We start from the raw sequence: 134,987 nt of genomic DNA, 5'->3' as shown, positions 1-134,987 counted from the left end.
CTGAGCCTCCACTGCTAATGCAACAACAGAGGAGAAGCAAGCTGCAGTGTTAGCTCATCCTCAAGCTACCATCACACCCCAGTCTCGAAGCAGACCGGGGCTGAATGGATTTACTTCATTTTTTGTTTGGCTATGCCAAGCAAAGGTTGGCAATCTAGTGTGATCTGCCATTATACTGGAGTGTAGAGGAGAGTGTGCCTGGAAGACTGAGAGACACCATCTCTCCTCTGGAAATGTAAGTAGTCCTATTTAAAAACAAATCTGTCCGTTTATGAGTTCAATGTGTGTAATGTGCTTTAATTTATCCCTCCTATAATAAACAACGCCGACTGAAACGAGAGAATGTCTCTGGGTTAAGTAGTTAGCGTTAGCGTCCGTTAGCTTTTATGCTAACGGCTAGATCTGTGAGTCTGTCCGTGACAGCCCGTGTGTGAAAAACAGACGGTGAAACTGTACGGTGTGTTGGAAACTGAAGAGTATTTGTTTGTTGTTGACAGTGTGTAGTTATGCAAGCAGTCGTGGTACATGCAGCAGTAGGCCTATTACATCTCTAAGGTAATGTACACTATAACAGACAGGAATACTGTAATTTGCCTCTGCTGCTGTTTGTTTCCTGTCCATTATATTTCAAAAAGCACACAGTATCACTCAGAACTCGTTGCTTCTTGAGCAAGGGTTATACTGAATCTATTAGTAGCCTATCTTATTTAATAATGGAAGAAAAAATATATTTATTAGTTTGTAGCTTTGCCATAACTACAGATGTATGATGTAGGCTATGTAGGCTACATGATGTAACATTGATTGTGCCATGTTTTACAGATGAGTGACCTGACGGAGCTTTGACCCACAAGGACCGTCACACTGTTCCATCAGAGGACTGTTCACTGGGTGGGACAGGTGGTCTCCTTCAGGGCCCACCAGCAACAACTGGACAGTTACATACAAGTTATGGCTTTGCTTCTGTTTGATATGTACACTCTATATTTCCATTTCACTGGCTATGAATTAAACTGCTTTATTTTTAAGGATGGTTTTGGTCTTTTTAAAATGTAATGACACTGTTTCAAAGAAAAAATCTTCAGAGAGATAAAGGGTTGAATTAAAAAACGTAAAGTCAATACATGTAGATCGGTCAGAAAAGCAGTCCAACATCCTGACTATGAAAATGTGAGTTTCAAGTAATCCTTTACTACACGGAGCAAACAGTGACAGTTTAAAAAAAAACACAATACATTTTTTTACAGTAAAACTTTATTATGAATTAGTGATCACAATACAAATTATACATTATCTACTAGATATTGAAAGGGTGTCAGATAATTTGCAGCTCTGACTGTAATTTTTTCTATACTTTTTTTTTACAAAAGATAATGCCTTACCAGTGAATCTTGACATGATACATTCCTTTCCTGCCGCTTTACTGTACATTTACATGTTACCTCAGCATGGCTTCACAACCAAAGCATTTTCACTCCACTGGGTTGTAGATCATTCCCCAGTTTAACCTGTAGAGACATACATAAAACGTATGTTACACGTTTAGAGAGTTTTTGCATAAATACTTAGCTCATATTCTGTTACTGACTGTGACATATTTAAACTGTATTTACCTGAGGATAATGTCAGGGAAACCAGAAATCTTGATGCAATTTTCACAGTTTTCAGCTCACACTCCTGCCTGACCAGGTTCAGTTGTAAAGCTTTTGGTTTAGAAGTGGTAAGTGTGCTGACATTTGCTGTAGAAATGAAGCTAAACATGGTAACATCGATCTCCATGCTACATTGGCCAAAAGTAAACAAAACTGACAGCTGGGCGTGTGCCATGCCCATATAGGTAGGTATAGAGTAAATGAGCAGGGCGGTGCATGCACGCCCATGTAGATCTGACCAGTCAGAGCAGACTAGGATTTTTGCGAAGGGGGGTAGATGTCAAAACCAACCTTTTGAGATAGAGGGCAGAGAAGGCTGGAAAAGGCGATGAAGAAATGGGAAATGGTAGAAAACTATTGGGTTTTTTGAAAAATAAACCATGAAAACCTCTCCTAGTAGACCTTGGAAATACACCTTCAAAACCGAGATTTAGCATAATATGTCCCCTTTAAATAGTGTTTGTATTCTCAAAGTTAATACATTACACATTTGAATAGTTAACTCAAGCTGGAGACAAATTGACGAGAGAAAATGGAAATTTTCATTTTGTACGTTCAAATGAGACACAGTGACCAGGTGAAAGTTTTACCTTTATCTTTTTTCTTTCTGTGGCGTGTTGTGAAATCATTGAGCTTTTATTCACGCTGCTTTTAATGCAATAAAAAAGAGGTTAATGCCAAAGCACATTCAAAAATAAAGTTGCTATGGCAGTTTCAAAGGTAGGGTCCTTGGGCATCTTGATCATTGTGGTCTTGTGTGTGTGTGTGTGTGTGTGTGTGTGTGTGTGTGTGTGTGTGTGTGTGTGTGTGTGTGTGTGTGTGTGTGTGTGTGTGTGTGTGTGTGTGTGTGTGTGTGTGTCTGACAGTGATTCTCTGCAGTGCCAGTGAATAGAATTGCCTTTACTTGGGGTCAAGACATTCCATTTATAGGGGGCAGATGGAGAGACAGTGTATGTCACATTCCTACACAGAGCAATATACACTTGCTGTATTTGGACCTGGCTTATGAATGGTTCACGATGGAGAAAACCTTTTACTATACAGGCCCATTGACTCTGGGAACTTCTCCTTGACACTGGTGACACTGGTGACTGACAGATTGTGTAGAGAGAGATTTGTTTGGTAGGAGACTGCAACACCTTCAGCACACTGTGTTTAACATCCATTATGTTTACTGTTATGGTGTAGGGAAAATCTGTTTAAAGGATTTTATTGGAAATAGGGATAAATAGATGTACATAATGATAAAATATACTGTATATTATTAAAGCATTCAGGCCCTGTTATGTCTGAAAGTGGATTGAGTCTACTCAGTAAAAATATCCTTTTTGTATAACGCTAACATGCTTTAATAAGCGTGTTAACATTACACACAAGTATGCTGACAGCATGTAGGGTACAGGCTCAGGGAGCTGCTATTATGTATACAAAATACGCAATTTCTATGCTGTCCATTGAGCTTAACAATATATTCCATTTTAACATTAATATTTAAGTTATACTATGGCAAATATAATACATTTTTTTTTCATATCTTAAGTTCAACAAACAAAGACATTGAAGTTACAATTAACCTTTAAATTCAACTTTTCCTTGACTAGTTCACACTAAATTATACTAAACATGTCAAGAGTACTAAAAATATCAAGTTGGTAAGATTGTGTCAGTTTTATGGTAAAACCGCACAAAATGTGTGTTCAATAAACATCTTTTAAGTGTACATAACTATCTAAATGTATGCTAAGTACACAGTGTATATCTTGTTAATTGGCCTTAAACTAATTAAGCTATATTGGATTAATACATTTTTGTAAAAGGAACTCAAAAATGAAATCTATTCAATTGTTGACTTAGCGGCAAAAAATATATATTGTCAAGCTCGCAGGGGATGAATGTTTGTGTCAAGTAAACATAATTTATGTCATTCTGACAGTCCTGAACATTTGTGTGGACTTAATACAATTTTTTGTCATGGATGGTAGCGTCCCTCTAGCCTCACAGCCTTGCTAAAAACAAATGTACATATCATAAGACAGAATGATATCACGTCAACATAAACCAGCATTCGACAACAATATACACCAGTTTGATTGCTGACACACAAATTCTCTGTCAGGTTTCACAATAATCAAAAGATTAAGAACATGGCGACATTGTGCCACACATCCAGTTTAATTCACTCCCAGGAGTCCTTCCTCCGTGGCTACCAAAAAAAAAGTGTAGCACCCTCTGAGGTCTAGGGGTATTTTCTCCGATTTTACATACTTCTATAAATACCTATTTCAAATGTGCAAGAAGATAAATTATACCAAAGTGTTTTATATGGAAATGTTCAGAACACATTAGGCCTTTGTTTTCTGAGGTCTACTTATGTCCTAGACCATTGTGTATATAAATAATTGGCTTAAATGCTGAAAAATGTATTGCGATTTTTGAAAAACCTGGAAATTTGTGTGAAAGAAGAACCTTTAGTCATCCTGTTGAGTTGTTTTGGCTCTTGAAATTGCTTCTACTAAGCCTTAGCTTCAAAAATGCAGTGGGAATTTTCCAAAACACAGTAGGGGAGTGCACAAAACATGACTAATATAAAAATTTGGTCCAGACGCTTTTTGGTAGAAATGTTGTCTCTACTTTCAAAAAACATGACTGAATGACGACTTTGAACCACATATGATGATTCATGGGATGTATACTAATAAAAGAGGAAGCATCACAACATTTTTTTCATACAAACCATTAAGTAAATATAAAAACAATAATAACAAACTATTTTCACACTATGTATATACTCTATGCACTATTTACAAGCTAAGTGGTAGCTGGGGAGCTTCTGGGTCTTGCTTCTCACAGTGTTTTCTAAGCCTGTAAGGGACTGACAGTATCACAAGAACATTCCCTGGAAACAGGAGGACCTCTAGTTTGAGATGATGTTTTCATTTTATTTTTCAGCCATATCTTCAGGGAGATATTAATAAAGATGTGCGCGCACGCACCGGCGCGTGAATAGTTAACATCTCAAGGATTTATTTTTTTTTGCCAAAAAGTGAAGACAGCTGGGTTATTCTATTATTCCCATCACAGGCATCTTAACATGACATGTGCAATTACTTTCTTTCTCTCTTCCCACTGTAGAAAACTTTGACTGTGGAAGGCTGTTTTCACGTTAGCTGCTGAAGGGCAAAAAGTATTTCTGTGCTCTGTTAATTCTCAGGTTAACACGTGATACCAAACCAGATGAGTTCTGAATAGCTCGGAGCCAATCCTGGTCTAATAAGCAACTTTTTGATGTGGGAGCTTGAAACTTCTAGTGCACACACACACACACACACACACACACTGAGACGTGGCTTTACAGAGGGGTAGGAGGAATCTTTGTGTCTTACAGTTAAACATTTGTAATGACAAATACTTGTATTTATCAATTTTGTCAATAAGGGAGTAGTAGATGTCCTTTTACAATTTATTTTATCAAGGTAGGACACACATTATTATTCCATGCACGTCATTAAAATAAATATCTAAGAGGCCTTTAATGTTATCATCCTTATGATGTATTCTTAATAAATCCCCTTAGCCATATTCTGTAGCACTGTCTTAACATCCTGACACAAATATCAGTATAGAATGCCTGGGATCCAGTTGTTCCACTATTCCAGATTATGTACGTATACACAATGCATGCACCAGCTCGTCTGTCTTTCAAGGGAGAGCTTTCCCTCCTCATTCATAGGTTGGAAAGAGACAGATTGTTATCTTTGATATTGGGCTATACAACATAAAGTTGACTCGCCCAGACTTGAAATGTGTCCTTGTTCAATACAATTACTGTAATGTTTTTTTTCAGTCTACTGCAGCACCTGCTTTTCCTAAAAGGAGCACAGGAAAAAGATAGGAAAGAATTCTAGAAAACATAATGTGATCTTCTCATGTTGTTTTTCCAAGGCCACAAGTCCAAGGTCTGTGTTCACCAAACTGTACGGGGAACTGAAAATGTGGGGTTTATTCTTAGCATGTAGTGCAGGCTTTGCTACTCAGATGCATGTTTTCATGGCTGGAAAAACAACAACATGACTGACAGAGAGGCAGTGACTGCTTGTCTCACTTTCTCAGCCTGTTTTAAGCCTGACAGCGCTGATGAGGAGTGACTGCCCGGCTGCTGGCAGCCTGCTCTCCTGGAGCTGGTAGACCAGGAGATGAATGCAGGTAAGAGTCAACAAGCACAACTGGTCAGATAGAGCTCGAGAGGGATGGAACAAATTGCTCCACTTGCACACATCATGCACACACACCGGTACACACCAACATCATCCTAACATGACCTAGCTGCAGCTCCCTCTGTCCACAAATCTTGAGGTGGACATGCAGTCCTCCTGGCAACGATGGGGGTCTGACGGAGTGGATGTGAAGTGACGGGATGCTGCTGGCTGCCTGCTCTCCTGGAGCAGGTAAACCGGGCAGAGTAAACACACACAGCTGGTTTCACAGAGCACACAAACACGAGGAAGAAAAAGCCTTGAGGAACGTGAAAAGACTGTCCAATAGATGGTGACATGCATACAAACCACTGTAGGGAGTAATATGTGGAAGGACACAAGTTGAAATCAGAAACATGGATGTCGGCCTCTCATTGCCTGTAGTGTGCAAGTAAGGGAAACATTAAAGGTCACCTATTATGCTCTCTTCTTTCCTTCAATCTCCACCTTTCTGAAACACTCTGTTCAAAACCCCAGTCAGATGTATCTCCCCTTATGACATCATAAGGGGACAAACCACACCCCCCCCATTACCAACCTAATTTAGCACTACCTCCACCTGTGATAAGCCACACCCTCAGATACCCCTGATTCTAACTGCCAGTTAGATTCAAACCGTCAGTAAGGTTTAGGTCCAATCAGAGCAGACTGGGCTTTTTGGAAGGCGGGGCTCAAAGAGATAGACTCTAAAGCTGAGCATTTCAGACAGAGGCTGAAAAAAGGAGTTTGAGCAATGGCACTGTGAGAAAATGAAAAAGGTTTTTTGGACACTATGAATACATTTTGTTGTAGAAACCCTAATTAAAATGTTGACCCTGAAAAATAGCATATCATCTTACCTTGAAGTATCTAGCATAATGAAATGGACTTTTGAGTTCTTGTCACTAATCGAGGGCTGTCAGCAGCAGGAAAAACAAGCTGACAACTTTGGCTCAGATGGTTAAAGAAAGCAGACATGGAGGTATAACGAGGTCCATGGCGTGACAAGAGTCCACGGCCTCAACTTCAGCTAGAGACAGAGACCATTAGTGGCTGGTCCGTGGCCCAGCCTGTCAGATGTGATAGCAGCAGGTAGAAGGTTGAGTCTGTGGCACACCAGCTGTGGCCCACTGGTACTCTCTCCTCCTCTGTCCCTCCACCACCTCTGCAACACAAACACATGCTAAACAGGCCACTGTCTCCGCTGCCTCCCACATTCAGCTGCAAATGAGCCCGCTCTGGGCCCCTAGCCCCGTTTGATGTCATGAATAATGAGGACGGATTTTCATTTGCGCAGGTTTTACGAAAACTATAACGCCTATTGTTTAGGCCCCTCACATCAAGCAGTCAGGTTACGTGAGCTCTGGAGTCTATTCATGGCCAAGTTACAAAAAAAAACACACACACAATTCAAGCCCACACATTAACAAGACAAGATTCTGTAAAATGAATGCAGTGATATCAGACGGAACACTGCCGTTGAGTCAAATAAACAGTGACTCCTCTGAGGATTGGCGCATTCAGTATCTCAGTTTGGGAAGCATCCATCTGAAGTAGACATGTGGTCCTCCTGGCAATGATGGACGTCTGACAAAGTGGACATGAAGCGGTGCCTGGCCTGCCGGCAGACATATCAGATGCACACAGAGCTCAAAAAAGCACACAAGTAAGAAACCAAGTAAAGTATGTGTATGACAAAAATCTTTGAGAATAGTTTGACATGTTGCGAAATTCTTTAATTTTCATATCATGGCGTTAGATGAGAAGATTGATACCCACTCTAACACAATCTCATTTCCAGTAAAATGCTCACTGATAAAAACATCAATAAAGGTTGTTTTAATTGTGCAGAAACTAAAATGTTATATAAGTACCAAATTGTGTTTGAGCCAATCTAAGCTAAGCTGTTTTAGCTAACTGTCTCTTTGTAGCTTCCAAACACACACTGCATACTTTCTCAGTCTCTCTCAGTAGAAGGTAAATGTGTCAGGTTGCCTGAAACATTACATGGCCAGAGCGAGAGAGACAAGTGTGAGGCAGTATTAGTGGAGGGTTTTAGCTCTCATCGACAAACTGGCGGTTAAAAGTTAGATTTAATTGAAGCCCACAGGCTGCTACAAACCACTATCGACATGCTGCTTAGGCCAGTCTGTGAGGGAGTAACATTTAACTGGTCAACATATCATCCCTGTTGACATTGCTGAGGGGTAACGTATCCAAGGAAATCAGACTTAAGTTCTTCAATGTCTTGTGTTTGGTGTGTATGGGATCTTTAAGCGAGCATGAATACGCTCTACTGCTGGACAATCTCTTCATCTCTCAGTGGTGTCCATGGAAAAGGATTTGATGAATGTGGTCCATTGATTTCCTCATTACCCTCAGCCTACTAAACAACCAGGCGACCGCTAATGCACTAGTCATTACAATTCAACTTGTTGGACATGGTCTCTGAAGATAAACCTTCTCCAAAAACCCTTAAGGACATTCACTTCTGAGTTACTGCACTGTAGTACATTAACAAATACCGGATGGAAATCAAAGCAAAGACACAGGGAATAAACTCCACTGAGGACAGACTTGATATTTCAGTAAAAAATATATTATGATACTGTAGGTTTTGAGTTTAAGAACCTTAAATACTTCAGTGAATCCTGACTGTTGTTACATACTCCACTGTTTCAGTCACTCAGGAATTAATTGATAATCATATTTCACCATATCTAACCACCCATCCATCCATCCATCCATCCATGACATTTTGTACAGAGATGCAAAGCTGAATCTTACTGACTGAACGATCCTTTGAGTTCTGGCACTACCATGAGGTTGACATGTTAGGGTTTTTGTGAATCTATTGGAATTCAACTTGTTCAACAAGCTTAACTAAAATCATGAAACTGGTAAACATTGCACCTGCTTAGCCTCAACATCATAGCATTGTCTTATGCAGATGTTAGCATTTAGCTTAGCACTGAGCCCAAGTACTTGCTCACAAAGTGGTCTTCATGGCTGTAGACTCCAATTATTTTCACAATCCAAAGACTAATTGCAGGTGAATTAAATTGGATACTCTAGGTTACCTTTAAGTGTGTATTGGTGTGTATGTGCTTGTCTATATTTATAGTCAAAGTGTGGGCCCTGTGGTTATGAAAAGGTTGAGCATTATAGAAAATGAATGGATTGATGCTCACGCTCTGCTTTTTTTTTCTTTTCTTTCAAGTGAAGAAGTCACTATGTTATGTCTGTCACTCCCGGTGTCATTGCCATGTCAATCTACATTATGTTTTTTTCAGCTGCTCAACTGGGAGAGGTCCAGGTTTCACAATCAGATATCATCCCTGGGCAAAAACTCAAAATGAAGACATTTGTCAGACAAATAATTCCAATATTTTTGATGAGAGCAGTTAAAAGTTACACATGGCTGTAATGAATTGTATTCTTGAGCTCCTGCCCTGTATTGTTATGCAACGTTTGTAAATGTTTAGGCACAAAATACATCTATTGAATTTCAAATATGTGAACTCCATCACCCAACTATTTGTCTAAAATAACCCTGTGTTGTGGGCAACGGTGTGCGCCCTTAAAGGAACAAAATATTTTTTCCCTTGCAGCCTGTCTTTCACATCCTCAGCGGACAATCATTACCAAACATTACAAAGGCAAACTATTTAAACCCTTGCTCCTATTGAAAAGCCAATTCATAGCGACTGAAGAAGAGAACTTAAAAAAGAAAGAAAGGGAGTGAAAGAGGAAACAAAAGCCCAGATATACTCTGAGAGAACGTGGAGGAGAGAAAGAGGGGACGGGAATGACAGAGAGAGGGAGAGACGGAGAGAGCGAGACACCAATAGAGAAAGAGACTGAGAAGAGGAGGCTCTTTTGGGGTGCAGTGGGCTGTGAGACAGGTCCTTTCACTGCCATCTAAACACTGTGTCCCACTGTGCATCAGTGCTCTCACCCAGGCAGCGCACACTGTGGCCACAGACTCAAAGTTAACCAGTCAACTCCATTACAGTGCAGGGGGCGTGTACAGACCTGCCACACCAAAGGGATCACGCCGGCCGGCCAGGAATATTAATTGCTTTTAAATGAAGTGGAAGTCTCTTTATTGGGTGTCTGGTGTTGGTTTGTTATCTGCAGGGCCCCACTGCTCTTTGGTCTCGCCGCCCTTTGAAAGAGAAACTGACTCTGGATGAGGTCATTGATCATGGGGGGCTGTATACTCCCAGTGGGTTTTTGTGTGTCCTGCCCCTTTAACTACCGCTATTGTACTCTGCCCATTCAGTCCTCAATGCACTGCGGTCAATAAACATATTTGTTAATGATGCATCCTCCCAAGTGTAGATTCAGTCTAAAGTATGTTTACACACTATGGACTATGATGTGTTTGTTAAACATGCAGCTTTTAATAGATAAGGTACTTATGCTGAGTGTAGCGCTGTAATGTATTCCTTAGAAACATGTTACAGTAATGTGATTTTTATTTCAATAAAATAGATTTAATGATTACAACTTGGAATTCAGTAGTTTACTTTACCAATCCCATTAAGGCCTCCCTAATTCAGCTGACAAAACGGTCATGTTAGCATGGAGTTTGTGAGGATTGTCTGTAGGTTTTAGAGTTGTTTAAAGGTGCACTATACAGTTTCAGAGGAGGGATATTTGTTTACATTTGCAGATCCTGCAGTTAGTTCACAAAACATATTTACCCTAAATGTAATTCTTAGTATTGAATAATTCTACAATCATAAATCAAAACTAAATTATTTTAAGGGAACCTGGAACTAAACGTCAGACTATAATAGGTTTGTAAACAAAACTGTAGGTCCTGCTGCTGTAAACAACTGCAGTAAAACAGTAGCTTTTCAGGTAGCTTTCTAACTTAAAACAGTGCTCCAGGGATCCAATTTTCTTGTGAGTAACGTTAGTTTAGTCAGTTACGAAACAAACTTCACCCAAAGTTACATAGAACACCTTTAAAGGTATCTTTAAGCAATGACTAACGCTATGGCTGTCCAGCAGTCAGTAAATAAATGTAAACTTTTTCAACAATTCACACATGCCTCATGCCCAATTTGTGCAGTAAATCCATAATTATCTAGATATTGTATGACATGTGCCATAATGATATTTTGTAGATCATAGACAACACAGACACAAATCAAATGTGAGCGCCATGTGCAGCACACTAGGCTTTATCATTTCGTCCCGTATGTAATTCCTCTCCGGCGGTCTGTGACTGAATGCGTTTCCACCTGTGAGGCCCTGTCTTGACTACAATGGCTGCTGTAGCTCAAATCAGGTACAGTGTGTGTCCACCTCTCTGGTCCCCACTGAGCTCTGTGTCTGAGGCCTATAGCGAGCCATCAGGAGAGGATGGAGGACATTATCTATAATTCCCTGCACCGTCTCTCTCTCAAAAGGGGCTCGGGCACCAAACAAAAGCCCTGCCGCTGTAGACATCTCTGAGGATGAAGAAGATGAAGCTGAGTTTTCACATCCCACTGAATACGGTTAGATATTAATCCAGCTAGAGAAGAAAAAACATGCTACAGGTTGCTTTCTCAGCTTCCTTTGTGCGAGTATTCCTTTGTGTTGCTCTCTGTCTGGCTTGTGAATAGGGCGCCCCCCCATTCCCTCCTCTTTATTTTGTCCATTGAAAAAAATTGGCTTCTAAATACAAGCTATTAGAATATTTGTGCAGATGAGTAATAAGTTATTAGTTGCAATTACTGGTCATCTATTAGTCTGGTATAATAGACTGATTAGGCAGTGGGCCTTTTAACTTCTGAAGAAGTAATTTGGAAGAAGGCCTACCATTGACAAAGCAAAGAAAGGCTCCCTTTATTCAGGCCATATCTGGCTATTGTACTAACAGACATGTTATAATGGGATTACTAGCGACTACAGTGGACTGATAAAATCAATGGCGAACATATCATTTTGTATAATTCACAGGTACTGGAGATGAGAAGAGATCTTGGCTAGTGAGAGGGCACTTCAAACAGGATGAATGGGAAGTGGTGTATGCTTTACACAACCTATATTTACTTCCATGTACTGCATATGGCAGTAACCCTTTACTACAAAATGTTTTTTCAAGATGACTTCAACACATTTTGACTTCTGGAGTTTTGTTGGTGGCTCTTTTGGAACCAGGCTTGCCTCAAAATGTTACATTTTTTGAGGGTGACCTGTGCTTTGCATCGGAGAAATTGAAAGCGTAGCCAACTCTGCGCAGGTAGTGCTGGTTCTTTGTCAAAGATGATGACTAAACCTCCATTTATTTTCTGCCTGAGTTTCCCAAGGACGCTGCATTGTCGTCAAATATAACCATGCCAGGAACCTTAATAATAAAGAACAATGGCTCTCAATGTCATGCTGCTTGGACTGCTTCTGAATTTACCCCTCTTTCTCCTGCATTCTGTATTGTATCCAAGGATCCACTGGTAAACCTCTACCTCTGTATCAACCAAACTTTTTGCACACATTTATGTGATTGTGCATGAAGCAAGCTCACCAATATTTTTTCAAGGTGGAGTCAGCGATTCTGGAGAACATGTCAACATCACTTTGTCAGAATCAGTGAATATCTCCTCACGATCCGCTACCTGTCCATACTGTGGGTGCGCTGAGAAAATAAACAGTGTTAATACACAGCCTAGGCTCTGTGGATGGGCATGTTGCTAGCTACCATGGGCCCCTTTGTTTACCTACTCTTTGTTTACATACCAGTTTGTAGAGCCTAGGCTGTGTATTAACAGCAGACTTTATTTTCAGTGCACACACAGTATGTACACATAGCAGATCGTGAGGAGATATTCACGGATTTTGACAACAAGCATTCTCCAGAATCGCTGAGTGCACGTTCAACCATATGCATAGCATGACCAGTATTTCCATTTTTAAAGCCCGTGCTGCACCACACAGATGGAGAGAGAAGGTTCTCGGTGCCTCTCCTCCCTTCACATACTGGCTCAAGTTGTGCTTCATGTGTTCTCCTTTACCAGTGGCCACAGATGGAGCACAGTGTTGAAACAAGGCCAAAAAGACCAGAACAATATCATCTTTCCATTGGAAAAGACAAGTGTATTGCTTTTCTTTCCTATGGCCACTTGTCTCCTCTCTTTATACCTCTGCTTCTTCTTATCCTGTTGCTTATTCTAATGTGATACGGCTGGAGCAGCTGGTGGTGACATGGGGTTGATTATGCTGTTCCCACAGTGACATATTCAAAGGCGGCCGAGGAAGGCACCATTGTTGCCTCTGATCTGTGGATGACAGCCCTGCCTGTTGCACCAGCTCCACGCTGCAGACCTCATGGGGAGAGTGGAGCCGGGCGTGCGCACAGGGACGTGTACAGTACATGCTAGGGTTTGATCGATATGGGGAAAACGCCAACACCAGAACATTTTGGTATGAGTCATTTGTGCCAGTAAGAAATCTTGAAATATCAGAGATTACATACTGGATTTTTATCTTTGAAACTACACTACACTGAAACCTAGGCTAATGAAATGACTGATCTGACATATTGTACCTGCAGAGTAGAAGGATAACTCAACATTTCTGCCTTTTGTAGAAGTTTCTCACAAAACAGTTTGGTGAAAAGCAAACATTATACAAATCTTATAACAAACTTTTCTTTGTTCCAAGTAGTGGCCATGGTGGAAATTAAGGTTGTTTCCAGTTTATCTTCTCTGGAGTCCATCAATTATGCTTGCTTATAACCACCATAAATTAAGGTATCCAAATACAATACAACCATGTTTTCCATTTATTTTACCTTGCAAAAAATTATGTCATCATGGGTGAAGCTTTCAAGCCTGTGGCTTGATCTTCATCACACATATTAAAAGGCCGACATGGTCGAGAAAATGTCAACATCTGCTGTTCATCCACGGATGGAGATCACACGGTTTAAGTGACAGCTTCAGAACTGTACAACAGCTTAAAAATGAATGTTCACCACCCAAACAATCTAGTTCCTCATTTTAACCCTCCTAAGGTTAAACGCCCAATTTTATAATTTAAAGGTTCTTCCATTTATAGCAGCTTCTTTAAATATTACCACCTCGTTGGAAAAGAGATACTTTACCAGTGCTTATCTATTTCAGAGACTCAGAACATATACAGTATCTTGACCTTTGTGCTACATGTAATTATTATAGGTAACAACACCAAGAAACATCCGTAAAGCATACAAAACACATGTAGTTTAGATCTAACAGATAGGTCAAAGACAGACCTCTTATCAGACTAATCCTGGTATATGCAAAGTATGCACACACACACACACACACACACACACACACACACACACACACACACACACACACACACACACACACACACACACACACACACACACACACACACACACACACACACACACACACACACTTACCCAACAACTCTGTTTAAAAGCATATAGGATACAAGCACAAAGAAGAATAGTGCAGCCAGTCACTCGGTTGGTTCGGCTATACTTCATCACATGGCCGAGTTTGGATCATTTGGTGTGTAATTGCTGCCCACAAGTGAGCCACTCCACATGAATGGAAGTGCAGTAAAGCGTCAGCGACCATGATCACTGTCTGCTTCCAGGTAATAGCCCCATCCCCCCAGGTCCATCCATGCTTTGCCTTGGCTACTTCGCCAGTTGAATGGGAGGATAAAAGTATTGAGGGGTGAGTGAGGCACGGTGCTTTTGCGGAAAGGGGATTGGGTGGAGGGGCGATATAGGCAGTCCATAATTATCTGTAATGAGACTTTTGTCTTGGAGCATTACATGGGGTGTTCTTGAAGTCATCCCAAAGGAGGTGGTTTTCAGATGGAGGAAGAGCCGCGCACGCCTCAAGTCCTCTCATCGCCCATCTCATCCATATGTGCAGTAATAAGTAATTACCCAAGTCTCATTGAAGTCCATGCAGAGTATTCTCCCTCTCTATCTCTCAAGGCAGATGAATACCCGCCACTCACCTATTACACAAAGTGACACTCCTGGAGATCCGACGTGTCGTCTCAATCTTCCTCTTCAAGCCCCTACACTCGTTCCTCTCTTCCATCCCCCCCCCCCTCTCTCTCTCTCTCAGTTTGAGGAAACAGCTGGCACCCTTTGATGTCTATTCCTTGGTCTCACACTGGGTCACCTTCACTGCTGCATCTGACAGGGTATCTATTCAGGCTATTCTCAGGACGTTGAAATCATTTTCTATATGGCACCAAGCCGCAAACACCTAAAAATTGATTGCTCTCATCTAGAGACCGGATTACAGAAATGCTTTCACCGTTTTGTCCATTGAACTCCATTAGATAATAATTTTTTGTTGTAACTTAATTTTTCTTCTCGTGGTACTCTTTTACATCTCTTTTGGGCATTGGCAACATTGTCCAAACAGGGCAAGAAATGGCTCCTTGGCCTATACTTGGAGGTTTGTATATAACCTTTCTAAACTTCGGACTGCTTGCGTTTCTTGCACCGTCAGTTTCTGTATTTTTGCATTGTGCTATGTTTCCACATCTCAGCAGTTGAACAGGATTAGAATTGGGCTGTGCAACAAGCGGTAGACACATTGACATCATCCTCATTAAAGTTCTTACAATATGCAGCAAGGTTAGCATTCATTCAAAGTCATGTTTGGGATCCCCTGCGGCATTATAACCCACAATCACTGGCTTTTTAGCTCTGGTTTGGCTCGGGCTCTTTAGCTACTACATGCTCCACTATGTTCACCATGGAAGACCTTAACTTTGTCTCTCTACCTTTCCGTGTTGTACAGGTGCAGTGCAGTGGGTAAAGGCAATAATTTTTCTGTTCGTCTCTCCAAGCCACCCGGTTCACATTGCAAATTAAAGCCTAGTTGATTTAATTATTGATTGAGTAATATGAGGAACATCTCAATTATATTCAGGGTTGGTAAGTATAAATGCCAATAAAAAAGCAGACTAATCAACTCTACTGTTTAAAAGCATATAGCAAAATACCCCCCCCCCCCCACACACACACACAGAACATGGGCTACTGTATATGTTGTCAAGAGCACATTTCCTTTTGAGTGTAATCACATATACACTCAACAAAAATATAAACGCAACACTTTTGTTTTTGCTCCCATTTTTCATGAGATGGACTTAAAGATCTAAAATTCATTCCAGATACACAATATTACCATTTCTCTCAAACATTGTTCACAAATCTGTCTAAATGTGTGATAGTGAGCACTTCTGCTTTGCTGAGATAATCCATCCCACCTCACAGGTGTGCCACATCAAGATGCTGATCTGACATCATGATTAGTGCACAGGTGTGCCTTAGACTGTCCACAATAAAAGGCCACCCTGAAATGTGCAGTTTTGTCTCACAGCAAAATGCCACAGATGCCACAAGCATTGAGGGAGCGTGCAATTGGCATGCTGACAGCAGGAATGTCAACCAGATCTGTTGCTCGTGCATTGAATGTTCATTTCTCCACCATAAGCCGTCTCCAAAGGCGTTTCAGAGAATATGGCAGTACATCCAACCGGCCTCACAACCGCAGACCACGTGTAACCACACCAGCCCAGGACCTCCACATCCAGCAGGTTCACCTCCAAGATTGTCTGAGACCAGCCACTGAGACAGCTGCTGAAACAATTGGTTTGCATAAACAAACAATTTCTGCACAAACTGTCAGAAACCGTCTCAGGGAAGCTCAACTGCATGCTCGTCGTCCTCATCGGGGTCTTGACCTGACTCCAGCTCGTCGCCGTAACAGACTTGAGTGGGCAAATGCTCACATTCGATGGCGTCTGGCACGTTGGAGAGGTGTTGTCTTCACGGATGAATCTCGGTTTACATTGTTCAGGGCAGATGGCAGACAGCGTGTGTGGCGTCGTGTGGGTGAGCGCTTTGCTGATGTCAATGTTGTGGATCGAGTGGCCCATGGTGGTGGTGGGGTTATGGTATGGGCAGGCATCTGTTATGGACGAAGAACACAGGTGCATTTTATTGATGGCATTTTGAATGCACAGAGATACCGTGATGAGATCCTGAGGCCCATTGTTGTGCCATACATCCATGAACATCACCTCACGTTTCAGCAAGATAATGCACGGCCCCATGTTGCAAGGATCTGTACACAATTCTTGGAAGCTGAAAATGTCCCAGTTCTTGCATGGCCAGCATACTCACCGGACATGTCACCCATTGAGCATGTTTGGGATGTGCTTGACCGGCGTATACGACAGCGTGCACCACTTCCCACTAATATCCAGCAACTTCGGCCATTGAAGAGGAGTGGACCAACATTCCACAGGCCACAATTGACAATCAGATAAACTCTATGCGAAGAAGATGTGTTGCACTGCATGAGGCAAATGGTGGTCACACCAGATACTGACTGGTTCTGAGTCCCCAGACCCCCAATAAAGCAAATCAATTCACATTTCAGAGTGGCCTTTTATTGTGGGCAGTCTAAGGCACACCTGTGCACTAATCATGATGTCAGATCAGCATCTTGATGTGGCACACCTGTGAGGTGGGATGGATTATCTCAGCAAAGCAGAAGTGCTCACTATCACACATTTAGACAGATTTGTGAACAATGTTTGAGAGAAATGGTAATATTGTGTATCTGGAATGAATTTCAGATCTTTAAGTCCATTTCATGAAAAATGGGAGCAAAAAGTGTTGCGTTTATATTTTTTGTTGAGTGTATATGCTTTCTGACTCAAGAAATCAACCTGTTTTCAAGGCCTCCAGTTCTTAGCATGCCCTGAATCATGAATACCATAATCAAATCAATGGTGCACAAAAGAATCCCATAAGGCTAACTGGAATATTTTTTATAACGTTGGGCGATTGTCTAATTACACTTGATATTCATATAGACTTGAAAAGCAAGCTTAATGTGCTTAGACTGTATTATTTTGAATCACTAACGATATTTAACCACCATCTTCATCACCAGCTCAAGGGCATTTGAAATACAAAACAAAATACACAAGTGCGGTGATAAAGTAACCCGTAGGTACTCCATGCTTTGCTGTCTGCTGGGGTTTTAAAATAAGAAGCTTTGATTGTGTGTGTGTGTGTGTGATTTGAGTTCTTGAGACTTTTTGTTGTCATAGTGGAAGTGACAGCACGTGCTTGGACCCACACACACACACACACACACACACACACACACACACACACACACACACACACACACACACACACACACACACACACACACACACACACACACACACACACACACACACACACACACACACACACACACACACACACACACACACACACACACACACACACACACACACACACACACACACACACACACACACACACACACACACACACACACACGTACACACGTACACACCCACATACAGAGACACACTCTCACCCCAAACAAACAAAACAGCTGTGCGGGTGGGCCTTGTCATTAGTCCTGCTTGTTTTTCTTTTGATTGAGGGAAGTTGCATTGCGGTGCAACCCCTCAATGCACGTTTGAGAGCGTGTGTGTGTGCGCCATGTGGATCGGTTCTCAGTGTCCACTCGGCACTGGGACTAATTTGCATGCCTTTGTGTGTGAATAAAGGACACCTATTCTGAGGACAGAGTTTACCAGCTGCCATCCAGGACTAGTCCTTATTAGAGCCCTGCTGTTCCTCTGAGAACGCCAGCACATGTTCAACACACGCTGCCGCTCACACACACACACACAGGCATACACTCAAGGACACGTGCACCCCCACAGTCATAATCTATTCATACACAAATGAAAACACACTAAACCAGATGCACTAAAAGAAACAAACACACTCTTTACATGGATAGAGACACTTGCAGAGGGTTCGGGCAGTGATTGCCAGCACCAGCGGTAATGTTCTGTAGTTATCAACCAAAGGGCAAAAGTCAATGTTAAAAAAACCTGTACAACTCTGATTTGATTATGTCTGCCTGTACAAACTCAAACTGGATTCATGTTTCATGGGGAAGTTTTGTGATTTTGTTGATTAATTGTTGGCACTGGTCAGTTTTTCCAATTCTATTCAGAGCGCATTGGGTAATGTTTAACCCCCACCCCGCCAATAATTACTTAGTAATTATCTACTGTTTTTGCAGTGAAGTGGCTGGTCCTCCTGTTAATTCAATCCCGTCAGATACATATCCCATTATTTTAAAGTGAATCTCCATGAGTTTGTCCTTTTCCTTTTTGTTTTAAAGGCACAGTGTGTAAAGGAAATTGGTGTTTTTCAAAACAGACTTGGTAGAAATGGAATATTATATTCATATTTATGTTTTAATTAGTGTATAATTGCTTGCAGCCACCATGTTTTCACAGTGGCACGGAATGGACAAACCTAACGCCTTACGCGTTTTTATATAGTAGCTATACTGTATAGTGAGCCCCAGAAATGCACCTGTTGGAAGAAGTACAATAGAATACTTTTGTGTTGTAATTTACTGATGTTAATGGAGAGCAACACAATGCAATATAAAAAGAAAGTCAGAGTTGGAAAGTTTTTAAATCGGATCAAAAAAAGTATAATTAAAAAAAGAATATCCTATTTCCGAATTTAAAATTTGAATCAGCATTTCAGGGTTGGGCATATGTTTGGAAGTGTGTTACAATAAGGTACGTTTCCTGCATGCTAAGAATTAAGATTAGGACATAGTTTATGCTTTACTATGTATAAAGTGTTGTATTGGGGCGAATCTACCGTTTTGTGTGAAATGTATTGAACTTTTCTACACACGCCACACCTTTAACTCTTTAATTCTTAATTGCCAGTGGTGATTATCAGCAGCCCCATTCTGTTGTGTTGATGTGTATGAAGGGCTGCTGTGGGAGGTGTATCAGTGTCACTTGCAGTGTCACTCCTCTGAATGTAAATTACTATTAGATTAGGGGATGATTTGGGTTTTGAAAGGAGGAACAAATTGTTCAATTTGGGCTTATTAGAAGGGGCAGTACAGACAGTGACCAGCTCGGCCTTGGCTTGAATATATAATTACAGAGTGGAAAAATTATCCAGTGCCCTTTCTAAAATTACAGTCAGGTTTAACAAACATACTCTCACCCTGACCATCTGAGCGGACAGACTCAATTTGTATATTTAATGCTGCTGATATTAAAAAAAAATACACTTCAGTCCCTCCTCATGTACCCGTGTGTGTGTGTGTGTGTGTGTGTGAAGTGGTCGCTGACATTCAGGTCCATATGATGTGTTTTCTAGCCAATATTATCCCACTATTGTTTGGCTTTTTTCTTTATGCCTTATCTATTTTGCATTAATTGCATCTCTGTTAATTGTTCCTCGGTCAAATAGAGAGTTAGTACGGCGCACGACGAGTGAGGAAACGACAATTGCACTTGAGAAATGTTATACACAAACTGACACTCGAGCACACTTCAGTGCGGTGACAAAGTCCGTTTTTTGAGTGCTTAATCAAAAATCATTGCAAAGATAAAAGATATGCTAACGATGTTTGTTATTACATGCTAAACAATTGGTTTAGACATGCTGATCACAGAAAAAAAGGGGAGGCAGAGTTAGCAAGTGAGAGCAAACTTAAAGGCCTACTTCACCGGTTTGAATATGAAGGTGTATTGAATTCTGAGATCCTATGTAGTATAAATGTGCAAACAAAATTAAAATCGGTTCATCCTAGCCTGAGAAAAGGCAGAAAGAGTGTTTTTTTTAACCTTATATTTCTCTTTCTCGTGACATCACAGAAAGAGAAATATAGGGTTAAAAAAAACGTACTTTGTAAATATTACTGTGATGTCACCGTAAAAGACATCACAGTAATATTTACAAAGAAAGTATTTTTTTACCCTATATTTCTCTTTCTGTGATGTCACGAGAAAGAGAAATATAGGGTTAAAAAAAACACTCTTTCTGCCTTTTCTCAGGCTAGGATGAACCGATTTCAATTTTTTTTGCACATTTATACTACATAGGATCTCAGAATTCAATACACCTTCATATTCAAACCGGTGAAGTAGGCTTTTAAGTAGACGCAGGGGAAGTAAAAGATGTACATTGAAATTCTTGGTAAAAGCTAAATTGATGGCGGTTGAAGTCTTTTTTTGTATGTTACTCCAGTGTTTTGTTTTCTCAACTTGCAGCACCTTAAAGCGTTCATACATTGCTGAAGCACAGTATATTCCAAGGTCAAGAGGTTTGCAGTGGCACAGACGTGTCACCCATGTTTTCTATGCAGGTCATAGCACATTACTGAAAAGTGAGTTTCTTCTTCAGTTTCTGTGCTCATAGTTTAGAAACTATATAAAAAGGACTGTTCCTAGAACTTTCCACATTGTGTTACTGAAGGCTTTCACTCATACAACTGACCTTCCATAAAGTAAGGTTGACTCACAGGTCACAGATGCAAAATGCATACTGGTCATCAGCGGCACATGTCTGCCTGCTTAAAGCTTTCCCTTCACTGAAGCTTTGCAGTTTTTTTTTTCATTTTACATTGCAATCTCAAATATAAAGACTCACACAAAAGATTCAGAATGTTGCCTTTATAGGATGATTGGGGGAGGGGGGGATTGTTACCTTGTGGCAGTGTCAACGCTGCAGAAGATTAATTGGAATCCTTCAATCCCGCTTTTATTTAATTAAAAATCAACCACCACCGAGATGAATGCAAATGAAAGGTCGTCATTGAACTAAACCTATTCTCCTATTCACAAGCTAAAGGTGGTATGGGACAGCATCGTAAATAGGCTGTTTCCTCTGCTCCGCTCTGATTTTTTTTTTTTCATATTTTTTTCCACCATTACTCCGATTGTGAGATACTCATAGCTAGAGAGAGCGGTTATGTGATGGAGTATGACCGCTGTCACAATACAAACGACAGAAAGGCTTGGTAAAAAAATGCAATTTTCCTTCCTCTGTGGAGCGCCGGCATAGGGGGTGGGGTGGGGTTGAACCCGGGCAGAATTTGCCTGCAACTACTAGAGCTTGTGGTAATTACTATAATGATGTCTCCAAGTCAAGGCACAGCCAGTGCTGCGATAACACACAGAAGCTGATCAGAAAATAAAATATTTCAGGGGGCACACAAGGCAACCATACAGTCATCTCATTAATGCCTGCTTAATAAGGAGGAATGACACACGGGCCGGTCTTGGCCTTTCACCCATACGAAGTGAGGTGGACTGCTATGTTCTCACTATATTGCTTCATATGATATTGAGGTTTTCATGTGTTGAAAATACAATTTTGCTGCATTCTATACTCATAAAATTCCCTTTTAACATAATTACTATATTTTTTAACTGCAGTAGTTATACTGAGCACACTGAGGTCCTGTTTCTGTATTTTCGTCTTGGAATGACTTGAAGGGACACATGAACATACAGTATTCCAAATTTCATGCAGATGCTGATCATTTCTTAATTGAAGTTTAACCAATGTTGGCAAAAAAAGGCTTTGATACAGGAGTTTGGACTTTCACATTGGTAGAATAGATTAAACGGAAGAAAGTGTCTTTTAGTTGAAGATAATCCTTAGCTAGTTTAGGCTTAAGTGAAATGTCAAATGCCCCTCAAGACTTTTATGTAATTGAAATAAAATGGTTGTTTTGAGGTCACCAAGCAGCATGCAGTAATGTAGGAATGGCGTCATGCTCTCTCATAATTTATTAAAGGCCGTTTCCTTCAATTAAGTAACCATAATGCTGGCTAACATTAGCTTTACTTGGAGCTGGAGGCTACATTGGTTATCCCTTATTACACTAACGTTAAATGTGTGAGGTCAGCCAAAAGATTAAATAAGTTAGGCTATGTTTAAATCATTACATTTTGTTTAGTATTTAGCTTACGCTTGTAGGAACCTGCAATGTAGCCGTTTAAATGAAACGACCATGTGGCTACACAGCAATTAGTCGACGGTTGACATAACTTCATCTTTTCCGTTAATGAATGTGGCTCTGCTTTTCTGTGTATCAGTGTCTGTGTACTCATTTCTAGATTGGCTGAGGATTGCTGCCATTTGAATAGGCTACTACCAAGATTTTCCAGTAAAACAATGCAATAATAAATATGCTGCACCTTTACATTTAATAATTTTTTTGCAAAACAAAGTATTATCCTTCCTCTTCTTCTTTTCTGTCTTCTTCCTCATATTGTGACATCCTATTCTGCAATGTAAAAGAACATTCGAATGCCCACCACAATTTCTCACAAGCATTTGTAAAACGCCGTCCCAAAACCGGAGTTGTTTTTTAGAGTGTAGGACAAGGAAATGCATGAGAGTGGAGACACGGAAGCTGCAACACGCACACGCTAGTGTTCTCCATGGAAGGAGAGATTTAAGGCAAACAATTCTTTGTGACCAAAAGCAATTTCTCTGTTACTCTGCGACTGGCCTGAGAAGACATGGTGGACATGCATGCTGCTGATGTGCACAGATGTTCCCCCTCAGATCCACAAGCCCATGACCACAGTCACTGGTTTCGCCTTGGCCCTGGCGCCCGCTTTACGCAGCTTGCCTCTTGGTCCCTCCGTATTACACACGGCCCTGTTTGATTCTGATGGCTCCTGAAAGCCAGGAGACATACGTAGCTGTAACAACATCAATGCGCTTCGCCAGGTTTTCAAGTCAGGGACATGTCTTATTATAATTACTACCTACGTATTATTTATTTTGCTTCCAGTGACACAAAATTGTCACTGTGCTCCCTGCATGGTTTCCTCTCCTCCTCTCCTCCTTGCCTTCTCTACCTCCCTCCATCCTGTCCTCCTTTCCAGTCGGTCCTGGGAGAAGATTACAGTTTGGGGAGAGGGCGAGGACAGGGTTGGGTTGGGGGGATTGGTGGGGGCAGCAGTGATCTGCAAATCATTTATTTACGTTTGGCATCTGCATAATGAGGCAGGGAGCCAATGGCAGCCCTGGCCGGCTGGAGACAGGGTGGCATGCCTTCAGTTTTAATGGGCACGCTGAGGAAACTTCCAATCCTTCTTGACATTTCTCATAGCGAAATAAACGTGCTCTGGGTCAGAGTGTCTATTAGGAAGATAAGAGACGAACAAGTCAATTATACTTCAATGACTGCATAGCCAGGGGACCTCATTAGCATGATCAGGGAGGTCCATGCCGCAGCATCCCTCTCCTGTGTGTAGCTCCTGATTAAGTTGTGGAAGAATGACATGGCCCTTTTTTCCCCCACTGCTTTACGTAGAAAAAGGCAAAAAAAAAACGTGAATATATTCAAACCTACATAAACAAGTACAAACAAAACACATGTACACGGACACACATTTACACACTGTGGCACGCTGGCACACAGGCAGACATTGCCAGGACGCAGTGTCTGGCCAGCCAGCAAGAAATTGTTGACACATTCAGAAAAAGTGAGAGGCACACTCCATCAGGGGGTTTGTGGGCAGGGTTTTTTTCTTTGCTGATAGGGTCACGGAAGTGGATGCTTTGGGAAAACATTTGTGGCAGGGGATGTTGCGAGCTGTCATGCACAGCCTGGACTCATGGCCTAGGGTTGCAAGTGGAGTGTGCCTCTGTGTGTGTGTGTGTGTGTGTGTGTGTGTGTGTGTGTGTGTGTGTGTGTGTGTGTGTGTGTGTGTGTGTGTGTGTGTGTGTGTGTGTGTGTGTGTGTGTGTGTGTGTGTGTGTGTGTGTCTGCGAGGGAGGGGGGGGCAGGCAGGCAAGCAGGCGGGCTGAAGCGGAGGCGCGGGTTTAAAAAAGCAGAGCCTGGGGTTTGGTGGGCGGAGTGGTGCATGTTCTTTTCCTCTTGTTTTCTCTGTTGACGTTGATGGGATGACTGCAGACAGGGCACAGGGAGCGCTGGCTTGTCTTTTCTAGTGCTTGCATAGTGTGCATCATACACAGCCACTGCTCGGGCCCAGGCTCTAATGAATTAATCTAAGTGCCTATCTGGACCAGTGGGAATTGATCAGCAGTCATCTCATCAGAGAGAAAGAGTGTCATCTACTACTTTTTGACAGGAAGAAAAACACAATTTCTATCCAACAATTGTATGATTTCAGCTATTCCATTACGGCTTGATACATATTGTACACCATGTCTGCTCCTTGGTTTGAAAGCAGAGCAGAATAAGTATTTATTAGTAACTGTACTGCACATGTGATGAAAACAGAAACGCAAAATTTAAAATTTAAAGCAGGATGAGTGTATTGAATATTTCCGAAACATGGGCCAGAATTTCAGGATTGTTGAACACTTTGTAGTTATTCCAGGAGGCGAAATGTAAGATTCACTTTAGACAGCTGTAGTAAAGCAAAGTTAAGTTTATTTATAAAGCACCGCTATAAATGTGACATCATAAGGTGCTCCACAATACAGGACAACAGCAGTTATTTGTATAACAATATAAAAGTAAGTAAGTAAATTCCTTTTTACATAGCACTAGTAGAAAATATTAAAATAAAAGCACAAGGAGAGAAATACAAACTAACAAAAGGGCTAAAATCTATAAAAGGCTTGCCTATAAAATAATATTGAAAGAGCCTTTTGAAAAAGTCCACAGATAGTGCTGATCGGATTTGTTGGGGAAGCTGATTCCAGAGGCTACGACAGAAAAAAAAAGTAATGAATAAAACTGATCATAGTAAATTAAATTAAAAAGGAACTGGTTGACCGATATGGGTTTTATTGTATTGTTTGTTTTTTTGCATTTGATAAATCATAACAATTTAATGATATTAAAAAAAGAGAAACAAAATACAGAAAATATTAGAAAATATTTAAAAAAAGCGTATTTGAACACAACATACGTCAACAATAAATACTCCAATGTCTATGTCACTTGGCCATCGTGTTAGCTGTGTAACCCTTTGCCATAAGAGACTGTAGGATTTTTGTCTAGCCATCTGTAATTATTAAAATTGTAAAAAATACAAGGTAAATATATTTGGGTATAGAATTATAATAGCGGTATGATTTATCTGCAGATGCCTGCTGTGTCTGCAGAGGTTATTTACTTTTATAATTGGCCATGTGAGCGCAGGTATTGGCTGATGTTGATAGTCTCAAAATGCCATTAATGAGGTCCACCTCTATGGGCAGCTTTCTTTGTTTTGCTTTTATAGTTTTAATTACTTTTGCTGCTGCTAATAAATACATCTTCCTCTGATCGTCTGTAGAAAATGGATCTAATGTGGACACAACATTGATCTCATTTGCATCCACCAATTGGCCAATCAGCATCCTCATCAGAGTCCAGCTCTTGTTTGCTGTAATGTTTTAATGATCTGTTTGTGTGTGTGTGACCATGTGTGTGTGTGTGTGACCATGAAGAAGAGAGGAGAGGAGACAGTAACAAGCCTTTGTCCACAGGCACACCAAGCACACACACAAAGGCGTCCCACTAGGAGAAGGTCCCGGACATATCTGCTCACATACCTCTATTATTGCTCTCTGAAACATGAATGATTTGATTATTTGATGACAGCTTATTTCATAAATCTGTGTCGGCACCATATGTGTCTAATATGCGACTCGCCCGCCGTATGAATGCCTTGCCCTGGGCTCTGTGAGAGGCCAGTGCAGTTTTTCAAACCTGGAGGGAGGATTGGCTTGTGAACTCAGACAGGCACGGTGCGCATCCGACTGCATTCAAGTGTAATCTCAGGGAAACGTCTTATTCCTATGCATCCCGTGTCCTCTCTCCCTCGTTTCCTTTTTTTTCTGGATTAATAATGCTGCTTAAGGCTATAAGTGCTGTTTTTGAACATGTCGGCCTCAGCAGACCAGCCAAATCAAGCAGAATGAAGCTATGGAAAGCTTCCCTTTCATTATTCCCATTGGCCTCCTGAGGAAGTATTCTTGTTATCATAATTGGTTCCTCCAGTCTTTTTCCTTGCAGGAATTTTTAAAACACATCCAAACTAACTTTAACCAGCTTGGCAACCTGTGTCTCGTCACTCTAATTGGCTCTACAATGGATCTGACTGGAAGACAGTGATGCCCTGATGACAAACACTGGCAGAAAGTCATTACTATTGGCACGCACTCTTAATTAACTGAATTATTTCTTACTTGAAGTATTTAATAATTATGACGAGTGTGACATTTTCTATCACTCCTTATGCATTTTCACATTAGTCCAGTCACAATTTGGTTATTTTTGCGAAAAATTAATTAAAAATCCCTTATATTTTATTGCATTTTGGTGAAACTAGTTGTATAAACTGGGATTTACAAGAAATGTGCTGTACATGTGCAGTGGTCCCGGGTTCAAGCCTGGGTCGTTCTCTGCATGTCAGCCCCCTCTCTACCCATTTAATCTCTGTCTCTCCCACACTGTCTATTAAGGCAAAAATGCCAGAAAATAATAATTAAAACATTTAAATGTGCTGATATTGTAGTAAATAGTTTTTACAATTCAACAACATATAAACAGTTTTGTAAATCACCCTTTAAAAGAATACTTTCAAAATAAGAGAATATGAAAATGTATTTTTATCTCACCTTTTAAGATTAGATCAAATACTATTTATGCTGTTTCTATAAGCAATTAACATGATATTTGAATGAATTCCACACATTAATAAATGGTGTATTTGTGTCCTGTGTCTATTGAAGTGTTGTTGGAGTGTTGCCTTCGGGGCTGATAAATGCCGTGGTTCAACTGGAGGTCACAAAGTTCGGGTGACTGAGGCAGAGTGGCTTACACTTACGATGCCCCCTTGAAGAGTGTCTGTCACCGTGGCTCATCTCTCATTCATATCTCCTATGAGGAACGACCTGACCTGACCCTAACCCTAACCCCAACCCAATGGAAATCACTTGACAGGGAAATCAAATGAGAAATACAGAGTCTTACTGAACTGAAAATATGAAAGCATTTCCAAGTAATGCAAATGACCTCAGGAGCAGTCAGAATCAAGTAAACACAATTCATCTGTTGAAGTGTGCCATACGACAGAGAGAATTGTATAGGCGTGTGGGCAAATTGCCTTACTGTAAGAATTAAGAAATGAAATTGCAAGGCAAATGGGCTAATATTATCTTTTTTATCAAATGTTTCCAACAATTGATAGTGTCCTTGCTAATTCTCCACCACTGAATCAAATCAATTCACGAGTTATGAAGGAGGTCTCCCTGTGGTCTTGGGATACACGCTGTCTTTTCTCTAACTGCAAATAAGGCTCAGCACTGCTTCAAGGTTTGTGTAACAACATTTCCTGACGAGAACTACAACAATGGCACATTCATATATTTATGACCATTGGCAATTTTATTTTGCCGTTAACCAGGAAGCATTTCTAACAAATGTAGTTTGAAGGTGTCATAAAGGTGTATGGTGCCAAAAACTCACAGTGTTGAAGTGAAAACTGTGTGTGTGTGTGTGTGTGTGTGTATGGTTGTTTTCAGGGATTTTTGGGGGATTTTATTGTAGCCACTAGGATCCTTCTTGCTAATGATAAAGGCCTCGGTGCCACGCCAAATCACCCATCTCTCCAAATATTTAGATCTGAACGCCCAACATTCCCCCAGGGGGACGGAACAAGCATTTTGATGGATGTACTGTGGATCCCCAAACCATTTTGGAGGAAAGAGGAAACTGGTAAACTGGTGTATAAGTAGAGGAACAAAAGGCTTCAGCACAGAATGAGGATTCATCCTCTAATCTGCATTGCTGGTGTCATGCTCAATGTCCCTGCTTCCTTACATCTCTGCTGAAGAGATAACGCTGGCTGTGCCCTAACTAGACATGCACAGTTATGGTTGGCTTCATTCTACTCAGGTCTTTTCATCATGCACTTTGTCAGTCTTCTTTTTCATTTGACACGTGAGAAGTAAACATGCAGGCAAAGACAAAAAAAAAGACCAAAATCACCAGCAGGAATTAATACGCAGCCTTTTCTTTGACACATACTTGAACATTGCTTATTACTGTGATGAAGTGGAGCATCTAACATTCATCCCTTCAATAACCTCTGAGCCATACGAACGCTGTTATGTCTGGAACAGAGCACAGCACGAGAACCACTACGCTCTCTCTCTCTCACGGCAGGTTCTTTTAGTCGGCCTCTCCAGCAGAAATAGATTAGACTATAATAGGCTTGTACTTTAAAGATCAAAGATATTGCTAGATTAAGGAGGTAATTGAATATGAGCAATTAGCTATAGGTGCACTGTAGAAAACTTGCACATTGTAACAGCCCTAATATAATAGAATATGTAAACGCATTCAAAATATGTATTTATTTTTGGAATGCAAAAGCAATACTAAGGGCCTGTATCCACCAAACACGCTTTTTCAAGGCGGAGCGTTCCGTGCACTCCTTTCGGTGCGCTCTGTGTGCGAGCTCTTTAAAAAAAGGTGCTCAGAGCATTTTTGTTGACGTCACATGTGCAGGTTAAGCAGGTAAAATGCTTTTATATACTATCTTGGTAAAATGTTGACCAAGTTCACAATATTAGTTTGGCACTTGAGCTTACTTACTTTTCTAATTGGCTCATTTTGATGATTTAGACTTGCACTCTTGTAACAGGATGGGCAGTTTAAAAAAAACATTTTAAGAAACCTTTAACACAATCTAGAGTGGAGGGCAGCCCTTGTCTCTCCAGAGAAAAAAAAATCAAATAGTTTATTTCATTACTAGTCTTGTGTACCTCCTCAAATCACTGATGTATCTAACTAAATTATATTGTTAATTTAAGGTGTTGGAGAGAGTCAAATGTAACTTGAATTACCACTGTGTATACGTGTGTGTCCATTGTAAAGTGGTGAGAAGGCTCCACTCCATGCACTGCTCTTCATTTTGCCCCCTGAAGGCTTAAACAGGTCACAGTGTCAAAATGTTCATTTAAAGATCAGGGCCTGCTATTATTTCACACCATCCCACGGGTTTGGCTAATTGGCCATAATTGCCAAATTAACTGGTCAGTAATTACATTTTAATTATTCAGGTTTCTACTCCTTCCCTTCCTGCCATTTTCCTCCATATTGTTAGATATGAAGACGAGAGTGTCATGTTCAATAAAGTAGGCCATGGATGGGTCCCAATTAATATCATGAGCTGAACCCTCAAACAGCGAGGAAAAATGTGAACCTAACGGGGACATTTCCTCAGGACATAATTGAATCTGATTAGATCAGCTTTAATTTGAGCATCGTTGCCTGCAGGGTATGAGTTTGTCGTGAAGGTAGAGGCACATTGAGTCTTAAATCACTAAACATCCTCTGATGATAAGTTATTCACCTGTAAACGTCCTCGCATCAGCAGGAAAGATGAAAAATCTCATTAATTTGACCCATTTAAGATCACGTTGTTTGAACCAATGGAACATTGAATAGCAGTACAATGAAATACAGTAAGGATCATCAGAAACAATTAAAGGGGCAGTTCACTCTGATTAAAAATATGTATATGTTTTTGCAGCACAATCTGTATCTACACACACACACACACACACACACACACACAGTTTCACACGTTCATGACACCTTCAAACAACATTTGTCGTAAATGCCTTCAGGTTAACAGCCTAGGCTGTGAATTAACACCAGATTTTTGTTCAGCACACACACAGTACAGACGGGTATCAGGAGATATTCACTGATTTTGTCCACAGGCATTCTCCATAATCGCTGGCTCCTCCTTAAATATACTGAACGCAAGAAAATATATTTAATTTCACATGAAAAAGTAATGTGCAGCAAATAAGAATTTGATATGTTGTCATTTTCAGTACACATGATTTACCATGATTAACATTTTGTTTTCTTGCACCCGCATTACCATACACACCAAAAGGCCGTTCTCCTACATGTTCCAGCCAATGGGCAGTTTGTGTAAGGTTTGAACAAGCACTTTTTCAGATGGACTTCGATGCCAGGAGAGTCCTAGAGCTCATCTCCTTTTCTTCATCTTTCCTTTCCTCTATGTCTGTCACTCTGGTGGCCTAATAGCTCCTCTTATCCTCGGTAGTCTTAACAAGTATCTCTACGCTTGGGACCTTCGGATCGCATTACCCAAGGCTATATTCCAGACTCTCCAAATTGTAACCTTATGATCCTCAAGGCAAAATTTAATGGGACACCAGAGTCCCAACCCGTCCCAACCAGCCCAGTGGATTAGTGCTACTCGGATTCGATTTCGTCCAGGCTCATCACAGAGGCCCTTCAGACCAACTAACTGCAAATGTAAGGCGGCACCTCTTGGCCCAAGACCTGCCTGAGTTTACCCATAGCCCCAGGCTGTGTGGCCCCACTGACCAGCCCTCTGTGCCCCCAGGAAATTGAAACAGCAGCAGCACAGAGGACCAGACAGGCTGACCGACCCAGAAAGACCAGCACGGTCACACACACCAGGTCACGTGATGCCGCCCCCCCCCCCCCTCCCTGTTTTAAGTGAGCAAAGATCTGGAACTTAAGAACATCTGGAGGGCATCAATGCAAGCAGCAAGAGGCATGTCTCAGGCTGAAGTGGGGCTGGTCAGCATCGAAAAGGGAAGGGATGAGAGAGAGAAAGAGAGATAGAGAGAGAGAGAGAGAGAGAGAGGGGGATGGCCAAAGAGAGTTATTTCTAGTTCTCGGTTGAGTTATTGTGTCCTTGTTCTCCAGTTCAACTTTTCTACACATTTTTAAAATCCATGTATTAAAAGATCTTCCAGATTAGTAAACCAACAGTTTGGTTAACCCATAAAAAGACCCTTTGCCATGAGTCATCCTCCTGAGTTACAGCACCAATACATCTTGAAGGTATTTCTGTTTTGTAATTGGACATGTTCAATCATCTTTAATACCACTACAATACGGAGTTCCACAGGGTTCCGTTCTTGGGCCACTGCTATTTTCCATTTACATGCTCGCTGAAATGATCAGGAAACACAATATCAACTAGCATTTCTACGCCGATGACACACCTGTATATTTTCGTGGACTCCACCTACAGCAATCACTTACTCAACCTCCACATGTGCATTGCAGACATCAATAACTGGATGAACAAAAAGTTATCTTCATAGGGCCAGATTCATCACAAAATCGTATTCCTTTCCGTCTTGGTCACCTCTCATCTAACATTGCAAACTCTAGGAGTCATCTTTGACAAACACCTCAACTTCGATCAACACATAAACAATCATGTTTCTTTCAATTAAGAAACATTTCAAACATGAGGTAATTTTAATCTGCCATAACTTTTGCAACACATTGTCTGTTGTCTAGTTCACTGAACTTCAAGACAATCTATGTATCTGTGAAGCTCAGCAGCTGAGCAACCGCATCGATGGGACAGCATTGTACCTCCTTAACCAGCCCATGACTTTGAATACATGCTCAATATACAAATACGGACATATAAGAACAAGCTTGGTGAGGCAGGAATCGGAGCCTGATCGCACAACCCACTTAAAGAAACGCGTCAAAAGAAATAGGTTCACAACGTCAGAGCTCAGCGTAACGGAAGACAACAAGTTGACATGGAACTAGTGAATCTGTGGTGGGCACAAAGCGAGTTATACAGCAAAACTTGTAAGTTGACTAGTATTTTATCTGATTGGATTACTGTTACTTAGACCACATTTAGCCAAACAGGAGTAATGCAAAGCTCTTTTTTTAGATCCACTCCTTCTCTTTCTCTCTCGTTTTGTTTAAGATCGAGGTGGGTGGAGGTGATGGATGGATGGATGTTGACTCACTGACCTACATGAAGGACATTTCCACACCCGTGTTCGTCATTTAAAGGACGTATCGGCCTCATTGGAAACATACAGGAGGATTATAATGTAGCTCTGATTTCAGCGCCTAGAGGCTCACACATTGGTACCAATCAACATGAGAGTTAAATGCATTAGGGAGCTGATGCATACCATTTTAAAAGCTAGCAAATCAATGCTGTTGGTCTTCTGGCTCTGTATTTCATGTCGATTATCGTGTCTAATCATGAATCTACTGTTTTCCGAGGTAAGTGGTGTCAATAATTGTATTTATTTTAGTGCATCTAAACAACATCCACTCATAGTATTGATAAGAGCACCTGCAGTTTGAGAATAATACAAAAAATTTAATAAAATCAGACATTTTTGAAGTTACACTCGACACGGTCACTCCCCCATCCTTTCGTTTGGAACACACTCCCACCTTTCACTGATAAAGCTTTTCTTTTTAAAAGCCCACCTCTCTATTCATCAGCATTGTTATTGTGAGACAACATGGTGAAGCTAGACTGTGTTCTCATGTAGGTTGCCCGCTGTTTACAGGTATTGTGCTCGAGGCTGTTTGGCCAGCGTAGCCTGGCCTCCAGGCCATTGTGCTTGCCCACAATAGATAATAATCAATCCATCCATATGCAGCCAGCAGAAGACGGACACACTTACATTCACACAAAGACACACACTCATGATTTTAATAAGACAGGGACACACACATTCATACACTGTTGCCCTCAGTTGTCATCGATGATCTATTCTGCTAGCATTTATTATTTTTGTGACCTGAAGTACTTTGTTTACCTTGAGATTTGGGTTTGGATGTGGATGAAAGCACATGAAGCTTTCAACACAAGGTCAAGAGCCTGATCAGGTGCTATTAACAGGCCTGTGAGACATTCAATGACCAGCAGGCTAATCTTTGGTATATAGACATGGTTACCTCAGACTGTATGTTTGAAAATTACATTGTACCAACCGTTTATAGTTAAGAAATTTAAATTGCATCGCAATGGGGTTGAGTCACGAGTCATCGTTTACTCTCTAGCCCAAGTTTGGTTTCCACCAACCCCTGGGGGAAATCTCAAGCCTTTTTGTAGCTCAATGCTAAATACTCCGTAAGAGTTGAGGAGAACTTCAGAGGATAATTCTGTGGGTTTCTGTGATGATGTTTTGGACTGACGTGTTGGACAGCGCTCTCCACCACAATCATCGATACACCAAATGAAAGAATTTCTTCTCGAAGAATGATGTTCATTCCTCCAAGAGATCAAGTGTCTTGCATAATCAATACCAAGGCACATTTAATCTGTTCTAATGGCATATGGTGACCTTCATTTTCCTTTTTCTTTAATTTGCTTTACCTATAGCCTGGAAATCCAGACCCTGATATCTTGAACGATAGAGGGTCTGGCCACGATCAATAGTAATTTCCAACTCAAGGGGCGGCTCCTACTCGTGCATTTCAAATGCCACTGCACGCAGTTGGATAGCACTACAACCAATCAGAGCGACGTATTAAGCCCCGTTCGTTTAGCGAACAGCTGTTAAACTGTTAAATTAAACTTTTGCGGTCGGTAGGCAAAACAGAACATTCCACTTACTTGCTAATGAAAGATTTGAGTGCCGTCTTCCAAATCGTAAAGGTTGAGGCCAAAGCAGTCTCAAACTCACACAACATATCCGCAGCCATCTTTGATGTTTACCATCACGGCTTCGACGTCGCATGCACGTCACTGTCGTCATCCGGTTACGTCTGCCCCAGAGCACCATACAAAGGGCTCTGGCGCGCCCATATTAGATAGAACCAATTGAAACGTGAGTCAGGATTTCTGGACTTTCTGAAAAAGCTTCAATGGAGAGTGTCCAGACTAACAGGCGCAGCAAATTTAATTTGCCAGCGCCTAGTGGCAGGTCTGGGAATGCTAGGCTACTTTACCTAGCCAATACCTTAGAAAAAGAAGACATGATATCTCAGCCTTAGCTTCTTTGACTTTATTGCAGTGCGTAGCAAATCACTTGAGCGCACCTTTAAGATGGAACCATTATTAACTTTTTAAACAAGGTCTCTTCTTGGCTCTAACTCTTATTGGACAGACTATTTTCAGTCTTCATTCTATCTAACGTTTGCACTAGATTGTCAGAAGAACGTGTGATCTTGGCATGGTATGAGTGCACTGTGTCTTGTTGGTCTAAAAGAAAGAATAAAGCCTTTGTAGCTTCTTTAATTTCTCTGTCAGGTGGACTAACTCAGGTGGACCCTGGAGCAGTTAAGGAGATAACACAGCAGGCGGATTTACATGCCGCAACTGATGCGTAAGAAAAGGGGGCCACCTCGCTCACTGTGGCCACATCATCAAAGAGAACCTGGCTATTAATGGGCACAGAGAGCACTGGAGGCTGCATTACCATCACATACACCTCACTGTCCTCATTTAGAATCAGCAGCGCACAGACTAAACATACAAAACAAACACGCACCATAACCACACAAGCTAAGAGGAACAAAATACGTCCTATACCCACAACACAACAACCAGAAAGCTTTTGTTACGTCTCACAATTAATTAGGGAACTTATTGAGCTCAAGATGCAATATGCATGTTAACGTAATGGGTTATGTCTGGTTTCCGAAAAAAAATAAAAAATAAAAGGCTTTGATGTTCACAAAACTTGGCCGAAAATCACTGGAAGCAATCAATTACAGAATTAATGAAGATCTAGAAAACAATAGCCAAGGCTATTGTAGCAAACACTTGCATGCTAATATTTCAAAATGCATGCATGTTAAATGTGATTTTAGACAATAGTGTGCCTAGGCAGAGTGCACTCAGGCTTTTTATCAGTGCACTCTTACTGGTCTTGAGTGCATCAAGTGTGATGGTGGGCTTACCTCTCGGTCAATCAGTTCAGGTTATTTTGGGCCACGGTCCATACAAGTTGAAAATCAATTCAGAGTGTAAAAAACAACCATTCATCACACACAATGTGAATTGCATAAAAACACACATGCATACATAGGATTATAAAAAAATGTGCAATTGAGCAGTAGATTAATTATAGGCCTATTGTTCTCTACTTTGTTAAATGTTATAGTATTTTAGTAGTAGAAGTAGGCTATTGCTGCGTGACGTGGGTACATTTAGGGTTATGAATATATGAGTAGCGCTATAAAATATTTTACAATAATAAATACAATTTAGCATGATAGACTAGCCACAGCAACGTGGTTTTAATTTCTAAATGATGTTCAAGATATTAATAAATCATCACAAAAGTGGACACAATTTGAACCATTCAAACTTGTTTTGATACATAGCTACAACAAGCAGCCTGACCTAATCAACCAAAATATGCAAATTGTAATATCCATAGTGGGAAAATACATTATGGCGTACAAAATGATCCGATTCTAGGGTCACAAAATATTGTCTTTGCACTGACTTGTTTGCATGGTGGAGCAGAAGTGCTGGATTTAGGTCACATGCAAATGTCTTGCTTGTAATATTTTCAGCATGTGTTGATCCATCTGGAGCTTGCTGATGAATAATAAGCACAAGCATGGCTAGCATGTGCCGACATTCAAAAGGCGGCAAAGACATGCTCAACAGCTAAGGGCAACGTCCTGTATAGTTAACTTAACTAGGCTGAAACATGTTGCACTTCTAATTTATTATTGGAAAGGTTAATACTATATTCATCCTAAAAAAAAATAGCTTGGCTCTTGATGCTCTAACTTGATGAATTTTGACTTAAATAAACGTTCAACTCAGCAAACAAGTATTTTTGTAGAACATTTCTTTTTTTTCAGCGATGAGAGCTGCAGGGAATGATGTCTGTGCGCCCAGTGTTGCAACAATAATTAATTAAACACGACTTTGGGTCGTGATCACACATGTCACGTTAGATTTCAGTAGAAGAATCCCCACGACGAGTGCAAGGCTTCATCTCATTATGGAAAAGTTGTCAAGGCGTTGGCGCTCCCGCTTGGTATCTGTACGTGGTACCCGTCTGAGAAACAACAGGCTGTCTGAAACCTGCGCCCACCACTGCCTCTCAGGCTAAAACCTGTGCCACTCGCAGGCCTCATCAAATCTCTGCCAAACACAGACGTCTCTTTAAATTACTCCCAGAAGCATTCATGGAAGAAGAATATAGCTGAGGTGTTTTTAAAAAAAAAGTAATTGCCCTCATTCGGTCCATAAAACATAACATATTTTGCTTTAACATACACAAAGCTGTCTAAATGTTATACTATTGAGGAAAACATATAATTGAGAAGTGGTGGTAGCCTGTATACATTTAACTGTCTTTGATCTAACATATTTTGGTTAAATTAAAAATGTCCCAATTCAAAAGTGTCACATGGTATTAAAAAGCTCCCACAGATTATCCTTTGCTTGGACTAAATATCCCTAACAGTAGCATGTGTTCATCAGAAATGGCATGCTTGCAGTGGATGGATAATGTAATGTATTCCATTAGCTGATTATAGACAGTTATACTATGCACATAGGTTTTTTCCAATTTACCCATTATCATCTCACTTTGCTATAATGCAGGTTATAATGCCCATCCGCAGGCCCAGTCATACAAAGACCAGGAACAATAGTCTAAACTAGTATGTGAATACGAAGATGTAGCTGGTGAAATTAGCCCAGAGTAAATGGAGTGCTTTATTGTCTGGGTGTATTATTGCCTTTATAATAGGCATCTTGTGTCATATCATTAGTTAGTTATCATTATTATTAACACAGGTTGCGGTAGAAATGTTCTGGCGAGGAGAGATAATATTAAACAAATGTGTGCATTCAAATCATTATTGTGTCACATGTGAAGATCTCTGCTCCAAAAAATATATTGGAGCGCCCTCCGCTGGTCTTTTAGAGGAGGTTGTTCTTCACAATTATTTAAATGCCGGCCTTTCCACTATAAATTAGGACTATAAAGTGGTAACAGAGTTGAATGATTTATTATAGTCAGTACCCTATGCCATTCAGTAGGACTATATCTGCAATATTTCCATAAGATGAAGTTGAAAATATATATATAGCTATATATATATTAGAGTAGATTTACAGAAGGGCCAAACAGTAGGTTCTGCAACGAAATAAAAGGAGTCTAACTGAATTATGCTGTGGTTACACAAGAATGCAGGCAGGCCATGCTGAGTGTTTGGTGGTGGTTGCACAGATCAGAGTGTGTTTGTGGCGACAGGGATGATGGGTAGACAGACTGATGCAGGCGACACTCCCTCAGGGGCTGCACTGATTGACACTGATCACAAGGTCTCAGCAAGGTGCCGTTTAACGTGACTCTGTAAATAAGGTCAAAATGATGTTGGCTTACAGCTGTCAGTCACCCAGCCTGTCTGTGACCAGCAAGGTGCCTCAAAGAGAGGAGATCCACAGTTTATCTACTGAAGGTCGTCAGGTTAAGGCATAGAAACTGTAGTGATTCCCAACCAGGGCTACTGGGAACCAAAGCGGTATTTCTGGATGTCCCTGAGAGTGCATTGTGAGATTGTGGGGTAGCTCAACTAGCTTGAGAAAATAAAGTAAATGTACAAGGTTGCCCATAAAGTTTTAACAAAATACTTTTTATTTGAGACCTCTTCTCATGGGATGAATGTGACAACGTGATTTACTCTTGAAAGATATCGTATATCTCCTCAAAAACGTTATTGATTAATCTCATCCATCACAGTGAAAATGAAACCACATTACCCTTTGCAAACTGTGTATTCAGGCTTAAAACACTTAAATAACGTGTGTCTGAGTGCAATCCATTGGCAAAGTGGAGCAATAAACGCAGGGTAATGATGATGAAAACTTTCAAGCTAGTGGACACTCTGAACTGTTGAGTCCCACACTAAGCTGACAAAAATGAAAATAAAATAGCCGGATTGATACAACAAACTACAGAGATGAAGTAAGCATGATTGGTCTCATCTCATGATGATAGTGGGCCTATTGTATATTTGACTCTTTGACCGCATTAATCTAAACAGGCTATAAGTGTTTGCAGGGTACATTTATAGTTTTTACTATTTACATGTGATTTGCTGACAATTATAAAACAATTTACAGAGTAGGCCCATCAATGGCTTTATCCTTTAGGCCTACTCTAAAATATACCACAGGATTTCACTGGATAATGTAATGCTGACATGTAAATAATGGCACCTCATGGCACCAACAACTGGGATTATTATGATGACCAAATTGTTTGATATATTATGAATCATGAGCATTTTACAGTAGTAAAATGATGGTTATTGACTTTGCAATTTAAGTAAAAACAAGATAGTTGCAGAAAGTGTTTCCTTGGTGACCGACCGGAATGTGTGACATAATGGAGTTCTGTTCCAGAAAGTTGAGTTCTGTGACACAACAATCAGAATTCTGCTCAACTCACACTTCACCCAGAACACTCACTGAACACACATGCTCTTTATCTGTGCTAGTAGGATCGATTCTGTTTGACCACTCTTGAGACTATCATTGTGTTTACACTAGTGAATTTTTCGTTGTAGGTATTTTGGTTCTGTATTTGTTGATGTACGGCAACAAAATATCCATGGAGTTTATTGAAGGAAGCAAGGGAATCTACAGACCCATCAGGGTATGTGAGAGAGTTTTACTACCGAGTTCAACTTTAAACTTTTCCATGATGTTTTAGAAAACTAGAAATAACATTTATTTTTTTCTTTTCAAAGGTTTTGTTTGATACACCGATATATGCTCGGGCTATGCAGATCTGCTGGCATATTCTAAGTTACAGGCTTCATGTAAGAACGTCTATCCTTCCAAAGCCTACACTTATATATAAATTCAAATTCTGATACACTGTCTTGTCATGGCTAAATATGACTCTGAATATGTCTCTTTTATGTTTTTAGATTGCGATTATGATGGAACTCTTCAGGCTTCAGCAGAAAAACCAAATCCCATCTAAGGTGACTGCTGAGGACATGATCGACCTTATTTTAGAGGAGAGCAAATGCTCACTGAGAGAAGGGTGAGTTACTGAAACACATACAGACAGCCTTAACTCAGCCCATGTCATACTAATAATACACCTATGATACAAAGAGTAACAGTAAAAAAAACTCAATTTCTTATTCGTTTTGTTTGAAGTCTCTGGGAGTTTGAAATGGAGGGTTTTGATGATGAAGAAGCTAAGCCACTTCTGAAGCTGGTAAGACTGCAATCCTGAAAACACGTAGAGTAGATTGGAGTAAATTGTTGCACTTCATATAGTTTATCCACTGAATATGTCAAAACTACACTGTACATCTAATTTCATGTTTCAGGCATATGCAGTGAACGTCAGCAATAAAATGAGGGACGTTGAGTGTGAAGCTATGATTCTACTCAACTCTCCAGAAGCCTTGCCCCCTAATTTTCAGTGAGTCACACATTATGACAAATATTTATTATTAACAGTTTAATTAAATGTTTTCTTTTTAATTCATCTGATGTTCTGAACATTTATTTTATTAACTTTAACTTACAGACATCCCAGAGTCATCAGCACAGCGCAAGACTATGCCAGGATGCTGATAGCGAAGGAGCAGGAGGCACCAATGTCCAAACAGCTCTGTCCATCAGAGGTGGTGCTTGAGGTCGTTCCACGAGTCCTACAGGCCTTTTTGGGGCTTCCTGATGGCCCACACTTAAGCATGCCTTCCCAACAGCTCAGCAAAATGTCTGTTGGGGTAACGAAGGCCGTTATGGATGGGGTCTGCAGTGCCCTCACAACTGAACATCAGGCCACCTTCTCCCGCACCGTGAGAGATGAAATGGTTCTGTCTGTCCTCACTCAGATAGGACAGACCTGGTCACCTGATGTCCTGATCAACAAGATCGATTGCCTTGTTCCGCTGCTGCTCAGTGAAATAGTTCAGGTGTCAGTGGGACAGATTTGTGCCTTGTTTCAGCCCCACGGCCCCAAAGTGCCGTCTCATCTGACTGTCACTACTGTAACCACTCCAGTCCAGGAGGATTCCGACCTGACTGTAACAGAGCAGCAACCAAAACCCAGTCCAGAGACAGACTGTGCTGTGCTGCCACCTCCACCTGCTGGACCTCTGTCTACCACTGATGTACAAACCAGAGAGGATCTGAATGAGAAGCCAAGCCCAAATAAGGACCTGGAACCTTCAGCCAAAGAACCAGCTGTTGGTGCAGTTCCACCTCCCCTTACTCCCCCTGCTGAACCTACACCTGTTGGGGTTCAGACCAGGGAGGATGTAAATTCAAAGGATTTGTTGATGTACGGCAACAAAATATCCATGGAGTTTATTGAAGGAAGCGAGGGAATCTACAGACCCATCAGGGTATGTGAGAGAGTTTTACTATTGACCAGAGTTCAACTTTTTACTTTTCTGGACGTGTTTAAGAAAACTAGAAATAAAGTTTAATTTTTTTCTTTTCAAAGGTTTTGTTTGATACATCCATATATGCTCGGGCTATGCAGATCTGCTGGCATATTTTAAGTTACAGGGTTCAGGTAAGAACTTCTATCCTTCCAAAGCCTACACTTATTTAAATTTTAATTCTGATACACTGTCTTGTCATGGATAAACATGACCTATCTCCTTTATTTTTTTAGGTCGCAATTATGATGGAACTCTTCAGGCTTCAGCAGAAAAACCAAATCCCATCTAAGGTGACTGCTGAGGACATGATCAACCTTATTTTAGAGGAGAGCAAATGCTCACTGAGAGAAGGGTGAGTTACTGAAACACATACAGACAGCCTTAACTCAGCCCATGTCATACTAATAATACACCAATGATACAAAGAGTAACAGTAAAAAAAAAAAAATTCTTATTCGTTTTGTTTGAAGTCTCTGGGAGTTTGAAATGGAGGATTTTGATGATGAAGAAGCTAAGCCACTTCTGAAGCTGGTAAGACTACAATCCTGAAAACACGTAGAGTAGAATGGAGTAAATTGTTGCACTTCACATAGTTTATCCACTGAATATGTCAAAACTACACTGCACATCTAATTTCATGTTTCAGGCGTATGCAGTGAACGTCAGCAATAAAATGAGGGACGTTGAGTGTGAAGCTATGATTCTACTCAACTCTCCAGAAGCCGTGCCCCCTAATTTTCAGTGAGTCACACATTATGACATGTATTTATTAACAGTTTAATTAAATGTTTTCTTTTTAATTCATCTGATGTTCTGAACATTTATTGTATTAACTTTAACTTACAGACATCCCAGAGTCATCAGCACAGCGCAAGACTATGCCAGGATGCTGATAGCGAAGGAGCAGGAGGCACCAAGTTCCAAACAGCTCTGTCCATCAGAGGTGGTGCTTGAGGTCGTTCCACGAGTCCTACAGGGATTCTTGGGGCTTCCTGATGGCCCACACTTAAGCATGCCTTCCCAACAGCTCAGCAAAATGTCTGTTGGGGTAACGAAGGCCGTTATGGACGGGGTCTGCAGTGCCCTCACAACTGAACATAAGGCCACCTTCTCCCGCACCGTGAGAGATGAAATGGTCCTGTCTGTCCTCACTCAGATAGGACAGACCTGGTCACCTGATGTCCTGATCAACAAGATCGATTGCCTTGTTCCGCTGCTGCTCAGTGAAATAGTTCAGGTGGCAGTGGGACAGATTTGTGCCTTGTTTCAGCCCCACGGCCCCAAAGTGCCGTCTCATCTGACTGTCACTACTGTAACCACTCCAGTCCAGGAGGATTCCGACCTGACTGTAACAGAGCAGCAACCAAAACCCAGTCCAGAGACAGACTGTGCTGTGCTGCCACCTCCACCTGCTGGACCTCTGTCTACCACTGATGTACAAACCAGAGAGGATCTGAATGAGAAGCCAAGCCCAAATAAGGACCTGGAACCCCCTGTCGAAGAACCAGCTTTTGGTGCAGTTCCACCTCGCCCAACACCCCCTGCTGAACCAACATCTGTTGGGGTTCAGACCAGGGAGGATGTAAATCAAAAGCCAAGTCTGGAAAAGGCCCCTGCAGAAACCACCACAGAAGGTGACTCTAATGTTGTTCCCGTGCCACCATCAACCCCATCAGCTAAACATCCATCTAAGGTTCAGGCCAGGGAAGCTGTTAATGTAATGCTCAGTCCAAAGACGGACCCAGATACCACAGGAGAACCCAGCTGTGCTGCAGTCCCTACTGAACTTCCATGTTTTAGAATTCAGGCCAATGGGGATGTAGATAAGACACCATGTCTGGAAAAGGACGCCGCAAAACCCACCACAGAAGCTGACTCTGCAGTTGTTCAGGGTTCTCTGGCTCCGTTGAACGGTACTATTGAACCTTTGGTCATCATTACATCGCAGAATGGCTTGACCTCCAGCCTGGCTGAGAAAGAGCAGCCAAATGTCAGTCAAGAGACAGTCCCTGTTGTGGTTTCATCTCCACCAGCTGGTCAGACCTCCACTACTCAACCCTCTTGCATATCTGATGTCCAGGAAGAAGAGGATAATGATACGATCCCAAAACCCAGCAGAGGTGAGGTTCTGGCTTCAGCAGCTGCCTTGAGCCTTCCTCTTGAACCTGGGGTCATTGTTAAAGTGTACCCAGAAGTCAGGAAAACAAAGAAGAGGAGATCTCAGCGCTTCTTCCGCTGGCTCTTCAAACCACTACTCTGTTGCTTCAGAGCCAGTGACAGAGACTGATTGACTATCTTGATGTATTCAATAAATAAAGTTAAAATTAAAATAATTGTGGTCATTTGCTAAATGTTGATATGCTGTGCTGATAATATAATAAGTACATTTTTCAAAACAAAACCAACTCAAGCACAGGAGTCGGCCAAGATTTCAAGATATAGTCCTGAACTCACAGAGAACTGTCTGAAAGCCCACTATCTCTTAACCATAAACAAGTCATGTCAACTCCAGTTACTGCTTTGGAGTTGTGGCCATTAAAATACAGTTTTGATAGGAAAGTCTTGGAGTTTAAACAGTAAGCTGAAATCCCTGCACACATTCCCCCCCCCCCCCCTCACATTGCAGTCGTCAAGCGAAAGTAACTTGTGTGTTGGAATCATAGAGTTTGGAATACTAATAATTCTTCCATTAATGATGGCTTAAAACTGGATGGTGTTGACATTGAGACATATTGATCATCTGGTCAGTTAGCGGTTGCCCAGGGCTGAATGAAAAGGGAAAGTGTTGAAAACAAATGTTTGTCTCTGTATATTTTGCCTGGGGTGAGACGCTCGGCACTGAATGCTGACTGGTCGGGTTGCTTCTCTATTGATTTCAGACTGGAATGGGCAGCAGGCCAGCCAAGGCCTCTGGTACTGACTGTCTGGCCAGATTGATTCATTAATGTAAAACCACCCATACTTTAATTCAGACAACACAGACAAAAAAATACACTGTTGGGCCATACCTGCTTTTATTGTGGCTTGCATGTATTCACACAGCAATACAATACAATATTAAGATATTTAGAATCCAAATTCTACCACCACTGTTTCTTGTTACCACAAAGGGATAATAGGCCACAGCAAACAATTGCAATATTAATGCACATCTAGAAAACAATGACTGAGGCTACTGTTGCAAATACACTCACGTTATGTCATACCGAAATCTGCATATTTGAATACACATTGTGGGAAAATATATGATAAAGTGCAAATGTTCCTATCCGGGGTCATAAAATAATTAGTTTGTACTGACTTGTTTGTATGGTTGGAGCAGAAGTGCTGGATTTAGGTCACATGCAAATATCTTGCTTGTAATATTTTCAAAATGTGTTGATCCATCTGGAGCTTGCTGCAGAATAATAAGCACAAGCATGGCTAACATGTGCCGACATTCAAAAGGCGGCAAAGACATGCTCAACAGCTGAAGGCAATGTCCTGTGTAGTTAACTAAACTAGACTGAAACATGGTACATTTATTATTCATTGTTGGATAGGTTAATAGTATCCTCAAAAGAAAATAAATAATCGTAGACGAAATAAATCCTAAAAAACAAGTGTCTGGACTCGATTAATTTTGCCTTAAACTCAGTAAACCAGAACTTTAGTATATATTATTATAACATACGGTTTATATTTCCTACTTGGTATCTGTGCGTGGTACCCATCTGAGAAACAACAGGCTGTCTGAAACCTGCGCCCACCACTGCCTCTCAGGCTAAAACCTGTGCCACTTGCAGGCCTTGTCAACTCTCTGCAAACACAGATGTCTCTTTAAATTACTCCCAGAATCATAATGGCAGCATACAGAGACTATTAAACTTTTGAACAGATGTTATATATTTAGTTATATACATATTTAAAGGTGAAGTAAGCGGTTTATTTATGTTAATATAAGTGTTAAATCGTTCTTTAGTCATACAGTGATCACTTTCATAATGTGCGTGTTTCATAAAGCCGATTTCTCAGTCAGCTGCTCTGCATATAATCGGCTAATAAACTTTTCGGGGATCCCGAAATTAATATCCAATCACAAAAGAGAACGCTACAAACCGACACCCGTCTCACTCATGGTCTCACTGCCGCTGCACGACACATGGGTGAATGTTTATGCACCTACAATGGCGGAGCAGGTAAACATCCTTCCCAATGTCTGTTTTGATGGTTTTTATCATGTTTTTATCACACTTATGGATCTGAGATGATGCTAGATAACTCGCTTCTTGAAGACCGCAGTGCATTAATGTGGTGACGTAGGGACGAGCGAGGGGACTGCTAACTGCAGTGACTGACAGGAAGTTAGCTAAAAGAACCATTACGCTTACAGCACCTTTAATTGCCCTCATTCAGTCAGGGTACTGCATTTTCTGTAAAAAATAAAAGGTAGTTTGGTGTAGCAACCTTTGTTGGCTCACAACACAAACAGGAGCGATACTTATTTCTTATACAGCAGGTGAGTTAATAGTACATACATGTGTGCATTCAAATCATTGATGTCACAAATGTACTGATCTCTGCTCAAACAATATATTAGAACGCCATCTGCTGTTTTTTTTATAAGAGATTGTTCTTCACAATTCTTTACATTTTAGAAGTTAGAAAGAGTTACAATTCCAAATAGTCATCAGTACAGTACATCAATTATCTGAAATATTTCTCAACAATTAAGTAGAAAATCAAGTAGAGTGTGCGGTGGTTGGGCAGATCAGAGAGGGTGTTTGTGGCGACAGGGATGATGGGTAGACAGACTGATGCAGGCAACACTCCCTCAGGGGCTGCACTGACTGACACTGATCACAAGGTCTCAGCAAGGTGCCGTTTAATGTGAAACTGTAAATATGCTCAACATGATGTTGGCTTACAGCTGTCAGTCACCCAGCCTGTCTGTGACTATCAAGGTGCTTCAATGAGGAGAAACAACAGATTATATACATTTTTGGAATCACCTGTTATATTAAAATGTTTCTTCTTTCAGTTAAAAAAAACACAGTATAATTCAGTGACCCTCAACAATTATTCAACCACAACGGTGCAATTGGGCTCCAAATATTTTTGGAACCTGTTTTTCTTCTGCGCTCTGCATTCTACATAGATGGCTGACCACTGGATGGTGTTGACATTGAGACATATTGATCATCTGGTCAGTTAGCGGTTGCCCAGGGCTAAATGAAAGGGGAAAGTGAGAAAAACAAATGTTTGTCTCTGTATATTTTGCCTGGGGCGAGACGCTCAGCACTGAATGCTGACTGGTCGGGTTGCCTCTCTATTGATTTCAGACTGGAATGGGCAGCAGGCCAGCCAAGGCCTCTGGTACTGACTGTCTGGCCAGATTGATTCATTAATGTAAAACCATACACACTTTAAGACAGAACACATCGCACAACAACAAAATACACAGCTGAACCATAAACCAGTTTGTTTCACCTGCTGATTTTATTGTGGCATATTGTATTTGTGTGTATTTGTTGGTTTCAATACATTTCAATTTTTTTGATAATTTCATTAAAATTTTAATAATAGAGATTGCTTGGTATCATGATACATATTCTCAACGTTTTCTACAGAGTTTCCTGTTAACATCTGCAGATAGAAATCAACTTAAAGATACAAACAAACAAATGTGTGTAGGGCAGAGCTGCTAACTGTATTGCAATGGCATAAGTTGGCCTCTTGAGGGAACTAGAGCACCATAGAGTTGATCTATGAACCATGTTGCTGGGCATTTCCAAGTTGGTCACTCGAAGTATCACATTCATCAAGTTGGTAGGTGTCACTAGGAGACTAATCAAACAGTATGTGCTTTATATCTTGCACTCATGATGAAGCTACAGAAAAGATACAAAAGTGTGTGTGCCTTACTTGGTGCTATTCTAGAGGATTCCTGTCAGAAACTCCATGGAGGCTACTTTAAAAATGCTAACATCTTCATATCCAAGTCTGACACTCAGTGCAGCTTTTCCTTCTTTCAGTACAAATGTAGTAATCAGACTTGAATTACATTCATCAAAACCATTAACAAAAACACAGAATTTTGCAACTACCATGCTGCTGTAGAGGGAGACATCAAATACATAACGTCCAATAACCCTACATGTGCCATCACCATTTATTTCACAGTATCACACTAATGACAAAAGTCTACACCCAGCCTCTATAAGATCCCAGCACCAGCTCTTGTGAAGATATTGCACGTCAGCAGTTACCTTGGCCCTTTCCCGGGGCTCATTCCATCTCTCTGTCCAGTGCATTAAAGTTTGCATGACTGCACGGTCATACTATCCTCTGGCCAGCGGTACGAGTCCACCACAAACTCATCATAGTCAGTGGTATAGGCAAGTGATTGCACATATGCTTCTTTGTCGGACGGCTCCGGGCGAAGTGAAGCCAAGTTGTTCTCATAGGCATACTCCATGATCTGTGTGGAACAGGTGTGGGGAGAATTTAAAAGTTTTTGCAGTATCATAAGCTCCCTTTCAACTAAACTTAGTCACAAGATTTAATAATATCTGTTTTTGTGTACGTTCTCACCCTGACAGCCAGTTTGAGAGAGACTTCCATGATAGTGCTGAGGGGAGGATACAGTCGTCCCTCTTCCAGGTCCTTCTCCGTCACCAGCTGAGCAAGAGTCTGTTTAATGGAAAACACATGGCTCGTGTTACAATGTAGAATCAAATCATTATTGACATTTGAACCAACAGGGGAGAAGGAATCATGGATATTAAAATATAACATCACAGAGGCTTCAGTGCTCTGGTAAAATTACTATTTCTATTTACAGCTACTGACTTTTCAAGGAATTCTTCGTTCATATAATATTTTTAAATTGTGTGTGTATATAATGTACTCAGTGTGTTACCTCTGCTGCAATGAGGAAGATTTCCTCAGGGATATGTCTGATGGCGCAGGCAGTGACACCCAGGCCCACACCAGGGAAGATATAGGCGTTGTTTCCCTGACCCGGGAACAGAGTCCTCCCATCAGGCAGAGTGACAGGGTCAAATGGGCTGCCACTGGCAAAGATGCCCCTCCCCTGCAGCACATTGTGTTACCATATTATTATTATTATTATTATTATTATTATTATTATTATTATTATTATTATTATTATTATTATTATTATTATTAGTACTAGTATTCCCCTGCCCTTCTGTTTTTCGTGAGCTCTCAATCCAAATTTCTGATCCAATTAACAGAAGCCTTGGTTGATAGCTTAATTGTACCATGCAGTGCAGCTGTGTGGAAGCATTTAAAATCAATGTGTTCCTTCACTCATTTCATCAGGTTTTTCCTTAAAATGTTTCACCTGTCTGTAACTACAATGAAGATTGTGCTGAATGAGTATACCTGTGTGAGTGTGTAACACTGCTCAGCAGTGCATTCTGCTTTGCTGGTGGGGTTGCTGAGGGCAAAGATGATTGGTCGTTCATTGAACGAAGCCATATCTGTGATGATCTGCTCGGTGAAGGCCCCGGAAATAGCAGCCACACCTGAGACACAAATTCATCAATGTGCATCAAATGAAACATTCCATTCCATTCCACTTCTTTCGTAGCTTTTCAAAGCAGTTCAGTCTTTTGAATTCATGTCGTCAGTCCTTTCTTCGAACTATTCAATACATTGACTACATCAGTGTCATCTATGTAATGCTATAGTAACTGACAAACTTTCTAACACGTTTCATCAAAAGCTAACTGTATTTCTTGAGAAAATATCAAATGCTTGTTGTTTTACCGATGATAGCCGTGGGTTTCAGTTCCCGAACCACATCTTCCAGATGACTCATCTGTGGGTGCTCATGAGCAAACCTCTCCTTCTCATGAGTCAGGTTGCCACGACCCTAAGGATTAGGAGAGGGTGGTTAAAGAGGAGGAGGACATTAAAAAGACATGAGACCATCAGTGGAAACCATCATTAGTCCTGCTAAAGCAAAGTGTTTTTAGGATCACAAGGTGGAAACAAGGGTTTTTCTTACTTCCTGGTGGGACCATTCATTAGGTTCAGATTACACTTGATCAGAGTATCTACGCATGTACATGTGTTTGTAGATGTGTGTGTGTGCGTGTTTGCAGTATTCGATCAGGGTACCTTGACAATCAGCCCCTTGGAATCAACCATCCAGATCTTTTTTAAAGACTCTTCTTTAGCGAGTCCCTCCCGCTCCATAGCCATGGTGATCAGCTCAGCAATCCCCATCGCTGCCTGGGAGAAAGACAAAACGGGGGGATGAATGCAGAGACATTTGACTCCAAAACTTGGGAAACTCAATTTGCCGTTATCTTCTGATGACCTCTTGTGGCATCGACACACATGGTGAGTGTTGCTTTTAGTGTTCTACACCTACCTCCCCTGCACCCTGGAACACGATGGTGTGGTCACACATCTTGCTCTTGGTCATGCGGAGAGCGGCCAGGAGTCCAGCTACCGCCACTGCAGCAGTACCTGAGGAGTAGTATAGGGAAACATTAAAACGTCATGTTTGACACTTGAGTTAATGTTGCTAGCAGAATTTCACTTTGAATCATACCTTAGCACCACCAATGATAAGAAAAGACACATTTCGAAAAAATAAATTTCTATTTGAGACTTTTATTTAATCAAATTTTTCAAAAATGAGGGAGGCAACCATTGCCCCGGGGAAAACCAACGCAAACACAGAGCTGACTAAAGGATTGGGCCTGAGAGCTGAAGTCCCTGTAACCATCTGCTCCAGGACAGAAGGTTACCTTGATGTGGGGCAGGACTTAAGCTCTCAATTGCATTCACAAGTCGAGTTAGAGTGTGTGTCTGTCTGACGCTGAGTTACTGTACCTTGGATGTCATCGTTGAAGGTGCAGTACTGGTCGCGGTACTTGCTCAGCAGACGGAAAGCATTAACATTTGCAAAGTCCTCAAATTGAATCAGACAGTCCATTCCATACCTGTAAACAGAGGGGCTGCATTTACTTCCACTGAACCAACTGAACACTTGCATAGACAGAAGAAGAGAACTAAAAGGAAATAATCAAGCTTTTGGTCATCTACAAGAGGAAGGTTCATTTAATAGACTTTTGCACACACTCAAACACATGCCTAAAGTAGATAAAATGGCATCTGCTCTTAAATACGTTATTCCAGCCCTGAGGGGGGCACTGTCCCACTACACTACACAAGGAATAAATAAAGGTGATGGAGAGTTCTTAGTGCACAAAGTTTTAACAATGAGTTGAATTCAGTTATCTGATATAAACATGACATGAATCTTTAAAAAACTAGAGAGGGATACTCTCTTTTGTTAGCTGTGGCTAAAGTGAAAATGAAAGCCCCAGAGCTTTGTACCCCGCTTTGTTAAATGGACATTTGACAAGCTGACACCTGTTTTCACCAACTTTACGAGAACACCTCACACTAAGTAACAGAGAGCGGAGGTCAAATCTCCACAAAGGAGTAGAATCACAAAAACACCAAATAAAGGACACAGGGCCCACCCAGTCTCCCAGTTAAACAACACTGTTCAACTTTACAAGACACGTCTCAAACCAGTCATCACACGCAATCCATACAGCAGCACGGAAGACTTTGCCAATAAGATAGAAAAAAAAATACAATGAAAATAAGCCATAGGGCCAGCATTAATTAGTTTTATCAGCGGCAAAGAAGTTCTCATGCCTTTCAACAGATGGAGTTTCAGAATTGTTCAGGAATTTACTGGATGTTTGCATAGCGACTGCTGTTGCTCTCCAAGATTAAAGAAAGCTGTAGAAAAAGGAAGGAATGACCTGATGAAGGGGTGCATGTTAACACTCTCTGAAAAGCTAATGGCAGATTGATGAATATTCAGTACAGCATTGAGATTATATTCCCACATAATGTTGTTATATTTAGTATTAAATACCTATTTGCAACTTAACCACAATGAAAGTCAACTATTTCCTGTCTTTTCGTAGCATAGTTGACTGTAAGCATGGCCCCGAAATCTGTTGCTAGGCCTGTCCAACTTTTAGTTTTTGCAAGAGAAATTAATCATTTTCTGACACGATGGGTCCTTGATTTCAGACAGATTTACATTACAATTCATTTAGCTGCCGATTTTATCCAAATCAAATTTCAATGAGACCTTGGGGGCACTAATCAGTGTGTTGGCAACTAAACGCAATCTTGGATAACAAAGGTTATAGGCCTAACGGGTAACAGCAAATTGATGTTTTTCTTTAAACTGATGGAGCTGCTTAGCTTAGCATAGACTATGCCATACTATTCCACACAATATGGTTAGCTAATGGAAAATGTCCTTGGCCTTGATAATTGAGTTATGTTACTTCAGTAGGCTAGGCTAGTTAGCTGGACATGCTAATGTTTGCAATTCCTGTTTAATCTATTCCTTTCACCTTTGCTCCAGGTTTTGGCTACAGATATTGCTCTTATTAGATCTCCGTGGGCACCCTTCAGCACATGAAAATGAAATGTATGACTTGATTGAACAAAACATATTTAGGGAAGGGGCTATAGGCCAAGTGACAGGTAACTTGAAGGGATCTACAAGCCTAGAGACATTTTGTTTAGGAAGTTCATTTTGGCAATACAAATGACAAAAGCAGGAGAGCAGATTGGGTTAAATACTGTACACTAATGCCTTTTGAAAGATGTGAGCGTCTGAAAGTGTAGATTAGCAGTATAACTTTTATTAAGTCTACTTCCCAACTACAGACAATGGGAGGAAAGGGTGAGGTTGTCTAATACTTGTATTAAAGCTCCCATATTATACACTTTTCGGTTCTATTATACACCATATTATATGGTCTTAGTGGTCCCTAATACGTTTTTCTTTAATTGTTTGCTGAAAAAAACTTTCAGATAATTTATTGTACTATGCTGATGTTCAGCTAATCTCACAATGGCCTATTTTTTAAAAAAGAGTTGCAGGTCCCCTCGTAAATATACAATCTTTGAGCTCCCCCCGCCCCCTGTCCGGAAGCGAAGCCAGATACGCCTCGCCCTCTGTCTGTCAGGGCCGTGGACCAATAAGAAATAGGGGTGTGGGCTGCACAGTGGAAGCTTCTGGCTTTACGGTTTGTGAGGTCAGAAAAGGGGATAATTCTGACTGGAGTGTTTTTGGGGGGAGGGGTGGGGGTTTCAGAAAAGGGGAGAGTGAGAAAAGGAGAGATTGTTATTTTTTTTGATATTTTGGCAGTCTCTAGGCACACCGTGGACGCATGGATATGTTGGAACACATTTAAAAAGTGCATTTAGCATAATATGGGACCTTTAAAAACACCAGAGGAGAGATCGTGTTTCAGTCATAGGCCAGGCAAACAGCCCGAGCTGCCCTTAAAACCCCCGCCCCCAGAACCTGCAACCCTGTAAGTTAATGGAACCACAGGGGGAAGTTAAATCCTTCCGCCATCAAATACGTTTTCAAAGTTAATGTTGTTTGCTCTCCTTTGTCCTTCATATTATTCCAAATTCTCTTTCTTTCCGGTTAGTTTTAAAATATTTACAAAACCACACCTCATACCGTACATGGTTAGTGTAAAATCCACTAAAGCTGTTTTACCACTTGCTACAGTGGCTGCTAAACGGCTTAAGATTGCTGAGCGGAAGCGAGGCAGGAGAGAAACGTAGGAAGAGAAGCACATGAATTCAGCTGTAATAAAAATGTATTGTGCTGATGAGAGAGTGTCATAGCTGGGTCACTGGTGATCCTTCCTTCTGCCACACTGCAATACATTGATCTTCAATACAGAGACTGGCAGACTGAACTGCAAACACAACAGTAGTGTTGAGGGGGAGAAATGTGTTTTCTATAAAGCAGAGAGCGGTAGAATTGAGAGCCTTCGCAAAGAGGATGAATAACGAGGCTAAGAAGGGAGCTATAAAGTTTTCATTGTGTTGGGGCTTTTGGAGACGGAGACAGGCGACGGGCGAGGATAGATGTGGCCTTGCCCCACTGCCAGTGCAGCGCCCTCTGGTATGGTTTTGGTGCAACTGGCTGCTAGAGGGGTCACACCAGTTCACACAGAGTCCACACAGAGCTGGATTTGGGAGAGTATTATAGTCCCCTGCAGACGTTAAGTAATACTCACATCCTGAAAGTATTTTCAGTTAAGACCGAGGATTAGGTTTGAAGGCTTCAAATTAGAGTGGAAAACAATATCAGATATTGAATTCATTATTCTATTTAAGAATGACAGCCCAGCCCAGAAAGATCACAGCCTCCTGGCACAGATCTCAGACTGAACTGTGAACACATGCATATCCATGGGCATCCACTGACCGAAAACGACAGAGTGACTATCTGTGGTTGTGGCATGACAGGAAGAAAGGAACATCTTCTTAAGAAGAAGAAGCTCTTTGGTCCATGGCCTGAAGCTAAAAGGACAGAAGGAGTGTTTTTGACAACACACGCAAACGTGTGTGAGTTTGTGTGTGTGCTTTTTCTAGAACAAAACTCTATGAGGCCATTTGTGTTCATCGTCCCTATTCTGCATGTAGGTCTATTGTCCTTACTTGACAGCCATCTGAATGGAATGCCAAAATCTGACAATGCACCTGGGCCAGCTTAATGATAAAAAATACCCTTGACAAAGAAAGCAGGACTTGCTTTTGGTATCAAAGCTGAAGTATCAAGGGGCAGTAACCTAAGCAAGACGTGGCACACCCAAAAAGATGAAGAACACAGACCATACTCCAGACAGTGCTGAGAGAAAATACATTCATCTCTGAGCAGCAGAGGAGAAGGCTGGATCTGGAAGGAGATTGTTCTCACACAATAAAAACTGAAGGTACAAATACACAGATGTTAAAGCTGGGAACTTGCATTATGGATCCTTGGCCTAAGGTTGTTTTGGATTGGCAGGCAGTAAATACATGATTCATCCAAGTTCATTAAGGAACACTTTACACAGTAGGATGCTAATGCTCGGAAATAACTGAAGGGTGTGGTATTATTTTTAGTAGCAACACAGGAATAGTAAAACATAAAAAGGTTAAGGTGAAAACATTGCTTTTGGAAAGAATATTGTAAAAGTTTTTTTTTTTACCTCGATTTTACCTATTATCATGGCATACAAGCTAAAATAATTGTGCCCCTGGGAAGAAAGATGTACCTTTATAGGCATGAAATATGTTTGGCATGTGTACCCTAACTCTTATCATTCATATTGGTTTGTTTCTAAATCTTTTATGTGGCATAACATTTCGTAATGAGCGCAGAATAACTCAGGACTCAAAACAAAATTCAGGGCTACCTTCGCCAAAACTGCTACTTTCTTGTTCCCACTTGGCTGTTATGAAAATATATAGAGCGAGAGCGAGAGCGAGAGCGAGAGCGAGATAGAGATAGAGATAGAGATAGAGATAGAGATAGAGATAGAGATAGAGATAGAGATAGAGATAGAGATAGAGATAGAGATAGAGATAGAGATAGAGATAGAGATAGAGATAGAGATAGAGATAGAGATAGAGATAGAGATAGAGATAGAGATAGATAGAGACAGATAGAGACAGAGATAGAGATAGAGATAGAGATAGAGACAGAGACAGAGACAGAGACAGAGACAGAGAGAGAGACAGAGAGAGAGAGAGATTTGGCAGTGGGATGGTTATCCTTCTCTTTGTCCAGTGCTTTGTCAACAGCAGTGTCTGTTCAGTGAGCTGTGAGACCAAAAAGGACCTGGTGGGAAAAGCTCTTCAATCTGTCACTACGATGATTCAACGGGCAAGAAAGATCCTGCCTACACCTGCTTAAGGATGTAGAACAGTGCCAGTGAAAACTCTTGATTCCGATATGGCTGCTCAAGTTTCCCAGTGTGTATTGTAGTACAGCTTTAAGTTGCCTTAAGAATAAACAGTGTATCCTACCTCTCTGTGGCTACTACTGATCATCTTAGTACTTTAAAGTGGTAATATCAATTTTGAATCGATCACACTGGCATCTGTATGTGAAAACGGAATTATTACCAATCTCTGAGGTTCCCCTTAGTCTTGTAGAGCATTTTAGTGTCTTTCAGCTCTTTTAATGATTGTATTTTATGGCCTGCATCAGTACTGTTTTGGTTCAATCTTGCTCTTCTAATATGGTAGTTTTCATTCAGAGGACTCAGATACTTTCAAAGAAAAGGCTCCGAAACCTCCACAGTACACTACTTGGTCAGCACCAAACAGAAGACAGACAAAGTAAACAACTATAGCTAGTGAACATCTTGGAGTATTTAGCAGCTGAAGAGACAGACGTTTCGCCTTGAAATTGGTGAAGAGAGAAACAGATGTAGAAGAAGAATTAATATAGGACTCTGGACATTTATCAGGCAGAAACGTTATTATAATATTTCTCCATACCTCCTCCAGTCCACATGTTGAAATGGTCTGGCCAGCACCCTGCGTCGTAGCATGCTGCCATTGGCATGTCAGTGTGTGTGTGTGTGTGTGTGTGTGTGTGTGAAAGAGTAGCAAAAACCTTGTGCTTTAGATAAATGGCTCTATAAAAGGCATTACCATTTACGAATATGGCTATAGGCAACTTTGACCAGTCAACTTCAAATGTTGGTGTTAACAGCATGTTTACTAGCCTCAAGGGGTCAACAAATCAATAATTGCCGGTCCAAGCCTTGGGAAACTCTGTTTTAAATATTTTTCAATTCTATATGATCTTAAGTATTCATGACTGAACTCAAACTCGCATAACTTATCTGTTTCATCTGGACATTGTGGGTGTGGTTTGATCAGATTTGATTGACAGTTACCTGGCAACATAAGCAAACAATCCCACAACAGTCATCCCATTTTGATTTAAATATTGCCAAATCTAGATTGGTGCACAGAAATAGGTTACATCATCACCGTTTTCCAACGTAGGCCCGCTCACTTCAAACCAGTGAAAAGAGCACGGACCAAAATATCCCATGTGAAATAACTAAAACTGATCGAACCTTGGCTGATAAGCTGTTGTTCCTGTAAGACCATGTCACTTATTCTAAGTAAGAAGCTGACTGAGAATATTCAGGGGTCTTTAAAGGCTCCATAATAGTGCAACCTTTGTCTGCACGCCAACCACCCATCATTGATTATCCATTCACACAATTTTCTTTTCATCGATTTTTGGAGACATCTGGAAACCAAAAATTCAACCAGACAGGCAGACAAGACACCTGCAGAAGAGAAGCTAACCTTTCCTGCCCTGGCTCTGTTTAAGCTATCTGAGAAATGCTACCAGAACAACACAGAGCTCCTTTGTGCTTAACGCTTTTATTTTGCTGTGATTTATGACTTGCTAAAATAATACTGGAAGTAGCACGAAAAAGAACAGGCCTTTCAGGAATTCTCACACTCATTTTGAAACCAGTACAATATATCGAGGAATACATGCTTGTGACAATGAAATGAATGTGTGATAGTGTGAAAAAAGAGCACGAGGCATGAGACGGAGTGACCCATGTGGTGGATAAATCAGGGGTAGGGTTTTGGCGATATGTCTGGGCCAATCTGTAGGACGAGGAGTTAACGAGTCACCAAGCTTCCTTCAGGAAACACAGTCTGGCTTCTTTTAAGACTTGATGTAACCTAAATCTCCACTGGAAGTAGGTGGGTGTCATATATACTTCCAACACTGAGGGGGTGACTGGAAGGAGAGGAGAAGGTATGAAGTGATTCTTTTACAGAGCCAGAGAGGACCTCTGCAAATAAGGTCACAGACAAGGGTGCTCTGTCCAAACACAGCTGTCCAACCTGTGTGCATATATGTGTGTTTGTGTACACACACACAGGCTGTGTGTTAACGCAATACCTACAGGGCTGCATGGCTTCCGTGGCTGAAGTCTTAATAAATCCCCCCAGCCCGGTCTGGCTCTCCGGAGAGCCAGCATCTCTCAGCACACATTATTTCTCAAATCCCTGAGCCGTCGTTAAAGACAAAGACGCATTCTACTTTCTTCTTCTCTCCAGCTATCCATCCATCCATCTATCCATCTGTTGGTCTGCCTCTATGTTCTCTTATTCTCTCAGTGCCAAGAGTTTTAAATAGTTGATGGCATTCCTGCAGTCTTTGCATGCTACTTAGATTTGTATTGAGAACACCCTGGAGCCTGTTCCATCAACTACTGTACAATCATTTCTGACATGAATGGTTCTGTCATCATGATGGAGAAATGGTGGAAACATGGCGGAAGCTAGTTTACCTTTGTCCAAAGCACAAATTAGGATTGTATGTTTCATTTGTTAAATCTGTATCAAAACTCAAGTGTTATAACAACAATTGTGGTTTTATGCAGCCAAACTATTTCTTCGCCATGTGAAGTTACTTCTGCTGGTCTCCCGGCAACCTCACACTGACTACGAGGCTGCAGGAAGTGTGTGCACCTGCCTAAGACATTGTCAATATGATAGATATTCTGCCAAAGGTTTCCAGCTGAGGCACAGGTTTTAGTAAGAATATGCAGGCCTACAGTAAACTGAAGTAAATAAAAGTAAAAAACACTGCGTGACCAAAAGAGCAAGTTTCTTTGTCAATGACCTCTTGTGTGGATTTGTCGATTCCAGCACATCCCTCCAGTTTCATCTCATTACCTTTATGCAGCAGGATTTGAGAATTATGCACAGACCAAAAAGATAATTTAGGGATTCTATGTGATGAAACGAAGGTTAAGTGTCACCCTGACAGAAATTCAAAGAGTTCAAAGTTGTAAAACCTTCACTGAGCCTTGGTTTATCCTACTGTGGGTGTGTGCAGGAGCAATCAGATTAAAGTGTAATTCATTTCTGCCAACAGACGAAAGCAGCAGTCAACATCTTCGGATTATCCAACAATCGGTTGCACCACAAAAAAATTCCCCCCTCAGAATTCTGCTGCTTATTGATGACGAGTCAATCTGAAGTATTTTAGGCCTTTGTGCAGCTTCTTAGAAAACTAAACGTGAATATTACTTGAAAGACTGCAGAGCTGTAATCATTCGTTCAATCTTGGAGCCCATAATTACTCATTTTCCGCCGATCTGGCTCCTTTGGGGTAAAAGCATAGCTGTTCCCTGTAGTTGAGAAGCCACCCGGTTATTAGAGTCATGGATTCCTGTTGCCAGCTGGAGGGGGCCCAGACCCAGGACTCTGCCTCTGGACTCTAGGTCTCTCTAGGTTAGGACCAGTGTTAACCAGGCCCATGTGTGGCTGGCTCCATGGCACACAGGGGGACACAAACACACGTGTCGACGTGCATGCAAGTCAAAAGGAATACAACAGTCTTATCAAATACAGACCTGCAGTAAACACATGAGGCAGAAGTCCTGCAGGGAAGCAGCAGGACTCTCCTGATTTCATCTCAGGGAAGAGGGAGAAGATAAGATCCCTGGATGAAAACCAAATGAGTGACGATATGGAATACCAAAGCCTTGCTGGGCTTCCAAGTCAAACAACCCACGGCAACCTCTCATTGTGAACCATTTTCTGAATAAAACAGGGTTTAGCATTTCAACATGAGTCATGACATCACAAGTTTGAGTTTTGCATTCTTTGTGTTTAGCTCGATATTTTCAGAATGAGCAAGTATTATATTTTTTACATAATCCTGTTCACAACAAACACAAAGGCTCTCCTATCATCCCTGATTTTACTAGCTCAATTTCTGTGGACCAATGAGCAAATCGGATCAATGTGGACAGTTTCAAAATATACAATATTATTATGCCCAGTGTTTCAGTTCAGCTGCTGTCTGAATAGCTGTGGTCTCAGCCATCTGTCTGTAGGGAATCATGCCATTGAAATCAATAGTACTGATGGTTACCGAGGCTGTCTGATCACTTTTCAATAAATCTCTTGTTGCCATTCATCCGGTAAGCCGTGTTTTGACCGACACTGCTTGGAAACCAAAACTTTGTCCAAAGAAGGTAACATCGATTTGTCTGTGACTGAAGTTCCAGACCCTCCAATCCCACAAGATTTGGCTGTGTCCCACTGCATCCACTGACTATGTTGAACTGCTTAACATATTTCTTTTAACAGCCCCATGGGCCGTCTGTATCGAAATGGCAATAGCAGACAGAGTAAAGGAAGTGGGCAAATGATGAATGGAAGGCGAATATGATCATACCTGTCCGACACAGCCTTCATAAACTCATCCAGCAGGTCATCATAGGCCTGGCCTCGCACTCTCTTATGTCTCAGCCCGATGTAGAGAGGGTCTTTCAGCAGCGCCTGCAAAAACAGAGATGGAGGGCAGGACATTTTGTCATTAAAGTTATAGTGCATAACTTTTTCATTTAAATGAATGTTGGTTACATTCAAGCCATCTCCATACAAGTTGACTCAAAGTTGATTAAGCCTGATAAGCTCCACAAAACTCTCGGGAGATTTCTCAGGATGGCAGCTTTTACAAATTAGTTTCACCCCCTGACACTGGGTCAGGTCAGGAGCTCCCTAGACGCGCCCAATAAATGTTTTACTTGTTGATTTAGTAGTTGATTTTACCGCAAAGAAAAAACCTGGACATACAGCAGGAGGTATAAAATCCATGCGCGATCACCAAAGGCTTACCTCATGTAGATGTCCCGACAGTGTTGTTGTAATTACTCAGAATTCCTCATGGGGGCGACAGAGGTTACGTACTATTGCTTTAACGTTCCATCTACTCTTCATGTTTTTGTCTTTAAGTCCGCACTATGCAACTGTGCAGGTTAGTGACTACTCCTCCTATCTACTTGAGGAATTGTTTCAAAGAGCACCAGCATGTTGTCATGATGACACACATTGGACATTCTTTTAAATGATCTTAATTGATGCAGTACGGCCAGAGAAAAGAACAAAGAACTTACAATATATCCCCTGCATTAATATAGGGTAGGCTATACTCCTCTGTACTAGGAGTAACAGAAGCACTCAGGGAATGTATGAGACCCACCAGTCTGTGTGTATGATTTCCTGGACGTTAAAATTAAAAGAGAGATGAGCGATATATACAGCACACATACACACACCTGTGTCCACAGATCCTACGCGTCTGCTATAATGGGAACCATGTGTGCGATCCCACAGCATTGAAACACCTTCTGGCACGTCAGATCACACACACAGTGCAAAAAAACATACAGATCTGATACACATTTTCAGTGTAATATCAATCCCTTTTACCGGTTTCTAGGGTAACAGTCATGATAATAAAGTTGACGATAATAAGGCTGAATGAGTGAATTGTAGTATGTATTTCTGGTAATAAAGAACAATCATTTATTATATGCAAAACCGTAAAAACATTTAGAAAGTGCATCGAATTTATCCTTTATATCAGCCATATTGTGCTTTAGACTTTTAAAGTGGTTGGCAAAGGGTTGTATTGTGGATGATACGTTGTTAAGTCAAGAGAGTAACGTCTTATAAGTGAGATAAGAAGTAAGGAGTGAAACAAAAAAAATGTAATGTCACCCTCATGGTGGTACTCAACAGAAATTCAGGGGATCATCAAACTCATTGGTAAACACGTTTGAAACCATGAATGTCTGTTCAGAATTGAGTCGCAATCCATCAACTACAGTATATATTTGACTTGGTACATGAAAACTTAAACGTCATGGTGGACCTTCAGGATAAATCAGAGGTGAGGCAAATTAAGGAGGCTTTGTCCTCTGGGGAGCATGAATACATATACTGTACATATTTTCTTGGCAATCCATTCCAATAGTTGTCGAGGCATTCTTTAATCTCTCGTCAGATCTTTAATGCACCTGCCTGACATACCATGGCTGTGTCCCAATGCGACATATTTCGGACGATTAAACTCAGTGCACTCTGTAAACTTCCAAGTTTCAAGTAATTCGATCTCAAACGGTGGGGAACTGTATCCGGAGTGTCGCCATGCCTCGTTGGGACAGGCGACCTTTACTTCTTTGGAGATGGATAATTAGAGGGCGCCACTAGCATGAGCGTGGCTTGGAGAGGGCAGTGGCCACCTTTCCGTGGCAGGGTCAAGAGTTGCCAGAAAAGGTTTATTTAAGGCAATATTTATTTGACAACTCATTTCCTGGCAAGCTTTTAACGTGCAGTAATAGGCTAGGGGTGGCCCAGTTCAACTGTAACTAAAACACATTTTTCATGTGATCCTACAGTGAACTGGACTGATATCTGAGCGACTTTTGCGTGATAATTTTACAAGCTGATGCAAGAGCATGCAAGAAAAAATTGCTATTTTAGAATTGTTCAAATCTGCAGTGGAGTTTCACATGCAACTAATGTGCCTTATATTGAGGTATGATGCTGATTGGCATTATAAGTGACTTGAATATTCCTGAGAGAGTTTTAAAGTGGGCTGACCTCGTTGACACTGTCCTGAACTGTTGACATGAGATGTCTTTCTGTCCCAGATAATCTACCGTTGATTGGCTAAGATGTCCTTTGTGTTGTGCAGCCCTTTACCTCTCAGAGGGGATTAGTCCTTGTGTGTTGGCTTTACAGTTCACGCTTGCTGGAGACACAGAAGCTCTATTTTCACTGTTGCAACTGTTTCCAAACTGATGAGTGTTAGGCTTCAGGAAAATAAAAAAAAGTTATAGTTGACTGCCTGGGCTGGACTTTTGAAGAAGGATTTGTTGTGGAATTCTTTATTACAGTCATAATAATTATGTGTTTATATAAGACTAATGCCATCTTGACTCTAAATCAGGGTTTCTCAACGGGGGCGGTACCGCCCCCTGGGGGGCGTTCGTACAACCTAGGGGGGCGCTGGGACCAGGCTGGGACACGAGAGCTTTTTTTTTTTTTTTTTTTTAATAATTTTTTTTTTTTTTTTATAAATATATTTTAAACTTTCTTAAAAATCTTATAAATCTTTTGACTGCAAAAATAGGTTACCTGAAATAAACAGCCTATTTTAACTTTTCATGTTTCTAACCCCTCGACCTCTTTTTAACTATTCTCTCCAATGTTCTGCGGTCTGCTGACTGTCATAGCCTTAGAAAAGAGAAGGCTCTGCATTGACAGCCAATCAGAGGTCTTTGAGTCAGAACAACCAGCCAATCAAAGCCTTAGCGGCAGAGGAATCAGCCAATCACAGACTAGTATAATGACGTTTACTGATATTGCTAATGTTAATGCTAGCGCAGCGAGATTCAAACTTAAACTAACTATTGTCTCTGAGGTGGAGAAAACACAGAGTAATCAGCCAAAGCATGGAGTTAACTAACACACAAGCAGAACCATGTTAAAGACACAACCCTCATATGTTGGAGAGGGACGATATACTAAACGCTGTGCACCGCGAGAGGCTCACTGAAGCCCTGTACAGCAGCCCTATGACAGCAGCAAAGCACAGCCACGTCATGAGCGCTAGTTCGCGGGATAACAGTTCAACAACCAATGAAAACGTACACAATTCATTGTAACATATTCAACTTTAATAACATAACATAAACAAACATGGCGGATAGCAAGAAAAAGTGCCGGCAGTACAATGCCAATTACATTAGTTATGGATTTATCCCGTCACCGATGAACACCACTTTACCAATGTGCCTGCTCTGCGATCAGGTGTTCTCTAATGAGGCCATGAAACCCTCGCGACTACAGGAACATTTAGTGAAAAAACATCCCGAAAAATCAGCTAAAGATCCATCCTACTTTAAGTCTCTGAGGGATCAACATTCAAGACGGCCCACCATCAACTCTCTGTTCGCCCGGAACGTCAATCAAAGTGCGTGTGTGTGTGTGCGTGTGTGAGTGTTTGTGTTTTTTTTTTTTTGGGGGGGGGGGGGGGCGCTAGAGTATCTCGGTAAGGTTAGGGGGGCGTTTGCTCAAAAAAGGTTGAGAACCACTGCTCTAAATAAACGGAAGTTAATCAACAAAAGTTCTGACCTGACCTTATGGTGAAGGTTGTTATGTCTCACTATTCCAACCCTGAAAGCTATTTACGTAGGATGAGGTTCGTGCGTAATTAGATTTTGCTATAACTTCTCTGTCTGACTGCCTATCGGTGGTCATTTCACACAATCCCATTGCTTGATTGTTGTCTTGACTCATGTTTGCAAACATTAAAGATCTGTTCTATTTTTGTATTTAAACATTGTGTCACCTCGTATTAATTGACTATATTCTCATCTTTTAAAGGTTGGTATTTCAATTCCATGACAATTTGGGGGCTCGTCCGGGATGTCTAACTCGAGGATTTCCTGAAGCACCCTCTGACAGGTTAACTGTGCACAGCCGGAGACTGGGTCCCGGAGCCTAAACCTCTCCCCACGGAGGACCGTAACTGACCTCAGGAGATGCAGGTTGGCGCCTAAAGCAGATGTGCTTCAGGGGATCTCCCGATACGGCATCCAAGAACTCAAAGAGACTAAAAAGGTGAGAACACAATGTTTAATTAAAGTTTTAAAGGCCAGGGGTCAATAAACTATAAACTATAAAAGTAAGCTTAGGGTATGTTGGACGACTAGCTTTAGTTACAAGTTGGTTTAGGACAGCTGCTGATTAGTTGAACTAAAAACTAAAGACCAGGGGTCTTTAATTCGCATTAGCTGACGAGCTTTTACGAAATAAAATAGATTTAACCGGGTTAAGCTATTTTATCTAGTGCCGGGCACTAGGGTCAGGGACCAAAATTATACAGGCCAGGGGCCAAACTCGAGAAATAGGATAGATTTAACTAGGTTAAACTATTTTATCTAGCGCCAGGGGCACTAGGGTCAGGGACCAAACTCGAGAAATAAGATAGATTTAACTAGGTTAGACTATTTTATCTAGCGCCAGGGGCACTAGGGTCAGGGACCAAAATTATACTGGCCAGGGGCCAGGCTCGAGAAATAGGATAGATTTAACTAAGTTAAACTATTTTATCTAGCGCCAGGGGCACTAGGGTCAGGGACCAAACTCGAGGAATAGGATAGATTTAACCGGGTTAAACTATTCTATCTAGTGCCGGGCACTAGGTGGTCCGGGACCACAAAGATATCTTTACTGTCAGGGACAGTGCGTAGGATCCATAAAAAATATTTGGCTAAAATAAATCTAAAATTAAGAACGTTCTAAAATAGTTAAAATATTTTCAAGTACTAATTGTGTGTGGTTTATTTAAGGTCTCTGTGTCTTCTGTTGGATCTGTCCTCCACTGCATTCTCTCAAATTCAATATTATTGTAAAAAGGGAACAGTCCGTTTAAACAAAAGGAGTTGGAAGTTGAATTTGAATGTTGTGCAAAGAATGTGTGATAAGAATGGGGACTCACTATACATGTGCATTGGTAAATTTATGGGAGGAATATGGTCTTTCCAGGAAATGTGAGCTTTAGGCTCATTAAGATAGAAAAACTAAGTTAGCAATTATTTAAATTTTAGAGAAATAAAAGTTTTTTTGTTAGGCCTTTGTTGCAAAGTGAACAGAGACAGTGATTAGCTTAAAGGTAAAATAACTTTAACCAAAGTGTGCTAAGCTCCTCACAGGACAATTATCCCAGACCTGGTCTCTCGTCTCTGGCCTGGCAGAATCTCCTCTCTCACACCTCCGGTTGCAGACCAAAACCAGCTCAACGAACTAAAGCTGTTTCCACATCTACACCTGGATCCAGCCCTGCATCTGCCAGATGAGTATTTTCCAACTACCACCTTATTCCATTTCAAATGGGGTCCAGTTCAACATGACTGGCCTAAAGAAGAGATCCTTTTATGACAGAACTAATGTGAACTCTGTGACAAGGACAACCTCTGTATGGCCCAGCTGAATGCCTATGGACACATGGAAAAGGCGGTTAAAGAGGACCAGGAAGACGGGGCAGAGGCAGAGCCAGCAGATGTGGCTAAAACACCAGGAACATCAACATGGCTGATTCTGTGTTGGGACAACTTGCACTGGGCAGGGAATGTCCTGAACAACAACCAGAGAATGGACTGCAGTTGCAGTCCCAGGAGCAGAGAGGCAGTGGGAGAGTGGGAGACTGACTGGCCGGAGAGGAGAGACAGAGAGGGGTCCACAGGAGGGTGAGGTGCACCAAACATGCAGTGACTCTCACTGTCCAGTAATATTATTATTATATGCTTAATTTTCCCATCTGAATTGTCTACACCAGAATTGTTAGTGTCACGCTAGGTGATTACATTTTTGGCTAATTATGGTATAGTATATCTAATTTGTTTTGATAGACAACTGAGTATTGTACTGTATCCAGGTCTCTATGTTTACATACCTATCTTTGCAGGTGAAAACATTTACCCAAAACACGGCTATAGGCCGAGCAAGTGACTGCAGTGACTAAAGTAGTGTTGGTTTAACCACGAGAGCTTTCTTTATACACACACAATTACGAAACAATTATTTAATGATAGAAAAGTACTTCTAATATCGCGCTATAGCATCGTTTGTGAGCAGAATTTTCTAAAAAATAACAGTGTGTAAGACGGGATGTTATTATTCCCAAGCCACACAGATTTCCAAAAAGGGATAATCATTTTTAAATGACTTCAGAATTTTCAAAATTAGTTAAGCCTCTGCAGAGCAAACTTTATACATGATCATGGACTGACTGATGACTAAGACTGACTGTTTAATTATTTTACAACCTTTTCCTAATTCACTGCGTTCTCCTTACAGACAGAAAAATGCAATAGATAAGTCTTTTCTCCCTCTCAGCAGAGCTGATAAGAGCTCAGGAGAATGTTTCCCAAAACAACGTTTGTTTCTAGACAAGAAGGGCACCCGTGTTTTGACCAAATTTAGTTTATCTTACACATAAATGTGACTTGGGTAAAACTTTGAGAACATACGAACAATATGTAACTTGCAGCACAACACAGAAAAATACCACCATTGATCTCTGCTATGGTTCAATAGGTGGAGCTTATCGTTCCATACCCATGCCTGCCCTTGGGGCCTCTTATCACAACAGTGTTTACCTCATGCCAGTGTATAAACCGTCCTTCAGACGCTTAGAACACAAGGAGAGACAGGTGGAAAGTGGCCCATGGAGGGGTCCTTTGCCTCAGATACGCTTGCTAGTTCAACTGTATATGGCCCACATGGAGATCCAGCTGGAGATTTTGGTAAAATAAGAAGATGTGTGGCAATATGGTTTAACACCGCAGAACTGTATGGAAGTGGGAATGAATGTACTGAACGTGCAAATGTGTGCAAAGGAAAGGATGGTCGAGTTTCTGAAGAACTTAAAGAATTGATTAATAGATGTGTTGCATTATGTAAGTGCACGTCATGTGCCACTGCTTGAAACTACGTTGAAAACTAGAGCTGAGGAAATGGTTAAGATAAAACAGTGTCATGGATCAAATCCCACACAAAATGCTAAAGCCATGATATTCAAATGGGTGAAACGGCAGAGTACCCCTCCCCTCACCACAAAGTCTTGTGGCCACTCTGATAGAGGCCGGCCTACCGCTCCCGTCTTCCATGATTGATGTGCCTATTGTTTCCTCATACCCAAAAGTAACTCAGAAGATAGAAGAAGCTACAATACAACATGTAAGTAGAAATAAAGAGGATGAATTACTTTTCATAGCAGCTGCAGTTCAAGCGCTAAGGGAGATAGACTTGCATGCAGCAGGAGGGTCAGGGATCAAAAAGGGAGGAGTGAGTGCGATAGAACCAAAGTACATCAGCCGGCAGAGCAAAGCACACACTTCCCCACACTACTCACAAAACAATAACTTCAGAAACAATTGGAGAAAAGGACAGTGTAACTTCTGCGGAAAAAATGGTCAGACCATACAAATTTAATTCAAGCAGCTACAATTAAACTTTCTTCTTCCCCTATTGAAGACCCACTAATGCCAGTAGAAATAAATGGGTCCACAGTGTCTATTTTGGTTGATAGTACCCCCTCAAAGAGTATATGCTGTTTGATGTTGAAATTGAACACTCTTATTTGCAGTGATAATATAAGACAACTGTGAGATATGACTAGCAAGATGTTACCACCAGAGTCAGAATTGATTATCTTTGTTGAATGTTGACTATAGTTTTTGATTTTGTAAATCCAAAAGTTAAAAAGTTAATTGCCGAAATAAATTGTTGTGCAAATTAGCTGTAATGTTGAGATCTATTATATTTTCTTGTTCCTGCTGCCTATGCAGTGGCTCAGACACAGAGATTCTATAGAGAGAGCTGTTGCTGAGGAACAAATTATGAGATACAGAGAAGCATTTACATACAATACAGTGCCTACAATTATGAGAGGAGATTGACCCTTGGACTCCTTCTGGAAAGTATCCTAAAACTATTTACGTTGCATGATCTTGAGATATTATCAATGTTGTTTTCCTTCATTTCAACTTGGTTGTAATAAACGTTTCCTTTTGACTCAGATAATTAGCTTATTGACTATTAGACATTTAAATGCACATGATTAGTGAAAGAAGCAAGGAACATTTACTTTATGATTCTACAATGTGTGTTTTATCAGTTAAATAGTCTCACACACACAGGAGAGAGTAACTCATTCTAAGGTTTCTTTCTACATGCAGTCACAGACGGCAGTGAGTAAAAACAATAGATAAGGTGGCAGACCTTGAGAGCAGCCAAAGAAGCCTCTCAAACAGACAAGCACACGAGCTACATCTGAGTAAACACATTTCGCCACAAAATATATTTATATCAAAGAAGCTACCTTTTCAAGTTCACTTCAGATTATTTTCAGAAAGTTCTTGAGTCCAGCCATTAATGCACCACAAAGTCATGGTTTAGGTTCAACAGTGTTGTCTTTTTAATTTGCATCCAGAGAGCCAGTATCTGTTTGCATTTAGAGCTTAAGGTAAACAAATTAAGAATGAAATCATGTCTCTGGTTAGTGGAAAACTTGACCCATTACAGTTTGCTTATCAAACTGGAAAAAGTGTAGATGATGCAAAGCTCTTTATTATAGATACAATGTATAAACATTTAGAAAAGCCTGGATCTCATGTTAGACTGTTATTTGCAGACTTTTCTTCTGCTTTTAATAAGATGCAGCCGCATATTTTAATTGAGAGACTAGCTGCAGAGTTTGAGTTACCCCATCAGATTCTGCTGTTGCTTTAAATTTCTAGAATAGAAATGAATTATTTACAAATAGCACCAATTTGTTTTAACTAGGCTTCAAAAAACTATTTTAAACTATTGTTTAAAGTATGTATTGTGTCCCTAACAGTGTTAAACATTGGATTCCTTTCAGAGAGAGAGAGAAAGGGAGTGTGTGGGTATGAGTGAGTATGTGTGCTGGTGTGGTTGAGTGACCATGGGACACCAAAATTGAGTGCATGCATGTGTGTGAGAGGAAGGAGAGATTGATAATCACTCTTTCAACAGGTTTAGGACCTCTGACCGCCCGAAGAAAGAAGATCTACATTGATAAAATGTTTAAATTTGATAAAGTCCTGCGACCTGGAAGCCACCATAGCGATACACAATAATACCCATTGTATTGTTTTTTTTCTTTAGCTCACTTCACCTTTTATCTGGTTAAAATGTGTTCACACATTTGTTTAGAAAACTTTGATCTAAAATATGATGATTTTGTTTTAGTTTTCCCTTTTGATTTTAACAGGTACTGGTACACAACAGGCCTCAATACTTACTCACAGAGTTTTTTGTTTAAAGTGCCTAATTTGTCTCAGGAACAATGGTTGCAGGACAGGCTAGGCCCATGGGGAGCAGTTGCCCTTCAAGTTCTTTTTCCATTCCTAATCATGTTTGGTGCCTTCTTGTGTCTCTGTACTTGTACCCTTACCTGCATGAGAGCCTTGCTACACAGATGGATAGCCAGTGTGGTTGGAGGAAAGGTGGAGCAATATGCTCTCCTCCGTTCTCCCAGACGAGAATCCTTTGATCCCTGGGATGTGGCCGACTCACTCCCAGACATTGAGCAGCTGCACTTCTTGACCGAAGGAAGCTCGTAGGCCTCCACTCTACCGAATGTGCATGCTTCAAGCCTAGGGTTGAGGCAGACCCACGACTACAGGACTAAAGAAATCCCGGAAGGATGACAACAAGGGCACACGGTAAAGGTGTTCGCCCCTACGAAGGGTCATGTTCTAGAACCTCTGAACCAGGAACGTATACCCACAGGTAGCATGCTGACTCCTGAGCCCGAAGAAACATCCTGCCATGTGGGTGTTCCTCTGCATCCCACGATGAGAATGGCTACAATGAAATAATGACACCTGAACACCAGGCCTTGATTTATGCTAACCTTTAATTATATCCTGCAACTTAACATTACCCTTACGGTATATTAATCTACATTTAATAGTTAACATTAATTCTTTCTTACAATATTTTATTTAGTTTTGTTTAGAATTATACTGCCATATAACATTACTTTTGATTTAAATATTTTAAGCATAGCTGTTTAATTTTTTGTTAAACAGAACTGTCTGAAAAAATTTTTTTTCCTCTCTAACGACCTATGAGGTTTTTTTTCCAAATGATAAGTTCTGTTATAGTAAGTATAGTTAGTGCATAGAATTCTTTTGACCTCCTTTTGCCAATTGTGAGGGGGTGGGTTTGCTTCTATGTGTATAGGTGATGATGACCTGTGATTTCTGTCCGTCTATTTTGAATACACTGGTCAAGGGGATAAAACACCTGAAAGGCCACTCAGGCCTTGGCGGACAATCTCACAGGCCATCATGTAGAATTTTAATACGCTTTTGTTTTTCCATATAAACTTGTTTATCCTTTAATTATTAGACCATTTTTTAGAATAATTATATTTGTTATTTATTTATTTTAAAGAGAAGGGAATGTTGTGGAATTCTTTATTACAGTCATAATAATTATGTGTTTATATAAGACTAATGCCATCTTGACTCTAAATAAACGGAAGTTAATCAACAAAAGTTCTGACCTGACCTTATGGTGAAGGTTGTTATGTCTCACTATTCCAACCCTGAAAGCTATTTACGTAGGATGAGGTTCGTGCGTAATTAGATTTTGCTATAACTTCTCTGTCTGACTGCCTATCGGTGGTCATTTCACACAATCCCATTGCTTGATTGTTGTCTTGACTCATGTTTGCAAACATTAAAGATCTGTTCTATTTTTGTATTTAAACATTGTGTCACCTCGTATTAATTGACTATATTCTCATCTTTTAAAGGTTGGTATTTCAATTCCATGACAGATTGTAAGTAGTTTAACATGAAACTTTATTGTTAAAAATGTGACTGAAGTATTTGAAAAAAAGAATTCCAAAGAAGCAGTGGGAGGAGGCCAGAGATCAAGAATAGGCTGGACCTGTTTGAGGTAAATGATACCGGACATTTGAAAGCTGAAAGCCCACACAATCACACATGAACAGTTTTCGGTCCAGGATCATATCCTCGACTCATTTTAGTGAGTTCAGGGATACACAGGCAGATAAAGTCCAGTTAGCTAATAGGAAGGTGCAGTAAAAGCTTGACTTTGGTGCAAACTTGGTTGTTTTTTGTCAAGCTGTGTGTGTTTTTGTGCTTCTGTCCCTGCAGAGATGTCCACATGTCTGGTGTGTAGGCCCTACTCTAGTGAAAACAGATAAGAGCTGTCCAGGTAGTGAGCATGTTTTACTGCTGGTTCTCACACGAGATTAGACTACACGACTACCGCATTCCTCTGCAGAAAAAATAACAATGACGCACTAGCCAAAGAGGTATATTCCAGGCTAAGAGGCGCCTTGCGATCTGATAAAAGATGAGGGGTATACTTCGTCATTTTGGGAAATATGCTCATTCACTTTCTTGTGAAGAGACAAATTAGAAGATTAGATCGAGTCCAATTTTATATTTGTGTTAAAATGAAGCAATAGTATTTTATATAATAGCCTACAGCTCGCATATGAAAATATCAAACTATTTGTTAGAAGAAAAACAACGTAGCCTAGGTAAGGACAGTACGTCTTGGTCAGGGGGGTCTGGCTGCTTGACTGTTTGGCTATCTGCCTGCTTGCCTCTCTTACCCACTCAAGGACAAATATAATCCCATAATTACAGTAATTTTAATAATAAGCCAGAGCTACCACTACCTCATAGCCTCCCAGTTCCATCTGTTCCTATATCATGCCTTGACAGTCAGGGCTGCAGAGTGAGGTGAGGTACTGTGGGGCAGTGAGCTAGCCTGCCTCCTATATGAAATCGGTCCAGAAGAACTACACATTAGACAGATAAAAACACACAGAGAAGGCCACTTTATCCCATTACAACTCATTGAGCCTGTCATCTCTTTAGAATAGTAGACACATTGGAAAGAGGGTCTCTGCCAGGCAGACTACAGTAAAAGCTATTTTTCTTTCTTTAATAACAAAGTTGCATTAGTAGCAAAACTATATGTGTGTGCTTGCATGCAGGAAAATTAAATTCAAAATAAGGCATAAACACCATAATATCAACAGCTACCTAAACATTAGCCCTGGTGACTGCAGGCAGCATCACTCTAGAAATTCCCTGACCACAGTGAAGTCGGAAGGGACAACCTCCAACTTTAAACTAAACCAGGTGATGCAGAATATGCTTACAAATTAGAAAGCTGACTAAGAATCTCAAACATACAAAAAAGATAAATGTATTATTATTTCTTGTGGAACTTCTATAGCACCGATTCCCAATTGAAAATGTTAAGTTTATATGGATAAAACAAACGATTTACAATGTGTTAGTTTAGTCAAACTTTAATAGTATAAAGAACTGTAATTAATAATTCTGCAACACTAAGCCATTCGCCTCCATCTCCCCACTTATCACACAGTAATGAGAATGTTTTTCAATCTTTTTATCCAACTCCTGGAAAGAAATTCCTAGGAACAATAGGAATTCCTATAACAACATACCTATCTGCGTTGTTAAAGTCCAAAGCTCTACCTCGACTGCCACAGGCTGATTATCCATGATGGGGGCATCTGTGCTCACTGACACAGAACAATGTGTCTCTTCTTCTTTCTACTTTGGTAGCATGGATTGAGGATATCGAGGCTAGTCTGACTTAAAGACTAGGAGACAGTTTGTTAAAGTTGTGTTGTGATTCCCATAAATGTCTAAAACTTCCTTTTAAGAACCCAAGAATCTAATCCGCAGATGGTGTTATCACCGTAAACCAGAACCACTCAAGCAGAGCAGTAGGCTCAATGTGGAAACGTAGAATGTACAGAGATGCCAGTGAGTAAGAGGTCAAAAGGTAGAGCTACATAAGAGCCGAGGTGAAGGACTTGGCAGAATGAGAGACCATTTTGTTCCCTTAATCCAGTCCCAATTGTACGAAAAGGACTAATGAAGAAAAGTAATATATTGTATGGGCTTTCTGGGAAGACTGCCGCATTTCTGTTTTTATAAAGATATCTAATGTGGCCCAGATAGCTTTCATTAAGTGTGTATTGGGTAAGCATTGTCACAAAGGGACCTTAGGCTATCAAAGGGTGCCATGCACCTGCATTCAATCACTGGGTTTCTTCTATTCTTGGTATCTGTCCAGTTTGACAACTCTTTCCTATTCTTTCCGCTACTTACATTTTTCTTTTCTTAACTATAATTGCAAACTCCCACACATATGTCGTCAGCAAAAACTGTCATCCTTAATCCCCCTGAGACATATGCTCGTGTTGAAACCGAACTCCAGGGACTGAGTCATGTGAAGACTGTCCTGGAAAAAATAAAGGACCGCTTCTGAGATCAGCTGTTTTGGGAACGCGGTTATCTGAGGCCGCCACGCCCTTGGCCGAAGCCGAGAGTTGTGTATATAAAGCAGCACAAAGACTATTCTTAGTTTGTTTGAGGCTGCAGACTCACGTGCAGCCCTACCCAGAGTTGGAATCATCTTTCAGAGACTTTGCCATAGAGAACAAGGACCATAGGTGGGTAACTCCTGCTCTGTTGGCTGCTACTCTCACAGGCTGGCACAGGGAAGAGGTGCTTTCCGCAGCTGGCATCCATCAATGGAGCTGCTTACCTCACTTAAGTAAAGGGTGTTTCCTGGTTGTAAAGTGTGAGATTTGTTTTCTTTTTCTTGGCTGATTTCTGAGGTGAGGTCCTATACCTGCCTACGGAGGCAGCTTTCTCCAACTGGCACACTGTATTATGTACTTATGACCTGTTAATTAGTTGGAACAACATTTTGAGTTTAAGGGTCTGGGGCAGTAGAGTCAACAGTGAAAGGTGAGCAAGAAGACTAAACACATTACTCATTACTACTTGGGGCTTTAATGAACCAATTTCCACACAGTGGTGATAGATGTTTCATCTTTTCAATGTATTTCATCCCACCTTGAGTTGAGCAAGACACTTTACCTGCCCACGCTGCTCTGAGGCTTACCCTTTATCTTCTGTAAACAGTCTGTCAATATTAGTTAGAGCTCATTTTATAAATTGTCTTACCTCATTGTCTGTGCCCACATCAAGCATGACAGGCAGGCATTGCTGTGGTGGCATACCTCCACAGGCTGTGTAAAGGGCCAGCTTGCCAACTGGAATGCCCATGCCATAGCAGCCCAGGTCTCCCAGCCCCAGGATCCTCTCTCCATCCGTCACACACACCGCCTGTCAACAACATAACGGTCAGCCAAAAATGACAGTAACCATCTCAATTACAATCTGTGTAAGTGCCTGCTACATGTAGGATATTCTAAAATTTTATTTTATTTCACATTTATTATAGACATTTTAATGAGAAAATGAATATGTATCCGAGTGGTCCTGCCTCCATGTCTCAGGAGCACAAACCTTCTTTACCAAAACAAGTCCTACCTGCTACTCAGAAACATGTTTTTTCCCCTCAATGTAAGCCAGGTCCTCCCACACCCTCCTGGCTTTCCACTCACAAGTCACTTAACTTATTAAGCAATAAATATGTTCCTCTGGGTTGATTCCACAGCATGATACAAATCCATTGTGGAAGACTTAATATAACCAGCAGAAGTGTTTGATTTGAAATGTTCCTAATTCTAAAGTTTTCTCTATTTCCACCATCGGGTGTGACGCACATAACTCTGGCACCAACTGTATACAGCTTGTCCCTCCAACAATCTGACAGGTTTAAAGAGTGTCATTAGTTTTCCCGGTTGAACCTTTAAAATGTATAACGACCATACTTAACACCATTAACAGCTTTTCTTTTTCCAACTATCACTTGTTAATATGTGGCAGAAAGGCTGCCAAGGGTTATCAATGGATGACTCATTTGGCTCCCATTTGCAGAGCGCAAATGGGAGTTCTATGGAAATGTTAAAAGCAGGGCACATTAGGTGAGTTTAGAGTAAGACCACCCTGACAATGACAGGTGGCATGTCAGCTCTGAGGTAAATGCCCTGCCGTTGACAGCTTTGAACAGGTGGCTGATGCTGCAGGTATATTTGACATGCCAGGAATGCCTGCAGGTTTCGTCATTCTAAATATGACTGGATCATGACTCGCAAATAGCTGTGTTATAAAAGAAGATTAAAGCAATATTTCAGGCTTTTGGGAAATGTGCCAATACATCATGTCAAGAGAACCAATATCAAAATCCTCCAGCTCCCTAACAGATGGATTTACTACATCCACTAACTGAAAGACTAACTAAAGGTAATAAAAATGTCTTAATCATAATGATGAAATATCCATATCAAATAAAGGTGGCAATGGGAAAGGATTTTTATTATAGAGTTCTCATTTTTGTCATTGTTATGATAATCATTGTGCACTGATCAACTATTTTAAATACATTTCAAGTTGTGAGAGCACGATTCTCTACTTTTCAGGGAATGTTACTCCATACAGGTAATATATGTGAATATCTTGTATGCTATTGCCTGTCCATGCTGTACCTCCTCCCAAAAAAACACTATTGTATGCTAAATGCATGTTCAGAAAAAGGTAAAGGCTGGTCATATTCTATGTTTTCGAAATACAGCAACGCGAGAAAAACAATTTAACTTTTCTCAATATGACTTATAATCCCTGTCTGTGGCTCTTAGCTCTAAGCCCATTCATTCCTACTAAAGGGCATACAGTAAATGGGTCAACTGGGCACACATTAATGTGTCTCTAATAGTGTTTGGACAACAGTGGAGCTCTTTGTAATGGAGGGAAACCATAGATTGTTAGCATAGTATCAAGTCATTGTTAGTTTTGGTCTTATGGGGAATTTGTTTCATCATAAGAAAAAGCCAAACATTGATTTTTACATATCAACGTCCTCATCACTCATCATGAGGTCATACAGAACAAGACCTTGTTTCCAGGGTTTTTGTATTGTGGGAATGCTGGAACAACATGAATGTTATCAAATACCCATGTAGGAGTTCAAGCAACTCATTGAGTGATATATTTTACCCTGATGTCCTTTTCTGGCCAGTTCTGAAGCAGAGTAGAAATGTGGCCACGGTCATGAATAGTGATGAATAGTCCCCTGGAACACAGAAAAACAAAAATCGAAGAATCCAAGTTAAAATAAGAACATAAACATAAGTTTCACATTTTCCAAAAGGCACCACCCGATTGTCTTCTACTTTCTCACAAATCCTATGTCGGGCTCCAAAGCAAACTGTCACTAAAACGATCTTGGCAATAACAATGGCAACACAATAACTCAAATAACTCATGAACACTTCTTATCTAAGATTTGATGGGTAAAAAGCTTCAAGCTCTAGCTCAGACGTTTGAAGTTAAGCAGCTCTTTCTTTTCTTCTCTGTCTTTCTTTCTTCTCAGACTTTATTGAATTACGGATGGCACCTGGAGTTTTAATGTTGAGCCTAGAGCTCAGGGCCTCTGCGTGGAGATTACTTTGGACCCTTTAGGCTCCCCAAATATTAATTCATCTAAGAATCAGCCCCTCCTACCAACCCTTCCCTTACTCCCTGGCATCAACATCCTTCCCTTAAGGACAATCTCAGGATAAAGAGATCATTTCTGCGCGTGGGGTCCAGCTGTGGCGTCTTTCCCATCTGGTATCAGAACCACTGTGTGCCAGTGACGGTAAAAACGTCACTATTTGTAAGAATCTTCCCATAAAAAAACAACCACCCTAGGTCAATGCTTATGGAAATAAAAACAAACTAAGGAGAAATATGAAATGCAAACAGTATGACACATTGTTAAATGTAAGAATATAATATAAAGCAATGACGAGAAAGACATATAAGTGTCACATCAAAATCTGTGAGGAGGTAGGGTACACTGGCAGCATGAGCTTTCACTTAACATGAAAAAAAAGATGTTTACAGCCATGATAACTTCTCTGAGTCTTTACTCACGGAACTGCTTTGGGCTAAATGATAGTCGGCAAGCTAACACAATAACGATGTTTACTTGCTGATGTCTAGCAGATAATGTTTACCAAGTGTCTTGTTTAGCTCATACACATGCTATCATATGCTAACGTGCCTTCACTAAAAACAAAGTACAGCTGAATGTAATGTTAGGATGCTTTCATGTATTTGGTCATAAACCAAAATGTTGGACGGATAACAATTTTGCCCTGATGATGGCGCTAGAATAGATGAAAGGTTAAGGGGTCACCTAAGTTCATGCAATTCATCTCGAGTGGGACATGGATTTGTGTAGCAAATGTCATAGCAATCCATCCTATTGCTTTTGAGATATTAAAGTCAGACTCTCAACTGTGAACTCAAACATGACACTAGGCCAGGGAACAGTCAGGGGTTCACCAATGTCATTGGGCTTCATCTTCTGGACAGTCACTACAAAATTGCATGGCAATCCATTGAATAGTTTTTAAGAACAACCAACACACCAAGACCAGCATTGCCATCCCTTGAGCCAAAATCAGCACTTCACAAATGGAGTTCCCACATGAATACATACGGCAAAAGCCTAACAATACAGCTGGATCTCAATAGAGCTGAGAGAAAATTTGAAGAACAAATAACACCATGTGGTTTTCAAATAACATAAGATCACCAGAAAGATTTATTTATACCCAACAAAAATAATCTTCTTTTTTTAACTAAAACAATAGAAATTGACGATAAAGCTAAGCTACAACCCAATATTTTTCACTAAAAAGATGGTATGGCTTTTTCCAAGTAAGTTATATCAAAATCCTTTCAGCAGGTTATATTGAGATTTACCTACTGACTCCAATAGTCTCTGGATTTTGTCTTATTCTTTTAGCAGGTGGTTCTATTGCTTGTATATATAAAAAAGAGTGGATAGAAAGAGCAGCCCTGTCTTATACCACCTGTCAAAATGTACAGTTATACTTATGGGAATGATAGTAATCGTTTTTAATCAATGCCTGCAGTCATTCTCTGATTTGAGCTTCTCCAATGTCAGAATTAGCTTTTCTCTGTTCCACACCATTGTTTACAACATATATTTGAGTTCTGGACTGCTGGCCCAACAACAAAATACATTTGAACACATCCCCTTGGATTCTGGGAAACTGGAGTGGATATTTTCCACTATTTTCTGACATTTAATCAACTAAATGGTTGATTGAATAATACTCATTAATGGATAATGAAAATAATCATTAGTTGCAGCCCTGCATTACTCAAAATAGAGAGACAGGAGACACGAGGAGGTCATAAGAGACGGAGAGCATGACTGATGGAAAGAGAATGACTTGTGAAGGGTTTAAAAGACAAATGTTTTCCCTCCGTATACAGCGCTCTGCAGGTCACACAGAGGGCACAAGGCCAGAGACATCTGGCTTTTTAAACACCTTTCAACTTTTCCGGATATATAATGACGCACATCTGCATATATCTTCAAATCTACATATTTGTGCAGGTTTGACATTAGTAAGTGATTCAAAAGTCTTGAAAGTGTCTTCACAGATGTAAGTGACTGTGGGGCACTGCACTTGATGTGGAGCCTGCTGTGTTTGTTTGCATGAATCCAGGAGGACATGAGCCTATGCCAGCAATAGCATTTAGAGGAATGTTGGGGAAAGAGTGGCAAGGTTGACCCCACATTCTGATTGTTGGAAAACAACTAATTGAGATGGATTGAAGCAGACAGGCAGGCTGGAAATAATGCCTAATCGCTGAGAAGGTTCAAGTTATGTCTGCCATTTCTACTCTGGACTCATATTTCTGCCTCTCTCCACTGTCAGAGGAGCTGCCGACCTAGTAACTTTTAACCCGGACTCTCTCGCACACAGACACACGCACGCACGCACGCACGCACGCACGCACGCACGCATATTTGGTACCCATAGAAGCAAAGGTACAGTACCTCATAATGTCAGGAGTCGGGCTGTATAAAATCCATCATCAGTGTAATGATAATGGCCGCGTTTCCCAGAATCGTTAAGAGCCTCTTTGGGCAAAGTACTACTTTGGAGCGCTCTTAAGAACGCTGTGAAAGAAGAATGCGTTTCCCAGATTCGTTCTTAGCGAAAGTAGTACTTTCACTAAGATGGAACTGTACGACGGCGCTGACCCACTCTTTCAACCTTCTTAGCGACCAAATCGTCAGTGATCATGCTGCGTCAGGGAAATTTATTTCCTCCACTTTTCGAAATAATAAAACAATGTTCAATGCGGACCTGGCGCAATAAACATAAACTAATAGTAGAGAAAAAAAACGTTTTAATGAATTACACGTTTACGTTTTCCACACACATGTGAGTTTATAGTACTACACATAAAAAAACATCCACAACCCTGTGGCATTTGACAGATATCAAGGAAACAGATTTAATTGAACTCAGCTGAACCTCATCCAGAGCGGCTCCACCTGCTATAAAGGCGTTGCCAAAGTCCGCGCGTGTGAGAAACCATGGCTGCATTACAACAGCCTCGCCGTGCGCGAAGCCAGACGGTTTACATAAATGCATACGTGCGTCGGCACTTCTCCCCACTGGACGTGCTATCAGACCGGGCCGTCCAGGCAAAGTACCGACTGCCCCGGCCGTGCGGAGATCCAACGGCTGATCACTCTGGTGTCTCCACACACATGCAATTTTTCCTTCAGCCCCCCGGAGATGCAGCTTCTGACTGCGCTGCGTTTTTAAGAACATATCAACCTCTTCTGAGGTCCAACAACCCCCAGCCCCTACCCCTTTACCACCAGTCACCAAGCACTGATCACTAAACCATAAACCCACAACCACCACATCACCCATATACTCTCAGGCCTGAAGGCTGAAATAAATAAACAGAACCAGCAGATGTAGGCTACATGTAACGTCCTGCACACTATGAGTATTGCTGCAGTGTCCGAGTGCTTTACCTGAAAGTCTGGCACTGGAATGCTGTTGAAAGGGCACACTATACGCACACGTCATTAACCTACGCTTAGATAAATTACAAATTGCCTGGGACTTTTTGTTGCTATAGGTTTGACACTCTCATTTCAATGCAAAATGATACACACAATACATGGTTGAAAAGGAAACCAAAGTAGTTTATTGAAACCATATGGGGGAGGGGTTACTCTGCGCTGTCTTTACTGGGCGTCTGCATCACCTGCAACGAAGGGAGATTGATTAGTGAAACCTTCGCACTCTTCCTTTTTGTTTGGTTCTGGAACTCCTGCCACTTCTTCCTCACAGCACGCCAGTCACGCAGGCCACATGGGATGGAGGGGGACATATTTTCGGCTATGGCCTGCCTAACACGGTTCTTCACCGTGATGTTCTTTTTGCCCCTTGTTCCCCCGAATAAAACTGCCCGGTGCTGCCAGACCTCGTCCACTAACGCCCATCTCCTCCGCGGTAAACGACGGTGCCCGCTTGTTTCTTTTTCTGCCGCTTTCTTCCACTCTCACATGTGTGTGCCTATCCACGGGGTATATATGCGCTAATGGGCTTGATTACTACTTGGATACACTTGTTGCCACCCCCCCCCCCCCCCCGCACCCACACACCCCCACACACACACGATACATGCGTAGCCTACTTCCACCTGTGTGGGGGAGACCACGGGGCGCTGTGTGTGACTTATGCGCTGATAAAGAGGTGGGTGATCGATTCGCCTGGCATCGATTTATTCAGTTTCAGCACGACCGCGGTGGACAGCTCCCACCAAAGAGCCTCTTTCGCTTCAACTTACGCGTTCTCCAAAGAAGGCACCAAAGAAGCCATCTGGGAAACACCCGTATCTTAACGCTCGTTCTTTGGCGAACCCTTCTTTCGACCCTTCTTTGGCCCCAAAGAACGATCGATTCTGGGAAACGCGGCCAATGTTGTTAGAGCAGGAATTTTGAAATGTTGAAAAACAATTACAGTATTCAGCAGCTCCCATGTGTAAGTGTGCACATGGGTTAGAGAGAGAGGGAGACACATTTAAGAGAAAAAAACAGAGGGAGAAGATGTGTTCTTTTTTTCGGTGTGAGAACATTGTTGGGAAATGAAGTAATTTGGCTTGGAATTTTATTCCAGGGGTTACTGCTAGTTTATGGTTAGGATCTGGGTTGGGGGTTAAAGGAAAATTCTCCTCTCTAAATGATGGTTGTTTAGCTCACATACAAGCAAACCAGAACATGTTCTGCATCAGTTCTATATCCTCTGCTGTTGAAAGACAAATGGATATTTCTTCATCCCCCATTCATTTGAACTGTTAATCCATTACCTCAAGCTAAGTATATAAGATGTTTATGAGCTATGTTAGCTAACTATTTCAAACAGTTTTACATTAGCATATCCTAAACTATGTCAAAGGGGGGGACAATGCATTGAGCTGCTGTGTCTAGCTCCTCCTGTAAGAGAGGGTGGCGAGGACAGGGAGGGTAAAGGAAACGGCCTGAAACGGCACCACCACCGCTGACCTGCAGCCCAACACAAAACACACCCCAAGCTGCTTTCCACACCATGACCCCAAAACACAGCCCCATGAGGAAGCCAGCCTCCGATCGTTCACCCGTGTTGTGTTCACACAAAACACCACCAGTCACCATTCCGCACCCCCATTGAAGTACCTTAATCTCACTTTGCTGGACGCTCTCACTTAGCAAAGCCACATAAGGTTTCACTGACACAGTGCACACAAATCACTGAGAAAAAACTGTTCAAAGTAGTTGTTAAATAGAGTTAAAAGGTCAGAGTCACGCACCATGGCTTTTTTTCAAACCCATTAAGCTCCACATCTGCCACAACAGCCACGTTTTTAAAGTTGGTTTGTGTTCCCTAAGATAAACTATGACAAGGTATTTTCCACTTGACTTTCTAGATTAGTGTGAAAGGGCCTAATTGTAGATGAATGGGGCATCTAGTGTTGTGAGGGAAAAGGGAAGAGGTAAATGTCAACTAAGTGAACAAGACAGTTCTTGTTTATGTTACGTGTAATGCATGTAACTTGAACTTGCCATCTTTCAAAAACTACATGCAAGCATCGAAATGTCATTCCGTGAGAGAGCCGATATAATTATTGAGAAGTAGAAGAAGTTCCAAACAATGGATTACATAAAACCAACTATATGTCTTTCCAGGCCATCATTGTATCCTTTCACTGTCTGAAAATAAATCATGATTCAAAGGATATTAACACATTTGGGAACCTAAATCTTTCTCAGGATCCCTAGATCAGCTGTGCTGGTGGTCCCTAAACCCTTTAGAAATGAAGCAATATCTACCTGTGACCCTTCAACACAGGTTATGGCTTTAAGGTGTACTTATTGTGCATTAAAAGGCTAAATTGTAGCTTTGGAGCAGACACACATAGATGCGGTAAGCCATAACTGATGAGCACCCCTTCACAAAGGTTTTTGAGTAAATTCACCAAAACCACAAACTGTCCAATTGGCCATCAGCCAGCTGTAGCTGGCATTTGGCCAGGAAAACTCTTACTGTAAAACTAAATACTTTTCACTTACCCAGAGCTGACACACTGTACCTCAGGTTATGCAATGGGAAGGGGTTAAGCAAGCCACGTGAAGCTGCATGCCTCTCAGATCGGTGGTATGACAGTAACTTTACAACAACAGTCTCACACGCAGAGATGGTGAGACACATTTAGCTCTTGAGTGATGTAATCCCATGCCACTTGGCTTTTAATAGTTCTATACACACACACACACACACACTGAATTAGCAGTGTCATGTTAGTGTACAGAGGTCCTCCATAGAGAAATTGTGCATGCAAACAAGGAACTACCTCTGCGTAACTTTGAGAATTCCCTTGTAAAGATCCATGCCTTTTCAAAACATGTTCACACAGCAGCATCTCTCCAAAATGAACACACTGGATCTTTCTGCCAGACCAGCTGCTGGGATATTTGAGAAGTAATTTAATTAATGCTGGGAAGCTCAACATGCCTTCTTAGGAACAAAAACAAGCAGTTGCCAATAATGAGATTATTATTAAGATTTTAATTAGCATAGACTAATCTATGCACCACTTGGTCTGGGTTGAAATGGTCAAACACACAGAGTTAAAACACAGTATTAAACCATCGATTTTCATGTGCCGCATTTTTGTTAACATAAATGTAGTGCCTGTCTTTCTAAGCTTTGTTCAAAGATAGAGATTGCTCATTTACACAAAAAAAATCATATTCCATTCTCAATAATTCTCTACCCAACACCACATTTGACAAACTGGATTCATAATCAGACAAAGTCTAATGAAATGTTGAACTGATTTTGTGATGAATACCCAGTACCCAGTGGACATTTGTTATTACATCAAAGGTTTCCAAACTTTTTAAAATAGAATTTTAAAATAGAAAAAACGTAAAACGGACTAAAGTATTCAAAGGAGTAGATAATGGATTTTTGGCATAACCCACAGTTGCACAAACTAAAATAATGTTAACAAAGTCACTGTAGGAATATACGTAGATCATATCTGAATTCATGCTGGATTTCTAGAATTGAGGTTTTTCTTCCACAAAGTAGATGATTGATGGTGGCCAAACTCTTCAACACTATATTTAAATCTTACACATAACTTTGTGTGGTCATTGTGTAAATGCGGTCGGTGCCAATCATATATCAAAGAACTTTGTTAAACTGAACTGCTGACTGGCATTTCTGACTCATTATTTTGTAATGTAATACATTCCCCAATGTCAGGCATGTACTTAACATACATCACTTCATCATCATCAACATACATCAACACTTTCACACTTTGGTTTCGCAGCAGCCGAAGAGTACAGACAAACAGAACCACCCAGGGATTAGAGACTTCAGCTTGTTACTGGCAACAGTGAAGTGTTGGTTACATCTCTGTCAAGGTAAACCAAACATTTCATCTCATTCAATATGAGGATAACCAGTAGCTTGGGTTTGGTTCCATGTTTGAATTAAAGTAAATTAGGGTCATGGCCAATTTGTCAATACACTAGAAGGCCCCTGCTCTGGGTTTGTCTCCCATCTCATCAGCTGATTAAGAGTATCCTCCTATCTAAAGTGATAGGAGGATACTCCTATATCAGCACTTTATCAAGTGAGACAGCCCAGCACACCAACACATGCACGCAGACATACAGTACAATCATAAGGAGACAGAGTCATTTCTATGACTGGATGTGGTATCTGACCACAAGCTGTAGAAAAAGACTGACAGCACAATATTTAAGCAATGAGACCACTGGTTTCAACTTTCTTGCGTCTTTTCCTCAGCGGTATTTAATAAGTAAATGGCCTTCCATGGAAAGAGAATAATTGTATATTTCAGTATACTGTTAGTACTATACTATAAGTATCCATAGAATGTCAGTTTTATTACTCAGATTGTGCGCCCTTGGATTTGTACCTAGGGGCAATGTCCAAGGCAAGGCAAATGTGTGAAGCTGTCGGCTTCACAAGTAACTGACGTGTTATAGCACATGACTCAGCCAAACAACTTATTAGACCACTAGAGGAAAAGAAGAGCAGCCAGTGAGAACAGGGGGTGTGGCATTGCCAATCAAACACTTCATGTTCATGCTGCAGCCTGAGCTGGTGCAAACTCTACCCATTTTAAATATAACTAATTGCAATGGAAAGGATGAGTGTCAAATAAACTAAATATGCAACAGACCTCTTGGAAAAGGAAAAGGTTTCTGTAAACACACAGAGAAAAAAATATGTAGAAATGACAATGGGATCTGGGTTGTGAGTGAATAATTTAGCATCAGCTAAAAAAACACAATTATCCAGCCCATAATCTTTTCCTCTGTCTAAGCACATGTAAGCCTTCTGTTCCTTGTGTCTGTTCAATTAGAAAAAATATGCTTTTGTTGGATGTCTGGGGTGTGTTTTCTTGGGGTATTTCTTGTAGGAAATTCTCTTAGCAGCAAAAAAGCAACTGTACCCAGTCATTTATGTTCATAACACAAAACACAAATGAAATGTGACGGGCAGGAATTCTCTTTCCTTTCCCTCCACTGCCTCTTCTCTCCATTCAGTATGGCTCTCTAAAGACAATGGACTCTTCTTCCTCTGCCTCCCACCGTCCATGGCACGCTCAGACTTTGTCCAGATTCCATATACATAACAATCATTCAACACGTTGCCTGAATCACCCTCTCTTTTATTTTTACACAAGCAAGAACTAGTTCCAGTCCCTGGCCTCGGAAAACCGTAACCCACCCCCATGTCATTCCACTACAGCCCACTGAAATCAGCCCGGGCTTAAACACAACAACTAATCTTCCCCTCACGAAGCTTTTCCAGACTTGGAGAAGAGGGGGAAAACTCTGGAGAATGCGAGGCCAAAATGAACACATTTTAGCCAATCTGATGGGCCTTTCATCACATTGGGTAGCACGCTGAGGCAAAAACATAAAAAAGGCACGGAATCTTAGACACAGGCCAACTTGCGAGTGATGAAAATAGCAACCAGACCGTGTGAGTTTCTGGGGTCCCAAAGCCACTCTTATACAACTGAGGCTGGGCGGGTGAAGAGGAGAGGTAGTCTAGAGTCAAGATGACTGCTGCTCTCTCTCAGCCAGCTCACGGGCAAGAAACAGCAGGGAAAGGCCCGTTCCAGCACCAAGGCCCTGCTAAAGGAATCAGAGGCACAGACTTGATGAACCTTTCAGAAGGAGTTCAGTCCAATGCAACTCGGTTTTCCATTCATTCCCCTTTTCACACACATCCTGACATTTGGGGCATGCCAATGACGTTCTGTGTGGGTTGCAAAGTCACATTCAAAAGCAATTGGCTTTGTCTCGGCCTGCAAATGCATCTCTGCGAGCGGCCGTAGCAGTATTGTAAAATTCATGTGTGTCATCCTTTCATATAAAACAGACATAAGGATTTTTGAAGATAGGAAACAGGTTAAGGGGATATTGTAAAATCATTGTGAACTATATGGATGACATTGATTTATGGCCCATTTTGTTCTCTTTGACATTCACAGAAAAATGTGTGATCAATTTTAGGCATGCCTGGGGTGGAGTCATATGGAGAAATGCTCGAAGAGTTTCCAATTCTTCATAGCCTCTAACTAAAGGAGATCATTCATGTTATATATGACACTAAGTGAGAGGATGAAACAGGATGTCAGTAAAAAAAAAAACTATTAATTCAATGCTCTCAATGACATCTAAAAAAGGTACAAGCTAAACGACCCAGCAGCCCTTCCAATTAGCCTTAATACAAATGTGAAGTATATGTAACTGTGTGGAATACTCAAGAAATGCATCAACAAGGATTCATGTTTTGTTTTGGAGAACTTGAGTAAGATACCAGTGTTTTTTTTTGTACCAGCTCACCCTGGAGCCTGAGGTTCATGTAGTTATCTATGGTTAAGCTTTGGTTAGTTTTAGCCACAAAAAATACTTTAAGGAAAGACCATGATTTAAGTTACAATGAGGACTTTTTATAAGGTTAGGAAAATATGAAACATCCAAGTTTGTGTTGAAATTACCACTTTATACTCATGTATAATGGTTATGGTTTAATCAAGAACAGCGGTGAGTAATGTTATTACAATGTTATCCTTTACTCCACTAGGCTTTGTCAATCCACCATAAGCATGTCATTTTGAGTAACTTTTTTTTTCTTGGAAGACAATCTTGATAAAATCCTACTGAATATGAATGACTCATGGGATATTGGAACTGTTCACATTAAAATGTCAAAATCTAATAAGTGGCTGTTGTGACCAAACCAATAGCAGTCATATCCGGTGCGACGTTGCAGAAATGAACCACTTGTTTTTAATTTTTGAGAAAAATATCAAGGTTAGCATATGGCACATTATAATTCATTCCATTCAAATAAGGATACCAATTTTAAAAATGAATACTTAAATTCATAAACGGACCTAACTTTTTGTATTGGAATCTTTTAGCTAATTCCACCGTCCGACATACAAGAATAATGGGTGCACTGTTAATGTGTTGATGCCCTGTAGGCAAAATATTTTTCAATCTCTAACAGGGAAACTTGAGATGTAGGTCATTCTGAGGACTAAATCAAAGTAAATGTGCAGGGTGTCAGGCGAGAGGTCGAGTCTCATGGAATGAAACAGATCAAAGAGTCAAAAAGTAAAGTCACCTGAGGTCAAACCCCATAGTGGTTAGAGGTCAGAGTCCTGGAGAGTTAGTCTACAACCAATACCACCAAAACCAATCATCAAGCAGTGACATCATCCACTATGACCAGGGCAACTTACCCAAAGAACTGCTGAGTTTATTAATGGTCCCCTCTCCCGCAAAGTGAAACTGAATTCAAGCACAGTCTGTGGAATTAAGAGCTTAAAGCCCTTGTAAGCCCAAATCCACACAATCCGTTTTACTATGTCATTTGGGGAATTTGTTGAATGATGTTAAGCATCTGAAAAGAGTAACGAATATTTATCGTATTTTTATTGTACTATTCTGAACCAATCACGGCAGTTCTCTGCCAGACGTTCTATTAAAAGAATTACTGTTGCCATTGAGACTGTGTGAGCGGCTGTATCAAACGGTCTAGACAGTCAAAAGGCTGTGTTATAAGTATCATCATTTTTATAAACACTTATTTTCAATCAGATTTTTGTAAAAATCTTATTGAGACACTCAACTTTGATATTATACATTGATTTTTACTATTCTAGACCGGGTTTCCAGAGGTTTGAAATGCACACTCAGAATCTTCACCAACCTCTTGTGATTCCTATTCTTGATAAGACATTTTAGATAAGAACAAGGGGAAAACCAGAGCTCAGACAAAGCCTATGGGAAAATATGAATGACATGTAACAGTGGGATGGCTTTTGCCTTTAAGTGCAGTGTGTTCTGCCAAAATATGCTCAGCATGAATACCATTTGTCATACATCCCAATATTATATAATGTTATTACAACACAAAAACCTATTACATACCGTAATAGGTTTTTGCAAGATTTTATGTATAAACTTTGAAAAATAAGCATGTCTTAACTTCTAACAAAACTAATCCTTTTGTGTGTTTTAGTGTTAGTGAAATGTGGTTTTTGATTATTAAAAAATATTTCTTTAACAATGTTTATAATTGCAAAACCGAATGTGTGTATCAGACACATTTGGAATGCAATGTGTGTGGATGAATATTGTGATTAATATACCCTCCAAAGTAATGGTTTGTAAACATTTTAATTGATTTAAACCACCTGTATAGCTACCAAATTGCAGTCGAAATCAGTTTTTCTTTGAAACGAGTACGGAATTTATTGACTCTCCATCTCTCACCGACTGTGTGTGCAGATGGATATCTTCGAGTCTTCAGAGTGTAACCTCGGGCCAAATGTGTGACCGTACTACAAGTGTTCACAGCCAAAGCTGAGCTGAGAGCTGATGGAGCTGTCAAAACAAAGCAAAATTGACTGACGAATAAGAAGCAGAGACGTTTAGAGATATTGGTTTCGGATACTGTAGGCCTCATTCCGATTACATAAGTTTGGTCTTATCTGTGCGCAGATATGAAAGTGGCGTGGTTGGATGGTGATTAATGTGTGATTTGTTGACTTAACTCTTATCACCAGTAAGGAGTGTCCCATGTCAACATGAGGCTGACCCAGTTTTAGACACTGGTGTCTCTGGTCTACTAAGCAAAGATTTTAAATCAACATTCCTCCAAAGTTTACAGAGTGTATTTCTTTTAATGTCTTTCAAACTAAATAACATAATATATAATGTGTGAATTTGCTTTCAAAACCTCACATAAAAGACTCAAGAACTTTAGAAGAACTGTATTATCATTCTAAACATACAGCAGAACAGTGCAGTGCAGAATGAAATAGCGTTGCTTTAGGGCAGTGCAATTTCTAATCTACAATCTCTAATCTACCACAATGTTGATGAAGCTTTGGACACATTTAGATAAGATCTTTGTTTGAGGTTTGGGTTGGAAAATACCATGTTTTAAAAGATAGGGAACCTTTTGTTGTCATGGTTAAAAGAAGATCTAATTGATTGCAGTAACAAGTATAATGTTAACTTTCTTGCTGCAGCACCAATTCTATCAGTGTTCTAATAAAAGAAAATAAAATACCATGTGTTAATAAGCATGGGAAAGGGACAACTGGAGGTGAAAGCTCACGCATATTTTCATTTACTAGCACTGCCTCAGAGAAGATAACATACTGAAGTTGTTGTGTGTTTTCGTGTAAAGTCCCCCTGCACCACCCCCTCACTCCCACGGTCATTTCTTGGCCTCAAAGTAAAAAACAAAAAACTAAATTGCATCTGGAACTAAAGCATGAAATGCCACACCTGGAAAAACAAACATTACAAACCCCTGTAAACCAGATGATGAGTTGGACTCAGTGACCGCAAACTGTCAGGCTCCACCGTCTTCTGCAGTGTAATCCACACAGTCTAAACAGCTCCATTAGGCCTCAACCTGAGCCCCAGCAGAGCACAGAGAAGTGGTAGCAGCAGTTTGGATCTGACCGCGGTGGTGTTGCATTTCTTGTAATCTCTGCATCAATCCATGAGGCCGTAATGGGAGGTTTACACCCGACACGAAAGGGGAAAGATGATGCCTGAGTTTGTAGACTACAACATGCCAATAGGGTTGGAGAGGGACCAGGGAACAGTAACTGAAGCATTTTTCCATGCGTGCTGCTGGAAGTGGTTTGTATGTCTATGTGTACAATTCAGTGCATCCGAGACCTAACACTGATCCGTCCACAGTTGACACTTTGATATAAACTCTATGTCAGTCAACTTCATCTTTATCCCTCATGCACGCCATTCTTATGATTCAAAGTAATCTCTCTGTTTCATTTACATATTGAGGATGTTCCATGTGTAGCAGAGGCTACACTGGGAGCCAACTGAATCAATGTGGGCAAAAGTCTGTCCACACATGGTCAAGATCTGACCCCTGCCAGTATGCATGACTCCCTATTCACCCCGCAAATATGCAACTATACAATACATTGAAGAAGTGCATAACATCACCCATACAGTACCTACAGTATATGGCTGCTACTAGTTGCACAGGAATGAGGCCAGCAGCATAAACCACTATGCTGCTGAGCTGCTGGCAATCTTCATACACTAACTTATGAGAAGCCACCTCCAACATGTGCTTTGGCACCCACACACACTACTTGACAGGGGTAATAAAGAAATGATATAGATTAAATTCAATCTGCAATGTCTTTGTGGATTCATAAGGCCCCTTCAGCAGTAATTGTGGGGAAAAGATAACATCATTAAAACATACAGAGCGCATAAGTACAAAGTAGTAGAAGTGGCCAAGATTTTCAAACATATTCCATAAGGCCTCGTATTTAAGTCGCCAACTTCTCCCACTTCTAGGTTTTATAGTTGTACCACAGTTTTTCAAGGTAGGAAGAGGAAAACTATATCCATAAAAGCTACATCCACACTGACAACATGAACTAGTCACTATTGTTTCCGTATATATTTAGGCCGATATCCGTACTGAACTCCTTTGTCATGCTACAATGTTTCCTCTTAGTTCTAATGCACTGTGAAATTCCCATTAAATCAGCGAGTTGTATTTTCCAGTGTGGGCTGGTGAAATATTACTACTGCACACCAGAAAACATGTGGAGACAGCCAAACAGAGCTGTGCTGTAAAACTGTGTCCTTGGTGGAGATGGGGAGTCTTGCATAAATTCATCTTTCAGCAACTGACATCGCATTATGGAAACAAATATAAGTTATTTGGGGAAATATTAGTAGTGTCCCTTTTTTGTATATCATCTGCAGTGCATAAGCATGTCAGTGCTCATGTTACATTGCCTATGTGCTGGCATGATGAGCACTGGCAAAATACTCTTGATGGACTTATATACCCGTTAGGTGTCTGCTGGTACTGTTGAGGAAGATACATGGTAAAGATGCATATAATACAAGGTATATCATACTACAAGAGTATAATACAAGACTCCATGTTAAATTCTTCTTAGCCTGCCACAAGTCCATTCTTTTTCATCTATTTCCTTTTGACAAAAATACTTTTGAAGTTATTTCCATTTTCCATTCCATTTTTTGTATTATGATCCTGAATTCTTACACAAAGCCAGGGATTCCGGAGAGTATTTGTTGTCAAAATCAGTGAATACCCCCTAATGATCCACTACCTGTCGGTACTGTGTGTGATCTGCCCAAAAAATCCAGTGTTAAAACACAGCCTAGGTGCTGTAAACGGACATGCTGCTAGTTAAGATGGGCTCTCTTTGTTAACATACAAGTTTAAAGAGCCTAGGCTGTGTATTAAGACCAGATTTATTATCAGCGCGCACACAGTACGGACAGGTAGTGGATCGCGAGAAAGTATTCACTGATTATTATGACAAAGTGATTTTGACGTACTGACACATTGCATAAGTCATTAACATGATGTTCATGATGCCACTTTGCCTTGTGCTGCTTCAATGGAATTACGTTCACATTATACTATGGCGGCTTCCTGTCTGTTCTTTACTGTGCCAAGGTCGGCAGTCTCAGGGTTTGTGCAATGTTGTTTATAGCGGATGGCCAAATTGAAAATATGAACTTGTGACAGCAGGTTGGTTGATGAAGCTGGGACCTGACAAGCACGGTGGTCACAGGCCCGGACAGGATCCCATCCAACCGGAGTGAAGAAGCCAAACCTTTTAAAAAGGTGAGGACAGACAGTGAAAGAGACGGCCAGGCAGGCTTTTAGTCAGACGACCGTTATCCCAACCAAAACTCTAGATTAATACATCTGCCATGATTTCATGGTTGTTTCTAAGAGACACAATGGAAACAAATGGATTTTTCTCCTAAAGAGCCGACTCCAACCACCTTGCTCTCCAGCCACCTTACTCCCCCTGTCATGGAAAAAGTCATGGACAATTAAGGCAGTTTGAATTAACCACGGTCCCTGGTACTGTGGGCCATAGACAATTCAGCCAGGTAGTCTTAGTGGAGTAGACAGTTATCCTAAACATATATTTAAGTTGATTACGTTCCATGTTTACACACAGCAAATGGTAACACTGCTGTGGATTTATGTTGGGCATTAGCAGATACTGTGCATCCATTTGTTCTACTAAAGGGATACTGCAGGAGAACTGGAGTTACAGTAAGCTAGAGTCAAGGTTTCTTTGCTTTCACTGGCACTAAAACCTGTTCGGACATGATGCTGTATATTGTTATACAGGGTCCTCAAAGTCCAGAGTGGAATTAACCCCAAATGTTTGCCACGTTCCATACGAGGTATTTTCCAAAGCATTTCTCTCCTCCCTTTCTTCTCCCGTTCAACACAGGCCCTTTTCTGAGCTTCTTTCATGGTCTACCAAAGAGTAAAAATGTGGTAAACAAATGCACCGGCGAAAGCAATGCAATCAGTCATAATCAGGAAGCAAATTCTCTCCGGAATCGGGTTATGTAGAATAAGCTGTTGGTTCTTATTCACGGTTTTAAGCAGTTCATTACGGTTCAATAGTCATGTGTTGATTAATGATGCAGGAGGAAGAAAGGCTACTTTTCCTTGTGCCCTGGATGCTCATCAATCCAAATGAACTGGTTTCTCTCACACTCTCTTGTAACACTGTGTGTGGGCCTGAATGGGGTGAGATCACAGCTCAGAAGCCCCTAATCTGAAAGGTTGATACACTTCATCTTACAGCCATGTGCCACTCCAGAGGTGGCCCACGCTACTTCAGCCGACGCCTTTCATTAGGCCTTTATAACCTCCAGCAGCTCACCCTCTGGGGTAGCCAAAGACTTAGCCTTACAAGACCTACTTATGGCTGTATTCAGGTTATGGTCTAGTACAGTTGATAATGAATGAAGTAGCTCTTTACTTCTAAGTGTTTTCATACTGGTAGACAGAAATAGTAAAATAATCATACCCAGCTATCCTCAGACTCATGACAAAAAGACATGCTTCATTTCCTAGTGTAACCAAGGACGCTGACAAGATTCTTCTTTATTTATTTTCAATAAGATGTACAGTATATAACTATATTCACGTTAAACATAAAAACATTTAATACAATTCCATAAACAACACTGTATAGATCCAACTACAGAGTTCCATTGATGCCCAAAAACTATTATGAGTTCATTAGGATTGTATTTTACGTACATGTGTACACCAGCCTGCTGCTGTAAATACTCACTGACTGGTTGGATAAATGAGGGCGGGTAAATTCGAAGAGCAGTGCTTTTCCCTCACTCATCACCATCACTTAGAAGCCCTTGAGCAAGGGGCTTAGCCCCAAACAAATTCCCTACTGAGCAGTTTACCGTATATCAAATTGAAATATTTATTTTTCTCACATATGTATATAGGCAATAAGACCAATGGTCTATACTGTATACAGTAGAAATGGTAAAATAAATAGGACGCATCTGGTCTTTAGTCTAACCATATCTCTAGGGAGATAAGGAAAGCCTGTCTTACTCTCCAGCTCCTGACAGACAGCTGTAGAAGCAGTAGCTGGCCCTTGACCCTTAACCAGGAATCCATTAATGGGCTACCAATGATCATTTATCTCCATCAGCAAGATGGATTGGTTTCTGTCACTTACTTAGAGAGTACATTGAAGAGTCAGCCTGTTACTTTAAAAGGGCCTATTACAAGTTTATTTAGACACTCCATAGCAGTGCACCACAGAGGGCAGGGTGACCCTGGCAGTGACCAAAGGGGATCAAATTACTTTCATGCAATACTTGGGATGCTTTTCCCGCTACACGACATTATCATTTATCACAACTGAGTACTTTCAGCTGTCAAACAAAGTACACACAAGACACATTTATGGTGAACACAGAAACAAACTGTGCGAGATGAGGACAGACCAACTTTCTCTGCTAAACACTGTGTCCGCTCATGAGCTTACAAACCAATACAAGTAAGCATGTCCGCTAATCTCCTGATGATGTGAATGTGTTCCTTTTTCCACCTCTCCTTCCTCCCTCTGCCCCATCTAAAGATCAGTGAATCGGCCATGTTTTGACACTTAATGGGGCCTGATCTTTGGCCCCTGGTACAGAGCCTGGTGTCTGAGTGTTTAGTCTCCATGAGGCAGATTAGCAGGTAGAGTCGGGGCAAGACAAGGAGAGGCTGCTGCTTTCACACAGAGAGTCTTTATACCTGAGAGCCAGTGATTACAGACCTAATCTGCTGCTATGGTGGTCCGGCTGGAGGACACGCATGCACACACACATACACACACACACACACACACACACACATACACACACACACACACACACACACACAGAGGCATCACTAATCCATTACAGACATTTTCAGGGGATGCTGGTGAGTAGAATGCCTTGTGCATATACAATATATATAGAAAACAGAACACCTGATATTTATTCTACAACACAGAGGTTAGCAACAAGAGCTCTAGGACCTTTTAGAACCTAACTAACAAAGTCTGCAGCTATACTAGTAGCCCTGTACAGGCTTTCTTAGGCACATGCCTGCAAGCTGACATTTATGTATTATGCTGTATGTACGGTACCATATAAATTAAGCTTCTAAGTTTAGCAAGTTAGCAAACTAACATTTGCCAATTACCACTTAGCTAGTAAAAAGTACATCTGATTATGAGTGCCATACGTTTGGCATAAAACAAAGTTTAGGAATGTTTTCAATCTGATGATGCTGCAAGCAGGAAAAAATTGCAGAGACCAATGTTATTAATGTTCATCCTGATGGGGGCACGGGTGTCTATGCCAAATTTCATGGCAATCCATTCCATATTTGGCTATATTCTATGCAAACCCACAAAATGGCAAACCTAAAGTCAGGAATGAATGAAAGAATACTTTTGGGAACCATTAAATGTCTGTACACAATTGTATACCAATCCATCCAGTAGGTGCTGACATATTTCACTGGATAGGTAAAAATGTTGGCGCTATGAAAAAATCCTTTGATCACAAAAGTCATCAGGATTCATCCAAGATGAAAAGTGATGACACTACGAGAAACATCCAATTTCAATCCTTCCCATAGTTGCTGAGATATTTCAGTCTGGACCAAAGTGGTGGACAGACCAACTAAAATGGCCATACCTATAGCCACACCACTAGCATTGCTGAACACGTTTAGACAATACGCATATGCAGTGAATGCAAACTAATGTGTAACCTGGTATTTGTCCCTTCCCTTTCCTCATGCATGTTTAGCAAAGAGAAACAACCTGGCTGAAAACCTAAATCTGTCAGAGACAGTCCACTTTGTCCCCGGTAACTGATCCCCTGATGCACATTTCCTCCTAGGCCCAACTCCTAACTCCAGGGCCTCTGGCAGCAGGTCCTGGCCCGCTGTGCTGTGAGACTGGAGTGGGAGCGTATAAAATGACTCTTCCAGCCAGCTCAAAGTGAGAGGATGGGAAGCGTGCTAGGAATATTTTCCACATAGTTCTGCAGGGATGGGGAAACAGGGATTTGTTGGGTAACACATTTATATGCATGGGATGACTTTGGTTTCCAACTATTTTAAAAGTACCCAAGGTAAGCATTTAGCCTATGATAACACAGCTTGTACAAAATGAGGGAAAAGTTGGGTTTAACAGCTAATCGAAAGTATTCATGGTAGTATTATAAATGAAGCAATAAAACACACGGGGGAAATACAGGGACTGAATTAACTTTCTGATACCCGTCAAAACTCATTTTTACAATGTTAAACTATGCTTATTTTCAAAATGGAGCTTGTTTGTCAGAATTCCAGCGAATGGCTGCACCATTAGTGAAATACCTCCTGTCAACTGACAACAATAGCTAGTGGATTATTGGCGTATGTGTATCTTTTAAGATCCTGAAAAGAGCCAGTGATTACAGCAGTAAGTGAACTTAAGTACAAGTGAAGGACACTTGACTAGGGTGGTCTCCTATCAGTTTCAATAGAGTAAAAAAACAAACCCAAAGCCTGTTACCACCTGAGTAAGGTTAATGTCAGGAGACAGCAGGGCCAAGTAAAACAGAGTGGCCTTGAAAGCAGCCCAATGAAGTGAGAATTAATGAACAACTCAACTCAATATCTATTAGAAACTACTTGGGGAGCGCTGCTGTCAGATAGTGAGACTTGGACCTGATGAACCCATTTGAGAGAAAACAGATACTAGTAGAAAGGGGTGTGTGTGTGTGTGTGTGTGTGTGTGTGTGTGTGTGTGTGTGTGTGTGTGTGTGTGTGTGTGTGTGTGTGTGTGTGTGTGTGTGTGCGTATGAGACAGAGTGAACGTGTGTTTACAGTAGACGAGGAGTGAAAATTAATGTCTGTCTGCTCAAAACAGAGCCAGATCCACTCAAGGTGAACCCTGAATCGATTTCCACAGCTTATGGCGGTTAGCCTCAAACTGAGCTTTCTGACTAAATTCCGGCTGAAAGAACTACCGCAACATCCAAATTTGGTTCTGATTGCTAAGCACCAAACCAGGTCCAACTTAATATGCACATCTTGTCCAGAGTCCTTCAGGTGTTGATTTCATTGCAAGAATACACCCAACAAAAAAAAAGGATTTGAATACTTGCAGCATTTTTAGTTTTTTTAAGCCAATTGAATCAAACCCTCATAAAATTCCTGCCTGTGCAATAAAGAAAGAGCTAGCCAAAAGTCTGCTGATTGGATGTCAAACTCTTAAACAAAATATGCCACCTGATTTATGTCTTGTGTTCTGTGCCGTGTCTAAGGTGGCCAAGTTGAACTAAAGGCTGTAGTGGCAGTGAAAGCAGGGATGTTTAGGTCGATCAGAAACAGCCATAATCCCACATTTTTCAGTCTCAAAACACTACTTTCAGTTGTTGGCAAGTCTGAGGACATTAAGCGTCAAGGTTTTCGTCCAACCTCCACAGCCTGGATGCAAAGTACTGTGTCATGATAAAAGCCAACTTTCCATACGTTTTTTTTTTTTTTTTTTTGCAATGAAATCTGATGAAATACATATTTTAAAAAAATATCTAAAACACATGAAACTGTAAGGGGGGAATTTCAGCCTGGAAACAAATGCAGAGTGTACTAGCAAGAGATGAGTGGCACACCTTCTTTTTAGTGGTTCCCTATTCGGTCCATTCTAGACATTTTCATGTCACATAGGTTTGAATTGATAAAAGCACAATCACATCATGGTAAAAGATGTTTGGCAGTGGGTTATTCGGATACATATGTTGTTCTTTTGGATTATAACTTTTGCAATGGTATTTTGGTGCCTATATTTGAACAAGTATTTGCTATTTGTATATAAATTATTTATTTAGTCTGCTTTTATTGATAAACCAACTTTTCTACCTCAGTAAAGGTTGTGTTTTTGATATTTCAAGTGCTTTTGAAAAATGTTCCACTCAGTTTTGATGCACAAACTTAAAATGTATATAAAACAGGTGGAACCGCACATGGTGTTATTGTGTTGAAAAACCAACAGTAATGGTGTCTGTTTACTTTCCCCCTCAACATTTGTTGCCTGATGTGTATATATGTATATGAGTCAGTGGGATGTGATTGGTGCAAACCTGTGACCAGTTCTTTCCATTGAACTCAATGTGAGACAAGGCAGCCTGGAGCAGTGGAATATTGGTACCACACAGCCAGCAGTAGAAGAAAACAATCAACAACGATAAAACTGCCAGTCAGACATTTCATAACTGAGTGAGTGGTTGAAGCATTGGCTGGGTGGGAAGATAAAACAATATCACCCCGCTTCCTTTTGGCCGACTGCCTGTTCACAGCAGTGGGAGATAAGCTGAAACAAGTCTTGAATCAAATCCTGATTATTTTTATTTTTTTGGAGATGTCTCACCTTGGTCTTCTAAAGATCAGGCCGTACTGCTGGCAGGCCAGGCCCACAGTGGGGGTGTATATGGTGGGCATGAACCTCTCAATGTCTGACTTCAGTGTCCGATAGAAGAGCTTCTCGTTGCGGTCCTGGAGCCCCATCAGAAACACGTATCTGGGGAGTGACAGGGAGGAGAAGCAGAGCAAATTAATCTTCAACATATTGTGTGGACTCGTACCTGCTGAAGTGGGGAGGGGTTTATTCAAGTCAGATGTTAATTAAGTGGGCGGCTGTGTGTGTGTACCAGGCAAGATTGGAGGAACTGAGAGGAAACGCTTGAAGGAAAATGTTGGAAAGAAAGGGAGCGGCGAAGAGAACAAAGGGACTAAAGGGACTCTGGTCTAATACAAAATAATTACTTGTAAAGATTTGTTTTGCTTGTGTTCCAAACGATTGGAAAAGCACACAGAGGATAAAACTCCGCCCTTCAGATATCCTACACAAGCTCTTTGTTCTGATTGTTGATTGACCGGGAACTGAAGGGGTTTGCATATGAACCAAATTAAACAGAGCCCGCCAGAAAGAGCTCTATTCCTAATCAGAGAAGTTTCCATAAAGCCAAGAGCACAAGGTGCCTCTTGTTGAGGGAATAGAAAGCATGCACGCCCTCCCTGCTATAGGTTAGGCCACAGCAGCTGCACAATGCATGGTGGTGATGACAGTCGCTCTTGAGGAGAACCGTTTTCAGATTGGCGAAACAAATTGGCTTCTGCCTCACGCAATTCATCAAGTGAAGGGTTTATGTTGGAGAAGTTCTGACTAGGAAAAGAGTTTGGTAAAATCAAAAAAGATGAAGGTTCACTTAATCTATATCAAGAGTTTTTAACCCCACTGCAAACTGGTTAGCTGATAGTTATCTTGAAACTCAGCAAAATCTATAGAAAAACCTGGTAGATTGAGTTCCGTGTATAACACTACATTATAAAGGGTTTTTCAAAGTTCCCAGTGATGAAAGAGAAACATTCTCACTCCATTGTTGCTTTCATAACCAAACAGTGTAAATGCCATATTCTTAGTGGATATGACCTCATACGAATTATTTATTATTTACAACATACACTTTTGTTCGGCTAATTCGAAGTATTTAAGAAAACAATAATGTTGGATAAATTGATTGCATATTTTTTGGTTGCAGCCCTAGGATCAGATAACTTGACTTGTAGTTATTATAGTGCATCAGTTTCCTTAGACTCTTCAAAGAAAACTACAATTTATTGCGTACAACAGTTCCTAACATATTACTGCAGTGTGCTAATGTCTGATTTGATGCTGGCAAACATTCAGGAAGATTTTGTTCACCATTCTTAACCTTAAAAGGCGTGAGCGCTACCCACGCCCAGGAAACAGGAATATTTACAGTACACACTGCTTCATAGAGCAGGATCCACACTGACTTACTGAGCACAGTGTTTCCTTTAAAGTCAACTGAGGCTGCCAGGGCCTAATCTATCTCTATCTTAATCTATTTAGGCATGAGTGACCAGCCGCCCCTGCTCTGCCAGGCTCATTTTAAGCTTGTTACTGCTTTCTAACAACCTCTCTTGATACAGTATGTATGATGTTTCCCCTCAGCTGTAGCATTTTATATACTGTAGTATTTCAGTTGGCAAAGCGTGTGAACATCCATTTCCTCTGTGGACGACAGTCACAGTCAGTTCTTAAGTCACTCTATCAGATCATAAAGACGTTGGCATGCATGCGTGTTGTCTTTTCTGTGATCTTTCACATTCAAGAAATTCCAGTCTAGATATCTTTGTTAAAATAAAATGAGAAGTAGTGAAAGTTTAAGGTTATGGTCTTGATAAAAATACATGACAGCGTCCAGCAGTAGATACCAAAGAAGGATTTCAGAGCTGGGGGAACAGAGTGTAAATAAACACAGCAGGCTTGAGTAACGGCAGGCAAATAGCACTTGTTAATCCAAGGAGTCTGAAGCTGGAACACACTCAAGGCCCGGAGACAGATTGTCAGGGACACTGATAGGGCATGGGAATGGCAACGGCAAGCTCATAATGACAGTTTTTAGATGTTGGAGCTGCTATGTTGCTATGGTGGGAAATGGGGGGGGGGGAGCTTTAGGAAGCTGACTAGTTCCTGTTGACCCTGAATTGTGTCTCACCAGCGACTCACTCTTTCTTAACAGCAGCAGGAGTGACATCTGATTGGATGGTTGACTGAGACAATTTCACAGGGAGCTAATATTCAGCACTCAGGCGTATAATTCAGAACAGCCAAACAGGCAATGACTTCAGCTTGAGACCTGAACTTTGTTGATCAAAGACTGAAATGGAAGCATGATTCAGGCCGATTCATTACATAACGTTAACAGCTACGCCTCCTAATCGGCCTAACGAAGCGTGCAAAAAACTAGAGCCAAAGTTTTCATTTGAAGGCTGCTGAGGTTATAAAAACACTCGTGAAGGAGAACCGGGAGAGGATGGAAAACTTGTGGAGAGGGTAGATACGAGTGTGAAATATGTGGTTTGAGGAGATGGATGTTAGATCTCCAAAAGGGGCTGATCGCTAATCTGGGTTTTTTGAAGACTTCCAGATGTGGGATTTCTGGAGTGTGCACAGAGGCAGGGGGGAGTCCCACCGAGGAATCAATCCAAATTCTACTCTGATTTGAAGCTGATAGAAGATTAAATAGATCATACTACGTCATAGCAGTGGCTGTGTGTGTGTGTGTGTGTGTGTGTGTGTTTCTGTGTGTGTGTGTGTGTGTGTGTGTGTGTGTGTGTGTGTGTGTGTGTGTGTGTGTGTGTATGTATTTGGATGTGAGCCTCACCTGTCCAGCTCATCTTTCTTCATGTCGTAGTTCTTCTGCACTCGGAGCAGCTGGACGTCCTGTGTGATGAAGCAGGGAGGCAGCAGGCCATGGGTCCCTGTCTGGAGACGCTCCTCCAGTGAGAAGGCCATGCCCTGTGAACACACACACACACACACACAAACCAGCTCTATTAACCTCCACTATCCAAAGGGATATCCACAGCACACAAAGACAAAACAGATATTAAACCTTCCTCAACCATAGTTTAGGAGGAGAAAGACATATGCAGTAATTCCCCGCAGTGTTTTTCCCAGCTAAGATTGTGTCCGAGACTGTGACCTTCCATGCAGAGAAGAAGGGTAGCTTGATATAAATCACAGAACTGTGCAGTTCTACAGAATCAGATTTTAGGAGAATCGACCACTTTAAAACAGAATGTTGTGGTGTCTCTGTAAAGTTGTAAAACAAAGAGATTCGTAGCACGATCGATTACACACATTTCGGAATCTATTTCCATGGTAATGGATGACAAACCTTTCAAGTTTGGCTGTTGTCATTTATTGCTTTCACCACTAGTTATGTATCCAATGTGGTCATGCTATTCCCTGAGGTTTCTTGTGCTTTTTAATGTGAACGAACTGCAACAAATTAAATTAATATTTCAACATTCTGGGATGCAGCTACTGCCAGGAGACAGTAAGATTGGGTACACATAAAGACTGGAAACGGGGGGGAATTTGGTAGCGCTGTATCCAGTAAAATGGATCACCTCAAATACTTAAAGCTATAGTCAGGAGACAGGAACTTTTTCATAGAAATGTATTTATTTTATCACAACAGAGAAAAGACAACTGTGGCGTTTCGCTTTGTAGATGAACAAGACTGGCACAAAAAGCGCCCACAAAATATTTCAGTTGTTGATTCTAATGGTTTAAAAAAAAATTGACATACAGAAGGAATATTATCTGTGCATGATCACCAAAGGCTAACGTCATGTAGATCAGCCAACATGAAATAAAATAAAACAACATCTTTTTGGGTCAAATATATTTAATTTGCTCCTAGTAAAGTGAACCTAATCATGGCCCATCTTATTGCACACTTGGTATTTCCCCCCTGGCTCAGCTAGGCTCTGAAAACTTTGAACATCTAACAATTGCCTATTTAGAAAAGATATTCACCAATCTTTTCTGTTCAAGCATTCCTGAGTGATGAGAGAGAAAGTGGTGTGTCAAACGTGTCCTCCTATAAGCTGGGATTGTTTGTCCTCAGAGGGGCTCAGAGGGGCTCCCCCATCAGCCCGTGTGTGTTCAGAGGGGCCGCTGCTGGCTCACATTCTCCTGTGATGTCCACAATCCCCAGCGCACATCCTCAAAAACAACACAGCCACCAAACACAAGCAGGCCCTGCCTCACTTTGACCTTTACTTTCATCTTGCTCACCCCCCCCTGACCCCTGAACGGCAAAATTGAAAAACACACACACACACACACACATGTTTAGTGCCAAGGTTTTAACCCCGATGAGTTTGACCTCTGACCTTTGAGGAGATTCCAAAGAGGAGGTGGTGTTATGTGTTGGTGTGACGGTGTGAGAATGCGGTACTCCACCTTTAATGTCTGAGGAGAGATGTAGCTGGAGTCAGCAATTCTGTAAAACGCTTGTTGTCAAAATCACTTTTTATCACATATGGTGCCTGCGCGTACTGTGTGTATGCGCTGAAAAATAAAATCCAGTATTAATACACAGCCTAGGCTCTGTAAATCGGTATGTTGCTAGCTAAGGTGGGCACCCTCTGTTTACATACCCTTTGTTTACATTTCTGTTTAAAGAGCCTTGGTGTATTTACACCATATTTTCTTTCAGGGCACAGCACACACACACAATACGTACAGGTATACCTGATCGTGAGGAGATATTCACTAATAATAACAAAAAGTGATTTGGATAACAAGCAGTCTACACAATTTCTGACTCAACCTTTAAATGGGGAGATATGTCCCCGAATCACCCAGAACAAGCATTCAGTCCATATTTAAAATGGAAACGTCCTTTTCTTCTATTCTCTACAAATGATAATGAAAGTGTGATATATGATACAGTATGGTGGGCGTTTGCATTTCCTCTCCATCCCCGGCCTCATCACGCCAGCTACTGTTGCCGACTGGTGAGACCTTCCCAGTTAACATCTCTGATTTTGGATCTGGTCCACGCCACCTCCATTTACAGCCTTTTCCAGGCTGCCGGCACTTTGCTGCGTATCTGGTTGTGTTAAAACAGTTCTGAGGTCGTAATAAAAAATGTGCCTCATCGCACGAGACAAACGCGGCTAGAGGGAAGTAGAAAAGCATCTGACACAGAGAGAGGCCTTTGGATAAAGAATTTGGTCTTGACGTCAGAGGAGCCGACGGCACTGACCGCAGACACGCTTCCAAATCTCATTAGTCTTACATTTTGTGAAATAAAGAGAAAGCGGACCTCTTTCAAACTGTTGATTTTAGATCTCAGTGATTTTCAAAGGTAATGATTCCAGAATGGAGGGAATGAGGGTGAAGGAAACAAGTAAAAACACACCATTTCCTTTTTGGCATAACGTCTAAAAAATATGGTTTTGTGTTTGCACACGGTCTAAGCTCTCAGTTTGAGGAATTACATGCATTACATAAGTTAACATCGAGCGTCGTATTCATCAATCCATACAAATGATGTCAGTTATTGAGGTGACTGATAATCCTCCGAGCAAGACTAAATTAATGCCACAGTTATTTCAGATGCTAAAGTAGGCCTACAGGTGCCGATCCATCCGTCGTTCGCCATGATTGGCGCAGTCTGTACTTAGCGGCCCTAAAATAGACAGAAGCAGCTCTGAATTACAGCCTTACCCAATTATCAAAATAAGATTCTTCTGTGTTGCAGTGAGCCAGCTGTTCACTTGAGACTCCAGACTGTGTGTGTGTGTGTGTGTGTGTGTGTGTGTGTGTGTGTGTGTGTGTGTGTGTGTGTGTGTGTGTGTGTGTGTGTGTGTGGAGCAGCAGCTGGCCCACAATGCAGCGCTCCTCTGCCATAGCTGACCATGCGAGAAATAGGCGAGAACGGGAAAATAATCTTAAAATACATGAGGCAAACTGAGCTTAATACACTCAACAAAAATATAAACGCAACACTTTTGTTTTTGCTCCCATTTTTCATGAGGTGGACTTAAAGATCTAAAATTCATTCCAGATACACAATTGTACCATTTCTCTCACAAATCTGTCTAAATGTGTGATAGTGAGCACTTCTGCTTTGCTGAGATAATCCATCCCACCTCACAGGTGTGCCACATCAAGATGCTGATCTGACATCATGATTAGTGCACAGGTGTGCCTTAGACTGTTCACAATAAAAGCCCACTCTGAAATGTGCATTTTTTTGCTTTATTGGGGGTCTGGGGACTCAGAACCAGTCAGTATCTGGTGTGACCACCATTTGCCTCATGCAGTGCAACACATCTTCTTCGCATAGAGTTTATCAGATTGTCAATTGTGGCCTGTGGAATGTTGGTCCACTCCTCTTCAATGGCTGTGCGAAGTTGCTGGAGACGGCTTATGGTGGAGAAATGAACATTCAATGCACGAGCAACAGATCTGGTTGACATTCCTGCTGTCAGCATGCCAATTGCACTCTCCCTCAATGCTTGTGGCATCTGTGGCATTTTGCTGTGAGACAAAACTGCACATTTCAGGGTGGCCTTTTATTGTGGACAGTCTAAGGCACACCTGTGCACTAATCATGATGTCAGATCAGCATCTTGATGTGGCACACTTGTGAGGTGGGATGGATTATCTCAGCAAAGCAGAAGTGCTCACTATCACACATTTAGACAGATTTGTGAACAATGTTTGAGAGAAATGGTAACATTGTGTATCTGGAATGAATTTTAGATCTTTAAGTCCATCTCGTGAAAAATGGGAGCAAAAACAAAAGTGTTGCGTTTATATTTTTGTTGAGTGTATGAGGCTGTAAAATAAATAACACTCCTCGCACAGACTACCGCCGCTCTCTCATCAGTGGTCACCGATGTTATCGTCAGCAACGTGCTTTCAAAGTATGAAAAGTGAAAGCATCCCCAGTGAGTGTTTTAACATTATGTATGTCTGAGTCATTCATTTAGGATTTGACTAGAATACAGCATTTCAGCATATTTAGATATTATTTACCACTCGTAAGAAAGATTAAGAACGCCTTAACCGATTTACACACAAATGATTTGTAACTTGCAGACATGCAAATCTTTGTTCAAGCATCAGCTGCTCTCTTTTTTTAACTTCTGACTATTTGAAGGTCATTTCACCCTTCCTTTAGGAGAAATTGGCCTTTTCGACAACTCTTTTCCCATGGGTTTGAATTGCGATTCTATTGCATTTGTATTCAATTCGTATTTTGTAAATATTTGTGTGTATTTTGCTATTAAAATGTCACATATTATGCTCATTTCCAGGTTGTAACCAAGCCCCAACCACAGCGATTTCTACCAGCATCCAAAGCGGAAGTGAAAAACATTGCAGTAGCTTCCGGTGGCCACTACGAGGTGGTACCAAAAGTGAGCAATTTTTCTTTGACTCACTTGTTAAACAGGCCGTTTTCACAGTCGTATTGAATCTATTTACGGCCTGGTCCAAAAAAACATTCTAGTCCGTTAGGTCTTATCTCCATGACAACACAGAGGGGTGAATTTTTTTCTAGCAGACTAGTTTTTTTATTCTTTTGGAGGTTAACATTTATGAATAATTAGGGGCGCGATCACCTTCCAAAGAAGCCTACCGTGCTCTGATTGGCCCTGAATGGTCATAAGGGGGAGGGAAATCTGACTGGGGTTTTGAACATTGATTTTCAAAGAGGTCGAGATGGAGAAAAAGAGAGCGAGAGTTGTTTTCTCTCATACTTTGGGCGTCTCTAGACACACCGGGACCGATAATAATGTTGAAAGGTGACCTTTAAACAGCTGTATTCTATTACACTGATTGATATATTGCCAACGAATATTAAATTAACTTCAAAGAAAAATAAATTACACACACCAATATAGTGATACCCCACATCACACTGCTGGTCTCAATCTATTAATCAATCACTCACTTTACTTTATTAGGTGCAATGGTGCAATACAATGTATTAAGCAAAGCCAGCCAGTGAGAATGAAAAGACCCATGAAGGTACTATGGCTCATTAAGAATAAATCACCACACAGCTCTGTGGGCCGTCAAAGGCTGCCAGTGTCACATGTGAAATAGATACCATCCATAGAGTTGGGCCGCAAAACGACTAATTAACATCCCTAACAAAGCAGCAGGCAGCATGGCTGTCCAGAGGGGGAAACCCTGCCCTGTAGAGTGACTTTATGATTGAAGACATGACTGGTTGGTTCAGGGCCTGGCCCAAGAGAAGAGCAGAGGGTGTGGGTCTCATGGTTAGAAAGATTAGCAGTGCACGGTTCGTAGACTTTGGCCGTGGAAAGCGTGGGAACCGTCGACACCAGTTTTGACGTTTCTTTGACTTTTGACTCGAGTGTTGGCCTTGCGACGCCCTTGTCCCCAGTGTCTAAATAGAGCTGCCAATCTCTGCAATCCCAAGGTCTTTCAGTCAATGTGTCCGTCAGTCTTAAGGCATCAGGGAAGGACATTGTCCTGACATAGGCCAGGGTCAATACAATGCAAGAATGGTGATCCAAGAATGGTGAGCTTTCATCTCACAGTTTAAAAAAAGTGAAGACAGCTCCAACATCTCCAACTTTCCGCTCATACAAACTTCTGAATCCTTGTTAAGTCTGTTATGAGTCCCTGGGCGGCTCGTAAGTCAGAACTGTGAAACTGATATGAACCAAAAGCATGCAAACAGATGATTCAAAGGTTTATCAATTATAAATAGAATTGTCAGCAAATGTCAACATTTTCCATAATTGTATTTTTTGTGATTTTTGCTTTTCAAAACCAAATAATTGCTAAACATACTGTACACACATACTGTACACACAAACACAAACACACACACACACACACACACACACACACACACACACACAGCATCCCTATGTTTGTTTGTCTGAAATGCTGCTGTAACGTCTCTCCCCTGAGGAGAACCCTAAACTGGGCTGGGCAGGATAAACCCCAGAAAGCTTCCACATGTCCCTGACCACATCTGAAGTGCCCGCACCCTGTGCCAACACATGCCATGCCCGCAGCTCCATGTTCCAGAAGCCGCGGTAGCAACCCAAAGCTGTAATCTGCCCACTGGCCAGTGCCACCCTTTAACCTCGGACTGCTGCCATGCTGCCGCCCCCAAAAAGTTTGGCCGGGGAGGAAACAGCCAATTAGTTCACCAGATGTTCAAACAAGAAAGATGAAAGTACATGTTCTGTGAGACTGATAAAATGCCTTCTATGAGTCGGTGCTGCCCCAGGGAGTTCAAAGGGTGGGCTTGTTGCAACATTCTTTAGAGTAGAGGGTTAGAAACTTAAACATCCTGGTAGTACCTCATTCTTTTCATTTCCATCTACCACAACCACACAGAGACAGACTCCCTTGATTACAGTGAGAGTTTTTCTCTAGTTAAATTCCCCAATGAAACCGTTTGGTTTAGTTCACCCACAGGATAGGCTCCTTAACTCAATAACACTGTTCCTCAACTTTTCTCCTTAGAAATATGTTTTATGCTTCCTGTGTGCAAAAGCATCATGGGAATCGGATGCAAAACTCTCTACACTGTACGGATGCTGCAGTCAGATCTTATCGGTTGCACATGCAGTTCTGTTCATTTTACTGCAATGGGTAATACCAAGGCTGCATTGTTCACTCTCTCAGTGTTTCCAAGTGCAAATCGTCCAAACCTATTTCCAATGCAACCTTGGGAATTGTTGGGCTACCTTAAAGGAATATGAAAGAAGAAAATATAGTGATAAGGCACAGAACATTCTCTAAACAATGTTTTTAAACACAATGCAATAATATGAAATCATGTTTTCCTTCAGCTGTAACCTTTCCCTGCTTTTTATTTTTATACTAAAATATGGGTTTGTGACTCGCTATGAAACCAAATAACTGGTTTAGATGGACAATTCTGTCTACATGCTGACATTGAAAAAAAGTTGAACCGAAACACTTAAAACCCTCAAATAGCCTTCCCACTTTCCGGGAAAGAAAATTGAAAATGATGTCATTCCACAGAAAGCAAATGATTGATCATTGCGGGGGGGGGGAGCCTTTCTTGTTCACAGTTCTCTAACCATCGGACAAATCCCAATTCCAAATAAGAATCTAGCCTCCTTTTTCCTTTTCCCTGTGTGTTCTCTGAGCTGCAGTTTCAATTCAAACAAGCCCCATTCAGAGAGACCTGAGCCTGACACGATAGGGAGGCCTTCCTCTATTGAGCCTCTCTCAACCACAGTCGCGGATCAGACACGCAGACAAAAGCCAGCAGGCCTTCGACAGGGAGAGGGCTCAAATGTTTGGCACCCAGATACGGCCCTGGCAGAGACGTGTGTGGCCACAGAGCACTCCTCTATTCTCTCACTGTGTGGGAGAGGGAGCGCTATTCTTTTCACAAGAGGCAGAGCGAGAGCATGGCCTTCTTGTGTGACTCGTTTATCAGTAAAAAACCCACTTGCTGAAAGTGATGTATAGCGATGGCCATCTTCACCCCGCTTCCCCTCCTTTATCTGTCTGGCATTCATGTTGCATTGGTGCCACTTAAACTCTTTTTAAAATGTTTGTATCAAAGTCGAACTCAGGGCAACCATATTTATGAGACGTCTGAATATAGAGTGCACCAGATTGTTGATGTGATCTGCAGAACAGTGACAAAGTGAATGCATTGGGCAAGCGCATTATATTAAAATCAGTCACACTGAAACGCAATACAGGAGGTTCAAAAGGTGTTAATTACATTTGGAAATGCAGTTAATTATTTCTGGCAGGCTACGTGATACTTTTGTGTCCAAATAGTTAAATGCAGTGTTTTGGGTTCTCAAACAATTCATTCCAGCACATGCCCTGCAACACAATGATGTTGCAGTGCATGACTTTGACGTGTTTTTACCTAAATAATTAATGATTTAAAAATAAATTTCACTGCATCTAAGGGCAAACTGAGCAGGGGTGAAACCATGAGACAGGGTAGCACGGCATACACACAAAAACAGACACGCACATACACACAGACACACACACACACTGACAGACAAAGTTCAGATCTAAGAAAAAAATCCTTTCCTTTCAGATCCTCTGCCATAGAGGGAATTGCACTGGGGCGTTTGATTGGGCTGTTACAAGTCTGTCACAAGTCCATGGTTGAGTCAAAGTCAAGCTGCAAGTGTGTTTCGGTTCGTCAACTTATGTTTTAAAGTCATCACTTGAAGTCCACACCTCTGCTAGAAAAAGTTTTAAATTCAAGACCACAGCAAGCTTTGTATACAAAACAGTTTAGTAACCTTGTCATCAACCTAAATCTAAAGGGTGGATTTGTTCCATGTTAAGCTGGTTTACAAGCTTACTCATAGTGGGTCAGAAGAGTAATGGTACTATATTTGGCATTGTGTGTCCACTTGGAGGGTAGAGAGTGGAAACCTTTGGTGTTGGCGGTCCAATATAGAACTTCTCCTGCGGCTGCCAGAATAAAAGTTGATCTTGAATAAACCTAAAATGAAACTGTGGGGGGCTGACATTTTGCGTAACGTTCGACAGGACTGTGAGAAAGCCATCTCCGGCGGTTGACTCCTTCGCCCACACTGTTGTTGCACCATAGACCAGTGAAGCTGGACTCACTTCTGCTGGTGATGTCACGCTCTCCTCAAAAAACCCTACACAACCTCTCTCAGCAGCTGAGCAAACAGGGAACAGAGGCGTGTGGAGGTTCTTCCCATAAACACCGCCACCAGCAGCACCATCTACTCTACCCCGCTATTACCGCCACGTGTTAACCCTAACCCCGCACCGACACTCCTGCATTTAAAGGTGGAGTTAACGATTCTGGAGAACTTTTGCTTTGAATATCGCTTTTTGTCAAAATCTGTGAATATCTCCTCACAGTCCGCTACATGTCCGTACTGTGTGTGCGCTTTTTTTGTTTGTTGGGGGGGGCGTTAATACACAGCCTAGGCTCTGTAAACTGGTATGTAAACAAAGAGGGCCCACCGTAGCTAGCAACATTCCTGTTAACAGAGCCTAGGCTGTGTATTAAGACTGGAAATTTTTTTCAGCGTAGGCTACATGTAGCAGATCGTGAGTATATTCCCTGATTTTGACAAGCATTCTCAAGAATTGCTGACTCCACCTTTAAGATGTGCATGATACAGATGAGAAGCATTTAAATTAATCCCATCAGCTGTTACATTCAGTGAAAAATAATGATATACAGTATGCAAGATAAGGAAACAGATGGGGATTAGGACTTGGTCTGAAAGTAAAGAGGTTTCGTGCATTGAGTGTTCAGACATGCCCACATAAACATCTGTATTCTGAATGAGATATGTGCCCCAGACATGCACAGTAAGCCTGTTTGATAAACCAAAAGCCCATGCATGGGACTGGTGAATATCCAGAGTCAGAAAGTGAATTAGGAACTTGCTATCACAGAAGGCCTCCTGATGAGTTCACTGGTTTGGCCGGCGGTGACCCACACAGTGGGGAGACTCCTGCCAACAGCTGGAGGAAAGACTGAGTCATATGCCATATGAGTCTCTCCACTCTAGTGTTTATAAACACACACACGCATACATCTATGCATGCACACGTAGACACAATGCACAAATTGTGATCTTATCTTAATAAACAGACGCCGACGTATATGCATGCAGACACTAAGTGTACACACTAGTTATTTACACTCTATTGTGCTTTGTAAACAGCATCCCTATCCTCTGATTCAGGACGTAACAAAAGATGAGCTGAGAGTATTTAATGGAGAAGACCCACACTCCACGACGTCCCTACTGTCCAGCAGCCCACCATGGCCTCCTCTTGTTGTAATAGTAATAATAATAGAGGCATGTGTGTCTAGACGCTGTAAAAACAGCCAGCAGGCGCAGGAGAGTGGATAGCCCGGCGGAATGACAAGATTTATCCCATAGTTATCATAGGAGGGATTAGAAGATATAATTCAAAGGTGAGGGGAACTGCCGACGTAAGAGTGACAAAAACAAAGAAAAGAGCGGGAAAGATAAAAAGAGGTGGGATGGCTCTTTGATGAAGGTCAAAGACAAACTGAGCAGGCCACCAACAGCTCTGGTTATTAGCTCACTGGACCACTCAGACCAGGGCCAGTATTAGCAGCTCTTTCAGGCAGTGATCAGCCAACCGACCGGGCTCGTAATAGAACAGCAAAACCACCAGACCACTCACCACTGCCACCACCACTACACTCACTAGCCTCTCTCTGGTGCTGCCACGTATAGAGACAAAGAGAAAAGAGTGGTACTGGAGAGTCAGTTGGAGGCTGTTACCTGCTCAGCTATGGTTTGAGCTGTGAGCAGAGGACTCGTTTAAGGCGAGATAATGCAGGTAAAATTGTGAACTTATCATATGGATATCATGAAACTTTGCCAGGTTGATTTCTTACATCAAACTACATATTAGTAGCCAGTTTGTTCCACAGTTTTTACAGAAAAGATTTTGGATACAGCTTTTTTTCCATGTAATAAGTCAAACATAATTCATACAGGTCACAAAAATGCATTTTCGGAAGAACAGAATGTATCATAAAACAAAAGTGTTTTTTGCCTGCAGTGTCTCGTCTAGAAGCTGCACTAAGGCAAGATTGTTTGGTGCTCTTCCATCCCAGCACATTCCAAATATGTATCCGTCACAAAGTGAGGTCACTAGTCAGGAATCTTCCCAGAACACAGATTAAAGTAAGCACCTTAACCATAGAGAGACCACACTTGTTAATAATGGTTGAAACTCCCACACAGGAGACGCACACGTGATATATGGGTCTCTTTTCTTTAACCTGGGCTGAACTCGGCACTACGAAGCTGTGCACATGTTCCTGAAATCATGTCATGGGGTTTTTTTGCTTTGTACGTCGCATGTCATCACACGGCGAGATTGTATCATGCGAGCTGATTAAAGAGCTTGTTCCAGACCTCTGAATCGCCAACCAGATCACTGATTTAAATAGGTCTGGTGCTGTTCCCACTCACAGCTGTTTCCACTCTGTTTCAGTTGAAGGGACAATCAGAGTGTAGCAGGCAGGTTAACAAATGGGGACATCTTTGTTACTAAACATAGCTAGTAGTTATCTACCTAGCTAGATACATTCAATGTCCACACAGATGTTAATACGTTGGATGCAAAGATAAATTTGACTTTCAATAATCACCATAGTTCTCAGTTAGAGTAAAGCAGCCTACAGGAATCAGCTGAAAATGCCATTAACAGGATGAATGTATCTCTTGCTACTGATGTGTGATAACCAGCTCAAAGCCAAAATATTGGTGTTGGCCTGCAGAATAGGAAAAGAAAAGGAAATTCTGTCAAGCTCTTAAGGATACAGAAAGAGAGTAAGAAAGCAGGTGTTAAACCTCTATAGTGCACAGGCTGAAGTAGTTTCCGGTGCACCGTGGGCGATCTACAAAACCCACTTTGGTGATGTGTTCACTTACCTTTTATATTAAAGGGCGTAAGTGTGTGTTGGAGGACTGATAAAACCATAGGAAATGTGGGAGCGAAGGACAAAATGAATGCATTCATTCATGACTGTGTGTGTGCATGCTCTCGCTCTCAGCGTTTGATATGCAAGAAGCCATGAATCTGGATGGATGTGGGTACTGGACTGGGTCTTGTCCAACATAAATAGTGACCCTCATGTTCAAACTGTTGACCGATCCCATTTAACAACCCAGTCTAACCCAGAAATGTTTGTCCTCCTCACTGCAGTCCTCCAAAGAAACGCCTTTGAAAGACAGGAGAGGAAAGTGTTCTGTGTGGTTGCATGGCTGCCGTCAATCATTTTGCATTGACTGATGGGATATCCCTCACACTATGGGGGTTCTCAAGATCAGTGTTGGTGTCAATCATTCCAATTATACACACGTATGGAGTATGCCAACGGATGTTCTTGGGTTTCGACAGGGCAAGATTCTTCAGGTTTCGTGGGAAAACTAAAACCACATCTTTTTGAAAAAGAGCAACAGTTATTGGCCCCATGCTTCACAGGAATGCATTTCCTGATTTTGAGGAAATAAGTCCAATGGCATCAGTGCCCTCATTGTTCCAAATGGCCATAGCAGTCATCCTACACTATATAAATGCTATAGGCATCGGCAATCAAGTGGAAACAGAAGCAACATTAGATGGCAATCATTCCTGGAACGGAGTCATCCTGCTGTGGCTACAGAGCAGCTCCCATATGGCCTCACACAGGCAACACTCATTGAATAAAAAGTTAATGAATAAAATTAGGGAATAAATCTTCAGAAGGGAAATATTTTGGTTTCCCTAAATAAATTGGTACAATTCTCTCTGCCTGGTATAACAGCCAAACAATATGAAGAGGATGAGGCAAACATTTCTGAGAAGAATTAACTGTGAATGCCTGAGTTACACCATGTAACATTTTCATTTGTTGGAAGTCTGCATTTAATAAACTTGTAATTTAATAGAAGAGGGATTTGCTTTTTTGGTAGCACAGCAGCAGCCAGGATTTCGTGCTCCTGGAGTGAGTGGAGGTTAAGTCATTTCCTGAAGAACAGTAACCTGGCTACCTCTTGATGGACCTGGCCTCACTATCTACTTGTGCTGCCCTTGTACTGTTGTCAAACAGCTTTATCAAATTCATGGCTTTATCAAGCAGTGCTGAATTCTCCGACCCACTATCCCTACTGATGTCCACTGCTTACAGTGTCTGGCTGGTCTCATATGAGTTTATGTCTACGTCGGAGAAAAGCATGTCAAATAAAATCGTCAGCATGTCAATTTTGCTTTGGAAATATCTCAACCCGGGATTCCTATGGCACACAAGCAAGGAAAGCACGTCAGTTTGTTTAGTGGAGCAGGTGAGCACATGGCTAACAAAACGCCTGTTAAGCTTAGAGAATGTACACAACGTGTCAGAAGAGTCCTAAAAGTCCATTCAGGGTTAGAGACTTGCTTGACACATTTCAGTCCAAGCTAATCTTGTCACACCAAATGGTAATCATTACATTCTGAAGATCAAGAGAGAGACAGGTTAGAAACTCCGAAGCAGGGATATGTTGACAATGAAGGTCAAAGACGTACTTGTGCTCATTTCCCAAAGAGAGTGAGCACTGACACACATCCTCAAATCAAACAAAGAGGCCCTCTGATGACCCTTTTCTCTCTTGGGCAAACCTTAATGTCAGAGCTCCACACATGCCACAGAATCACATGCTAGCTGACCTCTGAACCGCAGACACGTTTGCCTGCTTTTCTGGTTAACAGATGACAGGTGTTCCCTTTAAAAAAACACCACTGTGACACCTCACTCTCTTTCAATTGGTGGTCATGATGATAGGGCACCTGACCCTCCGCTAAGAAACTTGTCACAGGCTCGCCGAAGAGTGCTGACCATTTTATGAAAGCCAATTTGAGGACCTTAAAGATGTTTGTCATTCTAAAGTAAGAATTATGGTTTTCTTAAATGATCCTAATTGTACGGAGTGTAAATGAGGAGTATTTATGAACTGCCTGCAGGTGTTGCATTGAAGAATGGAAAACTCCAGCACAGCCTGGTGCACATTAGTTAGCATGTGCATCCATGTATGCATGACTGCATGTGCACATATTTGCGCGTCTCAAAGAGAGGGAGTGCGAGAGAGTGTGTGTCCATTTGGAATACTGAGAGGAACTTTGAGACACCCCAGAGCTACCATGAGTTGGGTCTTCACTGTGTTAAATGGGAAGTTCCCACTCTGTTGGAAATTCCATAAGAGACAGCCATAATGAATCTCCTGTGAAGGCTTCATGGTAAACCAAACATTAGCTCAAGTACCATAAAGACCACCACATGAAAGGAGAAGTGACATTTTGGTTTCTGCTATTCATTTAACATCCTTAACCTACTTGAATGTCTATGAGCAGACATGATGAATATGGTGATTAAGTGAAGTGCTACTTTTCAACCTAAGACCCGTTAGAGAAACTTGTTATTCTGCTAATGGATATACTGTAGGCTTATTGTATGGGAATACAAGACATATATATTCTATAGTAGACAATGTAATAACTCAGCAACAACTGACTTTCAATAACAAATGTGCACCATTCATCTAAAATGATGTGATGTTATTACATGAGGAAATAATTACACTAAAACGTTTTACTTGACCCATTTCTGAGATCAAATATTAAATTTGGCGATACTGATTAAAAGTGCTACAAGGAACTTTTAAATATTTCTGAAACAGTCTCACTTTCCTTCTGATGATCATAAATGACATGTAACCGCAAACGAGTCCATCAGTGCAAATAATGCTATTTCTATATAGTTTTTCTTGATGCCTTTGTAATGGGTCCCTCACCCTGGAATAGTAAAAAACACTACCGCTTTTGTCCAAAGGGGGTGCAAGACTTAACAAAAGTTCCTCAGAGCACCTTTAAACAGTGGAACCTACCTATTAATCTGAAAATGAGCAGGTTCATAAAGGGGCAGTACAAGCATTAACTCAGTGACCAGCACTTTGTGGCAGTATTGGATTTTTAGCCATGGTCGCAGTTTAGGGATCATAATGTTGGTTGGTCAATCCGACGCTTAACTATTGGAATGTTGCCGTGACATTTTGCACATCGATCAAGTTTTTACATGATATAGGGCTAATGGCCTTAGCCTATGACCTTACCTCTAGCGCCACCAGCAGGTCCAGGTTTCCACTTACACAGTGACATATGTTCAACTTCTAATAACACTGAGATCAATCTTTGTTCAAACATTAATGGTTCCTTGATTTTAACTGTAGGGTAGGGGAGGCATGATTCTCGGCTTGGAAGTGATGTAAGCCATCATGAAAAATACAAGGAGCCTGAAGCTACATCTTCCATGACAAGGTCCTGTAGCAGACCCCTACTTTCATTTTGCTCAAATTCAAAGATTATAACATTCTGCCACAAAGAAAAAATATCTTTGCTAGGGCAGTTCTATTGTTGGGCTCGTTGGTCTAGGGGTATGATTCTCCGGGTGCCAGAGGTCCCGGGTTCAAATCCCAGACGAGCCCGGAAACGATGTGACGTCAGACACAAATTTCCTCATGAATCCAGCATAATTTGGTAAAATCTTCACAATGATATTACCTAAATATCTATGTAGAAACCAGTTGTCATTTCTCAGATTTGCAACTTCATGTACTGTTTGGTGATTTCATCCATAACAAGTCTACACCATGAGATGTATAATGGAATAAAATGACAGTGACAGTGGATTTATCATCACTCGTATTGCGACATTCCTTCTACAGCTCAATGTTTTTCCATCCCTCCCATAAGCACCTATACTGTAGTAGTCTGTATCATGAAGTAGAGCGATCAAAGACAGTTCATTATCTCCTGTCTCTGCCTCCTATTAGTAAGTAGACCATAACCTTGGCTCAGTGACAGACAGGACTGCACACTGAGCCCAATAAACCTGTCATAGGGAGAACCACACCAGACCACCTGCATAAAGTACCAGACAAATGGGACATTCAGTGCAAGATGATGGACAACAGCACTCAGGCTGATCATCATCACATAAAACCCATTGTAAAGAAAGTACATTCATCATGTCATTTTAACAAAAAAGAATGTACGAATATCACATTTAAAATGTATACCAATGTCATTAACACCTTTAGTGGGACATTTCCGGCGAAAAGGCAGATGTCAATCCTGTTATGCTAGCAAGCTAGAAAGTGGTGGTACCATGGCTTCAAAGTCGGAAACCTGTTCGACTGGATATACATTGACAGGTCATACCAGAATCTCTGCTGTGGCTCAAAAACTGACCTCGGGGGAGCTGGTCAAACACTGACTTTTCTTTATTACAATGATTGTTTAGGGGTGTCCAGATAAAAGTTGGATGTCACATTGAAAATTTACAAAATCTTTAAATCATTTGTAAAGCAGAATGGAAACACCACCTCCATGTACAGACTCAAATGCAGGTCCTTGTGAGTTCAACAAATATTTGTATCCAAGTGAGTACAGTTGTGTTTTAGGGCTTATCATTGACAAGATGTACACTTTGCAACAGTCACACAATGGCTAATCTCAATCTACTTCTGAAGATATGATAACCTTCAGCAAAAGGTCACATGACACTAAATGCTTAAAGGCAAACGACATTGAACAAAAACCAATGTCAGACAATGAAGCGTAATTTCCTTCTTGAAGTAGAATGATCTGCTTAATTCTAATTTAACGGCATAATTTGAAGCTAAATTATTGGTCAATGTCAATAATTTTTGCCTATATAAGATCTCACCTGTCAGTATTAGAGTGAAACTAAAGAGTACCATGTTGCCCTATTGTGTCCAAATCCTGCATATTTTCTCAGCAACAGGGCAGATCCCCCCCCCATCTGTTTCCTGCTATAATAGCAGCCTCAGCAGCCCTTTAAATCCATCCTTTCCTCTCAGGAGGAAGAGAAAGAGCACACATCAGCTCCAACAGCATGACTAAGCTTTCCCCAATGCATGCCTCCAAACAAATGTGCCGTGTAGGACCTACATGTGCACTCTCATTCCCAAACTAATGCGGTCATTAGCAGGCCGAGGACTAGGGCACTCAAAACTTTGTTCAGAGGGCCAAGCACATTAATCAGAAAGATAACCAGTGTTTTGTCTATCAACATGTCTGCACTGTGCTAATAATGCTGTTTGAGTGCGGAGAGAAAGCATGCTTGAGGCAGTAATAGAGCTTGCTGTGCTGGCTTGTTAAGCCTCATTTCATATGTTTGGTTTGGGGAAAAATAATTAACCCCCTAGCTCACTGTCTGTTTGTGTCTCGTTCTTGAAAACTAGATAAATTGTCTGTTGTTGCAGTCCTACTGTGTGGTTATCAGGAGTTCAATGACAACAGGAAATATATAAGGAGGGTCTTTTTTTGCAGATTATTCTTTTCCTGGAAAAAAGGGACCCTGTCGATTCTGGAGGTGAGCAAAGAAGATAAACAATACACTATTTTAAGAGAGAACATTTCTTGTTATTTTATGGTTAAAGAAATCTATATTGCCCGTCCTTGTTGTGTTCAAGGCTAGGATAGAGGGCTAAGATAGAAAGAGACTATAGGTCATGGGAACTTGTTACCTAACGGGTAAACACACAAGAAAAGGAGTTTAAAGCTTTGTCTTCACCAGCACCTATTACAAAGCTTTCAAGACTGACTTCAACAGAGCATCTCTTGTCCAAATCTGCCATTAGACAGCAGACAGCAACCCAGACCACTAATTTACTTCTCACTTTCATGAGTCATGATCCCCACCTAGCAACACCAACTGAAAGGAGTGTCTTAAATTCCTTATCCTGAGCAAATATGCAAAGCGAAGAGCTCCTTAAATCAGGAGGTGTCAACTTGTGAATGCACAGACACGCTTGTTGGTCAAACAGCCTTGAAAACCGAGCCGCTGACTGTTGACTCAGGGAGGGCAGCCTTGAGGGAGGTGGAGGTAGCGGACATGCAGGGTTCTTCAAACGCAGCCAATCCCCTTGAGGAAGTCTTTTCATGCTCCACAGTCCAGGTCCCTTAGGAGCCTGAGTGTTGCCAGGAAAGTGTCCAAGACTCCAAAGAAATTGGCAACTCTGTTAAGCCTTGGACTCCAAATATTCATTGTGGAGCTTCTGCATTTATTGGCCATGTTAAGGGGATGGTATGGCCTCAATAGCCATGTCTGACTTTACAGGTGTTGGTGTGTCTGTCTTGATAATAACTCATCATGCAGTCCAGATATGTTAATTTTTTGGAGTGACAACCAAGGAACCCTAATATAAAAAAAAACATATCAGGAAGCAAAATTCTTGGGACTTACACGAGTACAAACAACTAACAAACAAAGCTACATCTGATGGATGCCACTGCAATCAAGTGTTCACTGTCTGGACCATCTTAATAGCACAGGGAGTTTCAATTAATTAATCTCCTTTTTGTCCCACAAAGAGCCAATTCTATATCGGCGTCTGTCTCAAAATATCTGTCTAACTCCGTAGTTAAAACCGACAGGAATAACAGTCAGGTGAATTACCCCACACGCCTCTGTGACTTCACATGTCAAGATAATGCTTTCAGTGGGCCCCACTCAAATGTGTTTTTCTATAATCACTTCTAATTTCTGTGATGACATAAAAAGTATTCTGACCAAATGACCAGCTACATGGCAGCTGATTCTCTAAGTGCACCAAGACAGCAACAAGGTGGAGGCAAAGAACTTGTCTGCACAAAGCAAATATCACTGCTGTAAAAACACAGTCGCCAGTACGGCTGTATGTAATGCTCAGTAGTAAAGGCAAACACATCTAATAGGCTACGAATGCTTACTCCATTTCGGACCTACCTCAAAAGGTCAGTACAGTCGCGTTTGCTCGCTAAAGATTGCAAATTGTATGAGTATCTCAAAGTCAATAAAAGATGGGTTTTACGTTAAAAAAAAAGTGCCTGGATTTACTTTGCCCCAGTAAGTAAATCCAGTGATTGTAGCAATTCCAATAGAATGAATTTGCAGAAGTCCATTAATCAACACACCGTTAAATATGACCTAACTTAGAAAATCTAGGAAATCAATTGCCTTGAAAAAGTTAAGTATAACTATTAATCTCAGTCGAACTTTGTTTACTTTATTGTTAAGTTTTGCACAGGATCGGTCTCAATAATAGCCATCTTTCTAACCTGAGAAAACCATGTGTACGTAAAGGTAATGTATCCACCATGTTGTTGCAGAATGTTGAAACAAAATACTGCCTTTAAATTCTTGCTGCCGCATCTTTTTTTAAGACATGGCAAGACCTCCAGCACTCCAATATAACAGACAAAAGCAGCATTGATGAGGAGAGGAGGGGAAGAAGACAGGAGGGCTGAAAGAGGCTTGAGATGAGCTTCATAGGAAGGTGATGAGGCTCAGACTGTCTCCCTCTCTCGCTGTCTGGACAAGTTAATGGCTTCTCCGTTGTGCTCACATGAATGAGGACCGTCTGACAAAAAACACTAAAGTGAGCTGAGGAGGTTGAGCTATTGAGAAGGAACTGCTGCTGAATTAACGCGTTGTGTGTGCATGTGTGTGTGCAGAGACAGTTGAATTGACAGAGCAGATCATATTACACTCACTTGATATGAGCCAGACCTGAAGAAAACAATAATAAAAGCACTTACGGGGCCACAGGTTAACAACCTAGTTTGACACGTGTGTGTGTGTGTGTGTGTGTGTGTGTGTGTGTGTGTGTGTGTGTGTGTGTGTGTGTGTGTGTGTGTGTGTGTGTGTGTGTGTGTGTGTGTGTGTGTGTGTGTGTGTGTGTGTGTGTGTGTGTGTGTGTGTGTGTGTGTGTGTGTGTGTGTGTGTGTGTGTGTGTGTGTGTGTGTGTGTGTCAGAGTTGGGGCAGGTTACTGGAGGGGAACGAGGGAGCACTTTCTCTCTGTCTAGCTGATCCACTCCAGTCCATCAGAGGAATGTCTGGTCCCCAGCAATGCGCGCGGTCAACCTGAAACACCTGACCACACCTGGGCCAACCCAGACACTCATGCTTCTTTTACCTGTGGTGCACCTAGGGAAAGGGACTGACAAGTATAGATACTCTGCACAAAGTCTGAACAGAGAAAGGGTTGTCCCATTTTCACCGCTCAGTTAAACCAGGCCTTGTAATCTGACTGCCGACATCGTCAAGTTTAACCTCTCATAACCACTGTCATGATCCACCTGCAGACAGCCTAAAATATACACCTGCAAACCAGTCTTTTTGCCTTTCTGGGTTTGCTGTCCTTTCGTCCAGGCCATTCTTGTGAGCTCAGTATCTCAGGCTTTGAGGGATTGTCTTCAAAGTCTGCACAAAGGTCAACTCTGACTAACAGATATAGGGCCACAAGCACTAAAGGATTGCGACGATCACTCCTAGTCCTGCAGGTGTTTCCCCCTTGGCGGCGGGCCTGCGCAATCACTCAAGTAAACGCAAACCGAGAACAAACTGCGCCCATCTGCCAAACTCTGAGGCTCTCTCTCTCTTAGCAGTGTTAACATAATGATAGTGGCTTTTGAAACTGGCGCCTGAGTTCAGAAAAATCCCAAGAAGCAGCCACGAACTGTTTCAGTTGTTGATTCTACTGCTAAGAAAAAACATGGACGTACAGCAAAAGGTATACAATCCATGCACGATTACTTAGGGCTTACCTCATGTAGATGAACCGTCAGTGTTGTAGAAAATGACTCATAATTTGTCATGGGGGCAACAGAAAAAACGCACTGTAGCTTTGACCTCGAAAATCTAATCAGTTCATAACTGATTAGATTTTAGAGGTCATAGGTCAAAGATCACTTTGAGGGAATTTCATAAAAGGATAAACTGATTACAATTAAGATGTCAAAGGTTAGCGTTACTGTTACCTCGCGTATTCGGAGCCCAATATCTCATAAACCCTGACGGATTTTACTCAAATTTGGCACAAACTCACACATAGACTCAAAGATGAAATCTTCTGATTTTGAAAGTCTAAGGTCAAGGTCTCTGTGACATTCGGTATTGTGAACCCAATATCTCAAGAACGCTTTGAGGGATTTTGTCTATTCTGATTTATGAACTGATTAGATTTTGGAGGTCAAATGTTAATGCGATCACACACCAGTGACCTTCTACCATATTGTAGCTTCTTTGGAGCTTACACTTCTTTAATACATTGCCTACCACCAGGGGTGGAACCCCTAAAATGACCTATGACCTGAAAAGGCATATGCAGTCTAACATATAGGTGTCCATCCTTTTATGCTAGCATGCTGGGAAGTGGTGATAACATGACTTCAAAGTCGGCATGCTAGCATAACAGGAATGACACATACCTGTTCGGCTGGATGTGCATTTTCAGGTCATACCAGAATATCTGCTGTGGCTCAAGAATTTAAACTATGGGAACTCGTCAAACGCGGCTAAAATCGCCCCTGGACAACGGTATTGTGAGCTGAGGAACCATGCTTCACAGCCTCATGAAACTCTAGTCCTAGAATCGAGACACCTAGACAATTCATAAAATAAATCCGATGGTGTCCTGGGGTCTTTTTCCCATGAGGTTTCCAGTCAACTACGTGTCAATGCTTCCAGTCTTTATGCTAAGCTCGATAGTAGCAGCACTTTGGCTTTTTTCTTAAGATGTGACATTTGTCACAATAAGTATCACAGCTCATTGTTTACTCTGTTATCATCCAACACATTTGTGAAATCATTTACTTTAAACCAATGCTCCATCATCATAAATGTTCATCAGAGGATTTCCCCTAGGATGTGAAATGTTGATCATATGATGAATGGGCGCAAAAATTTAGAAAGATTTCCGAGGTCCATGGGAACCAGGGTCAGCAGAACAAACAAAGCATTGCTGTTATGTGTCATCACAGAGCTTTTTATAAGTCTTGACTGTGCAGAAAACAAACTGCGTCTCATGCTGACACTGTGACTCAGTGGGAATCAAAGTTCTAGAGTGCATTGGCAAAAAGTCAGGGGCCAGGTCATTTCTCACTGGCATCTTTAATCAACTGTGACATAATGCTATAAGAGAGCATACACTGTTGTAGAAGCCATATCAGGCCTTCCTTCAGACACAGTGTGGCTGGATCACATTAGATATCACACGGAAAGCAGCATAACAGTCACTGTGCAGCGGTTAACAAAGCATGACACACACCCCAAAGCAGAGGATTCAGAGGGCCACAGACACAGACATATTTCCATTTCAGAATTAAAAGCCAGGCATTTTTGTTGCCACATGTTTGTTTGTTGCTAAATTTGTTTATGTTTGTCCCGTTGAAAAGGAAAATACAAACCTGCTGAGGGTAAAATAAAGAATAAAAAACATTTCTTGGAGCAAAAGTCGTTGGGTGCAGCAGCCAAACCAGAGTGAATCTAACATCAGAGCCTAATGACTTCCAGTCTCAACCGAGGGTTATCAGGACCGTCGCCATTTGGCATACCAGCACATCCTCAGTGCCCCATCGGCCAGGGTTAGGGGTATTTAATTCTAGCCTTGCATCTGACGGGGCATCTTGCAATGTCATATGCGGAGCCTGTGGTTACAAATGGGGCATCCAATTGCAGCCCTGTCTGGGCATTGGCTCTGCATTTTATTCAGCCTTCGTAGGCTCTAATGATGCATAATGTCAGTGATTCTAAAAACCTCAATAAACACAACATTACTGTTTAGTCAAGGGGATCAATGTGAGTTTTCTTGGGATTTGGGGCTGAAAGCGTGAATGGCAGCACTATTTCTCACTTAGGGGCCTTTTTTTTTATTTGAAAGCAAAGCTTGTTTGTCTACTGTCAGTTATTGTCAGGTTGGACTATTTTTTGCAAAGGAGTAAAATGTGCACCGCCAGACAGCTGCTGTGAGACTGTAAAGCCAGCCAACAAACAGACAAGAGCTGCAGTTCTCATTCTCTCCCACCTTTCTGACTGACTGCACTTGTTACTGGCACGTTGACCTACAGTACGGCGCTGTGAATGGGCATCTGTTGGCCCGGCAGCTCAGTGCAGTGTTTGAGGTGAAACAGCATCCCTGATTGGGCTCTAAGAGCATTTTTAAAGGAGCTTGTTGTTGTTGTTGTTGTTATTCAAGGCCTCGGCAGGCGGAACCAGCGTCAGAGAGACGTAGTGGGGGCCGGGATTCACACAGATGCCTCATTAATGTGTGATCAAGCGCAGAGACAGAGGGGGTCTGTTGAGCGTGGCCAGCACTCTCTTCCTCGCCACAGAGGGCCCTTTCTGCACCTCCAAACCCCACTTCATCTCTTTATTGCACGGCGAGCACACACAAAACACACCTATAATATCCGGTTCCACCTCTGGAGTGGGCGGAGGGAGCCTTAACCAAAGACTAAGGTGAAGTTGCATGTGTGCGTGTTTGTGTGTACAACAATTTTTGTGAGAACCAATTTGAGTTTTAGACCTTAAGAGTGGGGACATTTCGCCTGATTAACACTAGGTTTTAAGGTTCAGGTATTTTGAAGTTTAGGTTAGCGTAAGGGTCGGGGTTAGTCATTTAATTTTGATGGTGGTGATTTGGGGTGGGTGTGTGTGTGTGTGTGTGTGTGTGTGCATGTGTGTGCATGTGAGGCGTAAGCATCAGCCCGGCTTGTGTAAGTAGAGTGAGAGCGGAGCGATTAAAAGGAAATGGAAGCCTTGCCGATGTGAGGACAGGCTGCTTTCAGCGCTGCGTCCCTCGGCATCAATTAGCAGGTTGTGCAGTGACTGGCTCCTGTTAGAGGTGAAGTGGGCCAGCTGAGGGAGGTAAACACGGCGTGTCCCCGGGGCCAGCTGAAATCAGAGGGAGGGCCACTATGTGCCACTGCCTGGCCCACAGAAGCCCGCCTGTACCTGGCTGCGAACACGCTTCAGCAGTCATTTCCTACCTTCTCCTCCAATTTCCTCACCCCGGTTCATGTAGGGGGCTGACAGTGGATGCTTCACCTGGCTGCATAAGAAACCCTTTTTTTTTTCTTTTTCTCCAGGCTATGACTCTAACCTGTGTGTGTGTTTGAGGGAGCCTATGTTTTGGGTGACTTTACGAGAAGGTCAGGTTGATCAGATTTAACCACCAACCAAGATTAACTAAATTTTTGCTTTGTAGCAAAGGGCACAAATAAGTGTCCTATAACAAAAATAAGGTCATTTTATATTAGCATGTCTAAAAGAGTTTTGGAATCCCCCTTTGAACAAACTGTTCTGAGTAGTGTCAAAGCAGGCTCCTCACATCCTAGTCGCTGAAAGCTTCAAGACAAGTATTTGTACTTGTGTAATTAATCTTATTAGACCACACTCCTTTTTCCAAAACAATGTTACAACACGGGTTGTGAGCTCATTTAGGATGGCCAATTTAAAAGGGGGAAGAGAAGGCCTTCTTGTAAACTGCACAACAAAGACGTGTGGCTCTCGTAACAGTCCCTCTTAACATTACTCAGAAGAAAAAAGTCAAGAAAGGAGGAGAAAAGAGCAAGAGTCGTCAAGCTTAGAATAAAATTATATGTCTGTCTCTGTGACACACGATGATTCAAAGATATTTAATCATACATTAAAGGCTCCAGATTTGAATGTCTGAGGCAATGCTCTCAACAGAGCTTTATTAAAACAGACAGACTACAGTGGGACATCCTAAGTGCTAGACCAGCAGTGCTTTCACATGAATTTAGGCCAGCATATCTGCCATCTTTAAGAGCCCTCTGGTACACTGGGTCCATTCAGGGTCCCAAAGGTGTAAATTGAGATATAAACAAACAGTTTACTGGGCCAGGTTTAAGCGCTTGAAGCTATAGGTCTCAAGTTGACCTCTATTACAAACAGCCACAGATTTTTCAAAATAAAATGTTTTAATAGAAGAAGTTAGAGAAACACAGAAGAAAACATTAAACTTCAATAAATCAAAAATTAAATGCGGTGAAATAAGTGTCAAATGGTGGCAACATTAAAATTAACATTAAAGCTAATTTTCTGGAGTCTCTAAAATGACTGAAAAATCACAGAATGACTTAAATGTACGGTGAATTCAAGAAAACCTGCTGTGCATGTTTTGTGCTATGCGCTGTGACATGCTTTAACCCTGTCCTGACCGGTTTTTCCTGTTGCTGTACAGGGAAAACAACATACATGTGTTGTTTACCTGAGGGGAAAACGTTGTTGCACTGGTAGGTCACAAACAAGATGGGTGACAAAATACGCTGTAACACCGACAGTAGGCTGAGGCAGTAACTAGCCCTTCAAGTTATCCAAAATAAATAAGTCCTTCTTTAACGTGATGGACGAGCAATATTTTTTAGCAAAGGACTCCCCCCACCCCGACCCCCTATGTCATGACTTGTATGAACCTGTGTATGACAAGCAGGGACATACAAATAACCTCACAAAAGAAGAAAGGGGAATTATTGGCAATGCTTTTGCAAGTCAAACAAACAATCAGGTTGCCATAGCAAGAGCACTAACACAAGCAGCATGTGGCACTCTCAGGAGAGGAGCCATTACCTTGCCTAACAAACAGGTCTCTGTGCAGTCACCCATTCAGCAGCCCCTCACTCCACAGTCACTGGCCTGTTTGAACCTCACTGTCTCACTTATCAGCTCACTGTTGACACCACCCAGGCTACAGCAGCTGCTCCAAGGGTTGCAACAGCTAACTGACTGCCACCTTTATCAGACTGGAACAGCTTTCACACTGTTGTATCTGCAAATTCATAGTGAAATAAACCAGAGAAGCTTACAGATTAGACATGGATAGGCCTTGCAGCTTGCCATGTTTTCCTGTGGCTTCCAAGAAGGGGAACATATTTGGCCAGTGAGAGTGCGGAAAGCGGCTCAGAGGAGGGGGAAAAAAGGACTCTTCAAGTGCTCTAAAATTAGTCTGACTTTGACAAAGAGCGGTCAGACTACAGTGCAAGGCACACTTGACATGAGGGCGGCCCTATACATTCAGCCTAGTTGTTTTTCAATGGTCAGTCAGCACCATGGACAGAGCCCCTAGCTGTCACCACAGCCTGACCTCTGGGGCCCCATCCCACCACACAAACCAAGAGAAAACCCTGGAAAGGCTCGAAAGCTGTCAGAGGCTCTTTTGTTAAGATTGTGAAGGGAAAAAAATACATCAGGCTAATTCAACAGCATTGAATGGTCAGAGCAATCATGTTCAAAAAATTTCAAAACCCTACAATGAAATGAGTTGTTTCTCCCATAACAGTAGCCTAGCTACCATGTAAAGTAAACCTCCTCATTTCGTGACCTCATGCATAAAGGAACTTCCAACATTGTTCCTCTATTTACTTGAAGGAGAGTGAGAGGAAACAAGCAGATATCATATGTTGTAACTTCCACTGTGAGTTCACTGCAGCCTGCCACCACAATCTGCTGAATCACACTTTGTGCTGCTTGCTGGGGGGGGGGAGACGGGCCTGGGGCAGCAATCCTTCCTTAAAAAATGAATTACTGCCAGATTGAATCCTTTGTAAAGCCAGGCGTGACGAGGCAATATAAACAAAAGCCCCCCTCTGTGTCTGTGTGTGACAACAGCGCTTGGTCTCTACGCTAAAAATAACTGCTTCTAAAGCTGATACCTAAACCTCCTGGCTAATGTTGCGTTCACGTGCTCCTCGGTGGCTCCGACAAGGCTACCTGAAATAGCCTACTTCTACGAGTATCACAATATTAAATAGGTCCAATACTCATATCATAAGTATTTAAGAAGGCTGCTGCGTATGTGGTTAGTAGAAGAGGAACACCACTGAATATGCAGCAAAATTGTGAACCTTAGAAAGCTAAATAACTTCTCAATGGTATTAGCCCTTCAGTCACTAACAGTAACTTAGCCTATTAGCAAGACGTTGTTTCACCAAAAACTCCATGACTCAAGATTTTACACAATATTCCCATCTCTTCACGGTCATATTGACACTAGAGGTTGGTTGTTGCAACTCTATTTGTATTTGTTGTAGGCCTATTCCCTACAGCCCTTAAAGGCAGCTGCTAGCTTGCCAGCCATCTCATTTGTTTTTAAACAAACTGTCTGATAACTCACACAACTGTGTCCACACTTACCTTGTTAAGGTGGGGGTCTCGGGTAACATCGCAGCCCCTCTTCTTGGTGTAAACGAAGGTTTTTCTTTTAACTTCGGACTTCTGCATCTCCGTGTTCACCGACTCCCGTCTGGCCAAACCGTGTGCCATGTTGTTGTCTCTTTAAATAGAGCAACACTGACTGTACTGTTGTGAACTCAACAAGTGGATGCGCAGCTTGAACCTCTGAGCCCTGCGACGCGTGTGCTTATGCAGCCACTCAATTAAAGAAGAGACCGTGTGTCAGTCAGTGTCACTCTCTTATCAATGAGGCTGGTTTACTGTTTCAAAAGACCTACCGAAGGACTCGATGTGCAAAGTCCCTCTGTGAAGTTGCTTAGCCTATCACCTGGCAACAGGTGCGTGGCAGTTATTGGAACATTACAGATAAAACCTAGGCTACACTTGTCTACCCTTTATGCCTTTATTATTTCCATAAGCTTCAATATTATTTAACACATTTAAATAAATAGATAGTAGGGTATTCATTTGAACACATATTCATTAGGCCAAAGCCTATCTGAGACAATCTTGTAAATGTGCCCTAAACACACCACTGCCTTAAATAATAATAAATATTGAATTAGGCTACTCGATTGAAGGAGTTTGATGTAGTAGCCTATGTAGCCCAAGGCTAAGCTAAACTTAAATGACTTTACAAACAACAGGTTTGAGTTTAGTTAAGTTAATTTATGTAGGCCTATTATCTTCTGGATAAAGAGTCTATGAAGACGTAAAAAAAAACTTTATCCATAACTAAACTAAATAGGCTACATAAATAGCAGTAGGCATATGCTAGGCTACTTGTATCAAAAGTAAAATTAGCAACATGAGTCACAGACAATTACAGTAACACTGTAGCCTACTTATAGCAGCCTGCAGTGACTGTGTCACACTGAGCATCAACTTTCCGAGAGTAGACTTGTTAGGTGTCAGATTAACTGTTCATGTAGGCCTGTTGAATCATGATTTACATATTCCCCAGTTTTCGATGAGTCATGGCATGTGTTTCAAACGTTTTACTATAGACCATTTTACGACCTGGTGTGTATGAGGGCTGTAACCGGAGGAAGGATATTTGAGGCCGAGGTCAACCTCCGGCCTTCACACCATTTCAGAAGGAGGGTTATGCAACGTTAGGCAGCAGAGAAGTTGAAAGTCTATACTACTGTGGCATTCTGGGAGCCGGAGTGAGAGGTTATTCAACCCTCATTTAGGTCTACCTCAAATTAATGAGGTTACTGATCCAAATCAACTTTACTCTTGCCTCTAAAGCCGATAATTTTTATTTCTACAAGGTCAGTGATTTGCAAATCACTGTCGTCTGTCCATGAGAATCACAGGTAGGATAAACCAGGTAACACTACATTTTATTTAATTCTCATACTATAACAGATACAATCATGTTACTTATATTAGTTTGAATTTAAGTTGTTCAGGCAAAATTTTATACATTTTGTACCTGCCAATGCAAACAGATCGTTAAACAATGGTCGACAGGGTGGGGTGGGTTGTGGTTGTAACACATCCCCTTACAAACAACTGGATGGAGCCGCAACTCCAAGCCAAAGGAAGTGTGTGTAAAATGTGCCTGTACTCCAGACTTACCTATTTTTATCTGTCACTTTTGTGACTCTGATGAGAAAACACACACATAGACACACAGGGCCGCCCATAAGGGGTAGAAAGTGGGAAGGCTTTCTAGGGCCCAGCCACTTGGGGGGCCATGGCCTTTGGAAGCCAAGAACCTAACTAAGCTAAACTTTATTTTTAGATATTTATGTCAATATCTATTCAAAGTTGGGTGTTTACACAGAGCCGCGGCTCCGCTTACAGCCATTTAAAAACCAGTAGAAAAGCAGAAATGTTAAAAAAAAATTCAGATTGAGCACAGCGGAGTGTAAAAAAGACGTTGGAAATAATTGAAGGAACAGATTTGAGTTCAAAGATTAAGAACTTTTTTGTAATGATTTCAGTGCTTTTGCAGTGATGAGAGCAGAATGAACTAAGCCTAAATGTTGCAACCAAACATAGGCCAACTTTATAGTTTTGAAGGGTAGGTTGGTTTGGTTATTCATGTAGAGAACCGCCTTTTACTATTGTAAAATAATAATGAGCCCTTGCTCCCCCAACTGTCTCTGCAAGTCCCTGGTTGATAAGATGGTTAGTATCTCTACAAATACATGTATGTGTTTATTGAGGGATGAGCGCACTCACACACATTGATAGGAGTAAAAGCATGGGTAAGGGGGGCCCATTGACTGGAGGTTTTCAGGGGCCCAGCCATTTGTGTGGGCAGGCCTGTAGACACACACACAGCATGTATGACATATTTTTATTTTTGACCTACATCTGCAAATACAAATATGTTTGTAGCAAATCGGATGGTGGGGCCTCTGTTTCTGCTTATTTTGTCTAACTGTTACAACTTACCCCAGCATGTGTTACAACCTATCATGGTTGTGGGGCAGGTAGATTGTAACCAAGGACATCCATGTATTTAATATCAGCACACATAGTCTGTGATTTTCCTTTAAACGTTTGAATTGGTTCCATTTTTAGTAAACAAATGTGGGTCGTTTGTATAAAAAGCTTTTCAACTCTAGCTATAAAGTTAGGGGCGACTGTGGCTCAGGTGGTAGAGCGGGTCGGCTGATGATCAAAGGGTTGGAGGTTCAATTCCTGCCCTACCACTTGTGTCATGGTTGTTGTGTCCTTGGGCAAGACACTTCACCCACCTTGCCTCGTGTGAATGTCGATAGTAAGCCTGCTATCGGCGTATGAATGTGTGTGTGAATGGTAACGTGGGAATGGGAACAGGTCTCCCTTGAAAAAGAGTCTCCGGTCTCAATGGGATTTACCTGTATAAATAAAGGTTAAAAAAAAAAAAAAAAAAAAAAAGTCCAGCGAGTTACATGTGCTGAAGCAAAAAGTGTTACCCGGTCTCCCCTACCTACATTACACCAAATGATTTACTTATTCGTATTGAATTACTTCCAGGCCTGTTTAGCCTTTAGAAAGGTTGAACCCTGAAGAGCATTTGTGAAGGTTGATATTTAATGTCAAGGTTGAACTTGGGGCGAGTATGTAAAGATAGTACAACTGATAAAGTAGTCTTGAGTGTTTCTGCAGAACAGAGGTGCCTACACAAGGGTTAAGGGCAGTTTAAGGATACATTACAGTGTAGTAGCGTATAAGATTTTCCTGTTTTGAGGACTTACATAAAGTAGGATAAAGTAACTTTATTTGTCTTTGTCCCTCATCTATACTCCTAAAGTCAGTCTCTAACACTGTAGAGGATAATTGTGTACTTACTGCATTCCAATACCTCCATTAAAATATGCCACATTGTGTCAGTATTTCAATTTGGTCCAGCTCTACTATTACTAGTGTAGACTGATGTGTTTTGTTTGTTTAGACGTGTCACTGTTACTGTATACATGTATCCGTGGATGTTGCGGATTGCTGAAAACCTTTCTCCAATTGGACTTTTTTTTCCAACTGTGCTGAAAATAAACTCTTATCAACTGTGCATTTGGACTCGCAAAAGGAAAAACACAGGTCACCAATACAACCGACCTTTGAAGTTCACTTAGTGTCACATGGGGTTTGTGTTGTTAGCCCCCTCTTGCAACAGACTCATTGGCAGGCTACTTTGTCCTCTAGGCTCAGAGTCAACATCAGGCTGCTGCTGCCAAATGTGCACTCCTAGAAATCAGTATTTCAGGAATTACAAAATAACCTTTTTCCAGGCTTGGTGACATTGCATTTTTTATTTTATTGTAATAAGCCAGTGTGTTAATAATCCACCTGGTCAGAGTGAGAGAGAAATTTTAAGATTTGAGAATATTTTCCACTCATAGAAGACAATATCCAGTTATTTTTGGTGTGAAAATTAATTTAAAGGTCCCATATTATGCTAAATGCACTTTTTAAATGTGTTCCAACATATCCATGCGTCCACGGTGTGCCTAGAGACTGCCAAAATATCAAAAAAAATAACAATCTCTCCTTTTCTCACTCTCCCCTTTTCTGAAACCCCCACCCCTCCCCCCAAAAACACTCCAGTCAGAATTATCCCCTTTTCTGACCTCACAAACCGTAAAGCCAGAAGCTTCCACTGTGCAGCCCACACCCCTATTTCTTATTGGTCCACGGCCCTGACAGACAGAGGGCGAGGCGTATCTGGCTTCGCTTCCGGACAGGGGGCGGGGGGAGCTCAAAGATTGTATATTTACGAGGGCACCTGCAACTCTTTTTTAAAAAATAGGCCATTGTGAGATTAGCTGAACATCAGCATAGTACAATAAATTATCTGAAAGTTTTTTTCAGCAAACAATTAAAGAAAAACGTATTAGGGACCACTAAGACCATATAATATGGTGTATAATAGAACCGAAAAGTGTATAATATGGGAGCTTTAATGATCTATTATCTCACATTAGCTTGAAATGTTTTTGTCCAGTTATTCTCTTTTGGTTTCAATTAAAGTGCGGTCACTCGTGTGGGAAATGTAATAGCCGGACTTCCTGTGCCCCAGGACAGGACAACCAAACGGCAGGTGTTCAGAACACCAGGTGTACATTTAAGGCTTTAATAGAGGCCCCATTTCCCAAAATACAACTCAAATCAAAAGACAAATCCCCCCAGGAGATGCATCAGTACATGCTTATGTATGATCATGAGCACGTGACTTCATCAATAACTATAATCCAATAATATCATTTTTGGATTATTCTGCATTCTTGCATCATCTTTCCCCAACTGAACGCTTTCTTGTTTTTCAGTAGAAGAAGGACAAGCAGTCAAAAGAGTGTCAAGTTAACCTGCTGCGATCTCACAAACTCTGCTGCTGATAAAAGAGATAATAAAGTCAATACTATTACCGGTGATGTAATGACATAAAATACAAAGGGCCCTCCAGGCATACCTGTTTGTAACAGCGTGAATAGTGGTTTTGTGTTGTAAATGTGCTAACTCGAGAGGCCTTTCACAGAGAGAGAGTGAGAGAGTGTGAGAGAGAGAGAGACGCACAGACACACACAATGTAGAGGAACTGCCTTCATGTATGATCCAATGATACATGATCCATGAAGTCTGCATCAAATAGCCGTGTTTTTTTTTCTCTCACTTGTCTGTGTTTTGACTCTTGTTTATTCCCGTGGGGCTTTTCTGGTCAGGAAGAGGTGGAGAAGGCAGTATAGACAATACAATTACCGAGAATCAAATCACCCACAAACCCATGCTTTTCTCCCTCCCCTCCATTTATTCGTCTGCATACTGACAGTCAACACCTGGCCACACTTCCGGCACCCTAGCTGCTGAGGACGTGGTCGTTAAACGTAATTACAGCCTGTGACTCTATGGAGAGGGGAAATGCATGCCTTCTGATTGCGTTGTCGTCTGCTTGTATAAACTATAGGTAAAAGGCTGATGTGGTGAGATGGATGCTCCTTAAGGTAGATAAGGAAGCTGCCACTCATGCTCAATGAGAGCAGATGAAGAAAATGAAACTTAAATGTTAAATGTTTTATTTCAAACTGTAAATGGATACTTAGAACAACCAAACATGTAGATAAGAATTTGTTTGTTGATTTCTTTTTTCCCATGAAGATTAACCATGTGTCATGCCTCTTCAAGTAAGTAAAAAGTGAAACAGAAATCCTGTTCAGTGAGAATACTGCAATCAAATGTGGGTTTCTATATAACTATTGTGTGTTGTGCTCTGTTTCTTACTCTACTTATTCAATCTGACTTTTTTTGGTTCAAGTCTTGTTAAAACCATCAATTATAAGGAGCATTTGTGCATGATGAAGTTTTCGGATGAGAGTGAGAACACCTGTATGCACGGAATTAAATAATTAAAAATTTGAGATTTGTTTCACAAGTTGATGGATATTCATATGAGTCTATGGGAAGTGTGCATTTTGAAAGTAAAGATTAGAACCACCGGACGAACAAGTACAAAGGTCAGATAACATGAGAGCTTGTGTTGAAACAGTACACTCTGACATGTATCAAGCGTGCTCACCTGCCTTAGCCTTTTAGCGCCCGTTGACCTTTCAGCCTCTTTAATCCTCACCTTGGACCAATAAACTCCAACGACAATGAACTCTGGGTGGTTTGCTTCCGCAGTGGGTTCACAGACCTGCATAAACAACCATTCCCATAGTTAACACACGATTCCACAATGTTTTTATAAAAGCCATTCCTCTTTTAGGAACTGGCAGTACATGAACTGGAATTTCAATCATTGGCAGAGGAAAATCCGAAACAAGAACCACATTTCCTCCCTTTAGGTATACTCTAATGAAGCCATAAGTGTTGTTGTATGGAGCCTGATCAGAACCCACACACACACAAAAGAGCTTAGAGAGCACCTTCACTAACAGCAGAGGAAATGGGTGGATGTTTTGGAGAGGTTCCTGAGAGCCGCTGCACTTCCAAGTCTGCATTCACATACATACACATACATACACATACACATACACATAGACATACATACACACACATACATACACATACACATACATGACTGCCCTCACTCCTTTGCTTTTCCCACTCCTACGAGTCCATACATGACCTTCCCCCAGCCCCCCAAATCAATGGGCCCTTTCACCGATCACTCTTCATAATGGCCCACTGTTTGAGCCCTACAGATATTTGTAGAGGTGGAAAAAGAGAGAGCTTTTGGCTGCAGCCTTTCTGCCTTGCATTATTAGAGGAAGCTGAGTTGACATGAGTGTAGAGCGAGAAAGGAGCTTGATCCTAACAGGCCAGGCTGAGTCAAGGAAGCCCAGAACATATCCTGAGGAAGGTACCGCTGAGCCTGAGCGTGAACATACCATATCAATATGCACTGTGGTATTGCTCTAAGACATTCTTTTATAGCAACTTGTTGACTATAGTTACTGTAGTTCTGTTTTTTTTAGATTAGTGTTATATTTTAATGTGGAGGTCTTCTGCAGCATCTTGTAATTGAAACATGCTACAATAGGCCTACAACCAACACTTAAGTGTACTTTACCAAAAAGAAGTAAGCCCTACTGGTAATTGTATTGAAATTGTGTTTCATAAAATCAATTCCAAAGGCAAAGGCGTACAGGCAATGTTTGCCCATCTTTGATTTCAGTACACCTTACCTGTAACTCTTACCTGTATTTTCCTCTGTGTTTTGATTTAAATCCATGGGTAACGTAGGCTACATAGTGCTGAGGTTTCAAATTGGCTGTTACCACAACTGAACCCATGAAAGAGAAAAACACTACAGACTTCCCTCCTTTCTTCAATGTAGGACAAAGAGAATACTGAGTGTGCAGGAGCTAACATGTCTAAAACCACTATCCAGTGATGTATTCAGAAAGCTAAGCTTACTAGCTCCCATGAATAGCTCCCAGTAAAATGGCTCCTCCCTAATATTCAATGTTGTCAATGGACAGATAGCTTCAATCGCTAATGATACAAAATGGAGAAGGAGTTTTGTTTGAATGTTGGTCAGTGATACATTGCTATTACGTATTGCATTCAGCAGATCTCCATGAAAACGCCCGCCCTCAAATGTCAGTCAACACTCACCTAAAGACTGGAAGCCTAGACACAAATACAGTCTAAATTCTAATTTCAGATCAAGACATTTTTCATCAGTATAGTGTAAACAATACGTCTTCTGGCACAGAGTCCAGCTCTGTGTGTTTCTACTTGTATCCATGAATGGTGGGTGTGTTTTGGCCTATTTTTTTGTAATGGCTGTGCCCACAAAACAAGGTGTGCCACTGAACTTACTATGACTTCAGAATGAAAACAGCTGTGGAGAAGGCAGGTCGGTGTTTGCCAAACAGAACTGAACAAGGCATTGAACATCAGAGAGTCAAGAGTCCACCAGAGAGACAACGGAGCTTCTCTAGTCAAACTGCTGTATGGCATTTGTCAAAGAGGCATCATCATCATTGCACTTGAACAAAACCCCCTTTCTTCTCCAGGAAAGAGGACGGAGATTAGCGTGTTAACCTAGTCACACCATGTGTTTATGTAACCTTTTTGACCCTGCCAAATATGTGAGTCTCTCTGTCTTTCAACATGCAAACACAAATCGAGGATTTATTTGTGCCAACTCGCTTCATTCCTATTGTATGAAATCATTCCAAACACTTGTGCATTTGTGTTTTTGTTTTGTTTAGTCTAGTTTTGTACGTGTGTGTGCGTGTCCCTAACAAAAAAACACATGTTGATTAGTATTTTCAAATCGGAAATGTCCCACATTGAACATGTTAAAGCTTTAGTGCATAACTTCTGTTGCTCCCATGAGGAATTCTGAGCAATTACAACAACTTTGTCAGTGTATCTACATAAGGTAAGCCTTTGGTGGCCATGCATGGATCTTATACCTTCTGCTGTACGTCCAGGCTTTTACTTAGCAGTAGAGTCAACAACGGAAACATTTTCCTGTTTGTAAACGCTGCCATACTGAGAGAATTGTGTGGAGCTGATAGGCTTAATCAACTGCGTGTCAACTCATATGGCAATGGCTTCAATGTAACTGACATTAATTTATATGA

At 41.3% G+C, this 134,987-nt stretch overlaps 1 protein-coding gene across 1 annotated transcript; it reads right to left on the bottom strand.

Annotated features, from left to right (window-relative positions):
* Positions 1–46,494: 46,494 nt before the first annotated feature.
* On the bottom strand, positions 46,495–126,543 carry me1 (malic enzyme 1, NADP(+)-dependent, cytosolic; the record flags this gene model as incomplete). The annotated part of the gene is made up of 14 exons (XM_080040145.1): positions 46,495–47,376; positions 47,490–47,588; positions 47,818–47,991; positions 48,306–48,448; positions 48,693–48,798; positions 49,047–49,160; positions 49,303–49,400; positions 49,770–49,879; positions 59,011–59,114; positions 73,220–73,381; positions 75,155–75,230; positions 96,890–97,039; positions 99,714–99,847; positions 126,415–126,543. 14 exons carry the CDS (start codon positions 126,541–126,543, stop codon positions 47,209–47,211), a joined length of 1,767 nt encoding a protein of 588 aa, XP_079896271.1. The 3' UTR covers positions 46,495–47,208.
* Between the last annotated feature and the right edge of the window lie 8,444 nt (positions 126,544–134,987).

This window comes from Ammodytes marinus, assembly GCF_949987685.1.
Source record: "Ammodytes marinus genome assembly, chromosome: 13".
Taxonomy (NCBI): domain Eukaryota; kingdom Metazoa; phylum Chordata; class Actinopteri; order Uranoscopiformes; family Ammodytidae; genus Ammodytes; species Ammodytes marinus.
This window is presented reverse-complemented; position numbering and strand designations above follow the sequence as displayed.